A 135,025-nucleotide genomic window follows, 5' to 3' on the forward strand; every position below is an offset into this window, starting at 1 on the left:
GAGAGTATAGAGGCATAGGATCGTTACACACAATGAACTGGAGGCCTCATTCCTCCCCCCACCCCAAAAAAGCCAAGAGATGAGTTAAATTATCCCCAGACTGAATTGTAATCCCAACACCTAATCCTGGGTTTCATTCAGTAACCCCAGACATGAAGTTTCTTTTATGTGGATACATCTTGAAGGCCGGAGCTATAGCCTGCTCCCTCCCTGTCTCCTTACCCACAATTCAGCTTCTTCTCAGTGTCTGGCACATAAAAGGCTCTCAATAAACAAAAATCAGATAGAATTGAATTAAACCCCTGTGTATGCCGCAAAAGAGGCGGGAGTGAGAAGACTGACAAGCTAGTTTGTAGAAGGCCCTTCCGGGCCAATGGAGCTTGCATGTCTCTAAGTCCGTGTCTATACGTGCAAAGTGAAGAATTACAGAGCCTCATCAAAAGTCACTGTGAACACACTTTTCTGCAGGTAAGGCTGTGCCAGGCATTATATTGAGAAGTTAAAACACAGTCCCTGTCATCTGAAACAGGAAATGCAGGCTCAAGCATGAGCCTGCAGAGATACAGAGATGACTGAATCCTAAACCTAATCTCATGCTACACACACATTTACAAGATTATTGCTAATTATCCAAGATACATTTCAGGAAATGCAAGGAGCTGGACAAGGCTGGGGATAAGGAGTGAGAGTGGGTGTTTTGGGGGACTCATGCAGGGCTAGGAAGCCACCCTCCCCTCCCCCGGCCTGTTCCGGAAGACTTCCAGAACATATCTGCTCCAAATCTGCTTTGTTTTCACCTCCTCTCCCATGAGAATCTTCTGCTCCAGCCAGACTGATGCTTCATTATTCACCCCCTCCTACACTTTATACCTGATAATACCTCATTGCTTGCAGACATTTGGCTTAGGGGGCACTGTCAAGGTTAAGGTTTGCCTCTGTTTGGCAGATCTTTTACTTTGCTGAGATCTCCTCTCATTATCCATAGTTGTTATTGGAAACCTCAGGCCCAGCTCCAATTCCTTTGCTTTCAGCCAATATGCTTTTTAGAGTAAATAATTTCTGTGCCCACCCACCCCTCTACCCCTTTTTCTCACTCTGTATAAGCAAACTCGAGTATCTCCTTGCCTAAAAAACTTCTCTTGGGGGCTTCCCTGGTGGCGCAGTGGTTGAGAGTCCGCCTGCCGATGCAGGGGACACGGGTTTGTGCCCCGGTCTGGGAAGATCCCACATGCCACAGGGCAGCTGGGCCCGTGAGCCATGGCCGCTGAGCCTGCACGTCTGGAGCCTGTGCTCCGCAATGGGAGAAGCCACAACAGTGAAAGGCCCACGTACCGCCAAACAACAACAAAAACAACAACAGCTTCTCTTGGGGCTTCCCTCATGGCTCAGTAATTAAGAATCCGCCTGCCAATGCAGGGGACAAGGGTTTGAGCCCTGTTCCGGGAAAATCCCACATGCTGCGGAGCAGCTAGGCCCCTGTGCCACAACTACTGAGCCTGCGCTCTAAAGCCCGCGAGCCACAACTACTGTGCCCATGTGCCACAGCTGCTGAAGCCCGTGCACCTAGAGCCCGTGCTCCACAACGAAGAGGAGCCCGCACTCGCCACAACTAGAAAAAACCCACACGCAACAATGAAGACCCAACGCAGCCAAAAATAAAATAAATTAATTAAACCAAAACAAACTTCTCTTGACCTTGGGTCCCTATCTAGATTCTGTTCTGCCTTTATCTTAACACAAAGGAACACTAGTTTCCTGAAAGGCTGTCTCCGTGGGTGTGGTAGATTGCATTTCGGTTCTCAATTCTTCATCTCTCCCTGAAAGCACACCCTTCACCATGTGACTATGCACCACCTCCATGGAGGTGCAATAGATTTCTCCCGCACCATTGATGTTGGGCTTGACCTTGTGACTTGCTTTGGCCAATGGAATGATACAAGCAGAGGTCTTAAATGTGCTATTATGGTTGAACTTGGTCTCTGTAGCCATGCCTTTCACCATGAGAACATCCCTCGGGTAGTTAGTTGCTGGTTTAAGGAGAGTGAAAGACACATGGAAGCGACCTGACCCCACTCACAGCTTGGAAGCCAGCCCAGCCCAGCAAAGCCCAGCCTAGATGAGCTGAAACTTAGCCTGCCCACAGGGGCACGAATGAGAAGTACATGCTTGTTGTTGTATGCCTCTCAGTTTTGGATTTGCTTGTTATGTGGCATTATTGCAACAATAGCTAACCCTGACAGTGGGAAGCAGAAAGATTAGTTATTAATGTGCTGAAAGCAAGGTGCTTAAATAACTGATTAGCTATTTGGAAAAGAGCAATTTAGACCCATGCGTCACAGAATACACCAAAATAAATTCCAGGTGAATTAAAGTGCTAAGGACATAAAATTAAAACACACCAAATTAGAAGAAAATTAAATGCATGTCCAATCTCTGGACAGTGGAAGACTTTCTAGGGCTAAAAGCAATAGAAGTGTTTTTCTAATTTTCTTTAATAGGCATATGTTACTCTTAAACTCAGGCAAAAAGCAACTGAAGACTTAACAAGGGAAAGAATTACTCTTCTGGTTCCTTAAAAAAAAATGTAACCTTTATGTTATGAGGTAATATGAACAAAAGAAAAAGCCAAAAAAAAATTTTGTGGAAAATACTTGTCTCAAATTTGTCAAAAAGTTAATCTACTTAATATATAAAGACCTTAAATAAATGAGAAAACACAGACCCCCAATTAATAAAGGGATAAATGGCTAATATACACATGAAAAAATGTTAAACCTCAAAAGAATCAAGAAAATGCAAGATAAACAATGAGACAAGGTTTTCATCTATCAAAATAGCAGAGATTAAAGACAGTAATACAATTCTGAAGGCTTCTAAGAATATGGGAAGATGAGTATTTATACATTACTTCTGGAGGTATCAATTGGTACAGTTTTCTAGAAAGCAATTACCAATATGCATCAAGGCTTTAAAAATATTCGTATCCTTTGACTCAGTAATTCCTTTTTAGCCACCTGCCCAAAAGATCTGCCCCAAATATATCATTTGAGATGTACACAATGGTGAGACTGTAAACAGCCAACAGGTCCAGCAATAAGGGAAGAATTAAGGTTCTGTGAACCTCTGTGCAGCTTTAAAATGGTGTTTATAGTTAAAACCCAATGTATTGCATGATCCTGGATTGGATCCTGGACCAGAAAAAGGACGCTGGGGGACAGCTGGCAAAATTTGAGTAAAGACTGTAAAGGGATTCTTAGAATTGTATCAATGTTAACTTCCTGGTTTTGATACTAACACTGTAGTTAAAAGTAAGAAGTGTGGGGCTTCCCTGGTGGCGCAGTGGTTGAGAATCTGCCTGCCAATGCAGGGGACACGGGTTTGAGCCCTGGTCCGGGAAGATCCCACATGCCGCGGAGCAACTGGGCCCGTGAGCCACAACTACTGAGCCTGCGCGTCTGGAGCCTGTGCTCTGCAACAAGAGAGGCCGCGATAGTGAGAGGCCCGTGCACCGCGATGAAGAGTGGCCCCCGCTTGCCACAGCTAGAGAAAGCCCTCACACAGAAACGAAGACCCAACACAGCCAAAAATAAATATACATTAAAAGTAAGAAGTGAACATTTGGGGCTTCCCTGGTGGTGCAGTGGTTGAGAGTCCGCATGCCGATGCAGGGGACACGGGTTTGTGCCCCGGTCCGGGAGGATCCCACATGCCGCGGAGCGGCTGGACCCGTGAGCCATGGCCGCTGAGCCTGCGCGTCCGGAGCCTGTGCTCCGCAACCGGAGAGGCCACAGCAGTGAGAGGCCCGCGTACCGCAAAAAAAAAAAAAAAAAAAAGTGAACATTTGGGGAAGCTAGGTGTCAGGTGTATGGGACCTCCTTGTACTTTTTTGCAAGTATTTTGTAAGCCTGCAATAACTTCACAATAAAAAGTTAAAAAAAAAACCAGAATACACACAAATAAAACAGTATTGATATGTCGATAAACATTGTTTTTTAAAAAAAACAATACAGGGGACTTCCCTGGTGGTCCAGTGGTTAAGACTCCGCGCTTCCACTGCAGGGCACGTGGGTTCAATCCCAGGTATGTGTTGGGGAAGGAGATCCCGCAAGCCAGCGAGGACAATAAATAAATAAATAAATAAATGCTTGACATAGTACCTGGTACAACTAAGCATTCATTAAATTAAAAAAAAAAAATACAGCTGTGGCAGATCCTGTTGGATGATTAATACCCATTCTCCAACTCTCCCTTTTTTCCTTGCTAACCCCTGTTTTGTCTATGAACAGCCATAGCTTCCAAGTGAGCCTCTCCCCAGCCCTAGTGGGGGGGATCCTGATTGGTCCAAGCCAACTGGCGCTCTCATTGCCCTGCCAAGTGATTGGTTAGACCGAGGAATATGACTCAATTCTTGACATTAGATAATAATAGCAAATATTTATATAGCACAAATCATGCTCCAGGCATTGTTCTAAGTGCTTTACACAGATTGTCAGTTCTCATGACAACCTTATGAATCAAACACGGTTATAGTTCACATTGGCAAAGAACACCAAGGCACCAAAAGATCAAGTCAGTTGCTCCAGGTCACACGGTGATTTGCTCCAGGTTGAGATGGGGCGGGAAATAGGCTGGAGGCCTTCTAAATAGGCCTTTCCTAGTTGTCAAAATGGGATATAGGGACTCTCCTGGTGGCGCAGTGGTTAAGAATCCGCTTGCCAATGCAGGGGACACGGTTTCGAGCCCTGGTCCGGGAAGATCCCACATGCCACAGAGCAACTAAGCCTGTGCACCACAACTACTGAGCCTGTGCACCACAACTACTGAAGCCCGCATGCCACAACTACTGAGCCTGCGTGCCTAGAGCCCATGGTCTGCAACAAGAGAAGCCACCTCAATGAGAAGCCCGCACACTACAACAAAGAGTACCCTCGCTCGCTGCAACTACAGAAAGCCCGTGCACAGCAACGAAGACCCAATGCAGTCAAAAATAAATAAATAAATAAATTTATTTTAAAAAAACAAAAACAAAAAAAACGGGATATACAGCACTGTGCTCTTTTCTTGCTCCAGGATGTTGTCATTTGCCTGTGATGCCTGGAACTATGGCAGGCATTTTAGGACTGTGAGTAAGCAGCCTAAGAGGCTATTCCAACAGCTAAAGATGGCAGAGCAAAAGTGGGGATGGAACTAGTGTCCTTGAAGATATAACTGAGCCCCTGGATTAACCAGTCTGGATTGGCCCTTGGACTTCTTGTTATGTGAGATAAAAATTGTCCTTACTGTTTAAGCCACTTTTAGTTGGGTTTTTTGATACTTGCAGCCAAAAACACCCAAACTAGTACTGTGGGTAAATTTTACATTTTAATCTAAAGTGGGAGGAAAAGCAGTATAAATTTTGTGTAATTGATATGACTGCTATAAGCAAAAATGCATAAAAAGTATCGAAAATGCTATCAGTGATGATCTTTAATTGATGGGTTCATGGAGTATCACTTGTTTTAGTTTTTTATACTTTAAAAATATGTTCTGGGGACTTCCCTGGTTGCGCAGTGGTTAAGAATCCGCCTGCCAATTCAGGGGACATGGGTTCAATCCCTGGTCTGGGAAGATCCCACATGCCGCGGAGCAACTAAGCCCGTGCACCACAACTGCTGAGCCCACGTGCGGCAACTACTGAAGCCCCTGTGCTCTAGGGCCTGTGTGTCGCAACTACTGAGCCTGCGTGCTGCAACTACTGAAGCCCGCTCACCTAGAGCCCGTGCTCCGCAACAAGAGAAGCCACCGCAATGAGAAGCCCACGCGCCGCAATGAAGAGCAGCCTCCACTCGCCGCAACTAGAGAAAGCCCGCGCGCAGCAACGAAGACCAAACGCAGCCAAAAATAGATAAAAGTTAAAAAAAATCACATTTGTATAAAAAGATATTTTCTGACTGTCTATGATGAGAAGGTAATACTATTTTAATTTTAAAAGTATTATTTTATTAAAACAAAGAAAGTGTCCTCCTTGCTGCCTCTACTTTCACTTCCCATCTATTCTCAGGCCACCCCACTGAGCCTCTGCCCTCACCATTCCATTCTAATTTGTCTCTGACCCCTTGAACCTCAAACGCGGTTGTCAATATTCAGTCCTTGTCACTTAACCTCCAGGCAGAGCCTTCTTTCTTCTTCGCCTTCCCTGTGACAGTGTCTTCTGGTTCTCTTCTCGCATCCCTAGATGCTTCCCCCTCTGCTGCTGTCCCTCACTTTCACTGCTTCCCCTGACTTCAGCAATCACTTGATATCACTCGTTACTGCCGAAGAGAAATGTCCACCCCAGCTTCCCCCTGGAGTTCCAAACCTAAATGCCCATCCTCTTTCTGGTCATCTCCAGGTGTGGTGGGGCAGGTGTAGGGGGTGAGGGGCTTAGTCTCTTCTCTGCAAAAAGGACTGATAGCTTGCACCGAGCTATTTATTAAGGATTAACCACGATTACCCAAGTAAAGGACATAGTGCCAAGTTCATCACGGGTACTTACTAAATGTTCATTGATATTATTGTACCATGTATCATTCTTGCAACATCAAGGTCTGGTCCTCGTGAGTGCTCAGCCATCACCCAAATTTGGGCACTTGAGTCCCAACACGTGGTCCATCGTGGGCACCTCCAGCCCCTGTCCACCTTACTTAGGTTATCAGACAAAGGCTTTGGAAGCCCAGCTCTGAACTGGGTCTGCCCCCTGCTCATAGCCAGTATCTGCAGCATTAAATTCACATGGTTTGGTTTAGCAATATGGTCTCAACCCAGTTTTCTAGTGTTTGTGCTCCCACCTCTCCCGTCCATGTCCCCAGCTTTCAGTCAGCCCGCAGTGGTCACTGTCCTGTGCTTTTGCCCCCTTACGCCTGCCCTACCACACCTGGAGAAATCTTTTAAGGCTCACTTCTCAAGACACCTTCCACCCCAGCACACCCGAGATAATTTACGACACTCCAGGAGTAACTGTAACTAATTAAGGCCCAGGTTCTCAGTCTGGGGAATTTTGCAGGCTCTCCCAGGGGGAGGAAGGAAGGAGGGTAAAGTTCAGGACCAGGGAGACTGATATGCCCCTACTTTTGAGTAACAGCTCCTTTAAAGCTAAAAGTAAATGCAACGTCCTCTTTGAAGCCCCTCTGCTCACCACAACTCTTTGCAATGCCTGGTCACTACTCTACCTCCAGACTCTGGAAAAATGCCTGCCACCTAGTAGTCAAAAAGAAATGAATGGTTTGAAATGTAACCCTCACTATTTTCCACTTTGAATTATGAGGAGTCAAGCTGGGGGAGCCACTGTGGCCTCCGTGCAGGCAGAAATGGTGCCCTGTGCTTCCTGGTGTGCCCATCACCCCAGCACCTAGCACCGACCCATTACAGAGGCACAAGTGTTTGCTCGGTGCAGGGCAAGGGAGAAGAATGGAACTAGCATGTATGATTGTCTGTTATGCCCTAGGCATGCACCAAGCCCTTGCATGTGTTGTTTCATCGTCCTAAGATAACAGTGTCCTTACATTAATATGAGCACACTGGCTCAGAGAGGCTGCGACTACCCCACACAGAGCTAATAAATGACAGAGCCAGGTCCAGTCCTGGTTTTATCTGACCTGAGTCCAGGCTCTTTCCACTGATACTGTTTTGCCAGCTGGGGTAGGGAGTGGGGTAGGAAGTGGTTCGGTCAGAGTGGTAGCCGGAGGAGAACTTTATGGAAGGACTGCTCTACGGGTGATGGGCAAGGGATAGGAAACACAAGGGACAGTGCAGTTCTCCAGGGCTAGGGACAGTGGGACTGTGTCACCACCTCTAGGCCTGACAGGTGCGGGGAGGGAGCAGTTATGGAACTTGGAGGGACAGAGTTTCGAGGACAGGGCCACTTGACTGCAGTTGTGACCTCTGGTTGTGGGATGACCCTTTGGGAGGGGGAAGAACAAATACCCCAGCCCCACTGGCTCCTGGCCACCCCTCTCCTGTGGGGCTCTCCATTGGCCAAACCCAGCTGAAGCTGGAGGACAAAGGGTCCCCTGCTGTGTCCACCCAGGCCAGCCCTGAGCACAGTGGAGAAGGGTGGGGATGGGTTTGGGGACAAATGGACGGTAGGCAGCCAAATGAGGCCAGAGGAGATATGTGGGTTTGGGGGCGTATTGACCCTTCAGAGGTGAAGGCCGGGTACCACTTTTCACCCGCTCACTGAGACAGCTCCTAACCGGCCTCCCAGCTCCCACGCTCCACCCCTCAACCCATTCTCCACTCAGAACCAGAGGGTTTTCTTAAAATACAGCCAAATCATGTCCCTCCCCTATTCAAAACCATTCAATGGCTTCCCTATAAGGTAAAACTCCAAAACCTAAACAAGACCCAGGAGGTCCTGCAGATCTGTCCCTGCCCACCTCCCCAGTCTCCTCTTAGGCCATGCCCAGTGCTCACCACTCTCCAGGCACACGAGTCTCCTGGAAGTTTCTGGAACACCCCAAGCTCTTTCAGCTTCCGAGTAGCCTCCACTGCCTTCACATAGCTTGTTCACTCAGAGAATAATAACAGCATGCCTGCCACTGCACACACACACACACACACACACACACTCACACACACACACACCATACACCTATACCCACACACTATGTACACATATACCCCTACACACACACCATTCATACATATACTTACATACCACATACACACGTATACCATAAACACACCCATACGATACACGTACATACATACACATATACACACATAGACATACATACCACCCACGTACACTCCCAAACACACACATACATACCATACATACATCCATATCATACACACACATACACACACACACCATACACACACACACACGCACACGCACACACACACACACACACAGCCTGTGTGACTCAGGCTGCTTTTCAATGCCAGCTTCTCAGAGCAGCTGCCTTGGCCACTCCAATCTAAACGAGGTCCCCGTGTGCTGTTCTCGTGGGTGCTGGGTCCATTGTCCTTCAGTGCAGGTATTAGTGTTTGTAACAATACATTTACTTGTAAGGTTAGTGACTAATGTCTATCTTCCCGACTGGTCTGCAAGCTCCAGGAGGGCAGGGGCTGTGCTTATTTCATCCACTCCTGTCTCCCCATTGTTTAGCACAGGACCTGACACATAGTCTGCCCCTCAGAAATATCTGCTAAATTAGTATTAAAGGGTTGGGTTGAGTTCTGGCTCTGCCACTCCTAACTGTGAGCCCATCAGATGACATTTCACTGTTCTGAGCTCAGTTTCTTCTTAAATTAACTTTTTATTATGGAGAATGTAAAACATGTGAAGAAAGAGGAGGAAAGAGAAGGAGCTCTCATGTCCCCATTTTCTAGCTTCAACACTGGTCAACTAGTGGGTTTGGTTTCATTATCTGTAGACAAGGGAGATTAAAGTGATTTAAAGTGACCGTGACTCACAGTTAGGAAAGACAATTTTTTTTTACATGGAGACCCATACACAATACATTTATAAATAAAACAGAAACAAAGTTACACAGAAAAATAGCAATGCTTATATTCTCATATTTTTCTAGCCTTTTTTTGAATGTAGGTATCACCTACTTAATTGATGTTACTAATGGGTCATGACCAGCAGCATGAAAAACGCTGCGCTGAATGATCTTCAGCCTAGAAAACTGTTAAGGATCCCCCTTTCCTTGCCAAGGGATGATAGCCAGATCCTGCCCCCTAGTGGTCATGTTTGGAAACCGATCGTGTCTTCCTAGAGGTCAATTTCTGACTGGGGAATAAATTCTTTCCAGGAAAAAGTACTGAGTGCAGGCCCTAGGCCATGCATCTGAGGTGGTGGGCTCTGAGACGAATTACAGCATAGACCCTGACCCCAAGAGTCTTCTCCCAATTGATGACCACAGCGTAATTGCTCTAGGGTCTGTGCTGTCCAATATGGTAGCCACTAGCCACTGAATACTTAAAATACGGCTAATGAAACTGAGAACTCTAATATTAATTTTAATTCATTTACTTTTAAATATAAAAATTGATACTTGTTTCAGTTACTGGAAAACACTCAAATATGTTTGGACCAAACTTTGTATGTCAATTGACTTTTTCAACTGTACATTTTATAAAATCTAGATAAAGATTCAATATTTCTGATGAAAATTGAACATCCAAATTGAGATGTGCTGTAAGTGTACACTAAATACTTGATTTCAAAGACTTGGCATGAAAAAAATCTCATTAATAAATTTTTATACTGACTAAATGTAGAAATAACATTTTTAGATATGTTGGGTTAAATAAATATATTACTAAAATTAAATTCACCTGTTTCTTTTTACTTTTTAAGTGTGGCTACTGGAAATTTTTAAATTACTCATGTGGCTCACACCATATTTCTGTTGGACAGCACTCACAAAGCTGGAGTTCCTTTTTTTTTTTTTTTAGCGGTATGCGGGCCTCTCACTGTTGTGGCCCCGCGGCATGTGGGATCTTCCCGGACCGGGACACGAACCCGTGTCCCTTGCATCAGCAGGCGGACTGTCAACCACTGTGCCACCAGGGAAGCCCTGGTGTTCCTTTTGATGTCCCTCCGTCCATCCCCTCCTGTGCATCTTGCATCCTTGATGGAGAAGGAGGAAGCTGCGAGAATCCTCATTCAGACTGGGCTATGGATGGGGGTAGGGATTAGGAGTTAAATGTTGGACCTATTAAGGTTGAGATGCCCATGACCTCATCACTCAGAGTGTGGTCTCCACACCAGCACCCCAGCATCACCTGGAGCACATTAGAAATGCAGACTCTCAGGCCCCACCCTCCCTACTGCAGCAGAACCTGCATTTAACAAGATCCCCACGTGATTTGTTTGCACATAAATTTTGAGAAGCAGTCAGCTATTAGATAGCCAAGTGGAGATACAGGTGGCAGTTCTTTTCTTTGCTCAGTGACATAGGAATCAAGGTCAAGGCTGTGAGTGAGGCTGTGGAGCAGGTGCTGGAGTTTGAAGAGACTGGAGAAAGTGTGGCTGGGAATGTTAATATGAATGGATGAGAAAAACCCAAGTCTTCTGAACTCAGGGTGAGATCAGTCGGTGCCTTGCATGTTTTTCTCCTCCTTTTCAGCATGTGGGTGCAGCGCTGCAGTTTTGCCTGCTGAGTACCACAAGGCAGAGAGGGGTAAAGGAATGGAGTGATTCTAATGATGGATCTGAGCTGGTTAAGGAGGGAATTGAGGCTGGGAGACACAGGGAAGACAATTCATAGATGGTCAATCCCAACGCGGTCACGGAGTTGTTGGCAGCAGGGTCCTTGAGCTGGAAAGAGAGATGGTGGTCAGAGCGTGGGGTGCTTGAAATTGAGATCATGGTGGATGCAGTTAATGGTAATGAGAGGTTCCAGGGCAGCTATTATCTTGGGCTGGAAATAAGAGGAAATGGCTGTTGGGTATTTTTCGAGAGGGGAGTTGTTTAGACAAATGCAAGTGAAATATGAGGAAGGGTTTCCCAATCTAACCGGGGGGGGGGGGCTGCAAAAGCCGGGAATCCCCCCACAGGTGGGGATGACTCAGAAGGCCGAGGTCCACGGTGGGTGGCCATGGACAGGGTGTGAGAGCACACAGCTGGAAGGAACCTGGGCCTCTTGAGCTACCGCAAATTCCTCCATCTAGGTCCTGTTTAGTCTTCCAAACGAAATCATATAGCTGGCCAAACTGAGGTTGTGTTAATCACTGAGTCACTGGGGTTCTATCTCACAAACAACAATAGCAATTGAGTTTCTGCTAGGTCCCAAGCACTTTAAAACTGTTATTTTAAATCCTTACCATCCTATATTATCACCTTCTTTTATATGGATAAGGATACCAAGGCTCAGAGAAGTAATATGCCCAATGTCATAAACCACTATTAAGTAATTTAAACAGAACCCAGGTCTGTCTAGCACCAAAGCTGGCTGATAATTATTCTCCTTTGGGGATTCATTTCCACATTCCCTGAAGATTCTGATTCAGAGGTCTAGAAAGAGGTATCCCCAAGAAAATCTATATATTTTCACAAGCCCCTTGGGTGATTCTGGTGGTCAGGGAAGATTGGAAAGCACCGTACCCTGCACCCTGCCTGGCCATCACGGTGCGGTGAATGTCAGGCTGGTTCTGTAGCCCAGCCTTCCTCCTGGGAAGGAGAAGCTCTTATCTAACCTGATTCAGCTCTGTCTAGTCTGGTAGAGTCACTAACAACATCACTGTGTGCCATTTTCAATGCCTTTCACATAGATGATTTCATTTGAGGCATTGAAAGTCATAGGAGATAGGAAAGAGCAGTACGATTAGACCCATTAAACCCATTCTAGATAAAGAGATAGGCCCAGGCCTCACAGCCACTCCTGGCAAACCTGGGATGCCTCTTCCTCCTGGGATATTGAATCCACCATTCTTTCCACTCCTTATTTCTTTATGAAAGTGCTAACTAATGTTTACGGATATAAAGGCCAATTTTTAGGGGAAAGAACTCTGTCCTTCCCCCTACTCTAATATCTGTCATTCCTGCCTGAGAGCCTTGCCCTGACGCCAGTTTAGAGCATTAGAATTCCTTAAATTCAACGGATGATGGGATATTTAATTTATCTAGAGATAAATGAGACTTTGTCCTTGCCTTCCAAAAGGAGAAAGAGGCCTATTTACCCCAGGCCAGATTAAATGCCTCAATTCAGTAATACAAAGTCCTCTGAAAAGAAAGGCAACTCCTTTGAGAAAGTTAGTGATAAATGAAAAGACCTAGCTTGGGTGGAGTAACACATAAGCTCTAGGTAACAGGGCATATGGCAGGAGGAATGTGTGGGACCAGTTAGTGGAGCCCTGGGATTGGGTAGCAGAGAAGGTTCTCTGGATCCTCTGAAAACCAAGTCCCCCTAAAACTGAGTTCCCTTACTGAGTTTATGATTAATCTCTCTATCCAAAACTTCATTCCCTTTCTTGTCCCCTCTGACTTCAATTCTATGCTAACTGAACACTAATGACTAAAATTGCTGTTGTCGGTAACATCGTTAATATAGTAAAATTGTTATTATGGATATCATCATTAACATACAAACTCAGGTTGTTCCTTCTGCGCACGATGAGCTAATGGACCCTGGAATCATGAATCACCTGGCCAGAGAATTGTAAACAAGAGACATCGCGACTCCCGAAACTATGATTAAGAAATGTCACAGAAATGTCATAAAACGATGATTAATCCCAGTCTCTTTGTGCTTCCCCCTTTAAAAAGCCCCCTAACTCAAAGACCAACTTGGAGTGGACTTGGGGCTTGCCTCCCACTCCACTCCCTTGCTTGGCGCCCTGTAATAAACCCTTACTTTGCTGCAAACTCCAGCTGCCAGTGTTTGGCTTTCTGTGCCGTGGGCAGGCAAGCCCTGTGCTCGCTTTTATCCCCACTCCAGTCAAGTTTTCCCACCCACTCCCTGGGGTCCATCTGGGCTCCAGGGAACCACTCCACCCCCTGTCATCAATCACTAAACTTAGGCTACTCCATCCCTAAAATAAACATCACCCTGATGCCTTTCATTCCCCACCCTTCCTGCGGCCACTGACTTGACTTTCCTCCCAGAGCAGGGTCACCAGAAAAATACATGACACCCACTTAAATCTGAACTTCAGATAAGAAACAAATAAATAGTGTAAGTATTTCCCAACATCGTATGGGGCAATGGGACATACTTATGCTAAAAGTGATTTGTTGTTTGTCTGAAGTTCAATTTAACTGATCGTCCTGCATCTTTCTTTGCTGAAGCTGGCAACTTTACCCCAGGGGTACCACCAAGCTTCCCCCATCCTCCCAACCTCCCTCTAGATGGCTGTTGACAGTCTCTTGGCTCCCTGTTGCCCTAGGGTAAAGTTTCAATTCCTGGACCCCTGCCTCCTTGCCCAGCCCTATTTCTTACCACTCTCGTCCCACTCCACCCGCCCCATCCAAGATTGCTGGGACAAGGGGCAAGCTCCTTGCTAAGCTCCTTGCTTCAGATACTGTTCTGTCTACCTGGAGGACCTGCTTCCCTGCCCCTGCACCAGCTAGGCTGATTCTTAAACATCCACCAACATGGTATCTGGTGTTACTGCCTCTCAAGAGTCTTTCTTTCTTTCTTTTTTCTCCCTAGCCATGTGGTGTGGCTTGTGGGATCCTAGTTCCCGACCAGGGATGGATCTGGGCCCCCTGCAGTGGAAGCCTGGAGTCCTAACCACTGGACTGCCAGGGAATTCCCCCTCAAGAGTCTTTCTTGAAACATCCCTCACTCCCACACCATGCTCCTTTTTCTGGGATCCCACAGAACCAAGTGAACACTCTATCCCAGCACTGGTAAAATTGACAAAATTGTAATTATCTGGTCTTTTACCATCTCCCTTAGACTGTGAGTTTCTTGAGGTCAAGGGCTGTGAACTTCAGTTTTGTCATCTCTAGAACCGGAAATTCCTGTCTGCTTGGCAGACAGTAGGGGTTTAATTAATAATCTGCTAAGGGTCCTGCAGATAAGGCCCTATCCCTTTTACCCAGGCATACAATGGGGTCCAGAGAAGGAGACATCACTATTGACTACCTATTGTGAATGGTCACCCTGGGCCTGGGGCTTCCGATGTTCTTTTAGGATTATAATTATCAAGAAAAAAACATTGCCTGCCATTCTAGTTCTACAGGATCAAGCCATTGGCCACTGCAGTCACCCACCAACAGTGCAACCTGAGGGGAATTCCGGGTGGAGGAAAAAAAACAAACAAACAGGAGGCATTCTGTGCTTTGGATATAAGGGTTCTTATATAGTTAAGATGCATATCTAAGAAAAAATTTTAATGACCCCAGATTCTTGCATCTTCCAATACATAGAACACTAAAATCATCAACTTGAGATAGCTGTTCTTTGTGATCAGAAGTAACCTTTTTATGCCTGAATACATGTTTTTCCCAGCAAAAAAGATCCTGTATATTCCGGCTCCTCCCTAATCTCTTTGGAGCAGTTTCTCAGAGCTATCTGAGAGGCTATGGTCCTTAGTAAGGTCCCCGAATAAAACTTAACTCACAAGTTTTACATTGTGTGTTTTTCTTTCAGTCAACACAATCTTGATTCCATGATCAGAACATGGAGCAAGGCTTGTGTGGGGCTTGTCTGTGTGCATCCCCATGGCCCACTTTCCCAGGGGGTGGATGTGATTGCTGGCTGGAAGATGAATCCCCTTGAAATCATTGTAGCAGTCCTAGAAAGTGGAGCGTAATTTCTGGAGAAGGGACCCAAGTGCAGACAGCATGAAGGGATGTCAGAAGACGTGGCCAGATGCGGCAGGGCTTTGCAGTTCACAAGGGCTCTGTTCTGTGATCCAGGGGTAAACTGATATTGAGCGGAACTGTACCTGCCCCGGTGCGTTCTTGCTCCCTTTGGGAGGGGACTTCCTAAAGTGAGGTCTTTGACCCCAAACCGAACTTACACTGAAGGGTTGGGGTGGCTGGGGGAGTTAGCCCACCATAATGTCCGCCAGCGCTCCTGAGTAACTCCTACTTAAGTTATATACAAATAAACATACACAGTGTGTGTGGAGGGGCAATTTAAACAACACCTTTGTTTTAATTGGTCTCACTACAATCCAAGTGGTAACCTTGCTTATTACTATGCTTTCTAGTAGTAAACACACTGCTCTCACTTATGTTTAGTATGCAAATGAGCTTCCAAAGAAGTCCACAGGTTCCTCCTTCCTAAGCCTTGCTCTGTGAAAGAGCGGGACTGGCCGCTGGAGATAATAATGTAAAGAAAAGTGCTTAGTGATGGGTTTGGAATCCCGAGGTTGTCCTGGTTGTCCAACCGCATTCATTTCTAGCTGTGTTTTGTCAAGTCACACCCCTCCCCATTCGAAAAGGAAAAGCGTCAACAGGCTGTGAACAACATTCAGAACAGTGCCGATCTGCAGCTACTAGCACGAGATAAGCACCTTTAATCTACCGGCAGCCTTGGCGTAATGGAAAAAAACCATGGACTTTGGAACTATGTAAACTCCGGCAGCGTTTCAAAACTTCCCAGAACCTATTTCCTTGCCTGTAAAATGGAATGACTAGTACATTCTACCATTAGTGGCTGTGAGGGTTGAGACTACAGGTGCAAAGCCCCCAACACAATGTTTTGCACTGATTGTAGTAATCTACATCCCAGGATTTCTGACTCTAAAACACCTGCTTTCCTGGTTGAAGTAACTTCAGGCAGGCAATGTCTTAGTTCCCAGGGGCAGAGGTTCTAAGTTCCATCTATCTCTGCATCTGGACGTTTGAAGTTTAAAACTTGAAAAGTACATTTGGCTTAAAAGCATAGAATTGTCAAGGATGTTCATCACTGATTTATGTCTCATAATGAGAAAAATGGGAAACAATTTAAATGTCCTTAAAAGTAGGAAACCGATTTAATAAATCAGCAATAGCTGTGTGATAGAATACTTTGTGGCTTTAAAATTATGCTTTTGAAGAATATTTAGTGACAAGAAAAATGTTCATGCAAAAATGTGAAGTAAAAAAAAAGCGACAAGCAAAACATCGTACAAAACAAGTAAAATACGTAGATATATACAGGCAGAGAAGCATCAAAAGCAAGCGCTCGCCGCTGGGAGTCGGGAGGAGTGGGAAGAAGTGATCTTTTCCTGTAGTTTTGAGTTTCCAACTATGATTACGTACTGCCTTAAAATCCGAAGACACTAGTAAGTCCTCAGGGACTTGGGAGGAGCGCGAACAGGGCGGGACGCGGGCGGGACCGGGGCGGACCCCAGCGCCGGGCTGGGGCCGGCGCGACGGGGCGGGGCGTTGAACACCAGTCCAGTCCAGGCCTGCGAGGGGGTGACCAACTTGCGACACCGGGAGCCCGCGGACGCACCGTCGGGAGCGGCAGGCAAGCCAGGGGCCTGGGGCCGGCGGGAGTGGGGGGCCGCGGGCCGGCGGGGACTCGGCCAGGGCTGGGGCGGCGCTGTGATGGGGTCCCAAACTTTCTTCGAGTGCGCGGTAGGCCAGAATGGGGCTCTGTCTCCCTCACCTTTGGAGTTTCTCTTTCCCTGTGCGCCCCGGGCGGGCGAGTGGCGCCTGTTTAGCCTTGGGAGCCGAGCCGCGGGTTGGGGGCACGATCGGGCCGGGGTCTGAGGGTGTCCTGTCCCCCGCTTCCTGGCGCGTATCTGTCGCTGGGCGTGTCCACAGTGCCAGCCCCAGGGCGGCCAGCTGTGCGTGGGATAAAGGCTGTCACGGCCTTAAGCTGGTGGGAGGGGGAGGGGAGGCGGCCCAGGGCCTGGCCTGGCCTCGGCTTGGCTCTGCACGCCCTGGTGGCAGCTTTGGTGTAGACAGGTGACCGAGTATTTGAGTGAGTTGGGGACCGGGTGGAAGCCATGAGCAGCCCCCATTCTTGGCGTGGGGAGCCTGCCACCTCTGTCACCATGACTTTGCCTCAGTCCACACCCTTCTAGCCACTTGCCCTCAGACTGGGTTCAGAAAGCTACCCGGAAGTACCAATACTATCCTCCTCGTGGCCTCTTTGGGCCGGAGTAAAAACCAAACAGGAAAATGGGAAAGGGGAAAACCGTGGAGATGGGACAGCGGGAGGGGCAGTAGAGGAAGGCTGCTGGGAGGCTCGGCCCTGATCTTGCGGGTTCTGCACCAGCTCTTGTCCGCTGGGGGTCACCATCCCTTCTGACCCCACGGTGGCCTCTGTGTGGTATCCAGGGGTTGGGGTTCCCCCTGAGGAACCTGGACATGGGTTGAGGGGGTTAGGCCTGGGAACCAGGGACAGAGGCAGATGTCATGGAAGGTCCCTCGGGTGTCCAGTTCTCTGGGGCTCTGAAATATTCATCTCACTGGTGAGCTTTGGTTTCAAAGCTGGCGCCTTTGGCTTGGCCGGCGGTGGCAGGAGGAGCTAAGCGATCCCTCGGGGCTGCTTTGTCAGGGGCCAGGGGGCAGCCATACTTCCGCCTCACCTGCCTGCTCTCCCCACCTCTCCAGCCATGAGGACCCAGAGAGCCAGTTTAAAACTTAGAAAGTAGTGGTGGGACCACACGGGGTCAAGTGCCCTGACTTCCTGTCATCTTGTGCCGGGACCTCAGGGCCTCACCTGTAAAAACAGGCACCTCAGAGAGGTAATGACAGGGTACACCTCAGGTGTGGGGAGAAGCTCACTTCATGAGCTGGGGTAATAGCCGGCTCAGCTCAGCCTCCTCCCATGGGAATGGCTCAGCTGGAAGAGCACTTCCATCCCCCAGACTTGTCGCCCTGGACCCTTCAGAAAGAGCAGAAGCCCCAGGCAAGGGACACACACTGGAAGGGCCAGAGTGGAAGCTCATACAGCAACTTGAGGAGAAGGTCTCTGCTAATGGTATGGTTAATCCTGATGTAGGCTTTCTGGAGTATTCTGTTGGGAATGCCGTGGAGGGGATGGCCTTGACAGAATCTTCCAACCCTGATTCTGGGGATCTAGGCCAAAACCTGGGCCTTGTTTTAAAGTAGAAATGATGCCCGGAAGTCCACAGGCCACAGTGCCAGGTACCTAGAGGGTCAGGGAGGAGGATGAGAATGAGTCCTTATTCTCGTATGTAATGATTGGTATTTTTTCCTATCACATGAAGGCGATGTTACGGGATCGCAGCCTCCTGGCTCTGTGCTGGTTGGAGATGTCCCCCAGCCCTTGGCAGTGAGTCCCATTTTGGAGATTATAGCGGCTGTGGGGACAGGGCAGAGGAAGGCCCCTTGCAGAGGATCTGGCTCTGAGAGTGAGGGGGCCTGCCTGGTACTGAATGTGACTATTCTGAGGGGCTGGGGGCGAGGACAGGGGTTTCAAGATATGAGGACTTAGGACATGAATCATTCTGAGGTCAGCCTGTAAAACAAAGGTGGCCTGGCCAGCGTGCCACAGGATGGTAACTAGGTGTGCCCTGATACAAATGTTCCAGCCTTAAGGAAGTTTGCAGGAACAAAGCCGAACACGTTCGCTCAGTGCAGAACTTCTCAGAGGCTTCCTATGCCATTGTGCCTTGTGAATTTCCAAAAGGGGATATGGGTTGTTTTTCAGACTTATCTCTTTCTGAGCTCATCCATTAACATCTCTTGGGGCGGTGCTCTTTAGAGCAGTCTGGGAAATGCCTGGCTGGATGAGTCTAGCTTTCCACTCTCTGGTTCGGGTAACTAATCCCTCTTCCTTTCCCCGATGTGGGCTGATTTGGGGGGAAAAGGAGGCCAAAGGAGGTCATTTGCCTGGATCCCCACAACTAGTTAGTGACAGAGTTAGAACTTGAACCCAGATCTCTTGACTTCCTGCCTCGTACTCTTTCTCTTCTGCAGCGTATCGCTGTTTCTCTGCAGGCTCTGTGGTGAGTGAGACCCAGGAGATGCTGGTCCAGAGGGCAGTCTGGGAGGAGAGGGAGTTATGGCCACCCCCAGGCCCAGGTCATGCCCTGTGCCTCTGCCTCTGTAGCCATCCTCCAGGCCACTTTCACATCCGGTGGAGATTCTTTAGGAAGCAAGTCATTCCGCCCTGAAGCCTTCTGCTCTGGTCTGTTAGGCTGTTCATTCAAAAGCAGAGACTCTTAGAGTCGGAATGGACTTTGATCTTTTGGTTCAGTGCACTTGCTTTACGGATGAGAAAACTTGAGTCCAGAGATGTGCGGTGGCTAGCCCTGACTCACACAGTGGAGTCAGGACCAGAGCCAGGACAAGAACTCAGCTCCCTGCCTCCTAACCCAGGGCTCTGGCAAAGGTCGACTTTCTACGAGGGAAAAGGAATTGGTGTCAACGAGAAAGGTCTTCACTACCTCAGCTGGCCCCGCGTGTTGGTGTTAGCCTCTTCACGCAGGTGACTGGTGGGGGCTTCAGGGGCTTTTGCTCCAGGCAGGTGTAAAAGCAAAGGGCACTCGAAGTCAGACGTCAGATCTGGGTTCAGACCTATCTCTGCTGTTCGCCTGCTGTGGGACCTTGGATCGGGTTTTCTCCGAATTTCAGTTTTCTCATCTTTAGGGTAGGGATAAGGATATGCCCCTCATAGGGCCCTTGCGAGGAGCAGACATCCTTGGTAGTCGGTAGTAAGTACACAGTACTTGCTACTCTTAAGTGGTTCTCTTCCTTCCCTGCCCACCGCAGGGAGGGGTTTGTCTCCCTTCTCTGCTGTGGGTTGTTCATTATCTGTCTGACTTTCCCCCTCCTCATCTTGAAGTTCAACTGAAAAAGGTAGGAGAAGATGAAACACAAAGGAGATGGATGGGGCTGTGTTTCTGAAGCTGCATCCAGCCCTGGTTATTGCTGTCTGCTTTCCTTATCTGCACTCCCCAGCTGTTCTGACCACTGGCTTGGCTGGGGTCTCCAAGGTCACCTGCACTGATGACACTGCTTTGCTCCCCTGGAGAAGGGTGATGGGGGGACCCTGGTACTTGGGTCTTCCCATGCCCTCCAGGGTGGCTTCCCCTTCCTGGGAGGCTGGAGCCACCTTCTCAGTTTCCGATTGGAGAGAGGCTACCCTGGTTAGAGACCGGGCTGGGAGGGAGGTCATGGGTTGGCAGCCTTATCTGTTTCTGAGCAGGAGGGCATGGAGAACTGGGGGGATGGGGACTTGTTCTGGCTCTGCCTCAGCAATGCGTTCACTGGCATCTGTTACTCTGAGTTCTCAGACAGCGGGCAGGGCTGGGAATGAAAGTTCCAGACCCATGACCAAGAGGGCCTGTCACGGGCTGGGCAGGAACTTTCGTGGCTCTGGGGTTTCCTGGTCTGTCAAACGACCAGATGATTTCTAAAGTTCATTCCAGCTCTGACGTTTCAGTTTTTAGATCCTCTCGGCGTCATCCTGTTGACCACAGAGGCCAGGCGGACAGAAGGATAAGTTGATTCTGGGCCCCTTGGTCTGTGTGCGTCAGGCCTGGTGGCGTGCCCAGCCACTCCTGGGTGGATCTTTTTACTCCTCTGCCCTCCTGGCTATGTGCTGGGTTAGGAGGGTGAAGTGTTTGCTTGGAGGGGAGTGAAGAGCTGGGGGAGTTGGGGTAGGTAAAGGAAAAGGGAGGGAAGGAGGTTGTCACAAGAGGCCTGGTCGCAGCAGGCCAGGGGCTGCGCAGGGGCTGCGCGGCTGTGCCGGCTGGGCGGGGTTTCCTGAGATGCGCACTCTGAGCTGTTCGTTCCATTCTGGCTCCGGGCACCCGTTCCTGGCAGGGAGGAGGGCAGGCTGCCCGGACCAGTCAGCTGCTCCTTTCCGCCCCTCCCTCCGACACACACACATACACAGGCACCCTCTTGCTGTAACCCCAGTAGCTCCAGCTTCCTCTCAGCAGATTCCAGAGCCTTAACCCTTCAGATGCCCCCCAGGGAGCCTGAACCTGGGCCCCGGCTGGCTGGGAGCATGCTGGCCACACTGAGACAGCGCCAGGGGAAGGAGTTGGCTTCCCCCAGGTTGCCTCTGCAATCCTTGACAGCCAACAAGTCCTGTGTTTGAGCCCACCCACTTCCGATGGCTGGGCCTGCGGGTCATGTAGGAGAAAGGAGAGGTTCTGGCTCCTTCCTGAAGGGACACGAGAATGGGGTCATGAGAATGGGGAGCAAGCTTAGATCTAACTTGACAAGGATGGGGTGGAGTCTGAATGTCTTGATAAACTGCATTGTGAGGAAGAATGTTGTAATGATTCAAGCTGCCAGCAATGGAACAGCCTTGCTTCCTGTTGGAGTGTGTATGCCAACAACAGAAGCCGAATGTCTACTGTATTTTAGGAAAATTCAGGCTTCCGATGGGGAAACTTAAAGGCCCTTTTTGGCCCCTGGAGACTGTGAGCCCCTCCAGTAGCTACCAGCGGAACTCAGATGCCCTGATTCCTGGTTTCTAGTCTCTGGGTATCAATCATACTCACTTTGTATCTTCTCCTGCCTCTTTCCCCTCCTTCCCTTTGGACTCCACATTCTCCTGCGGTTCCCACCCTTAGTCATAGTCATGAAAGTAAATACCGACCACTTCTCCCTTTCCCTACTACCTAGTCACGTGCCAGGCCCAAACCTCATCCCTAGCTGAGGCCTTAATGACGTGGAAGTGGCCAGCGCTCCATGTAGGTCAGGCCGTGGCCAGGGAGAAGGCTCAGAAGCTGCCAATGCTGGCAGCCCTGGGCCTGAGGTTCCTGCCCCTCAGCTCGGAGGGGAGTGTGACTGAGCTTAGCTACTCCCCTGACTGGCCTGAACACTCTCTCCATCTCCAGCGCACAGGTCTCTACACCAGAGAGCTGGGATGTAGTCCTGGCCCCGGGCCCCACTTTGTGGCCAGGGACAGGTCACTCTACCTCTTCCTGCACTGTGGCTGGCTCCTGGTAAAGGGAGGGGTCAGCTTGCCTTAGATGAGTGAGTTTCCTTTCAGTGCTGACCTTTAAGAATCTCCATCTCTGACCACTCTCTCTCCTCCTCGTGGTTGCACAGGGTTTGGGGACCATGGGGATGATGGAATGGGCTGAATGGTTCAGCGTCCACTTGCTGTGTGAGCGTTCTTTTGTCAGTAGAGGGTCTGAGATGGGAAGCTTTGAGAAGTGATGTGAAGCTCGGATAGGCAGGGCGTCCAAATGAGGATGAGAGCGGAGACATTAAGAGCCCTGGAGTCGGTCTGGAGCTGACCGACTTCATCACACCCTAGCTAAGTAACCTTGGGCAAGTGACTTAATTCTTCTCAGCCTCTATGTCTTTATTGTAAAAAGGGATAACAACATATCCACCCTGTTGGGCTCTCCTAAGGATTTAATGAAATAATAACTAAAGATAGGCACTATTTTAAGTGCTCTACATGTATTTTCTCATTTAATTTTTATAACAACTCTGGTATAGTGTTAAACCCACTTTCCAGATGGAGAAAGTGATGCATAGCGAGGTAAAGTGGTCAGTGCCGGTCTCTGGTGAGCACGGGCTGGTGGCTAAGCCCGCAGAGAACTGGACTGTGAACTTCTGTGTTCCCTGCGGAGAGGTCTACTGGTGAGTTCCTCTGAAAAGAGAAGCGTCACAGGGAGGGGCGAGGGAGGGCAGAGGGCGTCTTCATGAGTCAGCGGCCCACTGTGCTGGACCGGAACACCAGAGTCCTGGTGGCCTACCCAAGGCCGGCCTCGAGCTCCCTGATTCACCCTCTGGTTTGGGGAGGGACCTGTTTGCCCGGCTTGGCGGGTGGAGCATCTGGCTGGCGGGGCAAAGGGCAGGCCCTGCGCGTGCCCGCGCGCGCGCCGTACCTGGGTTTGTCAGATAAGTCCCAGTCCGTTAGCGCTGGAAATGAGCTCAGAGATCATCTGGGTCACTCACCTCATTTCACAGAGGTGCGCCCTGAGGAGCCGACAGGACCAGGTCATGGTGACATCACTGTCAAGTGACTCGGCTGGGGCCTCCGACCACAGGGTCTTTCCTGCCAGTGTCTCGCCAGCCGTGTTTAGCCTGTTGTCAGCTGGGCCCACGGCAGTAACGATAGATAACCCTACTCCACAGGTGGCCCACCCGTGCTGCTTCCCGCAGACAGGATGCTGTCCTCCGGGTGGAGTTAAGGGGGGTGTTTGGAAGGGGAGGGGGGGAGGGCGCTGTCGGAAGAAGGAGCCTCTTGCCCCAGGGCAGGAGAGTCCAGTTTCTCTCCCTTCCTTTTTAAAAAAAGTCTATTAAGGGGATGCAGGTATTATAACTGCTCATGAATGTTATCCTACCCTGACAAACCCAAAATATTTTCAAAAACACTTACTATGCCTGTTTCTTAAACTCACACCACTCAGTGTTGGGTCTCCCCGTTCTCCTCTCCCTGTTTCCTCAGGGTGCTCTACCCCACCATGCAGGGCCTTCCGCCATGGCTGTGTCACACCCTCACTGTCGGGAAGGTTTTCTTATTTCTGACCTGACACATTCTTGATGTTCTGGTCCATTCACTCTGGGAAGATGGAGAACAGCTTTCCTCAGAATAACTCATTGACTTGGCCTGTTATTCGAGCCCTCCTCCCCGCCCCTCCCTGCTACCTTCCCCTCTCTGTGTTATCCCAGTCGAGAGAGAAGAGTTAAGACAATCCTTTATCTGCTCCCTGCACTCTGCAGGGTGCCCTCAAAAGAGAGGCCAGTTCTCCCGCCCTTCTGGCAGAGCCTCTGGGATGTCTGCTGACCTCGATCTGGGCGTGCTTTCTCCCTGTGGGGTCCTGAAGTTCTTCCCTTGGGAGACACTCTAGGGGCCGGTGGTGGCCCTGTGAAGGGGTCCAGATTCTCTCAGGGCTTAGGGCCCTTCCAGGAAACTCCTCCTTAGCTCTTCCCAAGTCTTCATCTCTGCCACCTCAGAGGGGAACACCAGGCCCCAAGGCCATTTATTTGGCATAAGAGGGCCTAAAGAACACAGCATAATATAGAGGACACCTACCCAGGACCTTCAGCCTACCTCGGTTCTGGTTGTGCCATTCACTTGCTAGTTCTGTGATCTTGGGAGTCACTTCACTGTTCTGGGCCTGGATTCCCTTAGTGGAGCTGAGCATCTGGGGCTGTACAACTTTGGGGTCCCTTTGGGCTCTGTTTCTTGGGTTCCCTTCTCCTCATTCCTCAGCCCTCCCCTGGCTGTGGGGCTCTCCTCCCGCAGAGAAGGCACTGGCTGGATCTGGCGTAACTCCTCAGCGCTCTCTCCTATCCTGGCCGCCAATCCGGGAGGCAAACAGGCAGGAATCACAGGGACACCAGGCACTTGGCTTTCGAAACGTGTGTCTCCCCCTCCCAGGGGGCTTCGGGGCCCTGCACTCCCTGGCACCCTACTCCCTGGCAAGCCCACGAAGAGAGTGGTGGCAGCCACAGGCTATCGCATGCCTGACGCACCTTGGCTGTTATTTGAAGGAACCAGAAAGTCCTGTCTCTGGCCTGCTTTTCTGTGCAGCCTCCCAACCCCCAGGGGCCATCCCCGTGCACCCACTTGCTCAGGCCTCTCGGGTGGCCCCTGACCCAGCCTGCCACGGTTGGCCCTCCTCCTCCAGGCCTGGCAGCTCCAGCCCTGGGGCTAGCTTGTTGTCTTCAGCTTTGGGCCTTGGCTCTCCCCCAGCGCTGCCTTTCAGGCCGGGAGCTCCTGCCAGCTGCTGGGCTGACCCCTTTAGTGGGTCTGCCAGGGGTGCTGGGCTGACCCCTTTAGTGGGTCCAAGCTGGCCCTGTGACTCACCCGTGGCTTTGCTGGGGCCATTGGGCTTCTTCCCTGGTCACTGGAAGGCCTTCTTAAGTGAGCACAGGGGTGGGGGCGGTGTGGTTCCCAGGCCCGCTGCTCTCATACCACTGATGCCCAGCGACTGCTTCGGGCTCCTGCACTAAATCCCCGTCTCCTGCCTTCCTATGGCAGGAGGCTACACAGAAAGGGCTGGCGTGAAGGCAGAGGGGCAGGGGCTGAGCTGGTGGGGTGGGTGGTACTGGGGGGATGGGGACGGTGACCTGTGGGCAGGAAATGATGCGCTGTGATGGGGAGAGGAAGTCTGAGGCTTTCCTCTCCACAGAGGCAGGCTGGATTGGGGCTGAGTGAGCGGGGCCTGGGCACTCATGACTGCTTCTCTCGTCTTTCTTTCAGGTCCCAGCAGCTGGGGTCTCCCCTCAGCCCGTGAGCCACCATGTCCCACCCCAGTGCCCCCCCTCCGTATGAGGACCGCAACCCCCTGTACCCTAACGCTCTGCCCCCGGGGGCCTACGGGCAGCCATCTGTCCTGCCTGGTGGGTACCCTGCCTACCCACAGCCTGGCTACGGTCACCCTGCTGGCTACCCACAGCCTATGCCCCCCATCCACCCGACGCCCATGAACTATGGTGAGTCCCTGAAGGGCAGTGGGGGTGGGTGGGAGGAGGCAATAGTCATAGCACGTGAAGCTACTTCCCTTCCTTCCTTCTCAACTTCCTTTATCCCTTTTTTCATCTTCTCTTTAGCTCTCTCCTTCTGTTTCCCCATCTTTGTTACCTCCCTGCGTTTTCCTTCAGCTCCTAGCCCCCCGGACCACCTGCCAGCCCCTTTATTCAGAAAGGAGACTGGGTCCATAAGACACACACCAGAACTTACACATCAGATGAGAAAGTGGCTGGTGAAGTAATTAATTCCTTCAGAGCTGTGACCCGAGGAGGCCGTTTCTGTTGCCCAGCGAGGCAGCTGCCACCCCACCTACACTCCCCACTTCCTTAGGAACTGCCTTTGGAACCCAAAGCACTTTTTTGTTTTAATATTCTCGGTGCTGACAAATCCTCATCTCTTAAGGTAACATCTGATTTTCGCAAACATCCAGAAGTCGCTTGGATGCTTGATAAACATCATGGCTGGTAAATTTGGTCAGAAATGAGATGAGATTAGAATGTGGTGAGATTTTCCTGTGTGGCTCACATGCAGATTTTGAAAGCAGCTCCCAAGGAGGCATTCAAAGAATGTGTTGAGCCCCTGCAGCATCTCTGGAATCCTGGAGCACAGCCAGCTGTCATCTGGCCGTACGTGTTCTGGTGTGAATATTGGTACATCAGTCACGTTTATGGTCACGCCTCATCCTGTGCACGCACACCCCTGATATTTCTGTTTTCCCCGAGTCCTAATGTTTGCCTGATGTAGATCAGTCTGCACACTCGGTTCTCCATCCTCCACACACGTGCGCTGTTTCTATCTTCCTTTTCCTCCTTCCACCCCTGAGTCCCCGCTCTGACTCCGCCAGCCCCTCTGCCCCGCGCTTGCCTGGATTCCTCATGAGGTCGTGTCCCCTTGATGGCAGTGACCACAGGTGTTCACACCCCTCAGTAAATACATGCTGACGGAGTGGTCACACCTAAGCCCCCTTTAGCCAGGGGTACGCTGCTCCCTGTGGTACCAGCTCTTGTCACGTGGAAGGTACCTAGAGGACCTGGCTGGGGAGTTCCTGAGTTGTAACACATGTCTTTTGCCTGGGGATACCTGAGACTGTGAGATAGTGCCGTGGAGGCTTGGGGATTGAGGCCACACGTCCCAGGTCCCCAGTTGGTCATATGTGATCTGTCCCCAGGCCCAGGCCAGGGCTATGATGGGGAGGAGAGAGCTGTGAGTGACAACTTCGAATCTGGAGAGTGGGGTGACAGGAAAGTCCGACACGCCTTCATCCAAAAGGTGAGATATGGGTTGGGAGGCCGGTGAACCTGGGCCCCTGGGGCTGGGGGAATGGAGCCGGGGAACACTCGTTTCCACGCACAGGTGCTGCTGCCTTCTGGGTCCTCACTAGCCCTGCACTCTCCTCAAAGGGGACCCCAGTTCCTCTAACCTGTGTTCGCCCACCTTTAGTTCCTCTGTTCCTTGACCTTGTTTTGGGGGGCAGATTCAATCTGGGAAAACCTGGGCAGCCTCTGCTGAAGTGTTCTGCCCCCTGCAAGCTTCCTTCTCCTGTTAGACGGGAGCAACTTGAAGCCAGAACTGATTGCACTCGCTCGCAGCCCCTGCCCCCACGTCTCGCGTCTGCCCAGCACCTGCTCAGGGTGGACAGAACCTGACCAATGTCAGGCTGAGCCGCTGCAGGCGTGGATGCTGAACCTGGGAGTGCGGTGAGGCAGGGGGCAGAGGCAGGGCAGTGAGTGCCAGCGGAGGCCAGGTGCTGGGCAGGGACGGGGAGAGGACAGGGGGGGCAGTGGGGGGTGGGGGTCAGCCCGTGTACAGTATCTGAGCCCTTACTGGGGGCGGCCTCTCTGCCAAGCTGCAGCTGTGGCAGGCTCCCAAGTGGAAGAGGAGTAAGAGTAGATCCTTCAGAATGAGGCAGGAGGCTCCTCCCTAGCTCTGAAAGAGGGGCCAGGGCTAGGGTGGTAAGGTCTTTGGGGCTCCTTGGTCTCAGGGCCCGGCTGCTTCCTGGGGAGAGTCCGGGAGTGCAGGGTGGTGACCGTGCTCCCCACCACTGCCTGTGTTCCAGGTTTACACCATCATCTCCATCCAGCTGCTCATCACGGTGGCCATCATCGCTATCTTCACCTTTGTGTGAGTCTCTAGGCCTCTCCACACCGCTGGGAAGTAGCTCTGGGGTCCTGGGCTCTGGGTCACCTGCTGGGAGCATGGCTTGGGGTGGGCCCTCAACTCAGAGGGACTGGAAGAGGAGCTGGGATGTGGGCGATTAGAGAAGAGGGGGCAGGGCCTCGGCAGGGAGGCAGACAAGCCGTGGTGTGACTCCTCTCTTGTCCCCCCTGCTCCACAGGAAGCCCGTCAGCGAGTTCGTGAGGGCAAACCTGGCCGTCTACTACGTATCCTAGTGAGTCTGTGCTTCTCTCTGCACAGGGGCAAGGAGAGGAGGGGTGACAGTTGACCAGCTTTTCGGGGCAGGGATCAGATCCTTTTGGAGAGGGGCCCTCCCAGCTGTGCTGGGAAGTGTGGGTGTGTGCCACCGAGTGTAAGTGTCACGGAACTCCTGAGAGCCAGGGGTGGGGGACTGGTGTCAACGTGCGTCCTGCAGGACCGTCCCCGTGTTCTGGCAGCCTCTCTGCGGTGGCTCCTGCAGCCTCCTCCCTGGCCAAACCCCCTGTTACAGATGTCCTCAGTGCCCCTGGCTGGGTAGCTTCCCCTCACACTTGTAGATAGCTCTCTGGACCTCCAGCCTTACGGTGTGGTGAGTGCCGCCAGGCTGGGCCGGGAGGGGGCCCAGGGGCAGAGGGGGTCTGGAGACTACTTCCCTGTCTCTTCTCCCCAGTGCTGTGTTCCTGGTCACGTACCTGATCCTTGCCTGCTGCGAGGGACCCAGGTGAGTCCCAGAGACTTAGACAGTGGGAAGGGATGGGGGTGGGGGCTGTTTTGCACAGAAAGGGGATTCCTTAGAGCAGCAGTGGAGATGCACCAGCAGTGATGATGATGGTGGTGGTGGCTATCGTTCGGCTGTGTGCAGAGTGCCTGGTGTGTGTGGGATCTATTTAGCTATCTAGCTGTTATTCTTACAGCTACCCTGCAAGATGTGTAGCACTTAAACTATTTAACAAATAGGAAGGACCCAAGGCTCAGAGAGGCCGAGGAACTTTCTCACAGTCACACAGGTAGTCAGAGAGCTGCAAACGAATCCAGGTCTTTGTGGCTCCACAGCCCAGGTCTGTCCTATTGTCCCTCTTGTCCCTGCACAGACACCTGAGCAGGTATCAAGGGCCATGCCAGCCTCACCTCCCCCAAGTCCAGGCCTAATTCTCCAGGCACATAAGCCAAGAGTTTCCTTCTGCTAACGGAGCCTCTGAGACCTGGCCGGCCCCACACCACTTAACTATGGTTTCTTTCCCTTCAGACGCCGTTTCCCATGGAACCTTATCCTGCTGACCCTCTTTGTGAGTCTAGAAAGGTCCAGGGTGTGGAGATGGTGAGGGAGGGCTGGTCCCAGGGAAGGGATGGCACGCCGTGGTGGAAGAAGTCCCTAGCTCTCTCCCCGACCTTACCCTGACCCCTGCCCTTGGTCTCCCCGGGCTTTCCTACTCAGTCACACGTATCGCCAGCTCTGGCAAACCCTCCTGGCCGTGCCTCCAGGGCTCCGGCTCTCTTCTTAAGTGTCTCACTCTGGTCTCTGTCCTTCCCTCAGACTCTTGCCATGGGCTACATGACCGGCACCATTTCCAGGTACGTTCAAGGACAGTTACTACACAGTGGTGTGTTTTATAGGGGAGCGTGGGGCATCTCTGGGCTGGCAGCCACCTGTATGGGTGGATTCTGGGCACGATGCTTCCAGAAGTAGTAGTTTTGGAGTCATTCGTGTGTGGCATATGCCTCTGGCCTCTCTCAACTCCTTCCCCGCAGTGTGTATGACACCAAAGCCGTCATCATTGCAATGATCATCACTGCTGTGGTGTCCATTTCAGTCACCATCTTCTGCTTCCAGACCAAGGTGAGGGCACCGGAGGGCCCTTCCCTGGCCACCCCATCCCCCTGTTTTATACAGACCTGGCCTTCCGGGCTTGGCACATGAGCAAGCCTGGAAGGGCCCACACCCCTATGCTAGGCATTTCCCTCAGAGACCTTAATCCCCTTCCCTTCACAACTACATCCACAAAACTGCTTCCTATGTCTGTCCTTAGAATGTCACGGTCACTCCCATGGCCCCCAGGAGGCAGCACTGGGACTCCCTCGAGGAAGAGGGAGGGCCTGGCTGGCTGGGCCAGGTGGCCCGTCTGACACGTGCCTCCCCCTCTCTTCCTGGCAGGTGGACTTCACCTCGTGCACAGGCCTCTTCTGTGTCCTGGGGATTGTGATGATGGTGACTGGCATTGTCACTGCCATCGTGCTGTCCTTCCAATATGTGAGTGTCCCAGGAGAGACGGAGTCACTGAACCCAGTGCCCAGGGCAGACTTTCTGTATATCGTGGTGTAGCAGGCCCCACAGGCCTCTGGCTTCTAGAACCTCTCGACTGGCTAGCAAAGGCACCCACACTGAAGCACCATCCTCTGGATTGGGGTATCTTTGGAAATGGCAGGTCCTGGGAGCCATAGCACCTGAGGCCCTGGATAGCATCATGGCATTCCTATGGGAAGCAGTGGTTAGATCTGTCTGACAGCTGAGACCAGGTTCTCAGAGGCAGGTTGCCAGAGGAACCCAGAGGACCGAGAAGATGGGCTTGGGTGGAAGAGACCTTAGAGATCACTGTATCTAACTCTTCTTTTATTCCAGTCAGCGGGAGGCGCAGCGTGTGAGGCCCCTAGGCTGAGGGGAGCTTCGTGGCGGGGAGGGGAGAACAGTGCTGAAAGGGGAAGCACATGAATGGGAGGGCCGCCTGCCCACTTGACCATGGCTGGCCCTGCCCTTCTGTGGACAGGCCCCTGGAGGGCTGTTGAGCAGGGCTGCCCTGGGGGTGCTCCCTGACTCCACTGTTTATCAGGGTGGCTGGGGGGCTTCCCTCCCAGCCCTCTCCTTTAGTCTGTCCCTCCCAGGCTGGGCTGCAGGAACACGGTCTATTGAAGGCTGACCATGACTAGAGTGAAGGTGATGGGGCTCTTCAAGCAGTGCATGCCTGGGTCTGCCCCTCCCAGAGCTAGAACTCAACCATTTTCTTTCTTCCAGCAGCGTAGTGGACACCTCTGTACCTTGACTAACTTTGGAGACTGGCTAGGCTAAAGGATGCTGTGATTGGTTTTATATGGCCATTGGACGATGGCCTCTGTTTTCTCTACCATATATGTTACTATTCTTAATTTCTCCCAGGATCTGGAAGGTAGAAGTAGTCCTTTCACGTAGCTAGCATCCTGGATCTTCGCACTTGGCCAGACGTCCGGGGGGGAAGATGGTCCTGAGGGCCTGCCTCAGTCCAAGCTATGCTAAGGTTTCTGATGCCATCCCTGTCCTTTCTCCCCAGGTTTACTGGCTGCACATGGTCTATGCTGCTTTGGGGGCCATTTGCTTCACTTTGGTGAGTAAGACCCCGCCCCGTCTAGGAAGGGGAGCTGAGGGGACAGAGGGGAGGAACTGTGAGGATGGTGAATGTAGGCTGCTTGGGAGGCAGGGAGTGGGGCCACAGCCGCCCTTCCCTTTCCCTACTGTCCAGAGGTTCCACTGATTTTCTGGGCATGCCCGTCATCTCTTGTTCACACCGCCTGCTATGAGAACTGTCAGTGGGCCGTATTATGGAGACGGTGTGTCTGTCTCCCCTTCTGGACTGTGAACTGCTTTAATGGCAGAGACCACGTGTTCTGCTGTTCATTAATGTGTTCCCTAAGCATATCTAATGGCCCAGAGGCTCCCAGGACAGATCTGCTGACCATCTGGGTCCTCATGTGTGGCTTCCTGTCCTGCAGTTCCTGGCTTACGACACACAGCTGGTCCTGGGGAACCGGAGGTACACCATCAGCCCGGAGGACTACATCACCGGCGCCCTGCAGATCTACACAGACATTGTCTACATCTTCACCTTTGTGCTGCAGCTCCTGGGGAATCGCGATTAAGGAGCCCCTCCCGTTCCGCCCTACCCTTGGACTTTTCTCTCCCTAGAGGGCTGGGCCCTGTGACCTGGGTCTGGGCCTAGACCCCTTTCCTTCCCCTCAAGTAATATGCCCATTTTCCTTTCTGTCCAGGGATGGGTAGCCTCTCTGGCTGTGGATGTGTAGGTACTTGGTGGGGTTGGAGGAACTAGGGACTAACTCACTCTTGCCCTTAGTGGACTTGGCAGGAACTGGGCCAAAGATGTGCATTCTCCCTCCGCCCACTATGGGGCACCAAATCCTTAACAGTTGGGGTTGGAGTGGGGAGGGATGAAAAGAGCCTATTGGATAGCTAAAATGGAATATGAGAGGTAGGAGGGACTTTCTGGTGATGGGGTTTCCTCTCCCACTTCTGCCTCGGGCTTCTGGACTTGATAGCTGGAGCTGTTTCCTCTCTCAGCCCCCAGCAAAGCCAGAGAGCTTTGCCCCCCCCGCCTCCTGGACTCATAGGCATTATCCTGTACTTCTTCGGCAACCCCTGGCGCCTTCTGACTCAGGAAGGTAGAGGGGGTTTGTGCCCGTGGGTCTCCCCTGCTTCAGCCTCTTCTTTCGACAGCACATATATACTGATCTTCTGGGTTTCGGGTGGGGAGGAAGAGGAGAGCGAGCAAAGCCAAGCGCAGAGGCCAATACAGAGCAGCATCTATCCGGGGCTTCCTCATGGCTTGTGGTAGTAGTGCAGGCCCCTCTGCGGCCACCTGGTCCCCATTCTCCAAAGCTGCCTGGGGCCTCCCTGGTGCTTCTGAGATCTCTAGTCAGAGGGACCTCTTGCTTCCTGTGCTCAGGCTGCTCACAGCAGAAAGTGAGGGACAAAGGTCAGGAGATGGGATGGTGTGTATGATCACCACTTCCTGGCCGTGTGGTCAGGAAGTAACCAGGGTGAAGAGAGACGGGGGTGTAGGCAGGGGAAATGCCTTGGGGTCCCCCACCCTGAGAGATACGGAAGCTTATTGTGGTACCCATGGTTCTTCCCTTCTGCTAACTCGGGGAGGGCCCCAAGAGGAAGGAGACGCCCTTCTTAGTTTGTTAACTCACGCTTGGGGGATTTAAGACTTGGGCCCTGTCTCTCCAGCCAACTACCGCTTTCTTCATGACACCAAGTGCCTCAAGCTGGAATGGGGAAGGGGGACAAGGGTCACTCTATGGGCTGGGGTGGAGACCCAGTCAGCCCAAGGGTATAATTAGGGCTCCTCTATTAAGTATTTGGTCCTAAATATATCCCAAAAAAGGACATAACCAGAAATGTAATAAAGTTTAACGTTTAGAAGGTAAAACCCTGTTTGGCTCTGGTTTTCTTCACTTTAAGGTGTCGTCAGCTCTGGGAGAACTTGTCTGGCTCTGCCCAATGCATCCACATCCTAGCTTTGCGTTCTGGCTTGGTATCGTTTACCTTTTCTACGATAACCAAGTATACTTTGTCCCAGCGCTTCCTGGTGATGGATGGCTCAACCCTCAACCCCAGGTCTGGCAGGGGCCGCTCAGAGCCATTGCACATGACCTTTTCTGCACCACGGACCCTTTACAAAAGTGCATGAGAGCTACGAATTCTCTTCCCCTCAAAACTGTATGTGTACACACGATTTCACATATGGGGCGTGGGGGTGGGGATGGACCACAATGTTCAGGTTTAGAACTCCTGCCTTAGAAATCACTAGTTCAATCCCTCTTAATGAACAAGGAAACTGAGGCCCAGAGAGATTGAGTCATTTGGACTCAGCCAAGAGGATTAAGTGCTTTTTTAAACTCCACACCCTGAATGCCTTCTTTGATTCTCTTTATTATTTGTTTAGGCTGAATGGAACCTCACCCTCCTGGCCAGCAGCTCTGAGGGCTTGGTCCCCAGGGCCTGAGCCTAGGCTTGTACTTAAGTCTCTGTGGTTTCCCCAACCATTCAGCCTGGAACACTGAGGCTTCTGTGAGAGGGAGCACACATGAGTAACCAACCCCACACTCTGCCCCTCCCATCCCAAGGGACTCACAAACCCAGTCCTGGTTCCTTTCCACTCAAACACTCAGTAACTTTATTTGCCTTTGGCTGGTTTCTCGGGAGGGATGGGGCTGGCAGCAGCCTGGGCTTCATGCGCCCTCCGGTGGGCCTCAGAGGCAAAGACCAGAAAGGACTTGACAGTCTGGAGGCCACAATCAATACAGTCTAGGGGAGGGTGGCAGTGTTCCTCACCACTGCACCCGGGACCCAGCTTCAGGAGTCGGGGCATGATGGGAGGAGGCCCTGAACCTCTGGCTCTCATACTCGCCCGTGTTGGATGCCCGCATGTTCTGCCGAGCCTTCATCTGCTTCAAACGGTCCTTGTCCACTTCCCGCTTGGTGAGGATGAAGAGGAGGATACCACAGGGGAAGCCGATGGCCCTAGGGGTGGGGAGATGTGCACGGGGTTTGGGGAGGGGCCAAGCCTGAGCCAGAGGAGCTGGGGAGAATCTCATTCCAGCCTCACCAATTGCACGAACACTGCAATACCACTCGCATCTATTCAGCCTCTGTGCTGGCTGCTGGAGGGTCCCACTCGAATCAGATCCTGTCGCTGCCCTGCTCAAAACCCCGTAATAGCTCTCTTATCACTTCCTGGCCAAGTTCAAACTCCTAGGCACGGCACAAAAGGGCCAGTGTGGTTGGGTCTCTGCCCACCTCGTCATTCCTTTCCCCTTTATCCTGACACTCCTCAGCATGAGCCCTGCCATCTCCTGCTGTAGCAACTGTGCAAGATTTTCCAGACAGCCCATCCTCTTTCCCTCTCCAAGTCCTGGCAAAGATTCCCTCTGCCTAAACCACCCCATACCCCCTCCCAGACTCCCCTTCTTAATCTGAGTAACTGCTACGTGGGAGGCACTTCAGTGTGGGGAAAGGTCATGGAGTCACAAGACCTGGTGAGAATCCAGCTCTGAGCCTCAGTTCCCTCCTCTGTAAAATGGGGATGTCCTATTTATCTCAGAAAGACTAAAACATTACGCGATAAAGTACTGGCACACCTTAGGTGCTGGAAAAAATGTTAATTTTCCCCCTCTTTTTCTTTCAATATTGATCAATAATATGTATTAAGATCAGAGTTAGATTCAAATAACAATGCACTGAACACCTTGTAGGTGCTACTACTATACAACTAATATAATCCCGCGTGATCTCAATTAAATCTCCATTAAAATCTCAATTGGGTCTTGCCCCAAGCTCCCAAAAGAGAGGATGAGGCCAGGGACCCAAATATGAATCAGATTAGCTCAGCTCACTCCACAGAAAACCCACTATCTCTCCAATTTCACATACTTTCCCAACTCCCTCCCCTGCCCCAGTCCTCTGAGATTCCAGTCCTCACACCCAGCAATCCGGTCTCCGCAACCTTGGATTCAGCTCACCACCTGAAACTTGGAGAAGTTTCTGGGTTCCACCCTCCCCTGATGCCACTCCCCACTGGTGGGCAAAGGGTTAGTTAAAACTCACCAGGCTAGTCCCACAGCTTTCATTGGGTTCTTGCCCCTCTTTCTGGGAATGTATTCCAGTTCAGGGGATAGGGGCTCAGGCTCCTCCTTGCACTCTGGGGAGCTGTGGCTTTGCAGTGCCCGGGTCCTGTTCTGGGAAGCCTTGTTAGCTGTGGCTCCTGAGAGAATCCCTGTGGATGGAGGCAAGGAAGGTGGGTAAGAGAAGGTGAGAAGAAAGCCCGGGGAAGGAATGGCTGAGATCTGAGGAAGGGGAGTGACTGCAGTTTGGAGTAACAAGTACCAGGGTAAGTCCAGAGGGAAATGGGAAAATCGCCATCGAGGTGGCACCTTTGAAAGCCACTTCCACGTCACTGCGGGCTCATTACCCTGGTGCCAGGAGAGCGAGCTTTGCTGTTCTTCATCTCATCAGACGACAGGATGTGAAGGACTGCAGTGGGGCTCACATTGAGACGTATGAAGGAAATCCGAGAAATGGTTTTCAAACTGCAGAATGTTAGCACTGGAAGGGAGCTTAAAGGTAGTCTACTCCATCCCCTCATTTTATAGAAGAGAAAACTGAAGCCCCAAGAGACGAACTGCTTCGCCCAAGGTCAAACTGCTAATTATCCGGGGCTAGAACCCAAGCCTCCAGAAGCCCAGGGCTCTTTCCTCTGCACTGCGGTGAGTGTGAAACACCTGGAGCACGGGAGTCTAAAAGGCTTCCTTGGGGCTCCCTTTCGCTGCAAGACCCCAGAGGTGTCGTGTAACGGGAAGGCTAAGGGATGGACTGGGTGACCTCTAGAGAGCATCTTTTAGCTCCCAGACTCTTTAAGATCCTGCAGAGGGGTGCGGGCAGCAATCGACAGCCCCGACCTCCTGCTATCGCCGAGCGGGATGTGAGTAAAAGGGTGCCCCCTGCAGTCCGGCCCTCCCCGGGGTCCCTCTCCTTACCCCGGAGGACGCGGGCATTTCTCGCCCCCCGGCCCTTCAGCGCCGTAGCAGCTACCACCGCCGCCATGTTCAGATCCCACCCCCCTTCACCGCGCTCCCCGCCGGGAATTGTAGTTTGCGTAAGGGGCCTCCCCCGCTCTTCCCGTCCAGCCTACAGACCAGAAACTACATCTCCCAGAAGCCCGCGGAAACAGACCCGGGAGAACTACTATTCCCAGGAGAGACCCCGGAGGCGCGCACGCTCGCTTGTTGCCCTCCTGTTGGGGGCGGAGTCAGGTCGGGCGGAGTTGGGTTCTCCTCTCCACGCCCCGGCTCCGTCTCCCAACTCTGCCCTGTGACTGGTGGTTAAGCCAGCCCACCCCCTTCTCTATTGGTCGAGAGGCCGTCGCTCTCCCTGCCGGGGAGTCGCGTACGCCTACTTCCTCCCGGGAGGAGGGGCTCGAGTTCCGCGTCGTCGCGCAGAGCTGACTCTGGGAGGCGTTTGGGCCCAGAGAAGTGGGTTCGCCGCTTGCGCCGCATGGAGTCAGAATCGGAAAGCGGGGCCACAGCTGACACCCCTCCACTGGAGACCCTAAGCTTCCATGGTGATGAAGAGATTATCGAGGTGGTAGAACTGGATCCCGGTCCGCCGGACCCGGGTGAGAGCTGCCGACCCTCGGGCCACGGGACAGGAGGCGCTCACCACTGGCCTTTGACCCCTGCTTCTCTCTCTCCCCACCCCACCCCCACCCCACCACCCACCACCCACCACCCCACCGGTCATTCCTACCGACCTCCTTCGCCCTTCCCCTCTCCCCCAACCCCACACTTAGTTCTCAGGCCTGGCCGGGGTGGGGGTTCCTCTGACGCCTCCCCTGGCCCTTCCCCTCACACACCCCCCCTTCCCATCATTCCCTCGCTCCTCCCTTCCCACACGGTCCCTGGCCAACCCCAGGTCCACAGACCTCTCCTGTCCTCCGTCCCATACGCCCTCTCCCCCTGCCGTTTCACCCCTTCTGTCTGACCTCACCTTGCCCTCTTGCCACACGACCACCCCAGCCTCCCCGCACTTCCCATCCCTCTTACCGCCTGCCGAACCCCATCTTTTAACCCTCTCCCCAAAGCAGACGATCTGGCCCAGGAGATGGAAGATGTGGACTTTGAGGAAGAGGAAGAGGAAGATGGCAATGAGGAGGGCTGGGTTCTGGAACCCCAGGAAGGGGTGGTCGGCAGCATGGAGGGCCCAGACGATAGCGAAGTCACCTTTGCATTGCACTCGGGTAGGTCTCTGAGGAGATCCATCGTAAACCCAGTCCAGGTGGGCATTTGAGCATCATCCATCCGCTGTGTCGGGAGCATTATGAGGGACACAGCGGTGGGAAAATGCTGGCCTTGCCCTGGAGGAGCTCACAGGTAGGGGGGCAGTATGATGGAATGGAGGAGGGCTTGGCTCCTGGAGTCAGTTGAGACACTTGGGTTCAAATCCTATCCCAGCTACTCGTCTGTTTATGATCTTTATTAAAGTCTCTGGGTTTTAGTTTCCTTTTAAAAAGTTGTCACTGGTAAAAGTTCTTTTATTGTGAATTACACGTAATAGTACCTTTTGGAGCATGTTTTAGATAATCCTCTTAAATATTAGCTCTTAATAAGGAACCAGGAACATGACGCTTTCCTCACTCAGACCCCAGACTGGTGGCATCCCATGCTGAGAATTGTAAGCGCTGCACATGTACCTTTCTCTTGTCCGTGGCATCAGTGTGGGGTGGTGAAGGGAACAGCACTGGAGGGGGATCTGTCCTGGAGAAGGACGTAGAGTTCGGCAAGCTTGGGGAGGGATTTCTCCGACAACCTGATGCTTGAAACTTAGAAGAACTTGGATGCGCCCTTCTTTTCCAGGAGGAAAGAAGTGTTACTTTGGGTGGAAGGGGGTGGGCTTCCCAAAGGTCCCAAAGGACAGAATCCTGGGTGGGAGCCCTGTCTCCTTACTCATGGAGTATCTCTTGGGACAGCATCTGTGTTTTGTGTGAGCCTGGACCCCAAGACCAACACCTTGGCAGTGACAGGGGGCGAAGATGACAAAGCCTTTGTGTGGAGGCTCAGCGATGGGGAACTGCTCTTTGAGTGTGCAGGTGAGCGGGCCTGGGTGAGGTCCTGCCCCTTTGGAGGTCTTAGGGGGCTGGCCTGCAGCGGCTGTGCATCCAATAGCCATGGACTCCCGTTTTGCCAGCTCTCTCCTTGGCCTGAGGGCCCCAAAGAATAAAATGGTCTGTTGTGGGCATAGGGGAGGGAGGCACTGATTGGCGGAGGGAGTCAGGGAAAGGCCTGGGAGGAGGTGACACTAGTGAAGGAGAATTGGGGCAGGAAGGAGGCTGTGAGTATTTCAGGCAGAGATGTGGAGCGGACAGAATGGGGAAGACATAGGCCTGGGGTATACATGGTTGAGTGGGAGGCCAGCAGTGTCTCCCCTGGGGAGACATGGGGATGTTGGCTCCTGGAGCAGCTCTGAGTTTGGTTAGGACCCATCCTTTTTTTCCCCAGCTGGTCCTTTCTGGGGGCCAGATACCTGGGTCCCGTGTCCCCAGCACCAGGTACGCTGATGCTGTCTTCTCTTCCTGCCCACGCTTCTCTGCAGGCCACAAAGACTCTGTGACCTGTGCTGCTTTCAGTCACGACTCTACCCTGGTGGCCACAGGGGACATGAGTGGCCTCTTAAAAGTGTGGCAGGTGGACACCAAGGAGGAGGTCTGGTCTTTTGAAGCAGGAGATCTGGAGGTGAGGTCATCAGAGTGGGATTCAACTCTGAGGGCCGGGGGAGGGGTGAGACCCTGGGGGTCCGTGCCACCTTGAGCAGACCAAGCCAGCTCTGAGCCGGTACACTCCCAGAGTACAGCAAGAATGTCTAGGCCCATTCCCTGGGATGTCCCTGCTGACTGAGAAGCGGGGAAAACTTGGCAGAGCTCATGGGGCAGACTCCTAGGTGAGATGGGGTGAGGGGCCTCCCTCTTGAGCCTTTGTCTCTGCCCAGTGGATGGAGTGGCACTCTCGGGCGCCTGTCCTACTGGCGGGCACGGCTGACGGCAACACCTGGATGTGGAAGGTCCCGAATGGTGACTGCAAGACCTTCCAGGGCCCCAACTGCCCAGCCACCTGTGGCCGAGTCCTCCCTGATGGTGAGAGCAGCTTTCCTGAGTGCAGAGAGGTGGGGACCAGGGTTACGCGTCTCCCTGGCTCCCTCCTGGGCCACCGCCAGCAAACTCTGAGGCCTGCTCTTGGGAGCACTGACCTCCCAGGCCCCAGAGCAGACAGCTCCCCCTTTCCACCCGGAACTGGGTCTTCCCTGGGGCACTGTGTGTTCCCTCACTTCCTTGCTCCCGTCCCCTCCCTCCCCTGCTGATATGTCTGAGCGTGCTATCTGTTCTTCTCTCTTCATCTCCATCTCGGGCCCTTTAGGGAAGCGAGCTGTGGTTGGCTATGAAGATGGCACCATCCGGGTTTGGGACCTGAAGCAGGGAAACTCTATCCATGTACTAAAAGGTATCTGGGGTGGGGAAAGTGTTAACCTAGGCCTTTGTGGGGCAGGGGCTGAGACCTGGGACAGGATGAAATCCGACTTATTCCTCCGCTTCATCCTAGGGACCGAGGGTCACCAAGGCCCTCTGACCTGTGTTGCCACCAACCAGGATGGCAGCCTGATCCTCACTGGCTCTGTGGACTGCCAGGCCAAGCTGGTCAGTGCCACCACTGGCAAGGTGAGTGGGACCTGGAGCCTGGCTCTGGGGCCTCCGCTTTCCGCGTCTCCTCCCCTTTGTCTCTTATTCTTCACCCAGCCTCCTTGCCCCACTGCCTTTCTTTTCTTAATAGAGGACCATGTTTCCAGGCTCTTCTCTGATCCTCTCCCCTGGCTCATAGGTGGTGGGCGTTTTCAGACCCGAGACCGTGGCCTCCCAGCCCAATCTGGGAGAAGGGGAGGAGAGCGAGTCCAACTCCGTGGAGTCCTTGGGCTTTTGCAGTGTGTGAGTGTGAGCGGTGCCTCAGCCTGACACAAGAGCAGGGAGCTTGGGGGAGGGGGCCTGGGCTGGGGGCCCCGAGTCCAGGCCCCTCCACGAGCTGTCATGTCTCCTCTGCCCAGGATGCCTCTGGCAGCTGTTGGCTACCTGGATGGGACCTTGGCCATCTATGACCTGTCTACGCAGACCCTCAGGCACCAGTGTCAGCACCAGGTACAGGCAGCCTGGAGCCATGGCCACGGCCATGGGAATCCCAGGTCTCTGGGAGCGTCTGCCCCAGACCTGGCTCCTGTCTGGTCCTTCCCTATGGCCCATAGTCCCTCCCTCCTTCCTTGAGAGTTGGGAGCAGGTGCCTGTCAGCTCTCCCGCCCCTGACCGCATGCCGCTTCTGCCGTACCCTGCTGCAGTCGGGCATCGTGCAGCTGCTGTGGGAGGCAGGCACCGCCGTGGTTTACACTTGCAGCCTGGACGGCATCGTGCGCCTCTGGGACGCTCGGACCGGCCGCCTGCTTACTGACTACCGGGGCCACACGGCCGAGATCCTGGACTTTGCTCTCAGCAAGTAAGTGAATTGGGCAAGGGCTGGGGTCTCTGTGTGTTTGGAAGGTGGGAATAGCCCATGGGGGGTCACAGGGTCCTTAGGGTGTAGGGGGCAGCTGGGCCCCAAGGCCTGGGCCTGCCTGTGAGGCAGGAGAGCTGGCAGGCCTGCGGGAGTCATCTTCCGTTGACCGTGCGGCCTCACATCTCATCCCCCGGGCGCAGGGGCTGGGACCCCTTCCCCCATGCGGGCGGCTCTCCTCTGATCCCCTTGCCGGTTGCTGGCTTCAGGCGTGTTCACTGGGTGTGGGTCCGCCCAGCGCCAGGCACTAGGGGTCTGGAGTTGAGGATGAGCTGCAGGAGGTCCCCAGAGGGCCCCTGGGTGGTGGGCCTGGGGTGGGCCTGAGGTCTTCCAGTCCCTCCCAGCTGTGTCTTCTGTCCACAGAGATGCCTCCCTGGTGGTGACCACGTCAGGAGACCACAAAGCAAAAGTATTTTGTGTCCAGAGGCCTGACCGCTAACGGCTGCAGCCTCTGCTTTGTGTCTGGTGTGGAGGGGGCACAGAGACCCCTATCAGCAGAGGCGGTAGGGTAGGAGGGAAGAGGAGGGGACGGGCCTCGGACTCACTTTCCAACCACTTCAAACTGACTTGCCCCCTCTCTGTCCCTTTCTTCTCTTAAGAGACCCACCCCTCGGGCCCCTCCTTCCTGCCCTCTCCCTTGTAGTCCTCACCCAGACCTGGCAGGCCCTTCAGAGGGAGGTTCAGACCTCTTTCTCTTTCACTTCCTTTGCTGGTGTGAGCCATGGGGGTGTGTATTTGTATGTGGGGAGTAGGTCTTCGAAGTTCCCGTTCTTTCCCTTCCCAAGTCTCTGGGGGCGGAAAGGAGGAAGAGATATTAGTTAACAGATTTTAAAAATGTAAATAAAATATACTTCCCAGAGACGTGTCTGTGTGGATTTCGTGGTGGCCGGACATGAGGAGGAACCAGTGAGGGGCGTGTCAGGGTGAGGCTCCCTGCCACATCTGCTGGATCTCAAGGTGCCTCAGCTCACCCCCTCAGGCAGCAGCATGCTCACCTACAGCTGCCTGCCTGTCTGGAACTGGAATCTCCCTGGATCCTCTAGGTTCTTTCCGCAGCTGTTCGCCTGTCCCTCCCTTGCTAAGATGTGGAATGAGATAACCACAGCTGGGAGCCAGGGGAGCTTTATTCAGTCAGGGTGGGGTCGTATAGGGGCAGGGTCTCTGATCCAGAGGTGCGGGGATAAGTGGAGATGGGCTTGGTGGCCAAGATGGACGGATGCTTCTAGTAGGAACGAGCAGGGGCCCCTCCCCTAGTTCAAGTCGAGGTCCATGCTGCTTTGGTTGCGGGTGTGGTAGGCGGGGCTGGGTCCAGGACTGCCCTGGGGTCTTCCCCGCAGCACCCGGAGCCACCTCTGGGCGGCCGCCCTCCAGGGGGCCGTGTAGCGCTGATCACCCAGCCCCATGGCCACGGGCACGGCCGCCGCACTGGCGCTGCCCAGGGAGATGAGGGACAGCAGAGTTCCGGGCCCCAGCGGCGGGCGCTGCTCATAGGCCAGGACGGAGAGGAGCAGGGTGGCCACGTAGGGCCCCCAGCATAGCCCGAAGAGCAACGTGGCTCCAGCCTGTGCCCTGGCCTGCCGCCAGGTGAGGGCGCGGGCCAGGGCCGAGGGCGCGCCGCGGCACACGGCCCGCTCCAGCCGGCGGATGTCCTGCAGCTGACGGCGGGCGGTGGCCAGCACGTGGACCGAGAGAAGGGCGGCAGCGCCCACGGCGGGCAGCAGGAGCCCATAGACTTCGAGGTAGAGGTAGGGGGCTGGGAAGACAGCCTGGGAGCTGCAGTTGGCCCCAGGGGCCCAGTGGTTCCAGCCCAGGGCAGGCAGGCCGGCAAAGAGCAGGGGGCCAGCCCAGGTGAGGAGCAGGGCCATCCGAGTGCTCCCGCGGGGCCGCAGAGGCCGCAGCACTGCCATGTAGCGCTCCCCGTGCACCAGTAGGAGGTTGGCAAGCAGGGAGAGGAAGGAGAAATTGGGAGCCAAGTAGAGGAAGAGGCAGGACCAGTAGCCTCGGCGGCTCTGGTTCCATAGGCCTGGCAGCACGGGCAGCGCCAGCCCGGTGAGCAGCCCGGCCAGCAGCAGGCTCAGGAAGAAGCAGCCAGCGGGTGGGCCGCGCAGGCGGTGGTCCCTGGCGATGCCCAGGGCCAGGAACAGGTTGGCAGCGACGATGAGGCTTGCCAGGGCCAGGGAGAGCCCCAGGGCCCCTGCGGGAATGGGGCTGGGCATCTCCCTGGTGCTGTTGGGTGTCATCTTGGGCCTGGGGACGGGGGAGGCCTGGAGCAACAGCGGGCATGCCTAGATGGAAGATGGGGCAGCCGGAGTTAGGGTGGGGCTGCAGGTCACTGTCTGCTCGGCAAGGCTGCACATTAATCCAGAGGTCGCAGACCAACAGACTGTGGGCCATATCCTGTTCGCTGATACACATTTTCCCCCCAATGAATCGCCAATTAAAATTTACATAAAAATTCCTATTTTGGGCTTAAAGAAAATCAGGTCCTGCCTGTATGATAGCAACCAGCTGGAGTTGAGTTGTGGCTGCCTTCAGACAGCTCCCACAGTCCCCACCCAGCCCCCTCGCCCATTTCTGTTATCTGTCTGGTCCTCTCTGGGCAGCTGTGTTTATGCCTCTGTTTAGGCTGAAAAGTGGACCCACCCATCCCCAAAGCATTTTGACCATCCCTGCCTCCACCAGGTGAGGCATCTAACAAATTAGCTGACAGGATAGGATAGGGTCTGGCTGGTGTGTAGTGGTCCTCTGGCCAGCCAACAGTTGATGGCCTCCTTCGGGCTGGGGCCAGAGCCGGGACAAGGGACTCGGGGTGGGTGCTAAATGAAGGAGGGCGGTCCTTGTCTTCAGATGCTCGCAGGCTCGTGGGCACCCGTGCATTAAGAGGCGGTAGGTTGCTAAGGATTCGGGGTGCAGGTAGGGGCAGAAGTCACCCTGAGGCAGGGCTCACTGAGTTAGTGATGAGGCCAGGGCAATGGGTGGCAGCAAGGGGTTGCCCGGTCCCTTGCACCTCCCCTCCATCCGCCTTGTCACCAGTTACACCTCAGTGAGCAGCCTCCAGGTAGGACTTCCAGCCCATAAACTTGACGCGTCCCTACCTCTCTAGCAACAGGGCCTTTCCTGGGAACTGGAGGAGGGGAGGAGTTGCTGGGAGGGGGGAGGGTTGGCAGTGAATGTGCAGATGCCGGCGGCAGAGGGCTGAAGCGAGCCCAGAGAGGGAGGAGGAGCCGCTGGGCAGGGCCTGGCCTCTCTGTGGCTCTGACCTGTCTCAGTCCTCCCATGCCCTGTCCCCACTGCCACATCATAGGGATGGGGGACAGGGGAGGGGTCCTGGGCCCTGTGGGAACTCCTGCTTCTGTCAACGGGAGCAGCCGCTGTTGCTAGGATTAAAGTCAAGAGGGAAAGGATTCCTACCTGCCCCCTCCCCCGGGTCAGAGGATTAGAGGGCCCCACGGCCACCCTGAGCGCAGGAGATGTTGCCCCTTCTGTCCCCAGCTCCCCTCAGGCCCCCCCCAAGCTTCTGCACCCCTTTACCCTCAGCTTCTGTTTCTTCTTCCTCAACCTCCCCCAGTGCCGTCCGCTGGGAACATCTTTGCCTCTCCAGCGCCCCTCCAGTTTCTCTTCCCCTTCATCCCTGCACTGTCAACTTTATTAAACCCCAGGAGACCTCAGAGTCCGTTACTTCAAACCTGGACTCTGGAGTCATGGGCTGGAGCTCCCAGCTCTTCGCTGGAGTGAGTCTCCCACCCTACCTCCAACAGACCAGCGAGAAAGGCAGGGTCAGCCGCCAGGGCGATTTCCCAGCAGTCTTATGGGTGTGCTGGCTGTGTGACCTGCACAACCCGGAGGCTCTGGTGGCTCGGGCTGCGTGCAATGGCCTCTGCAAGATCTGGGGTCGAGGTCTCCAGGTGTGGCCCCGGGGGCCGGGTGGGGAAGGGGGAGAGGGGGTAGCTACTCACATGGCTGTGAGGGACAGGTGTTGCTCCCCCAGCCTGGGCTTTCCTCTGAGTGTCAGGGAGTTGCCGCAGCCAGCGCTGCAGGGCTTCTGGCGATGTCTGGTGTCCTGACCGGTGAGGGCATGGTACCTCCACTGTGCGAGGACAGCAGGGCCCCGGCTCTCCACTGCTCTCCCTGGCTCTGCCCTCGCCTGGGTTCCTGGAGGGATGGAGCTGAGGCTGGCGGGGATCAGCCTGGCCCCGCCTCTGGGGGGTGGGACCTGGCACACCCTGAGCTGCAGTACTGGGAGGCCTTCCTCCCCTTTCTCCAGTGTCCCCTCCTTACCCTCCTGTACCAGTGGCCCCCTCTCCAGCCACTGGCCGTAGCTTGCCACCAAGAAGGCAGGTCACCCAGCTTGGAGCCCTCTGGCCCGCTACTGCTTAGCTAATCTGAGAAATGCATTCCAGCTAGTGAACAATGATTTAGTCTACCTTCTCCACTTCCCAGCTCATATATTTACATTTTATGGGCCTTAAACCCCTGGAGTGGCCAAGCCAGCTGACAGCGCATTCACCTCTGTAATTCTGCCAGTCCGCATAGTGGTGTGTGTCTGATGGTGGTGGTCGGGGGCGGGGGGGGGGGGGATGTTTGGAATATGAGAATCTTCACTGCCCGCCCTTCCTATCACCTGGTAGGGAATTTCAGCTTATAAAGCCAGGCTTGCCTTCCAGAATCTGGGGTCATTCCACACTTTTCTCAACTACTTTGTGAGTCAAGTTCTGGGCTATGAGGCACAAATAGCTCTGGGGTTGTGACTTGGGGCAAGCTACTTCTGGGCCTCAATTTTCTCACCTGTAAAATGGAAACAAGGAAAACCACCTGTCACTGTTGTTGTGGGGAATACCATGGGATAACATGTAACTGCGTACATCCCAGTACCTGACACCTAATGGGGGAGGGTTCTCAACCAGTGATTCCCTTCCTCCCTCCTCCATGACGACTAAGAGGCATGAGCCAGTGCTGGAATCCGAAAGCCTGGGTTTAAATCTCAGAATCCTTTTTGGATCCTATTTTTTGGCTGTTTAAACAAATTATTAAAGTTCTCCTACTTTAATTTCCTCATCTGTAAAATGGGCTCACACTGCATTCACCTCTTGTGAGACGATATGAGAAAATGTGGGGGGGACTTTGGCAGTCTAGCGGTTAAGACTCTGCGCTTCCACTGCAGGGGACACAGGCTGGATCCCTCGCCGTTGGGATCCTGCATGCTGCCCGGGGCAGCCAAAAAAAAAAAGCGTGTGATAAGGACTTGGGTCAGTGCTCGGCACAGAAGCACACAATGAAAGGGATTTCTGGCCTTCTCTGCACATGCCTTCCCTCCAGCCACCTGTCCCCTCTGAGAATTCCATTGAGAAAGGCTGATAGAGAGCCTTAGCAAGAGGAGAATGACACTTTCACTCCACAGGGAAACACAAGAAACTAGGCAGAGTGAGAGGAAGGGCAAGTTCAAGGCTAGGAAGCCCCAATTTCCAGCTTGTGTCAAGTGACGCTTTGGGGTGAGGGAGACAAGCAGTTACACTCTCTTGAGGCCTGAAGTGGGAGGGAACAGGCTAAAACTGCAGCGAGAAAGCTGGAGGTTAGACATTAGGAAAATGCTCCTTGTAGACGGAGCAAGGGGTTTTCTGTGCTCTCTCGGTGAGACCTGGGCCTGAAGGCCTGAGAGGTCTAGCTCTGCCAACCCTGCACAGCAGTCAGGAGTCCTGGAGAGAAGGACCTCTGTTGGGACAAAAACTGGGAAGAGGAAAGCACCCAGCCTCAAACCCATCCTCAAGGGAGCTGGTGGGTGGGAGGATGCTGCATTCCAGTGGACGCTCTCGGCCCCATGCTATCTGGCGGTGCAGAAGTCAGAGGCTCTGGGAGAGTTCACCCTGGGGCCTTGACAGAAGTGGGAGTGGGGCCTCTCATGTTGGATTGCCAGGAATAAACAGACCTCCTTCTGTTCCCAGCCCTGGCCTCCTCCCTGCAGGATCCAAGATGTCTGTGTTTCTTCTTCACTATTCTGTCTAAACACTGTGTGGGATGACGTGTAAAGGAGAACAAGTTCGGGAGCCAGAGCCGGGGAGCCTGGGTTCTGTCCTCAGCTCAGCCCTGTTTCCTCCTTATTGGATCATTTAGTTCCTCTCTGTTCCATCAGTCCCTGGGACTGACTTATCCCCAGCCTTCTCTCCTTCGCCCACAAGAGGGCTCTGGTGCAGACAGTTTTCAGATGCTCCATCCAGCGGATCTGTGGGCCCTAGAGTTCCCCACCTCAGTCCCCGTTCTCCTCTCACGTAGAGCCTGTATCATGGTGTCCAATCTGGACTGTGGCAGGAGATCCACCTGGGTCTCCTTCGTGCACCCCATTCTCCTGGAAAGTTTTCTGTCGGCCCTGGGTGGCTCCCCATAGGCTCCGGCTGATGAGCCCTTGGGAGCCTCTGAAGGGCTCTGGGGACAGTCCTGTGACCAAGTCTGGCCAGGATCCTGGCTTCAGGAAGACTTTAAAGTCAGCTATATGGGCAGAGGAAACTCTGGTCCTTCCTGTCAGGGCTAAACGACAGATTCTTCAAGCCTCCCTCGGAGTCACACAAACTGCAGTGCTTTTAGCAATCCCCAGAAGGGGGAAGCATTGAATTCAAAATGGCCCCCAGAGCCGACCCAGGCTTTGGTCTTAGGTCTCTGTAGCTGCTGGGATGAGGGTCCCTCAGGCCTACTGCGAATGAGACTGAAGGGAACTGAAATGGTAACTGTCAAGTATCAGCTCTGGGTAGAAGGGCTGACACAGCAGCTGGCATTACTTCCTCTTCCTGGCTTCAACTTCATGCCCTCTGGTTCCACACCTCCACTTCCTGTTACAGTCTTATTTGCTTTTCCATCAAGCTCCTGGTTCTTAGCTTGCCCAGGTCGCACTTTATCCAAAGTTGGAGCTTCCCACTAACACCCTTCTCACCCCACGCGGCAGTCTGAGGGCCACCAAACAGTGAAAAATATCACCGTTTTTGGTGAGGACCTGAAAAACCCCAATGCAGAGTGACCTTGGTTTATGCTGGACTTGGCTTCTCAGCAGTCCTGCCACTCTGATCCTCTTACGAGTACAAGAATGTAACTAAGATTTATTAGACGGTGTTATCAATGATAATTATAGGCATTATAAATGCCTACAATGCGATAGGCACTTATTATCTGTTCTCTATTCCTTTTTAAGAGCCCTGTGAAATAGGTGGTGTCATGTCCAAAGATGAGGCCATCGGGGCTCAGATTAAGAAATTTACCCAGTCACATAGCTATTAAGTGGTGGAACATGGATTCAAACCCAGGTCTGTCTTAAACACTGCTTCCACCCCTCCAGCTTATATCCCAGCTCATCTATACCTCCCAGGTATGGACCTTTAGGGTAAGGCAGCAAATTAGCAGCAATTGAGACTAGATTCCGTTTTTCGTCACCCACATCCTCTCAGCATGCCGACCCTCAGCTTGAGACCTCCCTCCTCCTACAATTCTATGGGCTTTGGCTGAAGTTACAGTGTGCCTTTGTCCACAAAGGGGACAGAGGGTCCTTGAGAAAGAGTTAACTGTGCCCTGGAAACAGATGAAGACAAAGGAGCATGTCTGGAGAAGGGTTTTCACCAGCATGGGTTTTTATGCTGACAAAGTCTTGGAATTAAGACAATTCCTTAGGGTTTATTAAAAAATATTTAATGCCTCTTTTTCTCCTAACTCCATATTTTCTAAGCAACTCTGGTTTTGCCATTTACAGCACTTTTCAGAAGTCTGATCCCCATTATTGGCAAAATACAGTGAGTTCCAACTTACTAAGGAGTTATGTTCTAAAGTCAGCAGGAGAGCAAAAATAACTTCTGGCCAAAATTACCCTTGCAAACCCCTTCAATAGCTCCTGGGGTACAGAACACATCTATGTCACTGTCTCTCAATAGATCTAATTTAGCCCAGTTTTCCATCCACCAGAAGTAGGTGATGAGGCGCCACATCCCAGGAAAACACTGGGAAGACTCGAAGTGAACTCTCTCCACTGAGAGTCATGCAGCCCCACCAAGCGGACAGCACTCTCCCCAGACACATATTTGTTGAGGGGATGGGAACGTAACTGATCCTGAGTAAAACGAAGCCAGGATAACTAAATGACCTGTTGCTTTTAAATCTGATCATGACCCACAGTAAAAAGACATTTTTACAATCTAGTCAACATGTCTATAACTAAATCAGTACTTACCCTTAATAGGAGTGACGCATTCTGATTAGTATATATATACTATTCTATTTTAAAAAAACGTTGATGAAGTCACACGTGAAAAAAAATGCACGGAAGACACAACACACACACACACACACACACACACACACACACACACACAAATGAGTGTATGCAAAACTGGTGAAGTCTGAGCAAGGCTGGGATTGTGTCAGTGTCAACTTCCTGGCTGTGATATTGCACTACAGAATTTCTGTACTATTTCTTACAACTGCAGTGAATGTACAATTATCTCACAATAGTGTAGGAAATAAAAGTGTCAGGACATTTCACAATTCATTAACAGTCTCAAACCAGTTTGAAACACACTGAACTTGATGGAGACAAAAGGGAAAGCAAGAAGGTAGAAACCATTAGGGTCACCCTTAGACCATTTTAGGTGCCCCTAAAGTTCTTTTCTTCACCAAGCCAACTTTCTGAACCAATTGTATTTTAGGGATCAGTGGGGACAGCAGGATACCTTGCTAGGCTCTGTCCTGTTTATTAGGTAAGCATCTCCCACAGTGAGTTTTGTGGAATGCCAGGCTATTGGGCTCTTGTGTGAGAAAGAAACTGTGCCCAGTTGTTTGCATTAGACCCACAATGACCTGCAGAGCCACACACACCATGAAACACATTTGGGGAAATGTTATACATTATTCAAGATAAAAGGCTTCACCAGAAAACACATTATAAAGTGCCTGTCACTGTCCTGCAAGCTTCTTGGCCACAGCCAAGACTTAGTAACCAAGCTTTACAGTGAGCATGTTTAAGTTTACCCAGAAATGCCAACTAAGAGCTTACCAGTGAGCCATTCTCTCCTCTACAGGGAGGCTGGCGGGGGGTGGGGTGTGGAGGGGCCTCCGGAACCTAAGCTTTTCCAGTGCAGGTTTGCAGGTTCAAGGGCAGTACTGGTGCACACTTCATCCCTCCTCCTCTCTTGTTTGCACTCACAGTCCAGAAACCCAGTGAATTCTCATGTAAGATAGAAAGATTTTCTTTATTAATGACCCCAACCGTGTTTCTTTAGATACAGGAGTTCTGAACTCAAATACTTAGGAGAAAACAAGTTAAGATTGCATTATCCTGCAACTCATTACCAGTAACATACTGCAAAGCAAAACAGCTTGGAAAAGAGGGGGAGGAGAAGGGGAGTGAGGGAGGGAAGATAAAGAAAAGGAATTAAGTTGATCAAGTGGAATTCGTTTTTTTCCTTTTTTTTTGAATTCTTGGGAACCATGAAGTCCTTGCAAGCACAGCTCGTTTTTGCAGATTATTTTCCAAACGTGTACAAAATGGAACCAAAACGGAGAATCCCTTAAGAACCTGAAGAGGTGCAACATTAAAAGCTACGATTATCCAGTAGCAAGTGTTCCAGCCTTCAGCTGCCAGCCGCTTCCTCTTCCTGTTCCCAAGAGTTAGCGGGATGAAAACGTCTTCCCCCTTCAAAAGCAGAGAGTAAGTGTGAAGGCTGGTTTCTGTTCACCTTTCCGTCCACCTCATGCTCTGGGCTAGGAATGGGGTCCCGGAAGAGACAGCAAACACGAGGTGGTAAGGTTCCTCAGGCGGAGCTATGTAGGAATTCCAGGCACGGGCTAAGGTCCAGCTTTCACAGAAATGTCTCATCATCTCTTCCTCCCTATTGAATACTTTGGGGTACCAAGTAATACCTGTGCTAATAAGCCCACGAGGACAGTAAATGTACCAAGTTAGACAGGAGAATCACCTGCCCACAATTTCTGGATGGCCTAGACCTATGTGCTTTTCAGACTGGGCTCAATCCTCTAACGAGTAAAGAATTCAGGGTCTTCCTACACAGTTCATGACTTTTCGGGCTAGCAGACAGCAGTTCCTTAAATCTTTCACCATGGGGGCAGGATGTTCAAAGAAGCAACCCTCCAAACTTCCAAGGTTAAAGGTGCTTCGTGCTGTCATGTGGTGACTACACTCAGCCACAGAACACTTGCCCGACTTAAGGTTCCCGAACTGGGGTGTCCTGTCCCACCCAGTTTTCCCCCAGAATAGCCAACTTTGGGAACAGGCTGGTTCCCAAAGATAGAGGGTGTGCATTTGGTAAAGCATCCTGGAAGCTAGAGCTGAGAACTATGGGAAACTGAGGCAAAAATACAGGGGCTAAAACTTTCCTGCCCTGAACGTCTCATCCAACCCAAAATGAAACTAAAATATTTTGTTATCCATCCCCCAATAAAAAGCTCACGTGTATTCAATTCAGGCAGAGCTCTGTGGGGTGCTGACGGTTGGCTTCTGATCATAGCAGACCCGCCACGCGCCTTCATGCTGCTCTGGGTTCTGAAACCTCACACAGCAGGGCAGGGGTCCCGGCTTCTTCTGCCCACCCTTGGGAACACGATCTGGTTTTCAGGGTGGATGCAGTTGTTTACCTCACCCTTCTCCTTTCTGGGGCCCACCTCTGCCAATGACATCACAGGACAGAAAAAGGCAAAGCTGTTCCTCGTAAGCTCCAGGAAGGAGGTTTATGGACAGTTTCCTCATTTCACGGATTCATCTTTTCCCAGTCCCCCATCAGGACAGGGAATTGTCCCTGCCCTCTGTCCACTGCACTCGCTTTGCAATGACCCCCCCACGACCGCCTGCTGGCTGTGTTGGCAGGGGAGAAGCCGTGCAGGGAGACACCGGGTGGTGGCCGCCTGGTGGGCCCTTCTCCTGAATGGACAAGGCAGTTACAGGGCTGACGGTGACACAGCAGCTCATGATGCCCAGCCTTCCTGTTCGGTGGGCGACAGGCTGGCCAGGTCAGGTTGCCTTCTGCTGGCTCACCTCCTGGCCTCTACTGAACTGCCTGTCTCTTCACTGGGCCCTGAAAGTGGCACAAAATTGGCTGCCTCACACTCAAGGTCACCAAAGTGGTGTGAGTGAGAGAAGCAAGCAGGGAAAGGGGGACCTGTAAACTCCAGGACGGAGGCAAGGCTCTGCAGGGCAGCGAGAGCGTGCGTCCCCCGGGGCACACACCCTGCTGCCTCCCCACCTTGGGAGTTCTGCCTGTTTTAGGGTATGCCACGAAGCTGGCATCTGTGGCCGTGCCACGGTAGAAGGAGTGATACTGCCACGGCACGTGGACACCTCTCTCTAGGCAGAGGATTGAGCTGTGGACTGAACACTCCGCTGGCTCTGGGCAGTGGGCGGAGCTACTATAGAGAAAGGCCTTTGGTACCAATTTCCTAACGAAGAGACAGGCAGCCTCTAAAGCCTGAAGAAGGCAGGGGCGACTTAACTCGTTCTGTGTAAATGTCTGAGGTTAAAAACCCTCTGCTCAGGCAAGCAAGCGTCTGGCACCTCTCTCATCCTGTTGAACGGCAGCAGAAGCTAGCTTGGCAGAAGAGGCCAGGGGAAGGAGCCTGAAGCCCTAGGCACACCATACCTACTGAAGGTTCCCCCCAAGATTACAGGGTGCTGGCAAATGCACTGGCTGTGAGGGTTGCGGGTAGGCTTAGTTCACCTCAAGATTTTTAACTCAGTGGGCACAAAAGACAGCAGACCAGCACTTATTACCCTACCTGGAGAACAGGACTGCCTAAACTTCACCAGAGGGGGACCCAAGATCTGGCACCTGGCACAGACCCAAATCCCCAGGCCTCAGACCATGCTGGCCTCCTGCATGTAGAGCCTCACACCATTTAGGGCTCTCATCATCTCCATCCCTGATAAAGGTAACTTCCTCTCCATGCAAAATTCCTGCCGCGAAGTGGACCAGGAAAAAGAACACTTAGGGGTGGTTCCAGGCCTATTTACTCAACTAAATGTCCTTAAGCAAATTACTTCATTTCTCCAAGAAGACCCTGAGAAGGACAAGACTGGCCCCTCAACTCAGGCCCAAAGAGAACACAGCTGATGTCAGTAAAAAGGTCCCTCTGTATTTTATCCTAGCTGCCACTCTCCTCGCTCATAAAGATGTAGAAACAAGGAAACCCACTGAGAAGCGAAAACCTGTGTGTCCCATCTTTAGTCTGCTGGGCAGCTACAGGCCCAACCCTGCCTGCCTCACATGCAGCTACTGCCCAGACACCTGGGCCACCGACACCACTACCTCCTTCTTGGTGAGCTTAGGAGAGGAAGGTGGTCCTTCTGCAGGACGGTGTGACTCACGTGATTGTTTTCATTTCTTTTTTCTCAGCATCTGGGCGTGCACGATTCAGCACCTTGAGGAAGTCAGATGTTTTTGCCCGCATACGTGTGTGAATATAGGCCTGGAGGCAAACACAATGGGTACTGAAGCAGAGTCATCTTCTAGAAAGACAGCTTTGCTCTAATTAGCAGAAATTATCAGGAAGGTCTGGGAATATCCACCCTAGGGGTGACACAGGGCCATGCAAGGAAGCATATATTCACCTCTCTGCTATGGGGAGGGGTGAGTGAGATGGAGAAAGGCCATGACTTCTTGAAGCCTCTAGAACCACCTACAAGAGGTCATACCAAGAGCCTGGACTACAGAGATGACTTTCTACGGCATCAGCTCTGGTGGAGAGAGTGACCCAGAGCACAGGACACTGAGGCGCTGCAGCTGCTCTCACTCACCTTTGAGCACTTGATGTGGTAGTGCAGGTAGTCCCGGAACGTGTGGATCAGGTTGATGGTGTTGTCTCGAGCACTGGCGTTGGTGTGGCGAGGGAACAGCACTGGGCGGCGGTGGGGGAGGGGGATAGGCAAGGCGTCAGGGTCTAATAACACCAATGCCAAAGGGCGGGATGACCAGCAGCCTACAGTCAGCTCCATCTCTCCCTCCTTAAGGACCGTCCACTCATTTCATTATGCCTGGGCTTTGTCAGGGTTTCCTGCCAGTGAGTGCAAATGGAGGCGATCATGGTCGAAAACCAGAGCTCCTCAGGGAAAGGGTTTGGCTCTGGCATTCATTCCAGGTCTGGATTCTCTGGCTGTGCACTGTGAAATCTACTCCGTCTGCCACACACCTATGAGCTCCTGCCTCTGCAGCTCAGCAGTCTCTCTGGAGGATGACACTACTGGCTACCTGGGTGGACTGTGGAGCAATCAGGATTAGAGAACAAAGCCTGCCTGTCCTAGGTCCTTGGTGCTGAAGCAGAGTAAGTTTTCAGATAAACTAGATCCACAGAGGGTCATGTAGTCTGTGGTGAAAACCAAACAGCAAGGGAGAAGGATCTGAGCGCTCTTGATGAGGATGGGCAGGAGAAGCTGCTTTGGCTGGGGGCTGAGAAAAGCCCCCCTGCCGCCAATCCCCTGAAGCCCTGTGCAGTCACTCAGCCCTGCGCCTGGGCCGGCCCGCACACCTCTCCTTCTGGCTCCCTGGAGCCCATGCCTCACAAGAAAGGGTGGGACCCCTTTGTCAGCTTGCCCTGAGAGAAAAGAGCACCAGGCCAGGAGATAACTACACTGCAAAGGTGCTGAGATGCTAATGACTGTAAGTTTACCATCAGTTTAGGTACCATAAAGAGAGATGCTGCCAAATTAAACTGTGGCAGGCTGCGAATTGTGAGCTGTGTGCCAAACTCAGAGAGTAACGTGAAAAAACAATGTACCTTAGATTTAATGAAACCTGGTAAATCAACTCGCTCATCTTCGATAAACGGGTGCACCTTCAGCACTGAGGTGAATTAAAGAAAACTCCAGAAAGGGGGACATTTTAGTGGCATCTGGGGCAGTGGGTGAACAAGCTGCGGTTCTAAACTGTCAGCTATAATGATGAGCCAGCTCACTAGGCTGAAGCAACTGTAACAGGGGAGCACGTGAATTTTTTCAGGGGGAAAGTGGAGTAAGTGAATCATGGCTGGAGCTCTGGTCTAAATCAGCAAAAAACCAAGAAACGCCAAAGGACACACAGTTTCCCACCCAGCTGCTTAGCAATGCTTATATGGCCCTAACTCTTCACACTTGATATCACAGGCTACACTTTTTTCCTTAGGACTTAGGAAAAACAGGGAAAAAAGGAAAATGATTACTGTATAAAAATAGCACTCGACCTGTACTAGCGTCCGTGGCAGGCCTCCTACAGTCATGGCAGCGGCAACAGGAACGATCGATATGCCTGCTTTCGCCCCCACCCCCCTTAACCACTTCAACTGCAGTATGAACCCATCAAGGTGCGCAAACGCGGCAACCCGCCCCACTCACCGAAGGTAATGTAGCCGATGTTGTCGCCCACGGCGGCATCGGTGTCTTTCAGCTCGAGAGGAGGTTCCCTGTGGCTAAAGAGGACCTGTGGGGCTGTGTGGCTGGCTCTGCGTCCTTCTTTGAACTCCTGCCAGGATGAAGCAAAAACCAACCAGAAGAGAATCTGGTGTGAGATGAACGGCAACTTACGCTCCAGGGTGTGCCCTATGGGTGTGACCTCTGAGCCCTCTGACCAGCAGAGGCTAATAATAACCTGCACCTAATGTGAAATACTACAAGTGCTGGCTGCTATCAATGCACTTCAGATTCAGAGGAGAGATCACAAAGTACTTAACAAGCCCGATCTTCAATGAGTGTGGAAAAGCACTGTTAATCCTTTTGCCTTTCTCTTGCTTTGGAAGAACATAGGTGATAAAATTACTTCTGAGACTAAACAGACAGCAAATTGCAAAGCACTGGGAGAACCAGATTACATTCAGGATAATGACTACTGCTTATTAGTCTCTTTTGATTTAACGTGAAAAGAGGTTACATTTTTCAGGAAATTAAAAAAATTTCTGGGTGAATGGAACCCAAGCTTTAGCTTGATTAAGACTTCAAGTTGGGAACTTCCCTGGTGGTGCAGTGGTTGAGAATCCGACTGCCAATGCAGGGGACATGGGTTCAATCCCTGATCCAGGAAGATCCCACATGCCGCGGAGCAACTAAGCCCGTGAGCCGCAACTACAGAAGCCCGTGTGCCGCAACTACTGAGCCCGAGTGCTGCAACTACTGAAGCCCGGTGCCTAGAGCCCGTGTTCCACAACAAGAGAACCCACCACAATGAGAAGCCTGCGTACCGCAACGAAGAGTAGTCCCCACACAACCAAAAAAAAAAAGACTTCGAGCTGAAGTCTTAACTCATTTAACCTTTGCACACAAAGCCCTTTATGAGCTGACCAATTTTTCATCCCTCCTCTCACCCCACCTCCACTTCTTCCAGTTTCATGAATACTATGCTTTCTCTGGGCTCTGAGCCTTTGCACAAGTCTTGTTTCACTGAGGTAACTTAGACCCTGTTACTGTTTAGAATTCATCAATGAGAACTTTAGACCAAATTTAAGCCCTTCTTGGGAGAAGACAACAATGTTAAAGAAGTTGAGCAGTCTTAGTGTTCACTGAGAAAAGGAGACTGTGTGACATGAGAATTGGAAGTCCGACTTTTGACTCTCGCTCTAGAATGGCTCTAGAATGGCCGTGGATGAAATCACCACCACCCTGCGTAAGAGCTCACCCTTGACAAAATGTATCCACCCTCACCAAACTACAGAAAAATGCCTAAGGTAGTAAAACACCAGGCCATTCCTTCCATGTTCTAATCTCCACATCTCAAGCTTTCCCAATCTATACATTCCTGTGTAAATAGACAAGTGATACAAGGAATCCCTGTCTCAACCCAGATCTGCAAGAACAGGACTAGATTTTCCAGCAATGCCAGTAAAACCGCCGATTCAAATTCTCTGAGTGATGGCAGAAGGATGGAACCAAAGGCTTTCCAAGGTCTCTGAGTTTTATGAGTATACTGAAAGCATGTTATATAGCCATTTGGTCTTCAACGCTCTTCTACTGCTGCTCAGATATGACCTCTTCTATAACGTTATCTCCAATAGCCTGGGGGTAGCTGGCTGCTCTCCCCTCAGGGTTCCCATGTCTTTTCTACAAACCTCTACTGTGATACTTTACTATTCATTAATGCATCTGGCTTCCCCACCAGGTTGTAAAAGTTCCTCAAGCCAAGGATCCTGCTTTTATTCATCTCTGTATCTAGTCCTCTGCCCTTCAAAGAGGCTGTCTAGCACATGGCTTGCTGAATGAAAGAAAGCACCTCTACCCTAGCTGACTTCAGTGTCAGTGTCAGGACACTGTAAAGGAGCAGGGACTATGTTTCCATTTGCAGGTAGGAGAATACACACTGATCAGCAAGCCTTCAGTAAATGAGGAAGGATAACACCTGAGGAGGTCTAATGCCCAGTCTGGGATCTCACCTGTTTCACCACCCTGCCTCCTGAGCTCACTGCGTGGCTTCTAAAGGTTGGTGGGAAATAAATTAACATCACTGGGTTAGGTTAGCTCCCCTTTGAATTTTGTTCCCCAAAGGAAAAATACTTGGAGAGGGAGGGAAGGATCCAAGATCATTCAAAATGGAAATTCTTAAAGCAAAGCTTGTGAGATTGCCCTTCTCTAGAAAACACCTTTCACTCTACAACTGGGTTGGGAGGTTCTCTAACTTCTGTCAGTTTTCCTCTTTAGCCTCGGGGGAGAAAACAGAACAGATAATAACTGCCCTCCAGTATTTTCTTGTGTTTAGTAAGCTTCCTGAAGGCTCCAGTTCACTGGTACACGTGGCATTCACAACCAGCTGGAGTATTTGTAAGCCTGTGGTGACTTGGCAGCATTTCAACAGTTCTGTATATGGAAAGTGATACATTTCAAACCTTTCAGACTTGGTTAACAATATACTTCTGATTTGGGGCTATCCTTTAGGCAACCTCATGTTTCTCCTTGGTTTTCTCTCTTACATAACACTTAAAAGCCAATCAACCCACCAGCCAGCAGCTCTCTTTTCCTTAGTGTCTTTGTTACATATGTATCAGCAATACTGCCTCTTTTTTCTCCCTCCAGCTGGGATGTCTTTTGAACATCACAATACTATTTCTTTCCTCCATCAAAGCACAACTGACCATAGGAAGTTTAGAATAAACCCAAATATACACAGAAATTTAGTATATGATAAAGGCAGCATCTTAAAATCAGTAGTGTAAACATGGGCTTTTAGATAATTGCTGCTGGGACCTGTGGGTGGCCACTTAGAAAAAAAGATGTATCCACCTTTCATACCATGTACCAAGAGAAACTCCACACAGGTAATAAGATTTATGTGTAAAATATGAAACTATAAAAACACCAGGAAAATAATACAGGTAAACTTCTTTATAACCTTGCAGTAGGGAAGGAGTTTCTAACTATGACTCAAAATCTGGAAGCCATAAGAGGTTGACCAATTTAACTACATGAAAATAAAGTTCTGCATGGGGAAAAAGCAAAACAAAACAACAACAAAAACAACTCACAAAGTCTAACGACTAACTGGAAAAAATATTTGCAATTCTTATCACAGAAAAAGGGCTAATCTCCCTAGCATATGAAGAAATTGAGAAGATCAATAACCCAACAGAAAAATGCGTAGGGGACATAAAGAGACATTTCACAGGAAAAAAGAAACAAATAGCCTGCAGCATAAGAAAAGATGTTTTGACCTTGTTCATAAGAAAAGTAGATAGCATTTTTAACCTGTCAGATTGGCAGAAATCCAAAAGTTCAACACTTTGGGGATATGGACACTCTCATGCATTGGTGGTGGGAGGGCAAATGGCACAACTTCTATGGAGAAGAGTTTGGCAATACCCTCCAAAATTGCTCACTTTGAATCAGTGTTCCCAGTTCATGAAAATATCCTATAGATACAACCCCACATGTATACAGGTAGCAAGGGGCCTCAAAAGGGGCATCTTCACAATTGCCTAAGAGGCAAACTGCTTCTGTCTTGTCTCTGAACATGGAGAAACCAGTGGTTTCCACTTAACTTCTCTTACTTACTGAACTAACTTAAAGATCTAATAATATAAAAAAATCCTAGCTCACCATTCTCCAATGTCCAAAAGGGTAACTATTGTTTCTATTGCTTTTCACGTAATAAGCGTTGAGATGAGGATATCTACCAGATTTTCCCTGGTGCTCAGCTCATATGCCTACAAAGATAATGCCCCAAAGCCGAGCACTAGGACATCCTTATGAGTGGGGAATGGAAACTCCCTGTTTTTTTCCTTACGGCAGCAATAAGCATCCCTCTAAGTCTGCCTGCCAAATGACAAAAGCAGGGACTGTGCTCTGCCCAGGTTGGAGGTGCGTGCCAGCATGAGAAGACAAAGACCCGCAGCAAGCAGACAGTGACCACAAGAACTGCAAACAGCCTCCCCAGGTCACAACACTCTGTGCTGGGCATCCACTGTTCTCCCTTCTCCTAGAAATTTAAAACAACTAGACCCAGGACAATGATCAGATGATTTATTCTGGAGGGGAAAACCAGCCAAATAAGTCCAGCTTTCTACGGTCATTTCAAATAAATTACCTCAGCCTTTGAGTTTGGAGAGGGAGGCAGGGCAGATGGCTTCCTGAGCACTGCCTTCTCACATGGTGCCAGGCCCATCACTCACTGGAGAAACTGTCAGTGCAAAAATGCAGACTTTCTTTTTCCTTTTAGAAGTGCCCTACCACATGTACTTTGAGGGAGAGCTTAAGTTCACATGCAAAAAAGAACACACAAAATTCTCCTAAGGAACAAATCTCCAGTACACTCTCCAAGATCAGATCTGTTTAAAGTATAAAAATAAGTTAAGATGTTGTCTGGAATAAAATGGAACAAGACTGGTAAAAAAACAGCCAAATCTAAATATATAGTTCATAGCTTTTAAAATTAGCTTGTCAGTCTGGATTTAGCCCAATTTCTGAGCTACTGCGTTTAATTCCCTTGTCAATTCTGCATAGAAATGCATGAAATGCCTGCCTGAGGCTTACATTTAGGACCCAAGATATACATATCTATATATATATATGTACATACACACACACTTTCGTAAGTTTGAGTACTCTCAAATGCTGCGTCAATATTCCAATTTTTCTGCACAGGGGCTACAAAATTAGTTTCTGATTAATAAGCTTAAATACAAAAAGCCACTACATGGACTTCCCTGGTGGCACAGTGGTTAAGAATCCACCTGCCAATGCAGGGGACGTGGGTTCAATCCCTGGTCCGGGAAGATCCCACATGCCACAGAGCAACTAAACCCATGCGCCACAACTACTGAGCCTGTGCTCCAGAGCCTGTGAGCCACAACTACTGAAGCCCGCACGCCTGAGCCCGTGCTCTGCAACAAGAGAAGCCACCACAACGAGAAGCCTGCGCACAGCAACAAAGAGTAGCCCCCGCTCGCCGCAACTAGAGAAAGACTGCGCGCAGCAACAAAGACCCAACACAGCCAAAAATAAATAAATTTATAAAAACAAAAAAACCCAAAAAGCCACCACAGATGGATCAAACTGAGAATATCCTTTTTGCAGATTCCCCTAGCCACTCAGAATGGCTGCACATAAAGTATTCCCACTATATTAAGCACAGTTGTCTTTCAACCTAACCTGGCAAAAGAGATTCTGTCCCAGAATTCTTAAATCTCTTCACCCTGCTAAGGAACAGAATGAACCTACAAGTGTTTTGAAATTTAACCACTGTACTAGATTTTGAATACTGAGCCATCTCAGAAGAAACCAAGCCAGGATACCACTTCACCAATGAGCTCTCACATCCTAAAGCCAGCAACTGGTTAGCAGACAGCATGACAAAGCCACAGCGGGTGTGTTGTGTCAGGCCTGAGTCCAACCGCACCAGAAATCCACTTACAAAATGTCCTGCTAAACCCCATTACTCTTCTAGTACATGAGCTTCTTCTGAGGGAGGCACTCCCTCCATGGGGGCCTCGGTCAAACTCAGGCCCCTTCTCTTCACGGTCAGTTTGACAACTCTACCCTATTAATGCATTACCTACTACTTAAGAATTTTCTCTAGATTCCATTCTAAAAAGACTTTATTTGGGACTAAGCCAAGCCAGTAGACCTTGCTTAGAAACTTGAGGAAACATAAGAGGGCAGGAAATGTGACCAAGCTTTAAATTAAAGACCCCACGGCAGGAAGGATGCTTAATATTCAGTCATTTTGTCAGTATGTTTAATACTCAATTCACCCTCTAGTCCAGTCCTGCAAAAGGGCTAAATCCACTAAGAAAAAAAATTCAGTGAGTTTGATGGGGGCTGTTTAATCAAAGGAGCTGCCAGTTCTACGCTCATGGTGTGCTTTGATGACAAGGTGTAAGTCACCAGGCCATGGCTCCCCCCCAAGATGTCTGCTCCATACCTGCATGAACACCTTTCCAATGACCACATCGTCGTCATCCTTAAACACTGTGCTGAAGACTACTGTGACTCTGTCCTTTTTAGACTCAACATACCTGAGGGAAACAAAACCCATGAGAGTGAGCACAGAACCAGAACAGGGTTTTGTCAAGAACTTGCTCTACAAGTGAAGTAGGAGGGTAAAGTCACGAATCTGTTAATTCATAAAACAAGGTGGCCAACAAAGTCAGTATAATAAATGCATGCCAAAATAAATAAATAAATGCATGGCCTATGTGAGGCAAGAGATGAAAATCTCCCAAAGTGGATGTTATTAACTTGTCTACATGCTCCGACATGGAATCTAGAGTTAGTGATTCCCAGAATTCCACTTTAAAGAATGTATTCCTTTATATACTATGAGACTCATAGCATGTAGATGATCCAAGAGTTGCAACAACACAGAACCTACAGTCACCCTCTGCCTCCCGATTATCCAGCTATACTACTGAAGGGGACTCAAAATGATGGTGCCTTCAAGGAAAGCACTGGATTCTCTTTTCATCTTTTGCCAACTTTCAGTATCTGGAGACAAGAAGTGGCCTTTCCCCCTCAACACTTACATCCTGGGTTAAAAAATTTTATGAGAAAGACACTTGGGGGATTCACACAATAGAGTTTAAGGTTTGACTTAGCTGAATGACTTTCAGTAAGCATGTGTGACAGCCACACCAGGCTTCAGGACCAAATTCTATACTCACATGGTCTCATCATCCCTATAATGGATAACTGCCCTGTTCTCTCCTTCCTTGCCCTCTTCTTGGAATTGGAAATATTTCTCAAAGACAGAGGCAAAACAGTTTCGTTTCAACATGCCAGCCTGATGCACGATGGAATCCTTGGATGCAGGCAGATTTTCAAGGTCATATAGCAAAGAGACATTGTATCCTGGAGGGGAAAAAAAAAACACCCAACAATTATATTAAAAAAAACTTTACAGGTTCTAATGACATTTTATTTTGTCTCAATGTCTATACTTTTAACTCAGGTAGAAAGCTGTCCATTCCCATTTACTTCAAAGGGCAAATGAGATGAAATAAAAAATCTTAATTCTTGCAGAGTTACTGTAAATATATATATAGCTAATTAACAGATAATATCAAAAATTTGAATCAATATCAAAGATGACTGATTACAAATAAGGAATGGGAGGAAGTCATAATCCTGGAACTTTCATTAGAAATTTAATGTTCCAGACACAGCTGTGAAGGGGGCTGAAGATGCTATCAAGCTATAATATGAGTTACATATTTTCCTCTGAGGTTTAACATGCCAAGTGCCAACACGGCCAGCAGTTGGGTTGCTTTTTGATAATAAAATATACCCGCTTACATGCTATCACAAACCCTGAGGATGGAGGTAGGGAAAAAAACCTAAAAAGGGAAAAAAAAAGGGTACATATACCTCCCCAATAGATTTGTGTACCCTGTAAAATTTTCAAGGTGTTTAAAAATATTTGACTTCATTTTATCTCCATAAGAATTCTTTGGGGACTTCCCTGGTGGTGCAGTGGTTAAGAATCCGCCTGCCAATGCAGGGGACACGGGTTCGAGTCCTGGTCCGGGAAGATCTCACATGCCGCAGAGCAACTAAGCCTGTGCGCCACAACTGAGCCTGCGCTCTACAGCCCGCAAGCCAAAACTACTGAGCCTGCGTGTCGCAACTATTGAAGCCCGCGCGTCTAGAGCCCATGCTCCACAAGAGAAGCCACTGCAATGAGAAGCTCTCACACTGCAACGAAGAGTAGCCCCCTCTCGCCACAACTAGAGAAAGCCCGCGTGCAGCAACGAAGACCCAACGCAGCCAAAAATAAATAAATAAAATTAAAAAAAAAAAAAAAGAATTCTTCGAAATAGGTAGGCCAGAATATGGTTATTCTCATTTTAGAGGGAAAAAGAGGTTCAAAGAAGCAAAGTGCCAGGCCAAATGCAGCATGATATAAAGGTGGAGGCAACTCTTTCTTGAGCTGAACAAAAACTGGGTCCAAATCCTGGCGTTGACACTTCTGGCCTTGGACAAATTGCCTAACTTCTACAATTCCTGCATCTGTTAAAAAAAAGGGTGGTGAGTTGGGGGAGGCTGCTGGGAGAATTAAAAGAACACACAGTATTTAAAGTGCCTGGAACATAGCAGGTCATCAATAAACGGGGCAGAACAGAGACTGAAGTCCGAGTGTACTGACCACTACACTATTGTGCCTCCTTTATAGCGTGTCCAGCACAAATTCCAACAAGGCTGGGATGCTTTATTTTATAACCTAGCCAAATAATACCTGCCCAAAAGCCTACAGATGATTCTGCAAGAGTATCTGTACATCACCGAGGATCGTTTCATATTCTAGACAACTGATCGGAATAATTTTGCCAGAACTGTATAGATTTCACATTTCCAAGTATCTTAGACCTTTATACTTTGTTACTATTTAATTTTTTCCCAAAAGCATTCCTGGGGTCTGTGTTTTTTGTTGGATCTATCCTCACTGAGAGCACTGGCTGGCTATCTAAATCTCTGTTCTAGATAGTGCTTAGCACATTTTTGGCACTCCAATATTAAATAATACCAATCACCATTCCATTTTGGATACCTGAAAACCAGATAAACAGACCACAAGATTAGATTAAAAAAGAAAATATTTAAACTTGAGGTTTGCTATTTTTAAGAAGCCAAATAAAACAAACGAAATAAAACTATAACTGAAGCCAGACTTAAGTACGGCTTCTGACATGATGAACAGAACATACTGAAGAAAAATAAAAATCTAGTATGCCCTGCTGAGTTTTCCAAACTTGCCTAGATAAATCCATAGAAAAAGAGGAAGAGACATGCTACCTTCACATCTTTTTATACTTTGCACTTGTCTGAACACAAGGCCTGCAATTTGGTAGCGTGTGCTTTAGCACAGAAAGTGGAAGAGAAGGCCCAGAGACAGAAACATAAGCTCTCTGAGTTATACTCTGCTTGTTCTGATAGATTTTAGGACCTGAGGGGTGACAAGCATGTCCGAGAGTTCCTTTATGCTTTTTCTGCTATAGTTCTTTTTTTTTCTTTCTTTCTGAAATTCCTTGATTCCTCTTAAAGCCTACAGTGTTATTTATCTTTTGGCTTTTATTTCTGAGATACGTTTGGACCATCAATTTGGGGATTAACACATTTCAGTATTCTTTAGGAGTGCAAAGCTCTCATCCATAAATACTGCTAGTAGCAAGTTACATTCCAAAGGCGCTTTTTCTTTATTATTTTGTTTCCAAAGCAGCATATAAGAGTCACAGGAAGGTATTCTAATGGGAATGGTGAGATGGTGTCATGTTGTTGTTGTTGTTTTGCGGTACGCGGGCCTCTCACTGTTGTGGCCTCTCCCGTTGCGGAGCACAGGCTCCGGATGCGCAGGCTCAGCGGCCACGGCTCACGGGCCTAGCCGCTCTGTGGCATGTGGGATCTTCCCGGACCGGGGCACGAACCCGTGCCGTGTCCCCTTCATCGGCAGGCGGACTCTCAACCACTGCGCCACCAGGGAAGCCCTGTTGTTGTTTTTAAAGTAACTTGTTAAAAGAGACAGACACACCTTCCTTTTTAGAAGGATTTGTTAGTCAAGGTACCACAGTCACAGGATTTGAGTAACAAATATTATGTTCAAACAGTCTTACAACTTGGTCCTGACTATGCGGCCCCGGCTAGACACCTCAGAATTTGAAACTACCACTTAATCACAGGGATAAAAATACTGTTTATTTTTTTCTACTTTAAACTTCCTTTAAAGCTGTGTTAACATAGCTGTTCTAATCAAGGATGGCCACGGTGCTTTCCAATACCTCTGGCCATGAAGGAGGCAGAGATCACTGATCAGAACAGATGAAAGGGGCTGAAATTTTTGTTACTTGAAAATGTGAGAATAGTTGTGAATATTGCTTTTCCTTCTCCAAATGTACAGTGTACAGACAAACGTGTTACTAGGGGCTGGGAGGGAGACTCAATGTTTGCTTAGTCTTCTCAAAAGGCATTTTAATCATCATGGGCAAACAAAGGTGGCCCTCTGGCTGAAACATTAAGGGAGAGTCATTAGGCCTTAGCCAGTAAATGTTAAAAATGGCATACATCAACTCTCTGTGTGACTATAACAATAATGTGTACCATTACTGGACAATGTAAACCCCTTAAAAGGTATTTTTACAGAAAGAGTTGAAGTGGGAACTGAACTCATGCAAAAATATTTGTAAGATGAATTAACATTTAAACGAAATCCTTTGGCTAAAAAAAGCATAGCACAAAAAAGGACAGGTCTCTTTCTATGTCATCCCACAGCTGCTCACATTACTACATACCTGATTCTGGATTTACCAAAAAACTCCCGTACACTCTCTTTAATAACTAGAAAACACAAAAACAAATAGGTTAATTCAAAGTCCATGATAATTTCATTATTTTCAAAGCACTGTGCTGGCTAAGCTTTTCCTAAGCCAGCGTTCTTCCTAAGTTTCAAATGGCGAATGAGAAACTGGATAGAGGGGGAAGCAGATTTATGAGTTACCAAGCAAATCACTCACAGAACTGCAATTAACTCCAAAAGGTTGGTCTAGGATCTGTGTTTCAGTCAAGGTTCACCCTTTACTCTTTCAGGACACAGTCACACCCGTTACATGACGAGATACAACCAGAACTGTCGGGAACTGATTCCAGTTAGCTTGCTTATCTTGTATGCTTTAAAATTATTTAGCTCACCATCATCTTTTTTTAAAAGACAAAAAGCAATGGATAACTGAATCTTAGCCAGTTATTTATGCTGGTGGGTCCACAGAAGCTTGTACTCTCTAAATGTCTTTTTCTCTAAACCAACGAACAGCTGGCTACTTCCCAGCTTTTTGGAGTAAATGATAAAACAAGAGCCCCTTTTACACCTTCTTATTTTTTCTCTGCCGGTATGACTGCTCTCCCTGGTAGAAACTGCTCCTAGGCTGACATGGTTTAAGAAACAAACTTTTTATTCGGGAAGGAACAGTTCTGACTTAAACGTTATATGGGACATATTAAGCGGAAGAAAGGCAGTTATTTGAAGAGAGAAAAAAAATAAATATTAAAGTCACTAGAATTTAATAACCTCTCAGTATTTAGTAGTCTTTATATGTTTAAGAGGCAAAACACAGACAGGGCTTATTACTATGTCTCCTTAAAACCTTACACTTCGGGAGGAAAGGTGTCATCACTATTTTATAGGAAGGTAGAACTGAGGCCAATATATTAACCCTCAGTAGTATAACAGGCTGTAGGGCTCTGTCTCTAGGCATCCAATTTCTAACTCTATGCCACCACAAACACACTAATGATTCTCTTGCATTTTCTGGGATATCAAAAAAAGAGGTACTGAATCTAAGACAAGTTACCAAGTTAAAAATGAACAAGAGTACAAACTTGTTTTAATTGTAAGAGTGGCATGTGTGTTTTAAAGGATCCCACTAGCCAGCGAAAAGCACTGCGAACACAGGCAGCACTAGAGTGGAGGTCCATGTGAGCAGGGCCTCTGTCTCATTCACCCCTGTGGTCTCATTGCCCATCTCTGACATCCGGGGACTCATAATAGATCTGAGCAAATGTCAATGCTTTTCTTCTAATCTTATTTTCAATGTACTCTCTAGGTTATTTAAAACAAACACAACAAACAAACCAGGAGCAAACCATTTATTTCATGTCCCATTAAAAAAAATTATCACATGGTAGGTTCTTTCCCCCCATTCTTAAATATTCTTTAGTATTCCACATATCAATCATTATCCTATAGCTGGAAGAAATTCTCAACGTGCAAAACTTGGATAATAGGGTGGACCTCACCGCATGAATCAGTGACCACACTTTTTGTATAAAGGTAAAAGATAAGTAATGTCACATGTAGTTCCTATTTGGTGACCATACAGCCACTGTAAGGTATCTCTTTTACAGAAGAGGAACTAAAGGGAGAAGTTCAAGGTCATAGAGTCTGTTGGCCTTCAGGTGTCCCATATACCACTTCTCCTTAACTGTCTGGGGGAAAAATAAAGTAACACACATATCCCATTAACAATTTTAACTAGCTACAATTCTGTACTGTGTGTACTTGGAGGAAGGGAAAATCAGATGTGGGAGAAACCACAGCACCTAAGATTTAGTTTAATTCCAAGTTACCAAATTAATACTCTGAGATCTAAGAGGTTTTTAGAGCCAAAATTACACCACATTCAACTCTGCGCCCTCCTCTTGGCAAAACCAGCCAGCGCTTCCCTGCTGACTTCACTTGCACTTTTAACCACGATTCACTTTTCAATTTGTGCCCCCTCTTCCAACAGGCCACCAGAAGATCAGACCTTCCCACCCCAGCAGCTGAGGCTTTCTGCTTTGAAAAAGGGCCTGTGACAAAGTAACAAGCTTCCTGTGGTTATCCCAGGCTGGTCACTGTTTAACCAACCCAGGGAGCCATTTACTGTGCACTCTGCCCCAACACTGCGAATGTTACGTACTCCACCCACTTGAGTGGGTGGGGCTGTTTCTTTGACCCTTGTGGTACCTACGGGAATAGCAATGTGTTCTGGAGTTCTACCATAAGGAAAGCACAGACTGGAAAGGAGATTTAAGAAATCTAGCTTAACACTTTCTCTCCCTCCCAAGGATTGTTCTTATTGCACCTATATCTTTAAAAAGAGAGGACTATCTAGGGAGAATGATCACACAATTTTTTAGTTGTTTGTTCAAATATTCAACAGTTCTTTCCAGGTAGTTGTCTTCTACTTCATCTAATGCCCGGCCAGCTTAATGCCATTTGTTTCCCCTTGCTCTTCATCTGGTAAAGAGTCAGCCAGTATCACTTATATAATTAATAATCTTTCAAATGCTTTAAAAGACTAGGTCTTTCTCCTGAAGCTCTTCCTTTTCGGGTAAAATAACCCTGAATACAAATTCTCTAAACCATCCTTCTTCCCTTGAATTTATGAGGCAAATCAGAAAAGGTTTTAGCTCTACCCTTGAACTTACGGGGCAAACCAATCACATATGAAGAAGTAAGGGAAGTGACGGTGTATGGCTCTTGGTATTCTTCATGGTTAACATCAATTTTAATTTTTATTGTTAAGATTTTGATTATACTCTTTTGCAAACAGCCTTTTTCATTACATAAATTTTAAAGAAGTCAAAAGCTACTACTCTTAATCAGAAAGAAAATATATCTGATTTCATTCACCAGACTGTATCTTCATTCACCAGATTAAGGAGAACCTACTTTGTTAAAACTAAAAGATATTTGAAAACTGATTCAGGAACTGAGTCATACTTCCTGCTTTGAGACCCAACCACAACGTGCACACACTGGTGTAATAGCATTTTCTTTCTTCCATAAATGGCTCTCCCCAGAGCAAACATAGTTCAACAGGAACCAAACCCATTGAAAGAAGCCAGTGAATAAAGCATGGCCATCAAGAGTTTCAAAATGCATGGACACCCTTTCTTATTTCCCCTAAGGTAGTCATAAAGAAGAGCAGATACTTAAAGAGGCCAGCTCTAAAGAGCATTAAATTTAAAAACTGAAAGGGCAGATTTGTGCCTAAATTTCCAAAATAAGAAATTAAGATTGTAAACTTGAAACAGGTCAGAGGTTATATACCTACTTCACAATGCAACAGAAATAGAACAGAACCCATCTCAGTCTTGTGATAGTTATTTTTGTATTGGTCAAGGAAAAGTATTCTTTGCTCCATTTTTTGAGAACTAAAGCTGTTTTTGATTTCATTGGTTAGAGAACATCTTTATTTCTTCAGACTAAAAAGCAGGCAAGCAAAGAACCAAAACTCTTTCTGGGAAACACCCTTCTTTACGACTATGGGAAACAGAGTCAAGAGCCCCTGGTTAGGTGAGCAAGCCAACCAGAGTGGCCCGTGCCAGTAGGGATGACTCAGTGCCGTGGATCTTCTAGGAGTGGCAAGCTACCAAGAAAAGGTGAGAAGGAAAAAAGAGTCCCAAGGAAAAGTGATGTGGAACTTACCTCATCAGCACCATGTGCCTGAAGTTCCTTGTAGAATTTCAAAGAAATACTGACCATTACTTTTGTTTTGTCTCCATTAGGATTTGAAATATGATAGAGGACTCCATCAAAATCTGCAAGGAAAAGCAAATAAGGTTGCTTAAGTTGGGGATAGGGAATAATATCTCAAAGTACCTGCCTACATGTTGCAGGCCACAAGGAAGTCTCCCTTACAAGTAGGCATATAAGTAAAATTGCATTTATTTTAAATCCATGTGGAAAGTCAGCAGAAACACTGAGATAGAATTAGAGAGTACCTATCTCTTTGCTCTTTTCTAAAATTACAAAGCTATTTTTACTTTAATCACAGCTTGGTGCTGAAAGAATTTGAAAAAAAATCTTTATTGTGATGTATTTTAAACATGTATAAAATATAATTTATAACAAACCCATATTCTCATCATGGCTTCAACAATTATCAACATATGGCCAATCTTGTTTCACTTAGACACACCCCTTCCCAATGATTTATTCTGAAGCAAACTGCACACGTCACTTCATCCATAAATATTTCAGAATACACCTCTAAAAGGTAAAGAAGACAGTTGAAAAGAAAAGAAAATAACCCCAATTCCACTGTCATGCCTAAATTAAAAAAAACAATTTATTAATATCAAATATCCAGTCAAGCACTGAAATATTGTCTCAAGAATTAAAAAAAAAATATTGTTGTCTTACTTATGTAAAATGTTCAAAGAAGAGAATGAATAATATTAAGCCATTCTTGATTAGGCCCGATAGCTTAGCTGACTTTTTTTTTTTTTTTTTTTGTCTTTTAGCCTATTACCTTTTTTAAAATTTGGACCAAGCTGTTAGTCTCCAAAAACTGAGTGACAGTGGTGATGTTAGTGAGGTTGTTTCAGTATAGAATCCCTGTGCACAGATAATCATCATAGTACCAAGATGAAGGAATCAAATGGAGCCACATTTAAATAAGTCTAATTTGAATTTCAGAATGTGCTGTGTTGGGACGTTGTGGCCACCTTTGCCACGCATGTTCTGTTGATTCTGTCAATAAAGAAGACTTCAGCTTCAAAAAAAAAATTTTTTTGTCTTATTTGAATTAGGATCCGAACAAGCCCACACACTGCATTTGGTTATCCCTTAAGTTTCTGTACTCCACAGGCCTCCCCTCTCTTGTGGTTCCTGAAACCAGGTGCTGAGTGTAATTACTTTAGGGAGATCTGGCATTGCTAGTTAGTATGAGGGGAAGGGGATGGTGCCTGGCCTCCAAGTCACAGCACTTCAGAGCTGCAAAAAGTGTTCCAAGATCATCTAGACAAGTACCCTCATTTCTACAGAGCATAACTATCCAACTCCTCAAAGTTCACACAGCAAGTGCGTAGTATCAATACCTAATTCTCTCTAGGAAAAGAAAGAAGTAACATCTCTCTCTGACTTGTGGAACAGGTCTCTAGCACTTTTGTGATTCCCCACTCCTCTAGTGCTAGGCAAACTAAGATGATGGTTAAAGATAATAACAAAATATTTCCAAATTTAAAAAACCTTAATTTGTACCACAAAATTAAACCCAAACTTCTAAGATATCAGCAGGCAACTTTATATCGCTCACTAAATCCATGGAATAATCATCTAAAATAAAGACCCCCCCCCCACACACAAAGACAATCAAGATAGTAGCCCTAAAAAGCTTATTTTAGGAAGAATTTTCTTTTCTATTTTTTATATTGTGCCTTCTTCTTAGTAGGTGAGATAAAGGCACTTACCTGCAAATGTTACTTCTACAGCTTCTGGTTTGTTTCTGCAAAACAAAACAAGTCCTTTAGTTAAGATAACTATATTGCTGGGACTTCCCTGGTGGTCCAGTGGTTAAGACGCCGCAATTCCAATGCAGGGGGCACGAGTTCGATCCCTGGTCAGGGAACTAAGATTCTGCGTGCCGCATGGTGCAGCCAAAAAACAATATAACTATATTGCTGCTTGCCTTCAAGGGGACTTGCAAAAGGCTCCTGAGCTTTATTTAAGATTGGACCATCCTGTAAAAATCTTATACTTACCACTGATCCAGGTACACAATTCAGTTTCTTAGGCATCTAAACCTCTGTAGTTATTTAGGGTGGAGGACTGAAAAAAGGAAGCAGGACAGATAAAGCTTTTGTTTTGCAGCTGGAATCTCTCCTGTGGTTGTGCTCACCTTCAATTCTCAACTCCTTAAGACCATGATAGACGTTTGCATATGTGACCCACAAAATGCCCTCTTTTGGTCAATCCCTCCCCCACGGGACATACTCAGTGGAGGTAGCACACTCAGCAGGAAAACTGCTAAACAGAGCATAGAATGGTTTAAATTTACTTAAAGTGAAAGGATGATTTCAGGCCATAAACGATACAGTTCTATTCCATTTCAAAGACAATCTGTTAGTCTTCCTACACATCTTTCCCTCTCCCTTACATGAGCGAAGTACTCACCACTCTCCTTAGTGAAGCCCTCTTTGGTTCCACCCTAGTTTTTTTGGTTTTGTTTTTAAATTCCAGTGTGTACGTCCATAAAGTGTAGCAAAAACTAACACTGCGAAATCACTGAGAACAGTTAAGACACCTGTTTTCCAACTTTAGCCTTTTCTCCAGGACCATGTTTTCAGACAAATTAACACTACACACCTTCTTTTTCTTGCCTATTCATCTATGAAATGGGAGAACACAAATGATCCTACCTACCTCTCACAACTGCTAAAGATAAAACAAGAGAACAGACACAGAAGAACTTATCCTGGAAGGCAAAGACAAGTCTAACACCTTCTGGGTGATTCCCAGATGAGCCTGGAACATGGACTTCTATTTGATAAATGCTGCTGAGTTATTACCTAGAAAGCATGACATATATCCTAGCTATAGACAATAACAGTCAATTAACCTCCAGTGAAAAGCTACTTTACATGCTTTCCTCACTTCTCCTCAAAGCCCAATGGTAGGAATCGAACGAAGACTCTACAGTTTTATCAGCTAACACCCTAAAACTCAAATGATTCCACTTTGTTTTATGGGCCAGCAGACAAGATATACACATTTTCATATTTATTCCTTCCTAGCTTGCTCAAGACCTCACGATCAAGTGCGTATCTCTTTTACTATCTCCGCTCCCTCACCTGTAAAAGGAACAAAGACTGAGTTACCCTCCAGAGTTGCTGGGAAATAATGGAATAGATAACGTGGTTTATGACTGTTAAAAAGCTGCAGCAGAGCTAAACAATGCCTTTCAAGGAAACTGGCCTCTCCTAAGCATATGTTAGCCCTGTTGTAAAATCAGCCTATACAAATAACATACAAAGTTCCACTCTGCTTCTTCAAAGCCATCCATCCATATGTGACTTAGATAAAGTATTTTGGGTGTCTGAGAATCGAAGCATCAAGTGGGTTTATGGACAAGCAGTGAGTTCGGAATATGATGAAAAGAACTGTATAAAAATTTAAGTTGTTTCTGATCTTTCATTTGAAACTGTAGCCTGGAGACTAAGGCAATGACTGGCCAACCACCATTTTTCACTTCTAGAAAACAGGAGCCAAGGAAGAAGTAGACACGTTAATCTACGGCCCGCTTGAGTGAAATATTAAGAGGCTGCACAACGGGAGGAAGCACTGAAGCACATTTTCCAGAGGAAGGCTGGCTGTGCCAAAGAGGCAGGGTGGAGGCTTATAAAAGGCCACATTGTATCACTTAGTAGGCGGCTGGTTTTGTTTTTTTTTGTTTTTTTTTAACCTTTAGGCTTTAATTCAGCCAAGGAAGGACTGAGTTCCTCACTTTCTCACTTCATCAACAGACCGAGGAAAATCAAGTATAGATAAAAAACCTTAGAGTTCCAACATTTTGACTCAGAAATTCTGTATTTCTCTAGGCCGTAAAGTTCCCTGAGCACAGCTCCCCACTGGGAGAAGTCTCTAAGATCTATACTACGTGCTTTGCTGCTTGACTTGGGAATATTTATCAAATCACTGCCATTAATATTTTAGCTTACTATTTACGGCTGCATAAAGGTTGTAGAGGAGAGAGGCAGGCTGCTGAGGAGAGCCCTGGGCCAAAGGAGTCCTCCTGAGGCATCAGCTGGGAGTCAGAGGTCTGAGAACTCTGTGCCCCAACATGGAGACTGCACAGCGCGGGAAATACACCAGGACAGGGCCATGACTCAATTCCAAGACCAGGTGTTTCTTATTTACTTTTGTGGTTTAAAATCATGGAGCTAGAAGGGAATAAGATTGGTCTGGGAGAAAGTGTACCATTTAATAGGCCAAAAGGGTAAATCGTTATTTTCTGTTCCACTGTCTGCTAAAGTTTCAGATGCTGCGGGTGAGTTTAATCACAGAAAAAGCATGTCTTTCAGAGTTGACTCTTCACCTCAAGTTCTGTCCCTTACTGGCTATGTAACCACAGGCAATGTTACTCAAATGTCTGCGAGCCTAAAATTCCTTTTCTAGAAAACGGAGGTTAAAAGCATCTACCACACAAGGTTGTTGTGAAGACTAACCGAGATGCTATGTGGACAGCAAAGTTTCCCAATCAGGGTCTTGTGACTAAGTTATAGATATGCTGAGATAATGATCCCCACAGCCCTTAGGGCAGCCCAGAGGCAGGATCTCTAGGCTAGACCATTTACCCAGGTGTGCCACAGGTATGGTCATGTTCTGTGCGTGACATACCAGGAATCACCGGGGAAGGGTGCCTGTACAATGCTTAATATATACGTCTACCCCCTCTCCAACTCCCAAGAGCCCCAGTTTTGTCAACTGTATTATTGGAACTGCTGTCACCCAGGCACACTCTGAAATGGAACAAAACCACGTTAAAGCTTATAGTAAAGTGCCTGGTTCATAGAAGGTGATCAATGAATTCGTTTTTCTTCTAGGTAGAATCAGAGATCAGACTTTGGAGTCATGGTAGAGAGAGGTTTTGGGATTGTGGTTAACTCCCAGTATCAGGAATTGGTCAGCACAACAAAGAGAAACAGAACTATATTACTGTCAGACTGTTGTAATGTCTGAAATCCTAGAATAAAGCCCCCTGGATAAGTCCTCAGGGTTACTGACTGGACAGTACAAGACACTAAAACATATTCAGTTCATTCAGATGGGTTTCAAGAGCCATTCTTAAAATCCTTTAGAAAAAATTTTCCTTTTATCCTTTTTCTAAGGAAGCTTCTAGAATGTCACTAATCAGTCAATAAAGAACTCCTGGCAACTGTTATTGTCCAATCCTCTTTTCTCACTAAGGGTTTTGGAGTTTTTACTCCCGAATGCATCCAGTTCCCCGTTGTGCATTTATGTCCCTCTTCTAGCTATCCCTTCCATAAGCTGAATTAGAGGAATTATTGAATTCTGCTCATCATCTCGCCATAAAGTTTTTGATTACTCTCCTTTAAGTCCTCTCTAAGGCTCCCATCCTCCTTTTTGAGCAAAGCCTAGAAAAATGGATCATGTTAGGTAAGAAGTGGGTGGTCCTACTCTCTGTTAAGCCACGTCTCAAAATAAGAACAAAGAGGGTCTAAAAGCTCATTCACACAATGTCAGAAGGTGATAAACTGCTAAAGAAACCAAGAACCATTCTATCTGGCTTCATCCATTGCTTCAAGAAAACACTTATTAAGCTGACTATACACACAGTGAGAATGCTGGGAAAACAAAGATGATGAAACCACAGGCCCTGCCCCTAAGGAGTCACAGGTTTGGTACACACGTAGGGAGTGCAGCTCTGGGGCTTTATGCCCAAAGTGGTCCCAAGGCAGCCAGAGGGTGGGCAGCAGTGTTTAACTACAGTGACCTGTAAAAAGACCAACTAGATCGTCTCAGAAAGTCAGCCACTACATCCAATTTCTTCTAAATGCTTAAACAATGTCCTAATTCCAAATCACTTCAAACCAGTATGTCTCTCTGAGGACATATGCAGCATATTTGGGAATGAGAACAAGGTATCAGCAAGATTTAATTTATTCCTTTCTCAAATTTCTCCTCCCACAGTCCTCGCCCACCCCAACTGGCACAGCCTGCTTACTGAGCTTCACTCCCCCTCATAGAACCACAGCTCCCCACAATATGCACAGCTGTGGCAAGGAGCCAGCATGCACTTAGAATCAACAGCAATTTGCATCTGACAGCATTTCCTCAATTTTGGACTCTAGCTAAGCCGACAAGCCTAGTTTCTGAGGCTGTAAAGGTTCTTGGTGTGTATATACTAACAAAAGAATTAAATTAATTTGCCAGATTACTTCTGCTTTAATTGGGGGCCTGGGTAATACTTCCTAAATGATTAAAAAAAACAAAAACAAAAACAAAATGCTGTTGACAAGACCTGCACATGAGGTTATCTGCAGTGTTCAAAATAGCTTCTTAATCAGTCACAGTCTCTTAGTTTGGAGGCTGCTGGGAAGACAATTTACCAATAACTATTATTCTGTGAGGATACAGAAATCATTCCAATAAGCCACCTTCCCAATAGGGCGGTAGGAAAAAAGAAAAACGGTAAATCGTTTGGAATGAACCTTAGGCTTTGTCGGAACTGCCTCCAAATTAAAAGGGTGTCGTGACCAAATGTATTCTTTTTTTTTTTTTAGTTTATTTATTTTTGGCTGTGTTGGGTCTTTGCTGCTGCACGTGGGCTTTCTCTAATTGCAGCGAGCGGGGGCTACTCTTTGTTGCGGTGCGCGGGCTTCTCACTGTGGTGGCTTCGCTTGCTGCGGAGCACAGGCTCTAGGCACGCGGGCTTCAGTAGTTGTGGCACGCAGGCTCAGTAGTTGTGGCACACGGGCTTAGTTGCTCCGCGGCATGTGGGATTTTCCTGGACCAGGGCTCGAACTCACGTTCCCTGCATTGGCAGGTGGATTCTTAACCACTGTGCCACCAGGGAAGTCCCCAAATGTATTCTTAAACAATTTAGATGACAGAATTGCTTTATTCGAAGGAAATTTAGACTTTCAGTAGGATGTCACAGGCAAGAAGACCCAGCAGGATGATATGTTTCATACTGTACAACACCCTTCAGTGCTCACAGTCCACAGGTAAGGAGGCTGGGCAATGGTTCGAGGCTGCAATTTACTCTGGCATGGGTACATTATGAGAGGCCCATAGAGAAGGACCTGTCATAAATCCATTACCATGCTCTGAGAAGCGTTTAAAATAAGATCAACTTCAAAAGGAAAATTACTCTAACAGTATTCTAAAGTATATACGACAGAACTATTTTTAAGACTATCTATCTCATGCTTATGTTCTTAGTAGCTGGAACAGTGCTACATTTCCAAATGCAGACTTTCTGCAATAATGGAAATGTTCTACATCTCTGCTACCCAAATACCGCTGCTCCTAGCCACATCTGGCAACTCAGCCCTAGAACTGTGGCTAGTGTGACTGAGAAACTTAATTTTAATTCACTTTAATTAATTTTTATTTACACTTAACTAGCCACATGTAGTTACTGGCTATCATTATTGGACATCGTGGAGATGGAAGATTCACTCTGGGGAAGGCTGCTCAGAACCTAATTTCCCCAACTGGTTTGTTGAGAAGTGTAAAGCAGGGTGGAGCTGACCTCTCCCAGCATGTTCCCACAAGGGCCAAGCCTTTCAAATCTCCAGGGTTTCTCCTCAGCACTACTGCCTTTCTTTAATCTTTCTCTGGTCTCCACCCCAACACGTGCCACCCCTTTGGTCCTCTGTAACTTTGCCAATGCTCTCAGAAAGGTCCCCCTTTCCTGTTCCTGCCTGGTGCTGAGCACTGGGAGAAGCCTACCAACGTTTATGATTATCGCACTAGTCACCCTTCTCTGGAAGTTCTGGCTAGGCATGCACCTTGATAAATTCTTAACTACTCTACTGCTGCCTCACCTTACTGGTATGCCTGGAAATTCACACTCGGTCTAGAGACAGGCTTCTGCTAGGTGTTAACATTTGCAATCCCAGGAAAGCCCTACCTCCTCGGCTGAATATCATAGTCTCTTTTCAAAGGTTTTCAAAGTGCTTTACAGCAGAATACGTTTTGAGCCCACTTACTTAAAGACACACCTCAAAGGGAAGATGGGCCAGAAGAAAAGCCAAACCTTGCTGCCCTGACCCAATATTCAACATCGCTACAACATATACTTTGTAAAAAAAAGTCCCAGAAGTTCTAACTTATGCCTTCCAGACTTGAGTGCCTACTTTACTCCCACTGAAATGGTTAGTAGCTCTTTTTAAGAGTAATGTTCTAAAAGCAGAAGAGCTGAAGCTCTGAGTTATGGGCTACATTTCAGAATCACAAGTTATTAACAAACAAGTAGTTGTGAAGGTACTCCTACACCACAAGGCATGCTTCTACTTGAAATGCACAGGCATTTATCTTGTAGATCAGCTTATAACCACCCAGGTCTCATTTTTTGCTAGTCTAAACTTGAGAATTCACTTGAGATCAGCTGTGAAAATGCAGAAGTTAATTTAACTTCCTCCTATGTGCTACACTGCTCAAAAAAGGACAGAGCAATCACCCAAAATAAGCCACCAAGCTGATTCGTTTGAACATTTAAAATGCAAAGCAACTGGTAAGTGAGGCTGAAGACACGAAGCAAGTTAGCCTAAAATATAAGCAACTGCAGTCCCTGGCAGGAAACAGTAGCTACTGCTCACTGTATGCATTACTTCAAGAAACGTTGTGCTTTGCTTTACAGATAAAATCTGTGGCCTTATAAAAGAGATAGACAATATATTCAATTTAAGCAGTGGGTTATAAGTATTTTTTTTAATGCCTCCAAGCCACAAGTTCATTATGTCCACTTAGAATTTCCCCTCCACCAATCCTCTTCCATCTATGGCTCTCCAAGCACTTGCTCTTTTTATTAGTTCCCAGTTCACCAGAAACGGTTTGCACTTATTTCCTCAACTGTGTAAGCAAGATGTGAAGCCCCATCCTCACAGATGGGGAAATGAGGCAAAGGGACTGGCCACAGGCCACCAAAAATTAGAAGCTAAAACCAACTCCTTGGTTTAAATATATTACAAAAGCAAAGCAGCTTTGGGGGAAGAGGTTGTCTGCTACTGATTCTTGTGTTTGACAGAGAAGGGTGCCTTTGAAACATGTCCTAAAGCCCACTTTTCAAAAAGCCAATGGCTAAAAACAGGTTTCATCTAAGAACTTAATAGACGCTGGAGGCTTTTAACTGTGTATCTAGGCCAGAATTACTGCAGAAGAAATCACAGACCAGGGGTATGGTATAAGAATTTAAAAGATAAACAACCAGATAGAGGACAGCGGGTGGGGAAAGGATTATTAGAACCTCAGAAGAGCGATAAGGAAGGGCTGTGGATGTGGGGGACGACTAACTTTGCTTGAGAAATGTAACAAAATGGCCAGTGTCTCTCACAGCTGGGTTCAGGGAAGGTAAACTAGAGAGATCATCGGGTTTTCCGGCTGCAAGGCTGGGCCTGCCTTCAGTCTTCCCTCCCGCTCCCTTAGACGAGGTGGGGGGTGGGGAGCGAGAAGACTGCTGGTGATCTGGGCCTGCATCTTCTTTCCTCCTCCAGTCCTGGGAATTCCTGAAAACTCCTTCCAACCCATTCCCAAATGGGCTCTCTCCGGGTTCTGAACAATGACGGGGAATGCAGAGGGAAGTGGTCCCCTACTCGCTCCAGCGGGCAATGGGATCCTCCAGCGAGAGTTCTGGCCCAAGCTACCCTCACGTCCCACAGGTCTCCTGCACTTTGGCACGCGCTCTCCTGTCCACTCACTGCTTCCGCATCCCTCCTCTGAGCCTCTCCCCACGCATCTCTGCCCCTCACCCCACCGCGCCCAATCACCGCCCACGTCTACACCGCCTGGGCAGTCCCCACACCCTGCCAGGTCTCCCACCTCCCTCCTCCATGTCTGGGGGGCTGAACGATTAGCAGGGGTCAACTCTGCCTCCCCCGCCACCCACCAGCCCCCGGCCCCCAGCGCGCGCTCACCCGGCGGCCGCGTTCTCGAACTTGAGCGCGAGCGTCTCCTCGATGATGCGGTTGTTCACCTCCAGCAGGATCATGGCGGCGGCTGCCCCGGGCAGGGGAAGGAGAAACAAGGGCGGGTGAGGGTGGGTAAAGGAGGAAAGGACGGAGGGAGCGGCCCTGCTGCCCCCTGAGGAGGGGAGCTGGGTGGGGTAGGAGGTTAGGGGAGAAGGGGAAAGGGATCGGGGTGGGGGTAAGGGAACGCGCGCGCGCTGGCCCGCGCACGCACTCACTGTGGAGACACCTACCCACCCACCCGACCGACCTGGCCCCCGAAGCCTGAACCCGCCTGCCGAGCCGCCGCCGCCGCCGCTGCCGCCTCACTGACGAGCCCGGTCCCCGCCCAGCCCCCGGCTCTAGCCGGCCACTTCCGCTCTCACACCCACTTCCGCTCGCTGCCCGGACGCGCGGCCCCGCGGGGCCATTTCCGCTCCGACCCCTCGTGCACGCGCACGCAGGCGCGCCGGGCGGGGGCGGAGGCCGCGCATGCGCATGTGCGGTGCCGCTAGTTCCAACTTCACTTTCCCATAGACGCTCCAACTGGCTGTGATTAGTGTGTTTCCTACCCTGCTGTCCTTCCCCGAGGCCTGCCTCACTGTCCGGCGTCTCCCTCCCGCACTCCTCAAAGGTTTACTTCCACTCTTCCCGTCTTGTACTTTCAGAGACCCTACAAGAAGCTCGCCCTTGTCATCTCCCAGCCGGCTTCTTTGCTCTCAGCTTGTTTGCTGTCGGTGTGACCTTTCCTCATGCCACACTAATGGCTGTCCGGCGGCACCATCGTGCATTCATTTCTTCCACAGATGTTTAATGGGCTCCTGCTCTGCGCTGGGGATACAGTGGCGCGTGAAACAGATGAGGTTTCCCCCCCCCCGTGGAGCTCATAGTCTGGTAAAGGAAACGGACTACAAACTCAATTTATGTAACTACAGAGTGTTAAAAGGGCAAGGAAGGAAAGGAATGAGAAGTCACCGAAGTGAATAAGCCTACCTGGTTTCCTGTCATGCCTCCATTTCTCTGCCGGGAGCTGCCTCCAAGGTGCCCCGAACATGATTTTCTCTGCCTCTGAAACCCTTACCTTCCAGTACCTCTGCCAGAGACATACTTTTTTTACTCAACTGCATGTGGGAAATGAACTCAGTTTTGTGCTGCGTCTGTACCTTCTGCCTGTGTGCCTTGTTTTGTATTTTTCCTTCTCCAGGGAGGATCTGACAAACTTTGAGTTATTTTTACATGTATTGATTTATTTTATGCTAAGTGCTCCCAGGAAAGCGGGGGATGGGGAATGCAGAAAATGAGCAAAAAACTAGTCATCGAGGCCCAGAGAGCCCTTCAAAACGGATTTATTTACCGGCCATGGATAAACTTCGAGACATTGCGGATACCCCCAAATAATATGCTAATATTTTGACGTTGTTTATTGAACTAAAATAATACGCATACATAGTTTAAAATATATATACATATACTAGAAGGCTTGTAATGAAAAAAGCAGTTCTCTGGCCTACTCTTTAGAGGCAATAGCCTCAACTCCTTTAGATACTCATCCAGATTAGATCCATATATCTAAATAAATGTGTATACTACTAATTCTTGATTTGTTAATTTTAAGGGTTATTTGTTGACTTCCTGCCGTGATAGATAAGAACATGAATGAGTCTATCACTTCTGTTCTCCACCTCCACATTTATATAACTATTTTTAGTTAAACCAATAATCAGCATTTAAATTATGTTTGCAAATACTGTTTACTAATGAGCCAATAAAGGTAGTACAACCATGCCTTCTAGATTATACAGCCCTCCATTTTTCTTAGAGTTAATTATTGCCTTTTTTTCCTCACTTGTCAATTTTCTATATTATCTACAGTTGGCTGCCCCCACCCCTGCAAGTGCTCCAAGACTCTGTCCAAAACTCTAGCAATATTTTCCATATACTCAAATGCATAAGTTCCATTTTTTTCTCTAGAGTCTTTGTCCCAGAGCCTCCTTCCTCTTGTTTCAATCTGGGCTGACTGATCTCTAGACTTGCTATACAGTTGTCGTTCTGGGGTTTTCCTTCGTTGCTGTCATGGGCTGGTTTTGCCCATTTCATGGGTCCCATGCCTTCTTCTTTCTTAGTTTACTTCTTTGTTTTGCTAAAGCACCTCCTTTAGTAACCTTGTAAGGAAGAGAGATAGGGGATATGTTGTTGGGATCTTTGCATATTTTAAAATGTCTTAATTTTATTCTAATACTTGATTTGTAATTGAATTTATAGTTGGGCTGGTTATTGAATTCAAGTTTGAAAATAATTTTCCATCATAATTTTGAGGGTATTATTCATTTTCTTTTACCTTCCAGGGTTGCTATTGTAAAAAGTCTGATTCCTGTTCATATTCCTGATCCTTTGTATGTTACATCTTCTCCATCTCTGGAAGCATTAGGATTTTCTCTTTAGGCTGTTGGTTGGAAATTTTATAATGATGTGCTTTGCTGTGACTCTTAATTGTTTTGTACTGAGCACTCATTCAGAGTGGAAACTCATGTACTTCAGTTTTGGAGGAAATTTTCTTTGATTATTTACTTGATACTTTCTTCTCCTCCCCTTTTTTTTGTTCTCTTTCTGGAATGCCTATTATTTAGAAGTTAGATTTCTGGATTGATCCTTTCTTTTTTTCCTTCTATTTTTTGTTTCTTTGGGTTTGTTTGTTTTTATTTTTAATTGTGGTAAATGTACATAACATAAAATTTCTCATCTTAACTTTTTTTTTTTTTTTTTTGTGGTTCACGGGCCTCTCGCTGTTGTGGCCTCTCCCGTTGCGGAGCACAGGCTCCAGACGTGCAGGCTCAGCGGCCATGGCTCATGGGCCCAGCCGCTTCGCAGCATGTGGGATCTTCCCGGACCGGGGCACGAACCTGTGTCCCCTGCATCAGCAGGCGGACTCTCAACCACTGCGCCACCAGGGAAGCCCATCTTAACCATTTTTAAGTGTACAGTTCAGTAGTGTTAAGTTTATTGACATTGTAATGCAACCAATCTCAAAAACTCTTTTCATCTTGCAAAACTGAAACTCTGTATCCATTGTTTGTTTGTTTTTGTTCTATTTTTCTGTGATATTTCCGTGTCATTATCTTCAACCATTTTAAGTTTCAGTTTTCTTATTTTTAATTCCCAAGACCTTTTTTCCCCAACTCCCCTTCCCATATTCTATCCTTGTTTTATTGACAGGAATATTTTCTATCTTTCTGAGGATATTATATGTTTTATGGACAGGAATATCTTCTTTCTGAGGATACTATAGTGTGTTTGTTTTTAGTTTTTCTCTAAAAACTAAACTGCTCTTTGCTCTGTTTCTTTCTTTTCTTTTCTCATCTCTCTCATTTATGTTAATGGCCATCCTCAAAAGTCTGGTTACTTTAGCAGCCTGTTCGTATTTAGGGATGAGACTCCAAAAAGCTGAGTGGAGGCTGAAGTGTGTGGGCAAGATGAGTTGACAAGCACCTTACTACTTAAAAGGGACTAGCAGCATTGGCTTCCTCTGGAAGCTTTTTGGAAACACAGAATCTCAGGTCCCACCATAAACTACAGATTTAGAATCTGCACCTTAGCAAGATCCCTAGGTGATTCAAATGCATATTATGTGGTGAGAAGTACTGGATTAATGGACTTCACTCTAAGGTGCACTGATGATGTGCCAGATTTCATAGAGGGCCCTCATATGTCAATATTGGGAGGTCTTTTCTCCAGAGAAGGATCCTCTAGTTGCTTTGGGCTTATAAACTTGGCTAGGAGTGTTCCCAGAGTCTTAAGAATGCTTTTAAAGTTCCAGCCCACTTCCACTTAATGCCATTATAATCCCTGTGCCTCCCCACTGCCTTCCGCTGGGTTTGAGTGTATAGAAAATGAATCTCTGTTGGTGGACATGGAGGAAGGGGTGGAAATGGGATGGGCCAGTTGGGAAATGGGATAATCACCTGACTGCCTGGGGACCTAGAATACTCTTTATACAGATTTTCAAACAATCTTCTGATTTTCTTCATCTTGCTTTTGTCTTTTTTAAACTTCTGACTGATTGAACAAATATCTTTGTCCCACCACCCAGCTTCCTTGAATCTTAACATTTTATAATTAAACTTGCTTCACAGCTTTTTTTTTTCTCTCTTTTTTTTTTCAGAGCTTTTTAAAAAAGAAATACAGTTGAAACTTCCTGTGAACCCCACCCAATTCTATTCCTTTTTCTCCTTCCTCCCCCTCCTCTTCAAAGGTAACCATCACCTTGCATTTGGTGTTTATCCTTCCCACGCATGTTTTTACACTTTTACTACATATGCATGTATCCATAAACAATGTGTAGCAAACTTGCATGATTTTAAGCTTTTTGTCGATAAGTGTCATACTGTACATCTCCTTTTGAAACTTGTTTCTTTTAGTCAGCAATATGTTTTTGAGATTTACCCGTCATTACATGAACCTATTTTAACTGTGATATAGCATTCCAATGTACGATTGTATGTTATGATTACCAAGGTATTTATCCATTCTCCTGTTGAAGGACACTAAAGTTCTTTCCAGTATTTTTTCTATTACAAGCAGTGCTGTTTGGAACATTCTTGTACACATTTCCTGTGTACAGGTGTGAAAGTTTCTTTAGAGTATAGTCCTAGGATTGTAACTGTTGAGATGTGGATTATGGACACCTTTAACTTTTCCAGATGTTGCCAAATTGCTCTCCAAAATAGCTGTACCAATTTATACTTCCACTTGCAATGTATGAAGGTTCTCATTGCTTCTTGTCCTTACTAGCACTTGGCATTGTCAGACTTTAAGTGGATGGATATTAAAAAACATCTGATTGTTTTTAAAATAAGAATTAGCCAGGTAGATAAAGAGAGGTAGAGCTGGAGAGGGGAAGTGCCAAGAGATGGCCAGCTGGAAACACAGTAATAGCTAACATTCAGGTGGAAGATTTATTCTGTGCTAGGTGCTGTTTTAAGAACTTTACATGTATCTCTTTGAATTCCTGTGACAGCTCTAAGAAGTAGGAGCTACTATTAATTCATCTTATAGATGATGAAACTGAGATGTTGATAGGCTAAAGAATGTATCCAAAGTAATATATGTGGCTGGTCATTGAACTGGGATTTAGACTCCAGATGTCATGTTTTGACATGCAATATTGGTATCCAACAGGATAGTTGACATGGCATGCAATACTGGTATCCAGTACTGAACTGGATAGTTCTGCATTTTAGTTTCAAGTATGATAAAATCAAAGTATAAAAAACTGGACCTGACACTTCATTTAAATAAAGACAACAGCTTCTTGATTGAACCTTCATCCTGCTGAACCCTGATGGCCAAAGTAGGGAAAGCGACTGTTCTAAAACAGCCTGAAATTTGCTGCTTTCAGTCGTAAAGACAGAGGATGGAGGTCATTTTGGGGTTGGGGGGCTGGAATAAATTGAAACTTGATTTTTGTCCATTTAGGATGTCAGTTGTAATCCCCAGGGTAACCACTAAGATAATAGCTAAAAAAATGTATAGAAAAGGAAATGAAGAAGGTATCAAAACTGTACACTAGAAAAATCAATTGAAAGTAGGGTGTATTCAAGGAAATAAAGAAAAAAGTTTAAGATATAAAGAAAACAAATAGCACAATGGTAGAAGTAAGTCCTTTATTATCAGTAATCATTTTAAATGTAAACAGATAAGGTCAATTTATTAAAAGATGGAGATTAGCAGAATGTACAAAAATCTGTGATCCAGCTATATGCTGCTTACAAGAAACTTTAGAAGCAAAGACAGAAATAGGTTGAAATGATTGGAAAAATATATTCTATGCAAATAGTAGCTACAAGAGAGCTGGGGTGGCTATACTAGCATCAGACAAAATAGATTTTAAGTTAAAAGTTGTTACAAGAGACAGAAGAATGCTGTATATTGATAAAAGGATCAATTTATTGAGAAGATACAGTAATTATAAACATATACACCCAAAATATAAGAATCAAATACTGACAGAATTAAAGAGAGAAATAGATAATTCTACAATAACAGTTGGAGTTGGCCTTCAATATCTCACTTTAAATAATGGCTTGAATATCTAGACAGAAGATCAGTAAGGAAATAGAGGACTGGAAGAACATTATAAATCAAGTAAACCGAACGTACATGTACAGAACATCCCATCCAACAACAGCAGAAATACATTCTCCTCAAGTGTACGTGGAACATTCTCCAGGATAGACCATATGTTAGGCCATAAAAAAATCTCAATGAATTTTAAAAGATCAAAATTGTACAAAATATTTTCTTCAACGACTGGAGAATGAAACTAGAAATCAGTAACAGAAGAAAACTGAAAAATTCACAAATGCATGGAAATTGAGCAACACATTCTTTAACAACCAGTACATTAAAGAAGAAATTACTAGGGAAATTAGAAAATACTTTGACATGGATGAAAATGAAAACATAATATACCAAAACTTATGGGATGCAGTGAAAGCAGTGCTCAGAGGGATATTTACAGATCAACACCCTAACTTTATACCTTAAGAAACTAGGAAAAGAAGAGCAAACTAAACCCAAAGCTAGCAAAGGAAGGAAATGATAAAGTTTAGAGCATATATAAATTAAATGGAGAATAGAAAAACAATAGAGAGAACCAATAAAACCAAAAGAAAAGTTTTTTTTAAAAAAGATCCAACAAAATTGACAAACTTTTAGCTCAACTAAGAGAAAAAAAGAGAAGATGCAAGTAACTAAAATCAGAAATAAAAATGAAGATCTAACAGAAAAGGATTATAAGAGATTATAAACAATTGTATGCCAACAAATTAGATAATCTAGATGAACAAATTTTTTAGAAATGCACAAATTACCAAAACTCACTCAAGAAGAAATAGCAAATACCAACAGACTTCTAACAAGTAAAGATATTGAATCAATAATCAAAAACCACACAAGAGGGGCTTCCCTGGTGGTGCAGTGGTTGAGTCCGCCTGCCGATGCAGGGGACACGGGTTTGTGCCCTGGTCTGGGAAGATCCTACATGCCGCGGAGCGGCTGGGCCTGTGAGCCATGGCCGCTGAGCCTGCGTGTCTGGAGCCTGTGCTCCTCAACTGGAGAGGCCACAACAGTGAGAGCCCCGTGTACAGCAAATACAAACAAACAAACAAAAATACCTCACAAGAAAGAAATGTCCAGGACCAGGTGGCTTCACTAGTGAATTCTGATAAACATGTAAAGAATAATTAATACTGACTCTATCCAAACTCTTCCAAGAAACAGAAGAGGAAGGAAAACTTCCTAACACATTCTATGAGGCCAGCATTACCTTGATACCAAAGCTAGACAAAGGTACCACAAGAAAAGCATATTACAGACCAGTATCTTTTATGAGTATACATACAAAAATCTTCAACAAAATGCTAGCAAGCCAAACCCAAGAGCACGTTAAAAGGATTGTATACCACAACCAAGTGGAATTTATTCCAAGAATGCAGGGTGGTTCAACATAAGACAATAAATCAATGCGATACAGAACATTAAGAGAATGAAGGAAAAGAATAAAGAACATCTCAATAGATGCAGGAAAGGCATTTGACAAAATACAGCACCTTTTAATGATAAAAATACTCAGAAAGCTAGGAACAAAAGGGAATTTCCTTAACACAATAATGGACATTTATGAAAAAACCCACAACTAACATCATACACAGTTATGAAAGACTAAAAGCTTTCCCCCTCAGATCAGGAACAAGACAAAGATATCTGCTTTCACCATTGCTATTTAGCATTGTACCAGAAGTCCTAGCAGAACAATTAGGCAATAAAAATAAAGAAAAGACATCCACACTGGAACACAAGAATTAAACTATCTCTATTTGTGCTTTGGTTTTGTTTTGTTTTTGGCTGCACTGTGCGGCATGTGGGATCTTAGTTCCCAGACCAGGGATTAAACCTGTGCTCCCTGCAGTGGAAGTGCAAAGTCCCAGCCACTGGACCACCAGGGAATTCCCTAAACTATCTCTATTTGTGGATGACATGATTCTATATAAAGAAGATCCCATAGAATACACACACACACACACACACGTGCGCGCACACACACACACCCCAGCTAGAGCTAATAAGTGAATTCAGCAAAATTTTAGGGAACAATATCAACACACAGAAATCAGTTGCATTTCTATACATCAGCAATAAACAATCTGAAAAGGAAATTAAGGAAACTTTATTTCCAATAGCATCTAAAAGAATAAATTACCCGGGAATAAGAATAGCCAAGGAGGTGAAAGACTTGTACACTAAAAACTACAAAACATTGCTAAAAGAAGTTAAGACCTGAATCAGTGGAAAGACATCCCATGTTCATGAATTGAAACACCTAATATTGTTAAGCTGGCAATATTCTCGAAAGCAACCTACAGATTCAATGCAATCCCTAACAAAATTCCAGTAGCCTTTTTGCATAAATGGAGAAGCTGATCTTCAAATTTATAGGGAACTGCAAGGGCCTCTAAATAGCCAAAACAATGTTTTTAAAAAAGCAAAACAAAATCAGAGACTCACACTTCCTGGTTTCAAAACTTACTACAAAATGGGACTTCCCTGGTGGTACACTGGTTAAGACTCCATGCTTCCACTGCAGGGGGCATGGGTTTGATCCCTGGTTGCAGAGCTAAGATTCCATATACCATGCAGCATGGTCAAAAAAAGAAAAAAGAAAAGAAAAGAAAGAAAAAACTTACTTCAGAGCTACAGCAATCAAAACAGTGTGACACTGCCATAAAGGCAGACATATATACACCAGTGGAATAGAATTGAGAGTTCAGCAATAAACCCAACACCTATGGCCAACTGACTTTTGACAAGGGTGCCAAGGCCATTCAATGGGGGAAAGAAGAGTCTCTCTTTAACAAATTGTACTGGGACAACTGGATAACCTCATGCAAAAGAAGGAAGTTGTACCCTTACCTCACTCCTTATACAAAAATTAATTTAAACTGGATCAACAACCTAAATATAAATGCCAAAACTATAAAACTATTAGAAGAAAACATAGGGGTAGAATCTTTAGAACCTCAGATTTGTCAATGGATTCTTAGACTTGACACTAAAAGCAGAAGCAACAAGAGGAAAAAATAAATTGTTCTTCATCAAAATTAAAAACGTGATAGACACATACAAGCTGTACCTCTAAACCTGAGGTGAGTCAGCTAAGAGCTCTCATTAGGTATAGTCAGCTGACAGTCTAAATATGAATAATGCTATTGGTTGTGCTATTTACAGAAAATTAGAGATTTATTTAAATTTTAAGTGGTTTCATGTGCCTCCCAAGAAGTTATCTGCTTTAGAAAAATCACATGTATTGAGCCTCTCATTTTGGCATAAAAAGAGAGACACACCACTTTTATTAATAGACAATTTCTCCCATTTCTACTGAATAAATGTTGAATTGAAGGAACGGCAAAGCATTCGCTTGCCTGGGATGCTTTCATGTCTTGGCCCTGTTCTAATAGGAGGGACAGATGTGACAGGGGAGATCAGGAGGCTGTTCTATTTGTCTGGGTAGGAGATGATGACAGTTTGCTCTGGGTGGAGTAGTGGAGATGGAGAGAATTGGATGTTTTTGAGAGTTATTTCAGTGAAGGAATCAAAAAGTTCTGGTGATAGATTGAATAGGTGCTGCCTTAATTATCTATACTGAGTAACAAGTTATCAGAAACTTAGCGACCTAAAACAACATCCATTTATTAGCTCACAGTTTCTATAGGTCAGAAGTCCAGGCATAGCTTGACTGGGTCCTCTGCTCAGGATCTCACCAAACTTCAATCCAAGTGCTGACTGGGGCTGTGAATCAGAGATTCAACTGGGAAAAGATCCACTTCCAAGCTCCCCCAGATTGTTGGCAGAATTCATCTCTTTGCAGCTGTAGCACTGAGCTCCCCATTTTCTTTCTGACTGTCAGAGGGCCCCCCACACTTCCTTGACAAATATGACAGCTTAATTCTTTAAAGCCAACAAGGATGTCTCTCTCACTTCAGCCTGCAGGATGGAGTCTTATAATAATGGGAGCCCTATAATTATGGGATTGACATCCTGTCACCCTCGCAATATAAGACAACCTGAACAAGAGGATGACGTTCATCACCTTGGCCATATTCTACTGATTAGAAACATGTCACAGGTTCTGCCTTAAGGAGAAGGGATTATACAAAGGCATAACTCAGTAGAGGGGGGTTATCACTTTAGAGTGTGTCCCCCACAGGTAGGATAAGGGAAAGCAAAGTGTCAGCTCTAATATTCAGATTTCTGCCTCGAGCAGGTGGGTGGAAATTGTGCTATTTATTGAGATGAGAGCATGGGGGAGCATGTTGGTTGAGGGCAGATCTTGGGCTCAGTTGTTGACCTGTCAAGTTAAAATGCTCAAGGGCATGAAGGATGCCTATTCTGTTCTTCACTCTTTATCCAGTACCTAGTGTAGTTCCTGCCATATAGTAGGTGCTCAATAGAATGAATGAATGGATGAACGAATGAGTCTGTGAGACATCCAAGTGGAGACAGTGATAAGCCAATATCTCTTGGAGGTCACTGGTGTTTGTACAATGATTAACACACTGCCTTGGATGAGACTGCCTAGGAAAGAGGGTAGAGGGAGGAGGGCAAGGGTCTCAGGATTGAGTGCTGGGGCCCCCGGTACTGAGAGGTCAGGCTGGAGAGGAAACACTGCCAAAGGATACCAAGAAAGGATGGGCACAAGGGTGTGGTGTCAAAGGCTCCTGAGAAGCCTAGACAGTACCGAGAGGTGTCCATGGGGAGAACTGGTTTTGGCGGAGTGGTGGAGCTAAGGAGTGGACAGGAGGTAAGGAAAGGGAGGGCAAGCCAACAATTCTTTCTAGAAGTCTGGCTGTAGGGGAGGAGAGATTGATAACTGGAGAGAGAGGTCATCCACTATAGAGATCAGCCAGGTTCTGATGTTGAGAGAGGGCAGCTCAAGGCAGGTGCTGGGGCTAGACCAGCTTTCTTGGTCAGAGTGGTAGAGAACATCTTCTCTGCTGATCTCATGGTCTTGCTTTTATACTACTTTCTCTATCACGTTTTTTATTGTAGTCAAGCTAACACATTTCTTTAAGAATGTTAAGGATGGAAAATACACTCAAGAGGTCTCTTTCCTTCCCCTTTTTTTCCTCCTCTTCCCTCCTTTCATCCTGCTCCCAAATCATTCTGTCCAGAATGTGTTTCCTTCCCTTCCTCCCTCCCTCCCTCCCTCCCTTCCCCCCTTCCTCCCTCCCTTCCTTCTTTCCTTCCTTCCTTCCTTCCTTCCTTCCTTCCTTCCTTCCTTCCTTCCCTCCATTGGTATGGAAGACACTTGAGCAGTTTTCATTGAGGACTAGTAGGCTGCAAAAGAGAAGAAGTTGAAGGTAAAGCAAAGATGGTAATTAATAGTGTGAGGCTTCTGAGAGAACGGTGGGCAGACGGACGGTAGGGCACGAACTGGCTTCGTGGTGGCTGAGGGACACAACTCCTCTGTGGCACAAGCAAGGAGGAAGGCGTGCGGTGGGCCCAGTGAAAGTATTGGTTTGGTGTCAGGAAGTAGAGGGAGGTTTCCAGGGCTTAGGTCCAAGTGCCTTTTGTGTCCACCCCCATCCGCGAGACACAACTTTTCATGTAATAAACTTAATATTTGTTGAATAAAAGAATACGTGCAGAAATCCTTTAAAGGACAGCATAAATAGCATTTGTCTTCCTTGATTTTTCAAAATGAAATACTTATTGACTTTAGTTATCCTACAGATAATACATGCTCCTTATAAAAAATGTAAATAATATAGAAAATTTCCCTTGAAATTCTCCCCCACAGAGATAACACCTGTAAATGGTGAGCATCTACCTTGCCAGTGGGTTATACATTAAACAAAAGAGGATCACCTTATACGTGGAATTGGGTGAGCTGTTTTTCTCACTTTAACGTTGTATCCTTTGTGTCAATACATAAAGACTGTCCTTATCTTTCATAACACCTGCTTGCTATCCACCTCTGAGTCTCATACATTTATTTAACAAAAACCCTTTGATAATCATGTAGGTTGTTGCTAATTTTTCAGTACAGCTTTGCACACCTGCACCATTATTTTATTAAAATAAATTTAGAGGAGGGCAGCACATATGCACATTTCAAATTTTGATACCCATCTCCAAATTGCCCTCCAAAGGACTGTGCCAATTTAAGCTTCCATCAACAGGATGTCAGGTTGCCTGTTTCCACACACTCTTGCCAACAACCGGCTATTAGAAATCTTTTTAATCCTGTCCATCTAAGTGAAAAATGAATCTCGTTTTAATTTGCTTGGATGTAGTTATTAGTGAGGTTTGACATCTTGAATATGAATTTTGGCCATTAACAAGTCTTCTTTTATGGAGTGCTTCTTTGTGCCTTTTCTTTTCTATTTGGCTTGTAATATTCTTATTTATTTCTAAATAATCCATAGTTTAATAATACTACTCTTTCTCCAGCATGTTGCAAATCGTTTTTTCCATTTTGTTATTTGTCTTTTAGCTATGCTGTTGATTTGCCTTGCTATACAGAGATTTTTCATTTTCACATCAATTTTCTCAATTTTTTAAAAAAATGGTTTTTGTCACTGGCATAGTACTAAGAAAGTTGATTGTCACATCAAAATTATTGAAAAATTCTTCTGTTTTCTCTATTAGTTTGTCGTCTATCATTTTTTAGTTAAACTTTTATCTGTTTCTGCTTATTTTTAATGACAAGAGCAATATATGAGTACATCCTAGTCACTTCCTTAGAAGTGATCACTGCTATTCGATCAAGGTCTGTGCTTTCAAATGTTCATATGAAGATACACACACATATTCAATATAAATGGCATCATTCTATATGTGTTATTTATAACTTGTTTTTTCATTGAACAGTGTTTAAATATTTCCTTGTCAGTACCTATGGATTGATTTCTTTCCTTTCTTTCCTTTCTAACTGCTGAATGATAGTTTATTATATGAATATACCATAAATTGTGTTTTTTATAAAATATTTGTCTGCAATTCATCTGAATTTGTGTGTGTGTGTGTGTGTGTGTTGTGTAGAGTGAGAGATATAACTTATAACTTATAATTTTTCCCAATAATTTTCCAACTATCTTAATACCATGTGTTGAATAACCCATCTTTCCTCTACTGACTTGAAATGTTACTTTATAGTTGAGTGAACACTAGATTGACAATGTTGGGAGATGGGCATAGCAAAGTGCTCAGGAGAATATGAAGGCCTTCCTCTTCTGCTGTACCAGCTGTACTAGCTGGCCTGGCATTCTTGTTTCTCCCCTGGCCATGTAGCTTGCTCTGAACAGACATGAAGGGCTGACCAATATTCCCTAGTTGTTTTATACCCATGTACAGAGAAATCTTAGCTTTGAAACGGGGCCATTTCTCCTTCTTCTTCACCATCATCATCCATCCTGTATAAGGTTGTGGTAGACCTGCCAACTATTTCCATCTCCCCTGAGTTACTTGAGGTGTGTACGGCCTTATGCACCATGTGACTCAGGGGAAGACCCTCATCTATAACATTCCCTCCTGGAAATCTGGAACAGGAATATCTAGTCATCTGGCTTTGCTTTCGCAAAGTGCTCCACTGGTAAAAACGAGATGATTTGGGGCGGTACGTAGTGAATCTGTTTTAATTTAATTAAATTATAATTTTAAAATTATTATTCTTTTTTACTTACATTGTAAAGGATACGAATGAACAGCCAGGTGAACAGGCAACGTCTAGAAGTGTCCTGAGAGCAGGATCTTCCCTGTGGAGCTGGGGTGTACCACCCTCGTGGCCGGTAAATGTACTCAGCAATCCAGAAACTGTTTTAATTTTAATCGTTACATTTATTTATTTATTTTATTCTAATGGGTATTAAAAAAAAATGACACACACGAGAGCACAAGGCTTAAAATAGGTATTTAATTTAACACAAGTGAATAAATGTAAAGAACACTGTATTTGAGTGGACATGGCAAAATGCTACAGAAGGTTTGAGGATGATTGAAGTTTGGAAAATCCCAAATTAGATGGCAGTATTATCAGTCAAGAGTGCCCTCAGGGGAATTCCCTGGTGGTCCAGTGGTTAGGACTCTGGGCTTTCACTGCCGAGGGTAAGGTTCGATCCTTGGGTGGGGAACTAAGATCCCACAAGCTGTGCGGTGGCCAAAAAAAAAAAAAAAAGAGTGCCCTCAGATGCAAGTAACAAAAACCTAACTCATGGTGGCTTAAAAGCATGGAGGTGAGGTTTTAAAAAGAAGTTGGTTTTTGTCTTTGTTTTTTGGGTTTTGTTATTTTACACATAATTTCCACTTGGACAATGTTGGTTCAGGGGCTCGATGATGTCTGAGGGTGAAAGACCTCTCTGTGATTCTTTTGGCCTTTTCCTCATGGTCCCATGATGGCTGCTGCTGCTCTGGCTATCACAACCAAAAGGAAGAAAAAGGAAGAGGTGGCACAAAGCAGTTTCTTGCCTTTTGTCAGGAAAAGCAAGAGCTTTCCCAGAGTTCCCAGCAGTCTTCTCCTTAAGCCTCATTTGCCAGAACCGTATAAATGGCCACTGCCATTTGAACTTCCACTGCCAAAGTGGACTGTAGATTGTTGTAATTGGCTTAGACCATCCTCATCAAACCGAGGTCCTCTTAGTGAGGAAGGGATGGGAACGGGTGGTGGGTAGACAACTGCAGTGTCTGCCATATGGGGATGTGTGGACCTGCAGAGAGAAGCAGACATGGGACACCATCTGCCTCAAAGAGATGCTACTGTGGAACGAATGTCAGGCTCTCAGCTCCAATCCCTAAATGACCAACTGTACTTCATTTCCTGTTCTTGCAAGTTGGCAAGATTGCCTGTTGTATCATTTCCATAAACCATCTTTGACTTGAGCTAGTGAGTGGGTTTTTATTCATTATAGCCCCAAGCAGTTTTTTTTTTTTTTTTACTGAAGTATAGTTAATTTACAATGTTGTGTTAGTTTCAAGTGTACAGCAAACTGACTCAGTTTTATATAGATATATATTTTTTTCTTTTCTATTATAGGTTATTACAAGATATTGAATATAGTTCCCTGTGCTCCAAGCAGAGTTTTTGACATGTGTTAAAGTGTGTTTTCTCGTTTGTTCTTTACAGCAGTTACTAGAATCCTTATTTTACACAAGAGGAAAAAGAAGCTCTGAGGTTAACTTGCTCAACTTCATGTGACTTTAACAGGTTTTCTGACAACTAATATATTCTTTATGCCATCTCTGTATTTTTTAGAGGACCATCTTTAAAGGGGAAGTGTTTATTCCTTAAATAGCATCAAGAGGACAAAGGAATAAGTACATGAGAGAGGGAGCTTCCTTGGGGGCTGGTCAATGTCACCCATCAGCTCTGTCCCTGGCTTAAATCAAAAGGCAGAAGGCAGCCTAACTCTGTCACGCATCTGGGTTTCAGAGACCTAGGGAATGTTTAGTTTTCTGCTTGTCTGTTTCCAAACTTCATGCATGTAATTTATTGTCCTGATTACAATTTAACGTGGTTAGAGGATGTGAGACATCCAAGTTACAGATCTGTGTGAGAAGCACAAGAGAAATCAAATGCATTTGGGAGCTGTGGTCTTCCTCCCTTCTCACACCAGAGTCGCTCCGTGGGTGACCTCAACCAGCCATGATTTTAACCACCACCAAGACAGTGCTGACTCTCAAGATCTTGATTCATCCTGGTCCAGCGGAAATCATTACCTCCTCTCCCTAAACTTGATGTTTTTCTTGCATTCCCTATCTTGGCAAATGGTAGAGCCATCTACACAGTCATGCCAGGACGTCATCTCCCCCACATGCAAACCCTTGCCACATTATGTAGATTCTTTCCTCTAAATCACGCTGTAATACGCCCCTTCTTTCCTTCCCCGAATGCTTCAGTTCAGCCCTTCATTCCCTTTCAGAGGATGGTGGCTGCCATCTCCTGGATTTGGTGATTTCCAAGTTCGTTGGAAAACCTGGGGCACTTGCTAATCATCTAGATTCCTAGGCCCTTCTCCTAGACTTTGAGTCAATAGGCCTGGGGTAGGGCCCTGGAATCTGTATGCTTAACAAGCGTCCCAGGGAATTTTTCCAAGCAATGGGCAGCACTGATACCTCACTGGTCTCCCTGCCTCAGGTCTCTCCCTTGTCAATCTAGCTCTGCTCCGCTGCAGAATTATCTTCCTAAAATGTACCAGAGGCTTTTTTTTGTGCTGCACAAAACTCAGACTCTGTAACTTTATAAACAGGGTGTGATTTAGTCACTACCTCCCTCTCCAGTCTCATTTCCTGCCTTTCCTGGACTTTAATAATACAAACTGTTCATCAGATTTGAGGATCCCTTTGCTTTTTCACTGCTCAATGCCTTTGCCTATGTTGTTCTTTCTGCCTGGGCAGTCCACCTTTCCCAGGTCTACCTGGAAAACTCCTATCCATCCTGCAAGACCCAACTCAAGTGTTCCCTCTTCCCTGAAGATTTCCTTGCCCCCTTTGGAGCTTGAGCATATGTTTATTATTGCAGCTGCCTCACTGAAGTCTCTGTGGCAGAGTCTCTGCTTAGCCCACAGGTACAGGTAGTATTTGTAGTTGTTGCAGGTGCTCGTTAAACAACTACTGAATAGATAGCTTTTTCTCTGTGAGAGGAAATTTAGTGAAAGCAAATAGGGCAATTTCCAGGAAAATAGTATTCCCACTCTTTCCCCTGTGAGTCTAAACTCTATAGAGTTTCTTACTGTGAAAAGCAGTCCTTATTCTATCTGTTTACATTTGCAAATTCAATACGTTAAACTGTGTAATAACGGTCAACATTTACCTGGTGCCCATTGTGTGCTAGAAACTTTGCATTCACCACTTCACTTATCCTACAGATGAAAAAACTGAGGCTCACAGGTGAATTAAGTTGCCCAGGATCACAAAATTGGTAAGTGCTGGGATTGGTACAATGCTATTCTGCCTCTTCCAGAGATTTATGTAATAACCACTGGGATATGCCATATGTGTTTAGGATAAAACATCCCTGTATTGAGGGGTGCAGGTAATGTAAGTGAGTGAAGCGGTGTGGGCATGAGGCAATAAGGAGGGGTGTGGAGTGTGGCAAACTGGAGGGTGTACACTCTGCTTCAAGGAGGTAGCCAAGACTTAGTGCCAGCTGACCTGCCTCCCCAGGATTTTTGTGAAAAATTTCTAACATGTAGCAAAGCTGAAAGAATTTTACAGTGTATGCCTATCTACCTAGTACCTAGATTCTACTATGAACATTTTACCTGCTTTATCTCATATCTATCCATTTATTCATTAATCAATTTTATTTTTTCTACTGTAAATATTTCAAAGTAAATTGCACGCACATCTCCCTATATACACCAGTATGTACATTAACTAGAGATCAATATTTGTTTTTAGTTTTTAGATATAAAATTTATGTACAGTGAAATGCACAGACCTTCAGTGCATATTCACTAAGTTTTGACAAATAACGTGCTCCTGTCATCTAAATTTCCATTGAGAAGTATCCCCAATCTAGAAAACATCACCATCATTCCCAAAATAGCCTCACGTTCCTCCTAAGTTTGTCTCTGCTTCCATCCCCCTAAGGTAACAACTGTTTTGATTATTTTTCTTTCATAAATTGGTTTTGCCTGTTCTAGAACTTTATAAAAGCAGAATCATACAGTATATACTCTTTTGTGTAAGACTTCTTTCACTCAGCATAAAGTTTTAAAGATACATCCATGTTGTTGAGTGTATCAGCAGCTCTTTCCTTTCTGTTGCTGAGAAGTATTCCATTGTATTTGACTTATGAACATACCACAGTTTGTTTATCCATCTTCCTATGCATGGACACCTGGGCTGTTTCTAGTTTTTGGCTATTATGAATAAAGCTATTAATATTTTTGCACAAATATGTTTGTGGACATGTATTTCCACTTCTCTGGGTATATTCTTAGGAGTGGAATTGCTGGGTCATAGAGGAGGAGTATGTTTAGTTTTATAAAAAAACTGCCAGACCTTTTAACAAAGTGGTTGCACCATTTTACATTCCCATCAACAAAGTATGAGAATTCCAGTTGCTCCACATCCTCACCAGCACTTGATACGATCATTTAAACATTTTTTTGAGTCATTCTGGTGATTACATAGTGGTATTTCCATTGTGGTTATAATCTGCATTTCCCTGATGACCAATGATGTTGAACACTTTTCATGTATATATTAGTCATTTGTATATTGTCTTTTGTGAAGTATCTGTTCCAATCTTTTGCCCATTTTGGGGAGAGTTGCTTGTGTTTCATTATTTTTGGAATTCTTTGTATATCCTTGATGCCAGTCACATACATGTTTTACAATTATTTTCTCCCAGCTTGTGGCTTGTTTAATACTTTTTACAATGGTGTCTCTTTTGATGAACATAAAATTAAAATTTTGACAAAGTCTAATTCACCAAAAAAATTTTAAAGGTTATTGCTTTCTTTGATTTGTAAAAAAGTTTGCTTACGCCCAAGTCATGATATTCATCTACATTTTTCTCTAAAAGCTTTGCAGTTTTAGCTTTTACATCTAGACCTAGGATTCATCTCAACATAATATTTGTGTATAATGTAGGGGTCAAAGTTCATATTTTTCCATATCTAGTTATTCCACCACCATTTTATGGATGAAATTTTCCTTTCCCCATTTGATTGCTTTGACACTTTTGTTGAAAATCAAGTGATGGTGTGAGTGTGGTTCTCCTTCTAGGATCTCCTTTATGTACCAACTTTAGCTGATTTTTGCCATGGGCTCAGTATTGTCCCATCTTCCAAATTTTAGAAGAGAGGATAGAAATCCAGTTTTCTTTTAATGTGAAAAAGTTTAAATTTTAATAGGTTGAAAATCAATTCTAATTTAAATGGACAAACAAAGAAACCAAACCTGTGTAGCCAAGGAAACTCATCTGCAGGCTGATCGGGTCCGTGGCATGGAGACTAGGAGAGGTAATTTCAGCAGGAAGCTGGTTATACTATCTATGTTCAAGTATAAATCAAGGGCCTTACTTTGTTTTTTCTTTGAGGTTGAAGAATATATTTTGAATAAATCAAGGAAGTATAAGTTTGTGCGACTATTATTTCACTAAGATAATTAGTTATCTATTATTATAATACTTAAAGTTTAAATATAGAAATATGTCATTACGGAATTTGTATATCAACATACTCATTTAATTTTCTGAAAAATTTCCTTCAAATATATTAAAAAAAATTTTTTTTAAATTGAAGTATAGTTGATTTAAGGGCCTTATTTTAAGGGAAAGAAAGTGGGAATGTTGCCAGGGAAAGTAGGTGGGTTTCAATAGTCCAAGAGAGTCCATGAGAATTCACTGCCAGGGCGAGTTTAAAACCCAGAGCCTGAAACAACAAGGTCCTACTGTATAGCACAGAGAACCATATTCAGTATCCTATGATAAACCATAATGGAAAAGAATATTATGTATAACTGAGTCAGTTGCTGTACAGCAGAAATTAACAGAACATTGTGAACAATAAATATTGTACTTCAATAAAAAAAAAGGTCAAAAAAAAAAAAAAAGCCCCAGGGCCTGAGGTTTCTTTGGTGCCTAGGAGAGTCGGGAAGGACAGCAGCGGAGCTATTTGGAATTGCATCTAGCAACAATACAGAGAGAGGGCCTAGTGGGAGACAAGAGAGTCCAGGACACCCTTGATTGCAACCGAGGGGAGAGTGTAAGCAGCTAGACAGACCAGTGACGGGAGAGGGACAAGGACAAAGAGAGTCCAGGGTGAGCTGACTTGGAGTTAAGGGTCTGGAGAGATGGGAACTAAGAGAAGTGACAGGCCTCTAGGCCCAGGCCCAGGAAGATGCTTCCTGGAGTTGGCTGAGGCCTCTTCGGCTCACTGGGTGGAAGGTGAGACAGCAGCCAGAAGACATACAAGTGCGGATGCCAGAGCTTCAAGGATAGCTCCCAGCAGCACGACATACTTCCCACTCCCATGGTTAAGTTACTGGCTTTTAACATGTTAAGATTATATTTCACACTTAAAACTTAGAACGGGAACCATGTCACATGTTTCAAAAATAAAAAAAATTAAAAGCTATTGATGAAAAGTCTTCTTCCACCTGCCTTCCATCTGCCCAGTTCCCATCTCCAACCCCTCCACCCCCAGATAAACATTTGTGCTGTTTATTTGTACTGCAACCAAGGATGCTACTTTGGCTGCCCCGTCTGTCAGACAAAATGTTGATTATGCTGATTGAGCCACACAGAATAGAGCTTAGTGCAGCTGGCAGCATATAAGAGAGCATGAGCAAGTCTGCATTAAAGACAGAAGTTTGGGGCTTCCCTGGTGGCGCAGTGGTTGAGAGTCTGCCTGCCGATGCAGGGGACACGGGTTCGTGCCCCGGTCCGGGAAGATCCCACATGCCGCGGAGCGGCTGGGCCTGTGAGCCATGGCCGCTGAGCCTGCACGTCCGGAGCCTGTGCTCTGCAACAGGAGAGGCCACGGCAGTGAGAGGCCCGCGTGCAGCAAAATAAATAAATAAATAAAGACAGAAGTTTGTTAGAACTTGCTAGAACCTTGTCTTATGAATATGTAAGAGAGTGCTATCAGGGAAGGAGATCATTCTCCTCAAACTGGGACATGGTGGTTGTTATGGAGTGAATGTTTGAGTCCCATCAAAATTCTTTTTTTTTTGGAAGAAAATCCAAGATGGCTGTAACAGAGATCAATCACTTCCCGCGATTACATTTTAGTAGAATTAGAAAAAAGTAACAAAAGTTGGAGTAAACCAGGAGGTCTTTCCCCAGACACTGAATCTGCCAGGGCCATCAAAATTCATGTGTTGAAGTCCTAACCCCCAATGTGATGGTATTTTGTGGTGCTGGTGGGGTCTTTGGGATGCAACTAGGTTTAGATGAAATCATGAGGGTGAGGGGTCCCCTCCCCTCCTCAAGTGATGGGATTAGTCTCCTTATAAGAGGAGGAAGAGGCCAGAGCTCTTCCTGTCTCTGCACAGAAGGCGGCGGTCTGCAAGCCAGGAAGAGAGCTCTCACCAAGAACCCTACCGGGACTTTCAGTCTCCCAAACTGTGAGAAATAAATATCTGTTGTGTAAGCCACTGAGTCCACAGTATTTTGTGATGGCAGCCCCAGCTGACTAAGACAATTTTGGAATTTTGGAGAACCAAAAAGTGAGCTATAAGAAAGCTGTGAAAAGATTTTCCGTTGTCTGAAATAATACCTTTTAATTGCTTTGCCAAGTGTGTCCAAACGTGCTGTGTTTAAAAGTGTGGGTTCACACAAAGAGGCTGAGAACCGCTGGTCTGGAGGAAGGGTCTGCGGAGGAAGGGGGATGGCCACAGGGCCAGCTATTCATGAAGCCTGTGACAAATTTGTGAGATACGACCTAGCGGGTGGTAAACTTCACCTGCTCATCTCAAGCCGCGCTCACGCTCTGGCAATTGCTAAACTCTCATCTGGGAGGACGTTGAGGGGAGAATGAATGTATGCGAAAAGGTTTGCAGACCTTAAAAGGTGGTGTTACGTTCTAGACATTGGCTGCCTAATCCAACTTCTAGCGGGTAGGGGGTATTTCCACGTGGATTATTCCACTGCCCGCCCCGCCCCTCGCCTGCCTGCCGGCCCCCTCGCCGTGTTTGGTTTGAATTGAAGGTAATGCTGCCCTCTTCTGGATTTATCTTGAAACTACAGTTCCTGGCCACCAGTAGTAGGTGTTTTTTTTCCCACTCTTGCTAGATCTCAGGTGCTGTCAGCATCGCTAGGGGTCTCATGCTGTCCAAAGCCATGATGGGGTCCACTTTCCCTCCAGGGTAATTTCCCAGAGGCCAGATGCGAGATAAAGAGAAGGCAAGCCACTCGTGGGTCTCCCAGTGTCTAGAAATATAACCCATCTTTCTTTCCTTTTCTTTCGTCAACAACTTTTTATGGCACCCTAATTGCCAAGCTGTCTCATAGGCACTTGGGATACAGTGATAAAAATAGATAAGGATCACTGCCCCCGTGAAGCTTATGTTCTAGAGAGGAGACAGACAATAAACAATAGAGTCTATAGTAAACAAGTAGATTATATAGTATGTTAGAAAGTGTTAAGTGCTGTGGGGGAGGAACGTGCAAAATAAAGCGGGGTTAGGGACACCCAGCAATGGTGATGCAACTGTAAATAGGTGGACAGGCTGGGCCCCATTGAGAAGGTAGCATCTGAGCAAACACTTGGAGGAGGCGAGGGAATTACCCGCAGGAGCATCTACAGAAGAGCATTACCAGAAGCGTGAACTGTGGAGGCAATGCCCTAAGGCAGGAGCAAAGCCATCAGGCCAATGTGGCTGGAGCAGAGCTCTAAGGGACAAAAGAGGATACGATTAGAGAGTATTATGGACTGAATTGTGTCCCTTCCCCCCAAATTCATATGTTGAAGCCCTAACCTCCACTACATCAAAATGGGACCTTATTAAGAATCCGCCTGCCAATGCAGGAGACACAGGTTCGAGCCCTGGTCCGGGAAGATCCCACATGCCACGGAGCAACTAAGCCCGTGCACCACAACTACTGAACCCGCGTGCCACAACTACTGAAGCCCGCATGCCATAACTCCTGAAGCCCACGCGCCTAGAGCCTGTGCTCCACAACAAGAGAAGCCACCACAATAAGCCCGCACACCGCAACAAAGAGTAGCCCCCGCTCGCTGCAACTAGAGAAAAGCCCGCGGCAGCAGTGAAGACCCAATGCAGCCAAAAAAACCACAAAAATAAAATAAAAAGTCAATAAAGCAAAATAGGTAACAACGTTAATAGCAAGTATTAACTAAACTCCAGATTTTATCTGGATTTTTCTAGATTTTCCATTATCTCCTCTTTCTGTACCAAGATCCAATCCAGGGTTCCCCATGGCATTCAGTTGGCATGGCTTCCCAATCTCCTTGGTCTGTGATAGTTTTGCTTAGTCTTTCCTTACTTTTCATGACCTTGACAGAGTTGAGGAGTGCTGGCCAGGTATTGTGTAGAAGATGCCCCAATCTGGGCATGTCTGATGTTTTCCTCATGATTAGACGGGGTGATGGGTTTTTGGAGAGACTATCAACGGAGGTGAGGTGCCCTTCTCTTCACATCGTCTCGAGGGTACGTGAGACCCACACAGCATCCCTGGTAGCATCAGCCTTCCTCACTTGGTGAATGAAGGCAGTGTTTGTCTGGTTTCTCCACTGTGCAGTTACTTAAAATGCACTTAAGAAAATGAAAGCAGTAAAATGCATCCTTTGGAGACATTGGAGGGTAGTAAGAAGGCATGACACGATCTGACTTAAAACAAACAGATTACTCTGGCTGGTGTGACGAGAACAGACTGTAGGAGAGAAGGGGCAGACGCAGGGGAGACTGGGAGGTCACCTTAGCGATTTAGGTGAGAAGGGATGGTGGCAGGGGCCAGGGCAATAGCAGTAGAGGAGATGAGAAAGTAGGAGTTGGAATTTATTTTGGTAGAGGCAGCAGAATTTTCTGGTAGATTGAATGTTGGGTGTAAGAGATAAAGACGTGTCAATGATGAGTCCATGAATTCTGGCCTGAGCTGTTGGAAGGATGGAGTTGCCGTCACCTGAACTCAGGTAAAAAGTCCCGTCTGCCGTTTATCTCTTCTCCACTCCTTCAATATTTCACCCACCTAAGAAATATTTATTTGGTGTCTGGGCTGGTTGTATAATTTGCAGGACCCAATGTAAAGTGATAATGCAGGGTCCCTTGTTCAAAAAGCAGGAAAAAGCTTGTTTCTTTCTTCCATGGTCTTTCTCTCAAGGGGACAGAATGGGGAATTCCCCGGTGGTCCAGTGGTTAGGACTCCACGCTTCCACTGCAGGGGGTCTGGGTTTGATCCCTGGTCGGGGAACTAAGATCCCACAAGCTGCATGGTATGCCCCCTTCCAAAGAAAAGGAGCACAGAGTGTTTTTATTTTCTATCTAATGTTGCACTCCCTGAGGCTTGGGGTATTTGGGGGTGGGGGGAGTGGGAGACTGAGCCCCTTGTCCCAGGGAGGCAACAAGAGGTGGGACTGCACTAGAGCAGAGCTCTAAGCCCCTGTGCATGTTCCATGGCCCCATCAGACCTCAATTACAAAACACAAATTCCAAGATAAAATCATAATTTTGTCTGGCCACAGAGCATTACACCCCAAGCGCAGGGCTCTTCCGAGCATGGGACCCTGTACTACTGCACAATCACACGTCCACTCCCTGTTTGGCATCTACTAGTATGTGTCACACACTTTGCTGGGCACTATGGATGCAAAATAGAATCCTTTACAGAGGGGCAAGGAGGAAAGGACGAGATGCTTTATTAATCACTGCTCTGTGTCAGACTCTTGCCTATTCCCAGTTTGGTGGGAGAAAGATTCCTAGAAATGAGTGTATTCCAGTCTGAAAAGTACAATAGTAGAGAACGGGGTGGGTGGTACTGGGCCCCGAGGTGAAGGAGGCTGTAGCGGACTGAAGGTTTGAGGAGTTAGGAGGAGGCTGAGTCTTGGACATCTGATCACCAACCTCGCTGGACAGCCAAATCTGAGGGAGGAGAAGGAAGATGACCATCAGAGTGTTATTTATTTACTTTTGAATGAAAATGCCTGAATACATTTTTTTTTCTGATTGCAAAATTAATGCTCATTTTAGAAATTGGGCCACATCAAAGGATATAAGCAAGAAAGCAAATATCCATAATCCCAACACCCAAAGATAACCACTGTTGACATTTCGACTCTTATTTTCTGCCTGTGCACATACATCCATACATTTAGTACAAAATGTTATCATCCTGTACATTCTGCTTCTATTATACATACCTTTCCACAGCATTAATAGTAGCTATACATTATTGTGTTTAATAGAAACATAGTGCTCCATTTTACAGATCTACTATAATCTGTAAAAAAAAGTTTTTTGAAGGGCATTGAAATATTTCCAAATTTTATTATTATAAACAACTCCGAGATAAACTTTATCCTCCCTCTTCCTCCCTGTTCCTACTTCTTTCCTTCTTTCCTTCCCTCACGTAAGTGGGATTGCAGGGTCAGAGGGTTTGCATTTTTTGGTGAGTCTGATACGTATTCACCCAACAGGACTGTATATAGACAGTTAAAAGTCATGGAACATTTATTATCTGCTGGATACTATACTAAGCACTTTAATTTACTCAATGATCCTCATACCAACCCAATGAGCTGGCTCCTGCTTTTAGTCTCATTTTACAGAGGAGAAAACTGAGGCACAGAGTGGGTATCTAGCTTCCCAATGCACACAGCTGGCCAGGGACAGAGCTGGGATTTGCACCGAGGTGATTTGATTCTAGAGCCTGTGATCTTACCCCATTTCATCATCACACAGCTCCATGAGGCAAGTATCCCCATTAAAAAAAAGAATTTATTTATCTGGTTGGTTGCACTGGGTCTTAGTTGCGGCAGGGGGGCTCCCTACTTGTGGCATGCGAACTCTTAGTTGTGGCATTTGGGATCTAGTTTCCTGACCAGGGATCAAACTCGGGCCCCCTCCATTGGGAGCACGGAGTCTTATTCACTGTGCCACCAGGGAAGTCCCAAGTATCCCCATTTTTATGGATAAGGATTTTTTTTTTTTTTTTTTTTTTGCGGTACGCGGGCCTCTCACTGCTGTGGCCTCTCCCGTTGTGGAGCACAGGCTCCGGACGCGCTGGCTCAGCGGCCATGGCTCATGGGCCCAGCCGCTCCGCGGCATGTGGGATCTTCCCGGACCGGGGCACGAACCCGTGTCCCCTGCATTGGCAGGCGGACTCTCAACCACTGCGCCACCAGGGAAGCCCAGATAAGGATATTTTGATACATGCTAAGAAACGTGTCCAAGGTCAAAAACTGTTAAAGGAAAGCCGACGTTTGAATCGTGGTCTGTCTTCCTCCAAAGCAGGGGTTTCTTGGTCCCTCGTGAGGATTTCTGAGTTCATTCAGGAGAGTGTCCTCAGCTGGGGTCTCACCTGCTCACTCTCCAAGGTTCCTCTCTGGCTTCCACCAGAGGCTGGCAACCAGGGCTGGGAGGTCTGCACCCCCAGGACACACCCCTGTCAAGTCCTGCCGTTACCTGACTGTCTGCCTGGACCCAGTGTCACACTGACATTCCTTCCCCTCTCCTCTCATCCTAGATCACTGTCGGGTTCCAGAACTCTCTCAACTGGTCACAGTTTTGGTTGCGTGTACCAGACAACTCCATTTGAACTGGGCTTAACAACAAAGACAATTTATTGGTTTATGTAACTGAAAAGTACACAGAGAAGAAGACCTCTGGGCACGGTATGTTCAGGGCCCTGGCTCTGTTTTTCTGTGATTGTCTCTGTTCTGTCCTCCTCCAAGTGTTAGTTTTTGTCTCTGGATTGGTTTGCCATTTATGGTAGCAAAATGATTTGTGGCAGCAACAAGACTACATACTTGCTTTTCCACAGTCATTAAACAACCATCCTGAACTTGGCTCTGAGTGGGATCATCTTAGGTCACATACTTGCCCTTGAACCTGTCACTATGGCAACGGGGACCATCACCGGGGAGAGGGGGTGAACCTACTCCTCCACCTCCCTTGCCTCTACTTTGGTCCCCAGGTCCAAGTGGATTCTTCTGCAGGGATGAGAAGAGATACTGATGCTGGCATCCAAGCTGACAAAGGGACGAAATAGATATCCTTACAGCTATATTGTGCTGTTCACATGGTCTTGCATAGAAGCTGCCATTTCTAAAAGAGAACGGCAAGAACAGGCCTCTGCATTTTGCCAGAGGACTGGCATTTGGGCTGCACATGCCACAACAATCTTTGTGGCACTGGATGTTCTGCACAGAATGGAAAAATGCTCTCCCATTAGGAACATTATAGATCCATTTAAGAGGGAGCCGTTATAAGTGGAAAGTGACGTACGGAAGATATGTTGGGTGGGCAAACTTGCTGGAACATTTTCAAGTGGGTAAAATTTTATTCCAGGCACATCTGTATGTGCCTTTCCCCCTCCTTCAGTGAAATGCTCTTTCCCACCATGAAGGGAAAGATTCTTTTCAACTCTTGTCCTCCAGATCGTCTTCCCACTGGAGACCTAAATTACCACTATTGCCACCCCCATGCTCATCCAGAGGGGTTGCTTCCCTTTTACTCCTCGGGTTTGAGGGAGTACCAGACCCTTCCCTAGGACGCCAGTGATTAATTGAAATAGACTCGAACGCTGAACCAACTTGACTGAGGGCCTGGGAAAGCAGAAGGGAATTATACATGAAGAGGAGCTTAAAACCAGGTATTAGATCAGGCTGCTCTCTCCCTGGTCTTTCTCAATGGGTCTCTTCCTTGCAAAGACTTCCCTGTCCAGTGACTGCTGCCCCCTCGTGGCAAATACTCTCTCAGCTTGCATTGAGTGTGTATAGGCTTTTGCAGTACACAACTTGGGCAGTCTGTTTTCTCTTGTGTTTCCTAACTTCTGCTCCAGGAGCTACCTTTTCCCTAGATGATTAATAGGAGTAATGTCTGCTCCCTCAAGAGACTACCCCATCTTCAAGTTCTTTCTAGTCTAGGCATCAGATCACAATTGGTCAACACTTGTAAAAGCAAAGTGTGGGTAACCCCAGGGCAATTGTCTCCTTACACTTCCTGCTATTACTTATAAAGGACAAGAGAACCCGGGAGGAGAGCATGACTTAGTTTAAGAAATATGCTTGCCCGTGGCAGAATTGTAGGTACCAGTGTCATGATAAATTCAGCACTTAGGGTAGGGGCAGGATTTACGCTTGCATAGGTTAGCACCAACTCTAAAGAGTAGAGGATGGTTTGGAAAGGACAGGCGGACCAGCTCGGCTGTATGGAAGCACAGTTTTCAGGCACACCTTATGTAGACTGTGTGGCTTCAAGTGATAGACACCCTGAATCATGGTGGGGATCCACGATGCATGAATCAAAGGAGATATGACTGACGTCATTTATTCTAAAACCACTGAGTGAGCACTTACTGTCTCCTGGCAGAAAATTGGAGAGGGTCTCTGGCAGCCCACGGTCTAGTGGGACAGGCTGACTTGTAAACACATCATTACAGAATGATAGGCTTCATGTTATAATGGAGAAGTGACTAAAGTACCAGAGGTAAAGCTAAGGGACAGACATTAGCTGCTGTGAGCAGCTGAGGCAGGTTCCCAGAGATGCCATCCATCATTACTGAGACTGGGGAGAATGACGTGACCCCCACTCCTCCATTCACCGACTGCCTCAGCTCCGATGGTCTCCCTGGGGTCCAGCCAGATTTCCAGGAGTGGCCCCCAGCCTCAGGGCCATTCTAATCAATGATCGTGAGCTGGCAGTGGTTGTACCACGGAGCGACTGACGGTGGAGGGGGTTTAGTTCTCCCTCCAAAGCTCCACCGACAAAGATTTTGCTTCAGCAAATGTTTCACAATTTTAAAAGATATTTGAAAACTGGTTAGGGCGTGATTTCATGGACCAACAAGCTTTCTCCACCAAAGCTTGCCAAAGAAGTCTAGAGTTTAAGTAATTATTGTGTGCTTGCTGTCCAAACACAGGTCAAGTGCAATCTTCTACATCCTTCCCACTGGGTTGCCCCCGAGTCCTAGTGGAGGACTCCTACAAGGCCCTCCTACTTTGAATTCATTCTGAAGTCTCTACCATGCAAAGTCAAGTCTTTTGCCCTTTATTCATGTCAGGCCAGGTGGAAGCTTGCCTGGAAATAAGTGGAAGTAAATGCAAGAAAAGGAAGACAGTAAAAGTAGTCATCCACAGAGTGGAGAATTCAGATAATGGACCCTGAACTCCATCTTCATGCCTGGTTCCCCTGCTTGGACGTGTGGACGCTGGGAGTCTCTGATGCCCTGTGATCACTTGACTTAACCTGTTCTCCAAATGTAGACATGGGCAGGGCTCAGGGAGGAGCTGGGCTGTGACGTGCCTTCCCTATTTCATTTTATTAATCAAGTTCTCTCTCAGTGTTAAGTCACTCTGGTCTCTGAATTCCAGGCTCTTACAGTTGGACACACATGGCCAGTGACTCAGGTAGGAAGCCACCTCTGTTTGCCAGGACTTTCTTTGGGGCAGGGTGACTTGGTTTGACTGTATTTTAGAAAATGCATCCATTTGTCTGGGAACTGTGACTTCTGCTCAGTTGACTCCCTGCCTCCTCCCTTGCGACTGTGTATTCAACCCTGTCCTCATACATGGTGACAAGGGGGCCGCAGCCGTCTCATCTCCTCCTTTCATACCTCTCCTTTTTACAGGGAAGAGGATGACTTTCCCCAATCTGATGTTTATTGCTTTGCCCTAAGACTTTGTCTTCTATGAAAATGCAGTCCTGGCAGGGATATTAAAATGTGTGAATCGAAATGAACTCATACAACCTCAGGCTTGGAAGCATCTCAGGGATTATTTACTCTGCCTCCCTAAATTTGGATGAGAAAATGGAAATCTGTAGAGGTAAAAGGACCCATTCAAGGTCATGTAACTTATTAATGACAGAATCAGGATAGAGTGAGGACTGGATACCAGATATCCTTATTTCCAGTCTTGGTAACTTTTTATAGGTTTTCAGATTGTTCTCGGAAGAGCCCTGGGGGTTTTGTGGGAACCTCCATAGTGGCTGTCTGGTTGGAGAGAGCGGCACAACCTCCCTCCCCAGTAGATGAGCTTGTATCTGTTTTACATATTGGGCTTCTGGTAAGATTTTGCTTCAGTAAATGTTTCACAATTTTAAAAGATATTTGAAAACTGTTGAACGATTCTGTGGCTGTTTAGGGGGTGATTTCATGGACCAAGATGGGGGCTTCTTTTAAATGCTTACACTTCCTTTAGACAGAGGACCCAAACATTTATTGCTCCCTTAGAGAAAAGGCTTAAAATACCCCCTTTTTTTTTTTGGCTGCGCCGCATGGCATGTGGGATCTTAGTTCCTCAGCCAGGGATTGAAGCATGGAGTCTTAACCACTGGACCGCCAGGAAAGTCCTTTAAAATACACTTTAATGCAATCCATTGCTATCATTTTCTTCCCTCAGTAGATTTTAAGAAGGTTAAACAAGAATCAGGAAGGGAATTCCCTGGCAGTCCTGTGGTTAGGACTCAGCGCTTTCACTATTGGGGCCTGGGTTTGATCCCTGGTCAGGGAACTGGGATCTCACAGGCTGCACGGCACGTAGGGGAAATAACATAGAAAGGGACATCTGAACAGCTGAAGACATCTGAGGAAGGTTTGCCTCCTTCCATTTTGCCTGATTCTGGCCCTCCCATGAATGTATAGGACCAAGCTGGTCCTCCCATCTGAATGCACAGACATGGCTGAGGATGGAGAAAGCCAAAGAGAGCACAGAGGCAGTATTATAGGTAGAGTCGATGCTGTTGTAGGGCCGACCAACAGCAGAGGTTTTTCCCTGTAGTCCATCTTATCCCACATTCAAGCCTCGGAGTTATGGAAAGCTGACAACACGGTGAAGCTGATCTCTAAAGCAGACAGAGATAGAGATGAAAGAAGGGATCTCCGGCTACCAAACTAGCAGAAAAGCAGAAGATATCCCAGTAACCACTCTCACGTCCTTTTAAATTACTTACTTACATACTTACTTAATTTATTGGCTGCATTGGGTCTTCATTGCTGCACGGGCTTTCTCTAGTTGTGGTTAGCAGGGGTTACTCTTCGTTGTGGTGTGCAAGCTTCTCATTGCAGTGGCTTCTCTTCTTGAAGAGCTCAGGCTCTAGGTGTGTGGGCTTCAGTAGTTGTGGCACGTGGGATCAGTAGTTGTGGCATATGGGCTCTAGAGCTCAGGCTCAGTAGTTGTGGTGCGCGGGCTTAGTTGCTCTGCATCATGTGGGATCTACCTGGACCAGGGCTCGAGCCCGTGTCCCCTGCATTGGCTGGCATATTCTTATCCACTGCACCACCAGGGAAGTCCTGTTATCACATCCTTGATGAGAGTGACTTGAATCTGAGTTACTAAATCACCTTTCCTTCCTTCTAATCTTTCAACCAGATCAAACCATGACTTTCATCCTGAATGATTTATTTAATTACACTGATTTGTGGGAGTTGTTTGAGGATGAGTTTGCAAATTTCACTGGCACGCCACCCACAGAAGGACATCATTATAGTCCCTGTAAGATGGACACTGAGACGCTCAACAAGTATGCCGTGGTCGTCATCTATGCCCTGGTCTTCCTGCTGAGCCTCCTGGGAAACTCCCTGGTGATGCTGGTCATCTTATACAGCCGGGTGGGCCGCTCCGTCACCGATGTCTACCTGCTGAACCTGGCCATGGCTGACCTGCTCTTCGCCCTGACCTTACCTGTCTGGGCCACCTCCAAGGCAAAGGGCTGGATCTTTGGCACAGCCCTGTGCAAGGTGGTCTCACTCCTGAAGGAAGTCAACTTCTACAGTGGTATTCTACTGCTGGCCTGCATCAGCGTGGACCGCTACCTGGCCATTGTCCATGCCACACGCACGCTGACCCAGAAGCGGCACTGGGTCAGGTTCATATGTTTAGGCATCTGGGCCCTGTCCTTGATCCTGGCCCTGCCCATCATCGTCTTCCGTGAGGCTTATCAACCACCCTATGCCAGCGCAGTCTGCTACGAGGACATGGGTGCCAATACAACGAAGTGGCGCATGGTGCTGCGGGTCCTGCCCCAGACCTTTGGCTTCCTCCTGCCCCTGCTGGTCATGCTCATCTGCTATGGACTCACCCTGCGCACGCTCTTTGCGGCCCACATGGGGCAGAAGCACCGTGCCATGCGGGTCATCTTTGCTGTCGTGCTCGTCTTCCTGCTCTGCTGGTTGCCCTACAACCTGGTCCTGGTTGCAGACACTCTCATGAGGGTCCGGGTGATCGCGGAGACCTGTGAGCGCCGCAATGACATCGGCCGGGCCCTGGATGCCACCGAGATCCTGGGCTTCCTCCACAGCTGCCTCAATCCTCTCATCTATGTCTTCATTGGCCAGAAGTTTCGCCACGGACTCCTCAGGATCATGGCCATCCATGGCCTGGTCAGCAAGGAGTTCTTGGTCAAGGACGGCAGGCCTTCCTTCGTTGGCTCTTCTTCAGGGAACACGTCTACTACCCTCTGAGACCGCACGCAGGGCTCCTCCCTTCCCTTCAGCATCCGCCCCAAGCCGCATGTCCTCTGGCGGCTCACAGCCCTGTGTCCAGGCAGCCCCCCATTGTGGTTACAGGAAGTTGCTGAGGCCACATCCTTACTAGGCCCCCAGCTATGGATTCGAAAGCCCTGGCCCCCACCTCTTATCGTAATTACCATGTCAACTGCTAGAGCTCAGTCCATCCTACCACCGAGACCACAGCACTCTGTCTTCTGGCAGACGTTCTTTGAAGATATTCTTTTAAGTGATTACAAAAAGTTCCCACCATTGGGAGGCATTAGTGTCAAACACCATTGGTTGCTTCCCCAAGTCTCCCTTTCCTTGCCGGCTAACAAAGTCCACCTCCCTTGAGAGAGGCTGAAAATGACAGATACTCACTTTCTAAGACTCCCTTAAACTAGGAGTGACCATATCATTTGGTTCTGATTAATAAGACTCAAAGGCAATAGTGTGCTGGTAAACCACTTTCCTGGGAGAAAGTCTTAATGTTCTGTGGTGGAACTAAATGCTCTTACCATGGCCGATTTCAGGGGTGGTGGTGTTTAGCAACAAGCTCACAAAATCTAGATAGTGTAATAATATGCTTCCACAAACTGGCTTCAGTGCACTCTTGCTTAAGAGGAAGTCTACTGGGACCAGGGGACTCCTGGGATATATTCCTGATTTAAAAGACACACACACACATACATATCCTTGATTCTTGCCTGTGAATACGGTTATAGGATATGATGTGTAGAGATGAGCCAGTCATTTTGTGACAATGAGGCAAAAAGTGTGCCCAACACACTTAGGCTGGTGGAGCCAAAGGATAAAAAGGACCTGAGAATAAAGAGCCCAGAATAAACCATAAATGGTCAAATGACTTTATTTATTTATTTAAAAATGTGTTTGGCTGCGTTTGGTCTTCGTTGCTGCGCGTGGGCTTTTCTCTAGTTGCGGTGAGTGGGGGCTACTCTTCATTGTGGTGCGCGGGCTTCTCACTACAGTGGCTTCACTCGTTGTGGAGCATGGGCTCTAGGCACTCGGGCTTCAGTAGTTGTGGCACATGGGCTCGGTAGTTGTGACTCATGGACTCTAGAGTGCTGGCTCAGTAGTTGTGGTGCTCGGGCTTAGTTGCTCTGCAGCATGTGGGATCTACCTGGACCAGGGCTCGAGCCCGTGTCCCCAGCATTGGCAGGCAGATTCTTAACCACTGTGCCACCAGAGAAGTCCCTGGTCATATAACTTTAAACAAGGGTGCCAAGACTATTCAATGGGGGCTTCCCTTTCCTCTCCCTCCTTCCCTTAATCCCCTGTCCATCTCTCCTGCTGTGTGACTCAGTGCTCACCTCCCTTCATCCTCTGCTGCTCTAAAGACAACTCCATCAGGGGTTTCAGTAAGTAAATAAGGATCCGTATCGGGTCTGGGAAAATACAAATGACTAATACACATCTGAGAAGATGCTTGGCCTCACCAGTAACCTGTGAAGTGGGAATCAAACTCGGAAGTGTTTGAAACAGGTCAGGGATGTAGTCAGAACTCTCTTCAGACAAATGCAACATTGTTCAGTTAGATTTTTTAATGCAGTGTGTAATTCTCTGGGTATAGCTCAATGATTTGGATTTCAGATCTGTAAGAATGCCAAGGTGTTGGTACTGAAGTAACACAGTATATGAAAGTATCAGAAACTGGTGTTCCGATCACTACATAGGGTAAGGATTAGACATCTGGTCAAGGTGAGGGAGATGGTTCACCTTGGGGAGGAGCTCCATGTCCAGGATGGGGCTGGGATCAGGGGTGGGGTGCACCTTAGGAGAGGAGTGGGGGGTGGTCAGAGATGGGAGAGAGTCAGGGATGGAACTGGGGATAGGGATGGGGTAAACAACAAGGATTATACAGGGGACAGGGATTGGGATGTGACGGTATGTTTTGCACAATGTTTGCTGATTTTTAAAATTATTAAAAATTTTTTTTTTATATTTCGCTGCACCATGAGGTATGCAGGATCTTAGTTCCCCAACCAGGGATAGAAACCCACACCTCCTGCGGTGGAAGTGCGGAGTCTTAACCACTGGACTGCCAGGGAAGTCCCAATGCTTGCTGATTTTAAATTTTGAAAATTTGCTTTGTGGGCTTGGTTAAAATGTTCCAGCCTCCAAGTAACAACATTGAATTATACTATTTTCCCCTACACTGTTCCCCTTCTTACCAACCACAGCCTCTTCACCACCCTTTGCCTCCCTATCAAGTGGCCTATTCTTAGTGGTTCCAGCAAAAATATTAATTGATAATCTGTATTTTATTCCATAGGGGTTTAAGATTGCTCCTTTCCCAGCAACTTACATTTTAATTAGGGTCTTCCAGTGGCTGAAAAGACTCATAGATGCAGATGAAATAAATCGACCGTCTCCTCTTTGGTCTAAGGGTCTTCCCAGAGATATATTCCAAGAGATAACCGTGAACCAAGAAATAATGAAGAGTTCAGGCATAACTTGGAGATATTACAAGTTTGGTTCCAGACCACCACAATAAAGCGAATATAGAAATGAAGTGAATCACCTGAATTTTGTTTTTTTTGTTTTCCCAGTGCATATAAAAGTTATGTTTATACTGTAGTCTATCAACTGTGCAATCGCATTATGTCTAAAAAATGTACATATCTTAATTAAAAATACTTTATTGCTAAAAAATGCAAACCATCATCTGAGCCTTCAGTGGGTCATAATCTTTTTGCAACAGTAACAGCAAAGATCATTAGTGAGCAAATGCTGTTGGAAAAATGGCACCAATAAACTTGCTCTGGGTAAGGATTGCCACCAACCTTCAATTTGTGAAAAACGCAGTATCTGTGAAGAGCAAAAAAGCGAAGCACAGTGAAACGAGGAGGTATGCCTGTACAGCCTTTGCTATTTCTATGCAGAGGTTGGAGAGGCCAAAGATCTCTGGGTGTGACCCAGAAAGCCACAAGTGGCTAACAGCTGAGCCCTCACCACGACTGTTTTTATCTATTCTGGTATTCTGTTTTTAAACTCAGGATTCTTCTTCCAAGCCTGAAGGTAGAAATGAATTAAAGAATTAAAAAAATAAAAATAAGCGGAATATGTTAATGCAAACTTTCTAAAATTAGTTTTTCTTTTGTATCAAAGTATTTCACCTACATTGTTTAAAAAAGTGAAATAGCTTTATAAAGCTTATAATGAAAACCAGAAGCAGCCCTCCTGCCCCACTTCCCCCAGGCAAAGATAACAACTTTCTTTCTGTAAAATAAATTTATTTATTTATTTTTGGTTGTGTGGGGTCTTCATTGCTGCTCGCAGGCTTTCTCTAGTTGCAGCGAGCAGGGGCTACTCTTTGTTGCGATGCGTGAGCTTCTCATTGCAGTGGGCTTCTCTTGTTGAGGAGCATGGGTGCGTGGGCTTCAGTAGATGTGGCGCGCGGGCTCAGTAGTTGTGTCTCGTGGGCTCTAGAGCGCACGCTCAGTAGTTATGGCGCATGATGGGCTTAGTTGCTCCACAGCACGTGGGATCTTCCTGGACCACGGATCGAACCTGTGTCCCCTGCATTGGAAGGCAGATTCTTAACCACTGAGCCACAGGGAAGTCCAAAGACAAGAAATTTCAACTCACATAGCTGTTTCATTCAATAGAGGTCTACATATTTCTAAATATCGTGCTTATTCTGCTAGCTCTTGAGATTTTTTTCTGAGTTTTAGATATCATCTATTGACTTTCAATCTTGGCTTGTGAAGATTTGACACACTCTCACACTCTCTCTTGCTTTTACTCCTGTCCAAGCAAACACAAATACTGCCTCTTCCTTTCTTCCAGGACATGGATAGCACACTTTTTTGGTTAAATCAGCATTCAATGTTTTAGTTAAAATGACTATATAAAAAAACACTTCACAGTTGGGTGCAATGTTTACACTTCCTTTTTTTGTCCAAGTTTTGTTTTCCTTAGAATTAATGATAGGATTTGTCCATGTACTTTTCATTACATCACTCTCAAATGTCTCCCTCAATACATTCACAGTCATCAGATAATCCAGGTAATAAACATCAGATAATCTATAACTTTTTTTTCTTTCTTGGAGAGCCCTTGCCTAGAGCCCTTTATACCCCTGTTCCAATCTGGGCAGGTTACTATGCCTGCTTTTTTTTTCTAAAAAGCTTTAACTACATTTCCAGATAAATTTTAGAATCTGATTGCTAATTTCTATAAAATGTCCTGCTGGGATTTTGATCTGCATTATGTTGAATCTATAGATCAGTTTGGAAAAAGTTGACGTCTTAATAACATTGAGTCTTCCAATCCATGAGCATGGCAGCTTTCTCCAATTATTAGGTCTTTTCTATTTTGTCTTGGCCGTGTTTTGTAGTTTTCAGTACATAGATCTTGTACATATTTTGTTAGATTTATCTCTAAGTATTTTATGGTTGTTTAAATGCTATTATAAATGGTATTTAATTTTTAAAAAATTTCCAGGTTTTTCTTATTATAGAGAAATATAATTGAGTTATGCATATTGACCTTGTATTCTGGGATCTTGGTAAATTCACTTATTAGTTCTAGTAGTTTTATTTTTAAAGATTCTTTTGGATTTTTTGTGTACACAATCATGTCACCTGAGAATAAAGACAGTCATTTCTTCCTTTTATTTATGCCTTTTATTTATTTTTCTTGCCTCATTTCACTGGCTAGCTCCTCCAGTACAATGCAGAATAGAAGTTGTAAGAGTTTGCCCTGTTCCTAGTCTTAGGGTAAAGCATTCAGTCTTTCTCTATTAGACATCATGTTAGCTAAGGATTTTTCATGGAGACCCTTTATCAGGTTGAGGAAGTTCCTTTCATGAATGGGTGTTAAATCTTCCTCTTTCTTTAAGGGCATGGCCTCTGGAGCCAGACTACTGCTGCTTACATGCTTTGTGACTGAGGGCAGATCATTTAACCTCCCTCTACTACCTTGTAAAATGTGGATAATGATGATGTTCAACTAATTCCTATGAGGATTAAATTAAATGACCACACACACACACACACACACACACACACACACACACACACCCCATTTAGAAGAATGCCTATGATACCATAGGTGCTATGTAAATGTGAACTATCATAATTTTGGTTTACTCCTTTATTTTGTTGTACTACTGGATTTTTCTGAGAAAAGATATATAGTGGATAACTTTTTAGAAATCCTGAATTTTCAGAAAAGGCTTTATTCTACTCTCACATGTGATTGGTATTCTGGCTGAGTATTGAATTCAAGGATAGAATTCATTTTCCTTCAGGCTTTTCTTAATTTCATTTTGCAGGCTTTTCTTAATCTCTTCTAGCTTGTAGGGTTGCTGTTGACACTTATGATGTTATTCTATTCTTAATCTATTTTATGTGACTGAATTTTCTCTTAGAAACTTTTAGGATATTCTCTTTATCTTTTCAGTATTAGAATGCATGATGATGTGCCTTGCTGGGGGTTCTTTTCTCATTCATTTTGTTGGGCACCTGGTGAGTGCTTTTAATCTGGAAACTCAGGTTCTGTGAAATTTTCTTGTATTATTTCTTTGATATTTTCCCTCTCACATTTCCCATTCTCTATTTTTCCAGGATTCCTTTTATTTGACTGTTGAACCCCCAAGGTTGATTTTCTAATATTTTTTCAATTTTTCCTGTTTTTTTAATCTTAATCTTTTCACTTTCCATGAAATTACCCTTAACTTTATTCCTCAGCTTTTTAATTGGAACTTAAAATTTCCACTATCATATTTTAAATTTCCAATAGGCTTTTTTTGTTCTCTAATGTTTCCTTTTATAGCACTTCTTTTTTGCCTCATGGATGTAATATTTCCTTTTATCTTTCTAAGAATATTATGGTTTTTTTTTTTTTTGAATATTATGGTTTTTGTGAAGATTTCTTTAACTCCCTTACTGTCTCTGTGTTTTTCTTTTGGTCTGATAACTCAGTTACGACTTGACTTCTACTTTCTGACTTCCATTAAAAAAATCTCTTATCTTTTATTTTCCTTCACATTCTCTTTTTTCTTGTACTGTGTGAGAGTATGCCTTAAATAAAATCCCTTTAGTGTAATTTGTAGTGGACTTTTGAGAGGGAGCAGATATAAAAACATTTCTCCAGTCCTCCATTTTTGATATAATAAGTCCCCTGGATTTAAAAAACATACTTATTTTAAAGTCTCATCCAGATTGTCTTATTTTAACTTTAGTTCCTCAGGTGTGAATTCTCCTTTTTGTTATGTTGGCTGACTGTTGATTGTAGTTTTTATTAGTTCTTTGTAATATTCGATTATGAGGTCATCTATTGAAGAGCACTTTTTTTTCCCATGGGAGTCTTGCATGTGTCTGGGATTATGAAGAAATCTACACAGGGGCAGTGTCATGGCTGTCCTTGCTGGGGCCCTACTGGGTCATATGGTTCATAGCATTTTTGGTAATTTTTATTGTTATTTCTTGGTCCTAGGTTTCCACATCATCCCAAAGGGCATATTTGGATCCTCACCATTTTTTACTCAGGACTTGTAAGTCTGGATTGTCCCTCAGGTGGCCCTCTTTCCCCCATGTCTAGGGCAGGCTGCTCACTTTGGGGTCATGTCTCATAGCTGGCAAATGTTTTTCTATCCCCAGGCAAGGGTGGGTCAGCTCTTCTCTGGTTCCTGGCTTTTTGCAGGGAATCCAGTTCCAGTTCCCTGCTGTACCAGGGTCTGTAGACCACTGGTGTTAGCATTCTCATCCTTGAGATGCACAACCATTTCTAGCATCCTCTGGGTTCCTGTGGCTTCAACTCCTGCTTCTTGATTAAGTCTGTGCATCTCTAAGTTCCCTTTTCATATCTGGCATTTAGAGAACCCCCTTTGCCTTTTTTTTTTTTTTTTTAGGTTTTTTGATGTGGATCCTTTTTAAAATCTTTATTGAATTTGTTCCAATATTGCTTCTGTTTTCTGTTTTGGTTTTTTGGCCTCAAGACATGTGGGATCTTAGCTCCCCAACCAGGGATTTAACCCACACCCCCTGCATTGGAAGGCAAAATTTTAACTACTGGACCACCTCGGAAGTCCCTCCCTCTTTGCTTTTGATCTCAGATATTTATTTTAAAAATTTAAAATATATGTTATCTAACATTTCAATGTGTGTGTGTGTGTGTGTGTGTGTGTGTGTGTGTGTACTGTTGCTTCCCCTGCTCCTCAGAACACTATCATAATAGGATATCAGTAAAAATTCAAATAACACATAAAATCAATCAGTTTCTTCCCATTCATTATTTCCTTTCCTTAAAGATAAGTGTAGTTAAAACTTTCTCCCAGTGAATTTTAATGTCAGTCTGGAGGACACATTGACCAAATGTCTAGTTAACTCACAGCCTCTATGTATATGCTGCATATGCACCTGTGCATGTGTATGTATGTGTTGGAGGTGAATGACCCTGCAGTATCTCAGGATTATCACGCCCTTCTCTTAGCCAGGTTCAAATCAGCAGGGTGAAAGAAGTAAGATATAGAAGGTAAGTGGGGAGGTGCTTCTGGGGAAATCCAGTCACTTCCGACCTGGGAAGAAATCGGATTGCCCAACAGAAACCTATGAGGCCACATCCGTACTTCTCTTGGTTCCCATGTTGTAAACAAGACTGTTTTCCCAAAAGAGCTGGCTTTGCTCCAACTTTGAGAGTGTTGAAGGTGGAGAGAGGCTAAACAAGTAAGGCCTAAGGGCCACACAGTGCAGGGCTCCCCACTTTGCCAGAGTCCTTGTACACTCCCCTTAGCTGGGATCCTGATGATATTCTGCAGGCACTGTCCCCTGTGCCCATTCGCCAAGATGTTATAGAAAAACATATGTTCATAAATAGGAATCAAATGGCCAGTTAGCTGATTATGTATCAAATGCCTATTATGCACCCATCTTTGTGCCAGACCCTTAAAATAAGGACAGGTACTATAGAAATGAAACTTAGGGGACAAGGAAACTTGTGAATCGAGGATATGTGAGGAGTTCATGAAATTTCCTATAGTGTCAAGGTGATCAGGACAAAGAGATCTGTCTGGGGGTTCTAGTGAGCCACAAGCTGAATCTGAAGATTTGGGAAAAAATGTTTCTAATTAAATAAAAGAAAGAAAAAAAAGACTTAGTAGTTGTGTGACCTAGAATATTCATTTAAACTTTCTGCTGGCACATAGGAGCTCAATAAATATTTGCTCTTTTAGGAGTAAAAAGAAACAAAAAACAAACAAACATAAAACCTTTCTGAGCTCAGTTTCCTCTTCCATGAAATGAGGTTGAATTAGATTTCTAGTTCTAAGACGAGGTGCTCTACTGAAGAATCTATACCTCTACAGGTGTGAACTTGATATGAAACTTCTATCCTTGCTCAGAACATGAACCTTAGTAATTAGGTGCTTCATAGAAGATCACTTCTTAGTGTATGCTTTCTGGGCAGCTGCTGACCAGGCTTGACATGAAAATTTCTAGAGAGGCCTCCCTCCTTCCCCCTCTCTTTTCTTATTCCTCTTTTCCCCCCCAACTCACCCTCCAGCACCTTCCTCCCTCAACTGTCAGCAATTCATTCCTTTGCGCTTGGCAGGCCCCTTGGAAAAACAGCAAATACCCCTGGTGAGGGGAATACATTTCTTTCAGTTATTAAGCCTAGAAAGATAACGGGTTTTTGAAATCATTCTCTTGCACAGAAGAGCCTCTCTTTCTGAGCCTTCAGGGTCATGAGCAAACTTGCACACTACAATCCAACACGTCAGCTTAGCCTCTTACTAACAGATGTGTCTGCTGGTAACTGCAGACCTAAGATGTGCCAGGCTCGGTGAAAAGCATTTTTTACATGAATTATTTCATTGAAAGCTTACCAAGACCTTACGGTAGGAATTATTATTATCCTGTCTTATAGATGAGGAAAATAAGGCCCAAGGAGATTAAGTACCTTGTCCAAGGTAACACAGCAGCAGATAAGTGGTAAATTGGAGTTTAAATCAAGGATTAACTGCTTTCAGAGTCTGGGTTCTCAACTGCTCATGATACGTGGAGAAGCACTGGTGGAGTGAGAGCCCCAGGGGGCTTTGAGTCAGGTTGGGTCTTAGTCTATCCTGAATTGTATGGTCTTGAGCAATCCCTTAACTTCTATGACCCCTGGTTCCTTGAAGGCTCAGTAGCATTAGAAGCTTGTCAATGTTCAAGGTAATGGAGCCAGGTTCTTGGAATAGACTAGGGCCTTGAAAAATGGCAGACATTATTATCAGAGCAGAGAGTCTTAGAGAGTTGTGTCAGTTGAGGAACAGGCAAGTAATCCCAAATCTAACTTTAAGGGCAGTGCTTCTGCATGATATCACAGGGTCAGGGGCTAATAGGAGAGATAGGATATACTGCTTTCAAAGACATCGGGCTGTTCTGAGATGAAAACACAGCTGGAAAGGGGACCAATGGTCTTCCTTCATGTTCTTCCAACATCCATTTTTTTCTTCTTCTCCCAGGTCATTGCCATTAACATACAAGCTCTCGTCTTATAATAACTCTTGTTGACCCCACAGTGCTATGAGCTATGGTCCTATTTCTCTGCTCCACTTTGCAGCTAAGCTCTGAGTCTCACTGCTCAAAGGATGCTTTAAGCCTGTGAAGGGAGCTGAGGAACATTTAGCGGAGTCTCAGCTGGATCCTGACCTGGGCTAACTCTGGGGTTGGGATAAGTCCGGGCACAAATGAAAGGAGTGAATGGTCAAGGCCCCTTTAGGGAACGAGCTCATCCCTAGGGGACAAGAGTAAAACTCATGGGTCTGCAGAAGGCCATCACTCAGAACTGGGGGCAGTGGGGGTGGGCACTGCAGTTAAGACCAGCCCTGGCCTGTGGACTCTTGCCTGAATGTTAGGGAGGTGGGGCTGGGAGTGAACATGAGAAAAGCCGGGAGACTTTGGCAGTGCAAGCAACATACGTGGATAACCTGGCCCTGTTCCCTTCCAGGTGGCTGAGCTGGAATCGGCTGAGGGTGAAGGCCAGCTTGGCAACAAGGCCCGGGAGGCTCAAGGGAGCAGGTGGGAAGAGGGTCCTGGAGAACTTTCCTGAGGTGCTGAATCACTGCATTCTCACTGGATGTACACAGACAGGTGTAAACAAAGAAAGAGCTCAAAAAGAGAAAAGGAGTCAGATTTCTGTCCCATGAGGAGTGCAGAAGAGCATCATTGTTATTTCCCCACTCGCCACACACTTCCTCCTTCTTAAAGTTCTGTTTTCTCTGGGCTCCTGCTTTCCTCCTGCATCTTTGCCTTCTTTTCAGTCTTTTTGGAAGACCCCTTTCCTCTTTCAGTCCTTTAAATGCTGACGTTCTTCCAGATCCTCTTCCTCCCCCTTTTCTGCCCTTTCCCTATTGTCTGCTTTCCCTGAATGACATCATCTACTCCTGTGGCTTGAATGATCTGCTGTCTCTGTGAGAATTATCTCCCCAAAATGTAGAGATTGTAGCCCATTTTCCCTGGGCTTCCAGAGCTGGATTCCAATGCACATTGACATGCCTCCTTGTACCCTCACCATAAATTCAAAGTTAAAGCCAGCGTCTTCCCTCCAAAACCTGCTTCCTTCAAGCCGTTGGTCCAAGTTATAGGTTGAAGAATCCTTTTGACTCCCTCCTTCTCACTACCCCACCCCTATCCAATTCACAGCCAAGTCCTGTTTTTTCGTTTTTTTTTTTTTAGCGGTACGCGGACCTCTCACTGTTGTGGCCTCTCCCGTTGCGGAGCACAGGCTCCGGATGCGCAGGCTCAGCGGCCATGGCTCACGGGCCTAGCCGCTCCGCGGCATGTGGGATCCTCCCGGACCGGGGCATGAACCCGTGTCCCCTGCATCGGCAGGCGGACTCTCAACCACTGCGCCACCAGGGAAGCCCTAGTCCTGTTGTTTTGCCCTTAAAGATCTCTTAAACTCAAGCCCTGATCTTCACCCCCTCTGTCATTACTTTGCCCAGACACTCACCATTTCTTCTATAACCTCCTAACTGGACTCCTGCCTTGATCCTCAACCCCTCTCGGTCTATTCATATACCACTCAGGGAGCAATCTGATTGCAGTGTTCATCTGCTTAAAGCTCCTGTTGCCTGTGGGATGAAGTTTCCACACTTTAGCACAGCACTCAAGGCCCTCTGCCGTTAGGCCTTGCCTGCTGGCCCAGGTCTCGATATGGCATGCCCACATCTGGTATAGCCTTTGCTTTGGCCATACTGGATTCCTTAAATTTCCCTGAATACCTCATACTGGCTGCCTTAGTCTAGATTTCTTTGGTTGTAAGTAACAGAAATCTGCTTTAAAGAGGCAGAAGCCTCAAGGGAATTTAGTGACAGGATCCCAAGGGTATCTGATGGACCCCAAGGGTCATGAGATTCTAAGAGGGACCAGTACTAGGAGGAGCAGGAAGGTGGCTCCTTACTTGGGCTCTCTCTTTTTGAGGAACACACTTCTTCATCTCTATTTCATTTAGCAGGTCTATTTCACTCCTCTTTCTAGGTACACCAGCTTTCTCTGCTTCTTTCTGTCCACAGCTATCCATGAGTTTACATCATCCCAAATCAATTGAAAAGCTCAGGTAACATCCCAGTCTCCCACTTCCAGGAAAGCAACTCTGGTTAGCTCTGCTTTGGCCGGGGAGGTAGAACACACGTAGCTTGGAGAAGTGAGGCTTGGGTTAGAGACTTCTGTATGACCCATACAAAAGTCTCTAAACTGTAACATTGCTGAGCCTTTGCATATACTATTCCCCTTTACTGCATGTTCTTCCCTGCATCTCCAGTTGGCTAAATTCTATTCATCCCTCAAAAGGTAGGTCAAGATTTAGACCTTCCAGAAAGCCTCCCCAGGCTGAGTTACGAGTCCCTCCATGTGTTCCCATAAGACCATTGCATAACTTGTCTCTAACGCTTATCACATTTGGGTTGTGTTAATTGATTTCTGGTCTATCTCTCCACTACACCATGAGGTCACTGAACCTTTCACCTCTTTCCCTCTAGATTTGGAGGAATAGCTAGGTCTAAAATGGAGACAGATTCAACTTTTAAATGAATGAGTGAAACAGCCCATTAGTCTCTATCCACCACATGCAGGTTTTCTGAGGGGCTGGATTCAGGCATAAGATGGGAAAAAAGAAAATACCGCAGTTGGCTTATTCTGGTGGCAGCATGTTCCTCACTGTTCATCAGAGTTCCATGAATATCAGCCCTCGGGAAACTGCGTAATTTAGGCTTAGTTTTCTACAAGTTTACAGGGTTGTGACTTCCTAGATGAAAATTGCCTAATTTCACTTAGTAGCTGATGTAAATAAGTGAATGGCTAAAAGCAGAACACAGCAGATTTTAGAACAGATTTGAAAAACATCACCGCCTTTATATGACAGGCAAGTGGATGGTGGCTGTGTACATTTTGTATTAACACTATAGCTAGGAACTCATTTGAACTTTATATGAAAATTGCTATGCATAAAGTTTAGTCCAAATTACTATATCCACAAGTTGGAAAAAAATTAAAGATTTAAATAAGTATTAATAGCTAACTTTTTTTTTTTTTTTTTTTTTCTGGCCTTGCTGTGTGGCTTGTGGGATCCTAGTTCCCTGACCAGAGATTGAACCTACGACCTAGGCAGTAAAAGCACCAAGTCCTAACCACTGGACCGCCAGGAAATTCCCTAATAGCTAACACTTATTGAAAGCTTACCATGGTCTATTACTGGGCTAAGTGCTTTATATGTAGTAAATAACTAATTTAATCACTAGACTACCATATGGGGCTAGTTCTCGTTAATTACTTTTTAGCCCATTTTACAGAGGAGGAAACTGAGACACAGGAGTTTAACTAGAGTGGGGATATGCATGCAGGGATTTGACCCCAGGACCTACCCCCTCAAGCACTCTGCTAAACCACCTCAAGTTATGGGTTGGTACCTTTCTTCCAATACTTATCTGTTAATGATGGTTACTTAATAATGCCTTGTTTCACCATACTTTAGTTGAGTTTTTCTTTTAAAACATCCTTTATGTTTATGCTTTTAGGTAAAAAAAAGTCTCTCTGTGCCTTACAAAATCCATGTTTGGAATTTCAATTTCTCCTTTTCTTCCTAACACTGGTATAATAAAAAAATTTAACATTTTCTAATCTGCTGGATTGAAAAAATGCATCTCAAAGATGAATTAGTTATAGAGATCTGCTGTACAATATAGTGCCCGTAATTAGCCATATGATATCGTGCACCTAAAATTTTGTTAAGAGAGTAGATCTCAAATATTGTGTTCTTATCACAAAAAGCAAACAAGCAAACAAACAAAAAACAACAAAAAAGCAAAAGCACAAAGGGGCACAAGGAAACTTTCTGAGGTGAGGGATACGTTTATTATCTTGATTATGGTGATGGTCATGGGTGTATTCATATGCCCAAACTCATCAAATTGTTTACATTAAACACCTGCAGCTTTTTTGGTATGTCAATTACATCTCAAAGAAGCTGTTAAAAAAATGTAAAAAACCCCCTCTCTGTGTGGCTGTTAGGACTTCATGGCATTAAAAACTCTTGCAAAAAGCTTTAATCATGTTAATGTTTACCACTAAATGAGCTCCAAACGTTTACCTGCTTCACGTGACGGTGACGGAGCAACTTTGGAACTACCCTCTGGGTCTCTCTCAAAACCAGGTCTTCTTTCTCCCTGAATCTTTATCTACATGTATGGAAGAAAAAGGCCATGGGCACAATGGCGAATCCTGCAATTCGTCCTGTGGGAATTAGGTTCCCCAGCGACTTGTGAGGAGGTGTCCCAGTACAGCAAAGAGGGGAATGAATGCGGAACCTGGAGACCTGGGTTCAGCACTGCTTCCATCACCTGTAGTTCAAGACCTTTGGCAAGTGTCCACCTGTTCTGGGCAACAAGTAGCTCACCTGTCAAAAGGGGAGGTCAGTCTATAAGTGAATTTTTTAAGCTCCCTTCCACCCAGACAGTCTATATTTAGGTAAAGCAGTTCAAGGCCACCACTCCCAGATGGGCAGGTTTGACACTGTACAGCCCTAGAAGGGTGCCATTTGCAGAGAGTACAATGTGACAAACACTTATTACATGTATATGTCCGAAGCGGAATTAGTAGAATCTTCCCATAAACAGAGGTATTTTATGCAACCTTGACCCTGGTCCCTGGGAGCTACTATGACACTGAGACCCTGGAAGCTTTCAGAAGCTCTCTGGGAGTCATTCTTATTCATTTTTGGCAGTTGACTTGGACACTTGGGCAAGGGAGTTAGGCAGGGGGTAGTAGAGGTGTCCAAGTGCCATAGCCAACTGTATAGTCTAGTGAAGTAAATCCCTTAGCATAATGCTGGACCTCCAAGCAAGTCCTCTAGAAATGCCAGCTGGTATTATTGCTGTAGTGGGAATAGAGAACAAACATGGGACAGGACACCTTGTGGGAATCAAGAGTTTGACCCAAACGCTGGGTCAGCTTGGCACAGAGCCAGCTTTGCTAGGAAACCGGTGCTGCTGTTTATGGCCAGGGGAATGTGTCTGACATCAGACTTTGCAAGGCTCTGTTGGGAAATCAGTGATGCGTCTGTCTTCTCCGAGAAGGTGCCTTGTGCATGTTTCTGAAGCTGCAGGGGGAGGGGACTTAGGTTGGGGCAGTGATGTCTGCACCTCCCCGCATCCCCTCCCCACCACCACATCTGCCCCAACTTGGGCAGATGGAATGGTCAGGAGGAGGCTCCATGCAAGGCCACCTTGCTTTTGGCTAGAGGTCAGCTAAGGGGAGTTGTGGGGGTCTTAGAGAGCGGGTGCATGTGGAGAGAGAGAGGAAGTAGAATACGTACCTGCAAGGGAAAGCATCATCCTCACAGGCAATTTTAATTCCAACAGGACATTTCTCATCTCCAGTTTGAAAAGCTTTGCCACCATTGCTTCTGAGTCAATGGGTTTTAAACTTGAGTTTTTTTTTTAATAACATTGACTGTTTGAAAATTTATTTTTTATTGAAGTATAGTTGATGTACAATGTGTTAATGTGTACAGCAAAGTGACTTAGTTTTACACATATATACATTTTTTTAATATTCTTTTCCATTATGGTTTATCCCAGGACATTGAATACAGTTCCCTGTGCTCTACAGTAGGACCTTGTGGTTTATCCATTCTATATGTAATAGTTTCCATCTACTAACCCCAAACTCCCAGTCCATCCCTTTCCCCATACCCCCTCCACCTTGGCAACCACAAGTCTGATCTCTAAGTCTGTAAGTCTGTTTCTGTTTTGTAGATAGGTGCATTTGTGTCACATTTTAGATTCCACGTATAAGTGATATCATATGGTATTTATCTTTCTCTTTCTGACTTATTTCAGTTAGTATGATAATCTCTGGTTGCGTCTATATTGCTGCAAATGGCATTATTTCGTTCTTTTTAATGTCCAAGTGGTATTCCACTGTATATATGTACCACATCTTCTTTATCCATTCATCTGTCAATGGACATTTAGGTTGTTTCCATGTCTTGGCTATTGTGAATAGCGCTGCTGTGAACATAGGGTGCGTGTATCTTTTTGAATTATAGTTTTGTCGGGGTATATGCCCAGGAGTGGGATTGCTGGATCATATAGTAATTCTATTTTTAGTTTTCTGAGGAACCTCCATACTGTTTTCCATAGTGGCTGCACCAACTTACATTCCCACCAAAATAAACTTGAGTCTTGATCAGACTCATCTTGGGCTCCAAATTTCCAAGGACCCACCCTCAGCCATTCAGATTCCTTGGGCCTGGGACTATCACCTTACCTTAACCTTAAGCTGGGGTGGTGAGTTGGGTACCTTCTGTTTGTTCTTCCGGATCCATTCTCTGCGTTTCTCTACCACGCTCTATGCCCTGGGATGCTGACCAATATGGAAGGCCTTAGTGGATTCCCTGTCCTCTGGTTTCTCAGCTCAGCTGATAGGAGCCCTGGTCGGGTATCTGTGGGCAGAAACTTCAAGTCAGGGCATTTATTGTCCCAGCTTTGTCCCTGCTGGATGCTGGGATTGGCTCTTGTCAGATAGGCCTTATCATACAGCTTTCCCTCTGGGCTCCTGCAATGGCTTCCCTACCTCACCCCTTAGGTCTAGGGATAGTAACCGCTCTCAGTCGTTACTGGCCTTGGGGTGCTGACCATTGCTCATTACTTTCCCCAAACCCTTCTCACACTTTTGTTAAAGGTCCCTTTATTCAATTCTCATGAGTTTGATGAAACTCTCTCTCCTTGCCCAGCTCCACTATGCCACCTGGTTCTCGCCAGGACCCGGATCCATTCAGGGCTTATCCATAAAGCTGCATTTTAAGCAAGGAGTCCATTTTAAACACCGATATAGAAATTATTATAGAAATACATTAGAAATACTGCTCCAATGGCCTTGAATGCTTCTTAGTTCTTTTTTGGGTCCCTAGTGCTTAACTTACTTGAGACTAAGGTGATATTTTCCAAAAGCAACTTTACCAAGAAATGAAGTTTAGAAAAAAAAAAAAGGACTGATACTATTCAATGAGAAAATATAAAGGCATAGAAATGGGCATATCCGCAAAGCCCAGCCTCCTCGTCCACAAGGAGGCCTATATCCATGCTAGCCCACAGGTCCCATCCACAGACACCAGGCCTCAGTTCCCTCATTTTTGGAAAAACTCTGCCCCAACCAAATAAATTGGAACAATGCAAAACTGTATGAATTAATCATGAATATTACTCTACCTTCCAGTTCTCTTTAACAATAACTCCTTTTAACAGTTTGGTATATATTCTCCCAGATATTTTTTGAACACTTATAATACCATATATATTATAATGTTTTTACACAAATGGATAAGCCATTTACTACGTTTTTTTTTTTGCGGTACGCGGGCCTCTCGCTGCTGTGGCCTCTCCCGCCGCGGAGCACAGGCTCCGGACGCGCAGGCCCAGCGGCTATGGCCCACGGGCCCAGCCGCCCTGCGGCACGTGGGATCCTCCCGAACCGGGGCACGAACCCGCGGCCCCTACATCAGCAGGCGGACTCTCAACCACTGCGCCACCAGGGAAGCCCTCTTTCATTTTTCATTTAACATTATTTCTTGAAGATCTTCCCATGTCCTTTCATATACAACAAACCCTCAGTATCACAGGGTATTTGTTCTAGGACCCCCCGCCATGGGTACCAAACTCCATGGATGTTCAAGTCCCTTATATAAAATAGCATTGTACTTGCATATAATTTCTGCACATCCTCCTGTATACTTTAAATCATCTCTAGATTCCTTATAATAGTTAACACAATGTAAATGCTATGAAAATACTTGCTGATGGAGAGCAAATTCAAGTTTGGCTTTTTGGACCTTTCTAGAATGCTTTTTCCAAATATTTTCAATTCACGGTTGGTTGAATCCACAGATGCAGAACCCATGGATATGGAGGGCCGACTGTAACTACTTCATTATTTTTTAAAGATTTTTAAAAACAGTTTTATTGAAGTATAATTTACTTAATATAAAATTGACCGGCTTTAAGTACAAGATCTAATGATTTTTAGTAAATTCACAGAGTTGTACAACTTTTACCACAATTCAGATTTAGAGTATTTCCGTCACCCCTAATAGAACCCTAGTGCCTGTCTGCAGTCACGCCCTGCTCCCATTCCCAGCCCCAGGCAACCACTAATCTGCTTTCTGACGCTATAGATTTGCCTTTTCTGGGCATTTTATTTTAATGGATTCATACATGTGGTCTTCTGTTCTGGCTTCTTCCACTTAGCATCATGGTTTTAACCTTATGTTTAAACCACTGCCTTCAACGTATTCCATGGTGTGGACGCACCTTCATAGTTGAACTAGCCATTTCCCTATTGATGAGCGTTAGGTTGTTTCTAAGCTTTGCATTTTATAAATAAAGCTGCAACAAATAGCCTATATACATTTGTCCACTTATGTGGGTATTTCTATAGGGTACATTTCTAGAAGTGCAGTTCCTTGATCAGAGGGTGTGTGCACTAAAATAAGTATGATCAAGTTGCCTTCTCTAAAAGTTGCACCTATTTACTCTCCTAGACTTAGTGCACGATGATATTGTCTTCTAATCTGCTGAATTCTGACCCCAGAACTATAGGATGTAGAAGCCTCTGCCCAATTCCCTGCCAGCGTTCCTTGAAATGATGGGAGTTGTCCCTTCGTGCTTTTGATAATTTTCTTCATAGTTTTCCCCTTTATTTTAATGATTAAAAGCATTTTTATTGTGAATAGCACCCATACTACAGCTTGTAGAAAACTTATGTTTATAGCTTAAAGAATGAAAGTACAATGAACCCCAGATATCTGTGATCTAGGTAAAGAAAGAGAATATTATTAGGACCCTCAAAAGCCCCAGTGTGCTCCTTCCTGATGGACTGAAACCTTAAAAAAACATGATCCAAACTTTTGTGGTAAACATTCCTTTTTCTTTAGATTCCTTTTCATAGGTAACATATATCTGTGCGAAAGATTTGTATGGAGCCCATTTAGTTCAGCTGGAGCTATGCTTCCCCCGATTCCCTTCCTTGCATAGTTCCAGGTTAGTGATGGCCAGAAGAGACTTTAGTGTGGGATTTGGAGGGCAGGGGTAGGGCAGAAGCTGCATTTTTTTATGCTCTGGAAGGTCAGCGTCGCTGTGACGTTGCTGTGCTTATCTGCTGGCTGCTTTTGCTGGCTTGGCTGGAAACGGGTCCACAGCCCCGCACACTCTTGAGCCGGGTGTGTGCTGATCTTTGTGATACAGGAGCCAGCTTCTCCAGCAGGCAGGCCATCCTCAGCCTGAGCTTGGGGGCTGCGAGAGCCCCACACAACTTTCAGTCTGTCCTTGCTCTTCTCCACTTCAAGTGCCTCTTTCCTTCTCAGCTGTCTGTCCTGCCACTTTTCAGGTCCCCGAACCAGAAGCAAAGTCAACAGCCTGCTCTAGACTATTTAACCAGCTCCCAGGACTTCTCTGGTGGTCCAGTGGTTAAGACTCCACACTTCCACTGCAGGGGACGTTGGTTTAATCCCTGGTTGGGGAATTAAGATCCTGCATGCCATGAGGTGTGGCCAAAAAAAAAAAAAAAGAAATGCTGGAAACTCCTCACCATGTGAAAAGACAGGTCTATGAACCAGGAAGGGTGTTCTCACCAGACACCAAATCTGCCAGTGCTTTAATCTTGGACTTTCAGCCTCCAGAACCGTGAGAAATAAATTTCTGTTGTTTACAAACAACAAACAAACAACAACAAAAAACCAGCTCCCAATTGCTATAGTCAGATCCCTGTAACAAATCCCTCCTTCTAGTGATTCTGCTTTGCTAAATCAACCTTGTGTGATAGAGCGTGTGTCTCAACACAGGGTTTAGTTTGGCCTGTCTTTGAACTTTGTGTTGGGCTCCGATTGCCTCTTAACTACCCTGCCTGCCAGCGCAGAATAGGGTAACCCCACCTGAGCCTGCTCCCACACCTGTGCCCCAAGCCTCAGCTGGCCCTTACCTCTAGCAGAAGATGATGGAGACTCCAAACCCCAGTGCCAACACAGACGAGTCTAGGCACTGAAGAGGTAGACTGGCCCTGCCGAGTGAGCAGAACGCTCTGAGAAGTTCAATCTATGTGTTATCCATTCATTCATAAGATGTCTAAAAATTTACCATTAGAAAAGCAAAATATATGAAGAAATGAACTAGGAATTTTTATTCCAGTTCCATTACTATTTAGCCATGAGATTTTGGTCAAGTTGCTTTGCTTGGGCCTCAGTTTCCTCATTTATGTATTCAAAGAGTTGGCCTTGGGGAGGTTGTCTCTAGGTTTCCCCTGGCTTTGCTATTGTGTGATGATGTGGTCCTCCTTGTGGGCCTACATGTGATGTGTTTCAATGTGATGTGCAAACTGGAGGTACTTCTTCTCATCATCCAAGAGAGGCTGGAGGCTGTACTGATGTCACGAAAAAAGGGAGCCCATCCTGCAGAGTCTGGGGAGGGATTGTGGGGGAGGAAGACGTCATAAACATTGGGGACAGAGAAAAAAGACAGATGGTGTTAGTGTAAGTATAGGAACATATCTCTGGAAGCAAGAGGGTCCAGCTCAGACTCAGCGGGCAGATCTAGGCAGAAAGCTGCTGGGCCCTGACACAGTGGGACTTAAGCCTGGAAAGATGGGAGGGAAGAAAGAAATCAGCAACTCAAAAGCATGCCCTGTCCTAGTGATGGCTTGGCTGGTCGATTATTTATGCCAAGACTGTCTTTTTGCGGAGCACAGGCTCCGGATGCGCAGGCTCAGCGGCCACGGCTCACGGGCCCAGACGCTCTGCGGCACGTGGGATCTTCCTGGACCGGGGCATGAACCCGTGTCCCCTGAATCGGCAGGTGGACTCTCAACCACTGCGCCACCAGGGAAGCCCCCAAGACTGTCTTTATATGTGTATGTGAGAGAGAGTGTAAGAGCCAGGGATAAATATTAATAGTTCACGTAAGTACAACTCAGCCTCTGCCTCATAGCTTCTGGGCTTATTTTATCCTCTTGTTTTCCTTGGAGAACCATGTTTCCTCTAGCCCTTGTTCAGGGAGGAAAGAGCAGCGTTTCTGGCACCAGAGTGGCCTCCTCCCACCGACAGTCATCTCAGTGAGCAGTCCTGTCCGTTTGCCTTGTCCTGTCAGGACACCATTGGTCCCTCTGGCAACTTGGGTGTTTTGTAAATACACATTCCCTTGCCTTTCCCTCCTGCTGAATCAGAAGCTGTTCTGAAGACTCAGCCAGAGCAGCTAAGTCATGCTTGATCCTGAGTTTAGCCCAGTGCCTGGCAGAGTGAACTTGGAACAAGGGATTATTGTTGAATTAATCCTACTTGTGTTTTTGTTTCGTTTTTTTTTTTTTTTGCGGTACGCGGGCCTCTCACTGCTGTGGCCTCTCCCGTTGCGGATCACAGGCTCCGGATGCGCAGGCTCAGCGGCCATGGCTCACGGGCCCCAGCCGCTCCGCGGCATGTGGGATCTTCCCGGACAAGGGCACGAACCCGTGTCCCCTGCGTCGGCAGGCGGACTCTCAACCACTGCGCCACCAGGGAAGCCCAATCCTGCTTGTTGACTGCAAAAGGAAAAGCAGTTTCGTGAGTTAAGGGTAGTGGTTACTGAAGCTCAGAGGTTTGCCTCTGTCTGCCTGGAGAGGCCTCTTGTCATAGCCACAGCTGCTGTCTCCTTGATTTAATGGTCAGAGAGTTGTTACCATGAAAGGGATTGGAACCTGGTAAAAGTTTGGTGACAGTGAAGTTCAGTTCCCCTTGTTTCCTTACTTCCTTAGTAGACTGCTCAGAGCCAGAGCCCCTCCTGCCCAAGACCCTTCAGAGACAAGCCCTATGAACAGGAGCTATGCCAGGGTGAGGCACTCTGTTTTTATTGTTTATATACCCAAAGCCCTGGAAGAGTAGGTTCTCAATACTGTTGAAGGAATGAGTCCAATTCTTTGTTTTGTCTGGGTGACATAGTCATTTTCCCATTCTGCATGAGTGCCCTTTTGTCAAACCTGAATGATGGGTGTGTGTGTGTGTGGGAGAGGGGAGAGTGTGAAGGATGACTCAAAGTGAGAGTTGCTGGTCGAGCTCAGAAGAGCTCTCTGACTTCCAACTGCCCAATCCAGCTGATTTGGTAGACTTTCTTGGCCGTTCTAAGTCCCACCCTTGACACTCTTGACTCCTGTTTCACCCAAGGATACGAGAAGCACAAGATGATCCCAGGACATGTTTCCTTCCATAATACATGTTCAGCAGCAGGAGGCTTGGGCTGGGGAAGAGGGAAGAAATACCAGCCTCCATCTTGATTTTAGACCTTCTCTCTATGTACCCGATAAACAACGAAGGGATTTATTTATTGTACAGACCCTCATTCAGGACCTCTGCTCGCTCTTGCCCGACCTCTCTGTAGCACTTTGGATGTTTTTTGTTGCAAGTAATGAAATGCCCAACTAAAAGTAGTTTATACAAAAAAAAGACATTTAATTATCTCACTTAAGAAGTTACAGGTAGGTGGTTCCAGTGGTTCAAGTTTGCCTTTTTGGAACTAGGTTTTTTGTTTTTAATTGTGGTAAAATATGCATAACGCAAAATTTACCATTTTACCCATTTTAAAGTGTACGGTTTAGTGGCATTAAGTACACTCACATTGTTGTACAATTGTCACCACTGTCCATCTCCAGAACTTTTTCATCATCCCAAACCGAATTGTGTACCCATTAAACAATAACTCCCCATTTTCCCCTTTCCCCCCAGCCCCTAGTAAACACTATTTTATTTTCTGTCTCTATGAATGTCACTATTCTAGGTACTTCATATAAGTGGAATCATATAATATTTGTGTCTGGTTTATTTCACTTAGCATAACGTTTTCAAGGTTCATCCATGCTGTTGCATATATCAGAATTTTATTCCTTTTTAAGACTGAATGATATTCCATTGTAGGGGTATATCACAGTTTGTTTATCCATTCATCTGCTGATGGGTATTTGGGTTGCTTTCACCTGCTGGCTATTGTGAATAGTGCTGCTATGAACATTAGTGTACAAATATTTGTTTGAGTCTCTGCTTTCAGTTCTTTTGGGTATACACCTAGAAGTAGAATTGCTGGATCATATGGTAATTCTATGTTTAATTTTTTGATGAACTGTCACACTGTTTTCCACAGTGGCTATACCATCTTACATACCTACCAACAGTGCACAAGAGTTGTAGCTTCTCCGTATCTTTGCCAGTGCTTGTTATTTTCTTCTTTCTTTCATTCTTTTTGTTTTCTTTATAATTGTCATCATAATATGTTTGAAGTGGTACCTCATTGTGGTTTTGATTTACATTTTCCTAATTATTAGTGATGAGCTCTTTGTTTATGTTCTTTGGAGAAATGTTTATTCTCTAATTCTTTTGCCTATTTTTGAATTAGGTTGTTTGCTTGTTTGTTTGTGTTTTGCTGAGTTGTAGGAATTTTTTATAAGGATATTAACCGCTTATAGGATATACGATGTCAACTATTTTCTCCCATTCTGTGATTTGCCTTTTCACTCTGTTGATAGTGTTCTTTCCAGCACAGAAGTTTTAAACTTTGATGCAGTCCACTTAAACTACTTTTTCTTTTGTTACCTGTGTTTTTGGTGTCATATCCAAGAAATCATTGCCAAATCCAATGACCTGAAGATTTCCCTCTGTGTTTTCTTCTAAGAGTTTTATAGTTTTAGCTCTAACTTTAGGTCTTTGATCTGTTTTGAGTTAATTTTTGTGTATGGTGTAAGGTGAGGGTCCACTTTCATTCTGTGCATGTGGATATCTAATTTTCCCAGCACAATTTGGTGAAAGACTGTCATTTCCCCCATTGAATAGCCTTGGCACGCTTGTTGAAAATCGTTTGACTGTTTATGCCTAGGTTTATTCTGGGCTCTTTATTCTCGGGTTCTTTTTATTAAAAAATCAATCAATTAATTAATTAATTAATTTTTGGTGCATTGGGTCTTCGCTGCTGCTTGCGGGCTTTCTCTAGTTGCAGCAAGCGGGGGCTACTCTTCATTGCAGTGCGTGGGCTTCTCATTGCAGTGGCTTCTCTTGTTGTGGAGAACTGGCTCTAGACGCACGGGTTTCAGTAGTTGTGGCTTGCAGGCTCTAGAGCGCAGGCTCAGTAGTTGTGGC

General features: G+C 46.6%; 6 protein-coding genes and 1 non-coding gene across 11 annotated transcripts; 3 read left to right on the forward strand and 4 right to left on the reverse strand.

Annotated features, from left to right (window-relative positions):
• Positions 1-16,803: 16,803 nt before the first annotated feature.
• On the forward strand, positions 16,804-33,128 carry TMBIM1 (transmembrane BAX inhibitor motif containing 1). Its single transcript, XM_029225130.1, has 12 exons — positions 16,804-16,883; positions 25,518-25,750; positions 26,956-27,056; positions 27,844-27,908; positions 28,123-28,176; positions 28,612-28,662; positions 29,188-29,227; positions 29,476-29,513; positions 29,691-29,778; positions 30,094-30,189; positions 31,241-31,294; positions 31,680-33,128. The coding sequence occupies exons 2-12, from the start codon at positions 25,558-25,560 to the stop codon at positions 31,824-31,826; spliced, it is 927 nt and encodes a 308-aa protein (XP_029080963.1). The 5' UTR covers positions 16,804-16,883; positions 25,518-25,557; the 3' UTR covers positions 31,827-33,128.
• A 727-nt stretch (positions 33,129-33,855) lies between these two features.
• LOC114896785 (probable hydrolase PNKD) lies at positions 33,856-36,452 on the reverse strand. Its single transcript, XM_029225131.1, has 3 exons — positions 36,243-36,452; positions 35,314-35,482; positions 33,856-34,230 (listed from the first exon to the last, which is right to left on the reverse strand). Exons 1-3 carry the CDS (start codon positions 36,307-36,309, stop codon positions 34,038-34,040), a joined length of 429 nt encoding a protein of 142 aa, XP_029080964.1. The 5' UTR covers positions 36,310-36,452; the 3' UTR covers positions 33,856-34,037.
• Positions 36,453-36,642: 190 nt separating this feature from the next.
• On the forward strand, positions 36,643-41,709 carry AAMP (angio associated migratory cell protein). 2 transcript variants are annotated; one of them, XM_029225924.1, is made up of 11 exons: positions 36,643-36,880; positions 37,349-37,501; positions 38,231-38,350; positions 38,854-38,993; positions 39,247-39,391; positions 39,672-39,755; positions 39,855-39,970; positions 40,131-40,234; positions 40,351-40,441; positions 40,636-40,790; positions 41,211-41,709. In XM_029225924.1, the coding sequence occupies exons 1-11, from the start codon at positions 36,760-36,762 to the stop codon at positions 41,284-41,286; spliced, it is 1,305 nt and encodes a 434-aa protein (XP_029081757.1). In that variant the 5' UTR covers positions 36,643-36,759; the 3' UTR covers positions 41,287-41,709. The 2 variants fall into 2 exon arrangements, with proteins under 2 accessions (XP_029081757.1, XP_029081756.1); XM_029225923.1 differs by having other exon boundaries at positions 37,346-37,501; positions 41,211-41,708.
• A 243-nt stretch (positions 41,710-41,952) lies between these two features.
• Positions 41,953-50,044, reverse strand: GPBAR1 (G protein-coupled bile acid receptor 1). 3 transcript variants are annotated; one of them, XM_029224815.1, is made up of 4 exons: positions 49,870-50,044; positions 45,469-45,632; positions 44,804-44,999; positions 41,953-43,132 (listed from the first exon to the last, which is right to left on the reverse strand). In XM_029224815.1, exons 2-4 carry the CDS (start codon positions 45,522-45,524, stop codon positions 42,098-42,100), a joined length of 1,287 nt encoding a protein of 428 aa, XP_029080648.1. In that variant the 5' UTR covers positions 45,525-45,632; positions 49,870-50,044; the 3' UTR covers positions 41,953-42,097. The 3 variants fall into 3 exon arrangements, with proteins under 3 accessions (XP_029080648.1, XP_029080649.1, XP_029080650.1); XM_029224816.1 differs by lacking the exon at positions 49,870-50,044 and adding an exon at positions 45,932-46,405; XM_029224817.1 differs by lacking the exon at positions 45,469-45,632 and having other exon boundaries at positions 49,870-49,914.
• Positions 50,045-50,046: 2 nt separating this feature from the next.
• ARPC2 (actin related protein 2/3 complex subunit 2) lies at positions 50,047-79,608 on the reverse strand. Of its 2 annotated transcripts, XM_029224818.1 has the most exons (11): positions 79,484-79,608; positions 79,183-79,264; positions 70,993-71,027; positions 69,227-69,339; positions 65,550-65,595; positions 61,932-62,118; positions 61,193-61,286; positions 55,189-55,315; positions 53,620-53,720; positions 53,191-53,291; positions 50,047-50,508 (listed from the first exon to the last, which is right to left on the reverse strand). In XM_029224818.1, exons 2-11 carry the CDS (start codon positions 79,254-79,256, stop codon positions 50,484-50,486), a joined length of 903 nt encoding a protein of 300 aa, XP_029080651.1. In that variant the 5' UTR covers positions 79,257-79,264; positions 79,484-79,608; the 3' UTR covers positions 50,047-50,483. The 2 variants fall into 2 exon arrangements, with proteins under 2 accessions (XP_029080651.1, XP_029080652.1); XM_029224819.1 differs by lacking the exon at positions 79,484-79,608 and having other exon boundaries at positions 79,183-79,414.
• Positions 76,234-76,370, reverse strand: LOC114897332. The gene has a single exon (XR_003794059.1). It is a non-coding gene; the product is annotated as a small nucleolar RNA SNORA42/SNORA80 family (small nucleolar RNA).
• A 28,678-nt stretch (positions 79,609-108,286) lies between the features above and the next one.
• On the forward strand, positions 108,287-111,761 carry CXCR1 (C-X-C motif chemokine receptor 1). The gene is made up of 2 exons (XM_029225663.1): positions 108,287-108,302; positions 110,265-111,761. Exons 1-2 carry the CDS (start codon positions 108,287-108,289, stop codon positions 111,353-111,355), a joined length of 1,107 nt encoding a protein of 368 aa, XP_029081496.1. The 3' UTR covers positions 111,356-111,761.
• Positions 111,762-135,025: the final 23,264 nt, after the last annotated feature.

This window comes from Monodon monoceros, unplaced genomic scaffold (genome assembly GCF_005190385.1).
Source record: "Monodon monoceros isolate NGI ecotype Baffin Bay Population unplaced genomic scaffold, NGI_Narwhal_1 Super_Scaffold_16, whole genome shotgun sequence".
Taxonomy (NCBI): Eukaryota; Metazoa; Chordata; class Mammalia; order Artiodactyla; family Monodontidae; genus Monodon; species Monodon monoceros.

What these genes read in the sequence shown, in the direction of transcription:
- TMBIM1 (XM_029225130.1), top strand. Translation starts at nt 25,558, where the DNA reads ATGTCCCACCCCAGTGCCCCCCCTCCGTATGAGGACCGCAACCCCCTG. An exon ending in CCCGACGCCCATGAACTATG is followed by an intron (nt 25,751 to 26,955) that starts GTGAGTCCCTGA and finishes ATCTGTCCCCAG; the next exon opens with GCCCAGGCCAGGGCTATGAT. An exon ending in TTATCCTGCTGACCCTCTTT is followed by an intron (nt 29,228 to 29,475) that starts GTGAGTCTAGAA and finishes TCCTTCCCTCAG; the next exon opens with ACTCTTGCCATGGGCTACAT.
- LOC114896785 (XM_029225131.1), bottom strand. Translation starts at nt 36,309, where the DNA reads ATGGCGGCGGTGGTAGCTGCTACGGCGCTGAAGGGCCGGGGGGCGAGA. An exon ending in AAATGCCCGCGTCCTCCGGG is followed by an intron (nt 35,483 to 36,242) that starts GTAAGGAGAGGG and finishes CTCCATCCACAG; the next exon opens with GGATTCTCTCAGGAGCCACA. An exon ending in AAAGCTGTGGGACTAGCCTG is followed by an intron (nt 34,231 to 35,313) that starts GTGAGTTTTAAC and finishes CCCCACCCCTAG; the next exon opens with GGCCATCGGCTTCCCCTGTG.
- ARPC2 (XM_029224818.1), bottom strand. Translation starts at nt 79,256, where the DNA reads ATGATCCTGCTGGAGGTGAACAACCGCATCATCGAGGAGACGCTCGCG. An exon ending in TATAGGGATGATGAGACCAT is followed by an intron (nt 61,287 to 61,931) that starts GTGAGTATAGAA and finishes TGTTTCCCTCAG; the next exon opens with GTATGTTGAGTCTAAAAAGG. An exon ending in CATCGGCTACATTACCTTCG is followed by an intron (nt 53,721 to 55,188) that starts GTGAGTGGGGCG and finishes ACCGCCGCCCAG; the next exon opens with TGCTGTTCCCTCGCCACACC.
- AAMP (XM_029225923.1), top strand. Translation starts at nt 36,760, where the DNA reads ATGGAGTCAGAATCGGAAAGCGGGGCCACAGCTGACACCCCTCCACTG. An exon ending in TTGAAGCAGGAGATCTGGAG is followed by an intron (nt 38,994 to 39,246) that starts GTGAGGTCATCA and finishes GTCTCTGCCCAG; the next exon opens with TGGATGGAGTGGCACTCTCG. An exon ending in CTCTATCCATGTACTAAAAG is followed by an intron (nt 39,756 to 39,854) that starts GTATCTGGGGTG and finishes GCTTCATCCTAG; the next exon opens with GGACCGAGGGTCACCAAGGC.
- GPBAR1 (XM_029224815.1), bottom strand. Translation starts at nt 45,524, where the DNA reads ATGACCCCAGATTCTGGAAGGCAAGCCTGGCTTTATAAGCTGAAATTC. An exon ending in AAGCTGAAATTCCCTACCAG is followed by an intron (nt 45,000 to 45,468) that starts GTGATAGGAAGG and finishes CCATCCCTCCAG; the next exon opens with GAACCCAGGCGAGGGCAGAG. An exon ending in CACCTGTCCCTCACAGCCAT is followed by an intron (nt 43,133 to 44,803) that starts GTGAGTAGCTAC and finishes TCTTCCATCTAG; the next exon opens with GCATGCCCGCTGTTGCTCCA.